Consider the following 144,179-nt stretch of genomic DNA (forward strand, 5'->3'; position numbering starts at 1 on the left):
AGTTTGCTTGACACAAAACTTTCTCGACACATCAGTTCTCTGAAGTGTCTTCTATGTGTTTCCGAGAACACAGCTGGAACTGCTTTGGAAGGTGGCCCCGAGAACCCCAACCCCTGGTGTACACACCTTGTATAACTCCCGCAACCCCCCACATTTGAATGTGGGAGGGGCCTGTGACTATGGCCTGGAATCATTTCTATAATGAGATTACTAACAGACTGACTTTGAACTAACCAGGCAGAACTCAGACAACCTGTCCCCAGACTCCTGACCTACAGAACCTGAACTGAACATTTTTTACTTTAATAATAAACAAGTAACTGTAGTGTGTTATAAATTCAGGTTGTTCACAGCAGTTAAGATCAGACATGGCTGGCAGCAGTGGAAGCAGGCAGAGGGATCTGTCGGGGGGCTATGGGTTGATCCAGATGGGAAGTGGTGGCGGCTTGGATCAGAGCGGTCATTACACGCTGTGACTGTCAGGCCATCGGATCTGATGACAGATGGGATGTGGAGTGTGTGAGTGAGGTATCAGAGAAATCCCCAACACATTTGGCTGGAGCAGAGGCAAATTCAGGGTGGTTAATAGCAGGGGATGAGAAGGCTATGGGAAGCAGAGGTCTTTCGAGTTCCCTTGGATAGGGAGTACTGACTAACACCACAGAGGAGCTTTCCAGAAGGCACAATGGTGGAGTATGGGCATCAGGCAGGAGGTCCAGGACATAGACACTTCAGAGTTACCAGCAAATACATGTGGTATAAAATCTTGAAACAAGAAAAGACCAATAGCCATTACTACTGAGTGTTTTCTAAACAGAAATTCTCCCTGCCACTGGTCAATCATCCCCATCGCGAACTTTGTTCAGACTTGTACCCAGACAGTGTTCTGCATTTCTGCTTATGCCATTGTACACTATTAGTGCCTACAAGCTTTGTGCTGCAGGTGTGGCTGTTTTACAAACCTGTTTGTTGTCAGATTGATTTGCTGTATATAAGATGCTGACAGAGAGCACGTACATGCCACAGTGTGTGTGGGAGGGTCAGAGGATAACCTCCAGGAGCTGACTCTCCGCTTCCCCTATGAGACCCAGGGATTGAACTCAGGTCTTTGGGCTTTTACCCACCAAGCCATCTTGAAAATTTTGCTGCAGTGATTTTCAAAGGTATTCATGCCACTCTGATAAACCATCTCTCTGTTTAGTACATGTCCTAATTAGGGTTTCTATCACTGTGGAGAGACACCATGACCAAAGTAACTCCTATAAAGGGAAACATTTAATTGGGACTGGCTTACATTTTCAAAGGTTTAATCCATTATCCTCATGGTGTGACATGGCGATGTGCAGGCAGACATGGTGCTGGAGCTGAGAGTTGCACAGGCAATAGGAAGTGGTCTAAGGCACTGGGCGTGGCTTCTATGAGACCTCAAAGCCCGCCTCCACAGTGACGCACATCCTCTGATAAGACCACACCTCCTCCAACAAGGCCACGCCTCCTAAGAGTGCCTCTCCCTTTCAAATCACCACAGTACCCTTCTGAGTATCCCTCACTCTGAATTAATATCTTTGTTATATTACAGCCCCAAGTGAGTGATCTGTAGCAATATACACGTGTTTCCATTGGTCTATGAGTGTGCTGACTGGTCATTCCGGTCTCAGTGCTCAGTTGTGGCTGGCTGTCTAGAATGGCCTCACACATGTGTCTCCTGATTGACTCGTTGGTCATGGAGGAGGGGCTCAGCTGGGGTAAGCTGCTCTCTTCCTCCACCAGGTTGCCCCAGGCTTCCGCCAAGGGTGGGCTTAGAGCTAGAAGGATCAGCCAGAGCAGCGAGCTGTCAGACTAAGGTCAGTCTCAGCTTCTAGTTACTAGCGTTTGCTAACAGCCCACTGGCCAAAGCAGTTTATACAAAGGACTCCTCAGAATCTAGGACTTGGAGAAGCTGATCCCATCTGTTGGTGAGGGTTGCAAGAAAGTCACAATGCAGAGACCGTGACAGGAACAATGACAAGAACACCTGGGAGACACTGATGAATCCTTACTCGGGCTTTCAAAGTTCTGCATGACCTGACCTCCCCACCCCGACTCTTCAATCAATCTCTCTCTCTCTCTCTCTCTCTCTCTCTCTCTCTCTCTCTCTCTCTCTCTCTCTCTCTGTTTTTATTCGTGTTTATGCATGTGTGTCTGTGTGAATGTATGTAATGTGTGCAGATGCCCATGGAGGGCAGAGGAAGGCATTGGATCCCCTGGAGCTGGAGTTATAGGTGGTTATGAGCCACCCTATGTGGATGCTGGCAACCAAACTCGGGTCCTCTGCAAGAGTGGCAAGCTCTTAATCACTAAGCCATTTATCCAGTCCTACCCCACTCCCTCCACCCTCACATCTCTGTCTCTCCAGTCCCCTCCCGCCTCTCTGCCTCTCTGTCTTGTTCTCTCCAGTCCCACCTCGCCCCACTCTCAGTTGAATTTTTAGAGGAGTTTTAGGTCCACAGAAACATTAGGTGTAAGTAGAATAATTCCTTACACCTCCACCCCCACACCAACCCATATGCAACCCTCCCCTCTCAGTAATGTCCCATCACCCCCACCCCCACACACAAGCAGAGTCTCCCCATCAACAATGTCCCATCACGCCTACCCACACACATGCAGAACCTCCCCTATCAACAATGTCCCATCACCCCTACCCACACACATGCAGAACCTCCCCATCCCCCCCCCTACCCACACATGCAGAACCTCCCACAACATGTCCCATCACCCCTACCCACACACATGCAGAACTCCCCTATCAACAGTGTCCCATCACCCCTACCCACACACATGCAGAACCTCCCCTATCAACAATGTCCCATCACCCCTACCCACACACATGCAGAACCTCCCCTATCAACAATGTCCCATCACCCCTACCCACACACATGCAGAACCTCCCCATCACCAATGTCCCATCACCCCTACCCACACACATGCAGAACCTCCCCTCCCCAAGAGCAGCGTACCATTGCCAGCTCTCTCAAACCAAAGTGTATCTGTAATTTGATTTGATAAGCTATTTGGAGAATCTGCTACTTCCTCATCTAGAATATTCTGTGTATGTGGAGGATGGGGATGTGTTCATATGTGTACAGGTACATCCATGTCCTTGTGCATATGGAGGACAGAGGTTGGCTTTGGATGTCTTCTACTGTTCCTGGCCTTGTTTGTGAGACAGAGTCTTCAATGAACCTGGAGCTTACCAACTGGCTGGACTCTCTGGGCAGGACTCTCTCCAGGAAGCCTCTGTCTGTCTCCAGAGCAAGGGTTGCGGACATCCACTGCTATGTTTTGCTTTTTATACTGGTGTTGAGGAGCCAAACTCAGAACCTCAAGCTTCCATGGCAAGCAGGCCCTACAGAGTGCCTCTTCAGCATCTGTAATGTTCTCTATGTCCCCAGCTTCACTGAGGTATAATTGGCAAGCAACATTGCTTATATTTAAAGTGTGTAATGCATTTACTTTATATGTATATATGTGTGTGCATGTGTAATGATTATGACAATTGGGTTAGTTAAGATATACACCAACTCGCATAGTGTGTGTGTGTGTGTGTGTGTGTGTGTGTGTGTGTGTGTGTGTGAGAGAGAGAGAGAGAGAGAGAGAGAGAGAGAGAGAGAGTGTTGAGAACATTAAAGATCTATTTTTCCACCCAAGTACTAACCAGACCTGACCTTGCTTATCTTCTGAGGTCAGTCAAGGTCAGGTGCATTAAGAGGGGTATAGCAATAGATTTGAAATCTAGTCTCTTGGCAAATTTTGAATATTTAATATATTATTATTAATTACAGTTAAAATGCTGTACCTTAGCTTGCCAGAACTAATTCTGGAATGTTCTCTACTTCTCTGATCTGGGCATGGCCAGCTTCTCCGTTTCCCGGAGGCTTCAGATTGAAAGTTTCTTGAGCAGGCTTTCTCTGAACTGGTTATGGCTTCCTTCTTGCTCTCTGGTTGAATCCTCAGTGTGACACTTACTGCCTGGTTTGTCATCTTGCTCATATGCAGGCCTCCCTTCAAAACAACGAACGCTCCATGAAATCACCAGCTTTAGTTTACTCACCCCAAGAATGGTTCTATGCCTATCATGGCTGGTCAAATTCCAGCTGTGAATGAAGAGTCTTAACCATCCAGCAAGGAATATGCCCTGTTGTGGACAGTTGAAGGCTAACTACACTGAATCACCCCAGTTCACCTAAATTTTGTATGGAATCTGAATAACAGCACTTGATGAGAGGCTAGAAAATAATTCTTAATGGAAAATAATTGACTTTCTTTTTACGAGGTAAAATTTACTATGTCTGTGAGAAATGTACACTATAGAGCTCCTTTAGGGCTCTCCTCAGGACTGTGACTGAGGTGTGATGATGGTGTCAGTCCCAGAACCCTGGCACCTCACTTCAGAGCCTCTCATGGCTAGAAACAGAAGGGAAATGTGTGCACCTTGTGTCCTTCTGACACAGACTCACAAACCCACTCACGGACTGGTTTTCTTTCCAGCTGACCAGTTGTTATGGACTGAATATTTTGTTTCCTCAAGACTTGTATATTGAAGCTCTCTTTGGCCCTGTGATGGTTGGTTTTAATGTCAATGTCTACAGATTAGAATCACCTGAGCAAGGAGTCTCGCCAGAGGAACTGTCTCCATGGATGCGGGCAGCACCTTCTGGTGGCAGATGAGAATCAAAGGGATTTCCCTGCTTGACCTTCCCTCCTGCTGCCCAGTTATTCACTCTGTTGCTGCTGCTGCTGCTGCTGCTGCTGGTGATGGTGGTTCCTCCCTGAAATCAGAAGTAGCATTTTCAGGCTTTCTATTCTTGACTGAGGGCCCACAACTCTCCCTCCAGGAACCCTCCAGAGTTCTGGTGCCAGGTTGTGACTTCGGAGGCACCAACTACAGGGTCCTTTGCCTCTCAGATGTGAGACTGATAGTGTGTAGAGATCCACAGAAGCTCCCTAGTGAGACCTTAAGGTTAGAAAATCTGAGCTTGCTTTACCCAGTAGGGCTGCATAATGGGATGATTCGGCCACAGGTGTGTTTACTAGGTGTTTTGAAGGGTCTACACTTGGCTGTGCATTGTACTTTGATCTTGAAAGGGGGAGGTCTTGCCTTGCCCCTTAGTATTAGGTAAAAAGCCCTTTTGAATAAACCTCAAGGTGACTCGGTATTGACTCAGGGCCCTCCTGAAGCTATCCTGTGTCTCTGTCTGTATTTCTGTCTATTGCTTCCTCATTCTTCTCTTCTTCACAAGAACCCTTCCACAGGTCTGAGCTGAACTCTGGCAGACTCCCACAATATTGTTACTATTTGGACATAAAACAATTTAATACATTCTCTCCTCTCTCTCTCTCTCTCTCTCTCTCTCTCTCTCTCTCTCTCTCTCTCTCTCTTTCTCTTTCTATCAGTTCTGTTCCTCTACAGAACCCTGACTAATATACCTCAATATGATGGTGTTAGGAGAGGAGGTGAGGGTGGGGCCCTCATCATGAGATTAGTGTCCTGTTACTAGAGGAAGAGACGATGGAGCTATTCTCTTCTTGACATGTGACTCAGCACTAAGGAAGAAGGCTCTCACTAGACTCTATCAAGTACAACCCCTGATATGAGGCTATCAGAACTGAGAAATCAGTTTCCTTTTTAAGTCACCGGGGTATGTATGGTATTGATTTTTATAGCGATTTTTTGAATTATAATTACACAATTTCCCCTCCCTTTCCTCCCTCCAACCCCTCCTGTGCATCACTTCTTTTGCTTCCTTTCAAAGTCAGGGCTTCTTTTTCTTTATCGATGTTCACATGGAGAGGAGGAAGGCTCTCGGAGAGTCAACTCTCAACAAAGAGCTACAGGTAAACGGGGATGCCGAGAGCAGGAGAAAGGTCCTCCTGAGGGAGGAGCACCAACTTGGTTACCCAATGCCAAGCAGACAGCCTGAGCTCATGTATGCACAGGTAACGTCATCTAGACTGAGCAGGTTGTATTGATGTATTTAAGAATAATATAATAATATCATTTTAACATGAGCTAAGACATATTTTTCCTGTCTTTTTCATTTTCTTTCCCACTGAGCCCTTTTTTTCTGGATCCATTAGATCCAAGATTTCAACTTCCCAGGAAATAATGATTTCACCTACACTTTCTGCTTCCTCTTGGCATCAGATTTATTTGTCTAGCCACTCACTTTATAAAATGAGCCAAATCCTCTTTCCTTTACTCCATGCCAGCATTCATCTACTTCCTCTCTTAGACGCTGGGGAAAGTCCCTTGTCTTGGCAGCAGGTAGAGAACTTGCAGGTGTCGGGCTGGATACCTTAAATCTGCATCCTGAGCATCAAGGTGCAAACACACCAGAGTGCAACAGAAATTCGTGATGTGAGTGTGGAAGAAGAATATTCCCAAGGCTCCAGAATAGTGATATTGGCCTCTGGCCAAAGTCTCCATGCAGAGGCAATGTTAAAGGTTACTCAAATTTTTTATTTTTCCTTCTGAGCACAGGAAAACCCCCATTTTAATCCAATGATATATTTAAGGATGTAATACATATTTTCAGGTCTGGTACCAACGTGGCAGGTAGCTAGGTGGGGAGGATTTTGACACAGTTGAAGAATGAAATTCCTGAGGTTTGTCCATCCAATAAAGGCAACAGGACAAGGCGTTTGCTGAAAAAGCAACTGTGCAGATTTGGTTTCCCACAGTGCCAGAGAAGAATTTAGGGAACATCTGAGTGGTGAGTGATAAGTCCTGGTGACATCCATACGCAAGATCATTTAGGCTTCACAGTAGGTGACTAACAGAACTGTACAAAATAAGAAACAGGAGGAAATAGTGGGAAAGCTAGAGCTATTCAGAGAGCTCAAGAGGAACAAGGTAAAAGGTAGGCGGGCTAGTTGGGAGGAAGTTCACCCAGGTCCATTACCAGAGTTTGGTTTGTAATGGCTGCTTTCCTATGGAGTCCCTGTTGGGCTCCTTGGCCAAAAGCCTCTACCCTGTGACAAGGAGAGGATGTGGTTTGGCTGGAAAGGGATGCTTTGCTAGTAAAGACTCCTTATGTAGCCTTTCCAGTCTGTCTCTGTTAGTTTACCTCCCACCCCACCTTCAGAGGTGCTGGGGATTGTGGTGGGATGCAGTCTTGCTATGGTTGATGTTCCCACAGCAAACAGAATCCTGCTTCCAATTTTTTTCTGTCTGTAGCACTTGTGGGCCACTGTGAGCCACCAAGTGTGATTCCAGGGTAGGGATCAACAGTTCAGGTATGCTGTCTATATCCCACATCAAGCTTTTGTTTCAATTGCTCTTTGCTTTGCTGAGCCAGGGCTTAGTCACAAGACCTTGCTTGGTAGCAACCTAGAAAAACAAAAGTTTTCACATTCCTAAGAGCGGCTTTTCATGGTTGGGGGAGTGGGTAATGAGTAAACAACACTCTGGCATACTCTGACTTGATTCTGTAGGATTCCTCAGAAAAATTCCAGAAGATGTGAGACCTGGTTATGCAGTATAGTAACCAGGTCATGAGTCCTTTCCTGTGTCATGGTCCCCAGTGACTGAGTCAGATTTCCATCTTGGAATGCAACACCTGAGGGGATTTACTAATAAACAGAAAATAGCTCTTGGCTCATACTTCAGGAGTTTACAGTCTAAGACAAAGTGGCCCCCATGTCTCTGAGCCTCAAGACTTCATAACAAGCATCTCTTCCTAAAGTCTCCATCACCCTCCAGTGGTGCCCAACTAGGGTCCCAGCCTTCAACATATGGTCATGTGCAGTGCTCACACCCAAACTCTAGCCCCTTCTACAGGCTACTGTCTTGGTTCACTAACCACAGAGACCTTATCATACCCTCTGCATTTATGCGAGTTCAAAGCTTCAGGCAGAGCTTCCAGCTTCCAACGCATTGGCCACATGTTTGCTGATGTTCCTTCTCTTATTCTCTCTGCCCTTGTGAATCCATCGTTTTCAAGACATGGAAGGAATGAGTGTCTTGGGGTCACTCTTCTTCCTACTCAAGCCTGAGCTTCAAAGGTCACTTCCCTTGCATCCTTTCCTAGGTCTTCTCAACAAAGTGAGATTCACTTTCCTGTGAATCTTGTGCCATCCACTATTAACTTATGCCCTTAACAAGATCTACCACGGTATTTTTTGTTCATCCCCACTAGAATGTCACTACCATTATGGTACCAAAGCCAGCTGTCTGCTAGGAGAGGTTAATGTCCTGCAATATAGACATGGTGGAGAGCTGACTGGGGAAGTGAGAAAGCAGAAGAACATGGAGTTAGATTAGATTAGATTTAACTCCATGCAAACACGAAGTTAAAAAGTTGTCCTTTTTAAAACTGTTGCTGCCTTTTAAACAATGGCTGTCCTAATAACAACTGTAACTCCAGCACTACCAGCAATGTCTTGGGCTGCAAAGGCCACAGCCAAAGGGGATTCTGTTCCCTCAGCCTCTGCATCTTGCAAAGCTACCAAGGGAACTTAACTAAATCTCTGTCCCTCTAAAGAACTCAAGATTCAAAGGTTGAGGTGGAATTCTGCTCCTCACCTCCGCTCCTTGTTCAAGTCTTCCAAAGAGCCCGCTTCCTTCTCCTCGCCCCCCACTTAAAAGCCCTTTTCCACCCGGCCCTCCCTACCACTTCCTGTCAGGTAGCTGCTGACGCAGCCTCCTGACCACAGGTGAATTTTATTTAATCAAACAAATCTAACACATCTTTGCATCATTAAACCAGTGTTCCAGAGCATAAACAAAAGTAACACACCTTAAAACAATATTCTACAACAGTTAGACTTGATATACTTAACTTCTGGCTCAGGCTAACTAACAGCTCAGCTTTCACTCTCTTTTGATTTGAGCTACCCTTCCAGGTAGAATAGCCCATCATAGTTCTGTCCCTTTGCCTGTGTAGAAAGATTCTCTTGCCATGTACAGACACCTGTGCCTGTCTGGAGACACACACCTCAGATACCATCTCTAAAAATAGTACATGGATAGCCGAAGACCTTCACAAGACCTTCAGCCACAGAACAAAAAGAGGAGGCGAATTTGGCTTATTAAAGTCTTATTCAAGTAAGGCATCTTAAGGGACAAAACAAACAGTTGCTTCCAATAACAGTATCTAGGTACTTTACAGATAGACAAAAGATTATTTGATTTAAATAATGGTTTCACCAGAACAAAGGGAGTGAAATGGTCCCCACCCTTGCTTTCTCGAAAGTCCTTCATGCAGTGTCCTTCCCCCCGCTGCTCCTGATTCTAACACTAGCCCATGTAGGACATATAATACAACATTTATAAATCAAGGAAGCCCTCCTCTTTTAAATCTCCGTTCCTGACACTCCGACTATACGCACAGTAGCTGTAATAGGCGTATATTTTGGAAAATAGTGAATAAAATCTGACAAGCTATCTGGGGAATTTGAATGTATAATTGATAGGGCATAAATTAATACAATTAGGCCTTTATTGGGTGCGGAGCCTGCCAAACCTACAAAAGGGACCTGGAATGAATCATGGCTGTGGTCTCGAGGCTGATAGACATCAATATGTAATGTGGATTATCCCAAGCTTTCTCACGTGGTCCGCTTATGACAGCACTGAGCTTAATTGAAATTTTTATCTTCTTGTCGCATACAGACAGTTTTGGCTGGTCATTTCCTTTGGAAGGAAGAGCAAACCAGGTGATTAAAAAAAATCAAGGTTTTCAATGAAGGTCTTAATAAAATCACTTTATAGGGCTTCTAGAAATGAGTGCTTTGTAAAGCTACTTGGCAGCCTGGCTTCTGGAAGTTACTCCACACTGTGAGTTTTGTGAATATTAAGTAGGCATGTCCAAGCCAATGTAGAGTTGACAGGGAGCTCAGTCACTTCACAGAAAGCTGGTGCCCCTTTGTAAATCCACACGGCTAATGTTTTATGTACCTTACTTTGCCCCTGTATAAATGCTTTTATCTTAAAAAAAATTTGTATTTACTTATCCCCCTCTCCTGTATACACACACACACACACACACACACACACACACACACACATTGTATGTGTTATGTTGCCGTGTGTGTGTGTGTGTGTGTGTGTGTGTGTGTGTGTGTGTGTGCATGTGTATGCCTGCCAGTGCACCGGTGCCCTGGTGTTTGTGTGGAATGAGAAGACAAGTTGCACAAGCTGGTTTTCTCCTTCTACCGCATGGGTTTCAGGACTGAACTTGCAATTGGTGGCAAGTACGTTTTTATACCCACTGGGCCACCTCATCTCCCCTAAAACCATTTATTAATGACTGTGATCAAATGAATCTTCGCAGGTTCATCGCATAGTTCCATACATAAAAAAATCAAAATAACTTTTCCTCCCAGGCACAGTGATGGACACAGGAGTTTGTACCAAGCAGGGATCATCCTCGCTCCCTGGACTTCTTAGGTTCATACAGCTTCCCAAGATATGTCCTGGGTTGTAACTCTATATTGAAAACCAGAGAAGTTGTGCTATTTACTCAACAACATGTTAGCGTCTAGAGATCAAAGCACTGCCGTTGATAGTCTTCCAGAACTTCATCTTTTTACAGCATATAACGTATCATTCACATTTTATATCTGCCCTTGGCAGTAATAAGTTTAGGGTGTGAAATGTGCTCAGTACGGTTTGGTGGGGATGCATTTGTGTACTGCAGCCAGAAAGGCCAATCTGTTTTATGTACTTTGTGATAAAGGTGAGTGTTGATATCTAGGGACAGGACAATGAAAGCTAATGGGGCGTTAGAACTTTCTTGGTGACCTCATGAAGCAATTTATGATCCTTTTATCACCTCTTGTATGATATTGTCATAAAAATGATCTTTTAATTAAATGTAACAGGAAAACTCTGCACCCTCCTGCAGGTGCTTCTGGCCTGGTGAGCTCACAGTTTTAACAGCACACCTTCTATGGACAGCAACAGTTTTGACAGACTCTCGCACACTTTCAAAGCTATGGTCTCTGTAGCTACATGCACCCGAGAGACAGAGGAACCCAGAGAATGCAGCCAGAAGACTTCCTTGCCCCAGAAAGACAGTCTCATGGCATCAAAATATGCCAGGGCGTAGAAGCATTGTGGTTAATTACTTAATGACCTCCTACTGTATGCTAGACAATCTGGGAAGAATGGGAGAGAAAAAATATTTGGGCCAGGTTGTCTCTGATCTCTGTCTTAAACTGAAAGTATGCAAACATAAAAAAGAGGAAGGGAGAAAGTAAAGGGGAATCTGCAGAAGGTGGCACCAACCGCCCGCCGCTCTAGAGTCTGGAGATTCAGACTGCTACTGGAGGGTCCATTCTCTTTCAGAGAAATATTAGGCAGGTAAAATCAGTCATTTTTCACATTCTTATGTTTCTGGCAGGAGTGTATGGCTGCGACTCCTCTCCTTCTTGCTTTGGGCAGCAAGACACAGATAGTGGGCAGGAAGGCATCCCGATTCTCAAACTTATGACCTGCCCATAAACTCACTTCCTTCACTAAACACCACCTCCTATATCCTCAAAAACAACTACTACCAAGCAGGGACCAAGTATTCACAAACACATGACCTGTGGGGACATTTAAAGGCTCAAACTATGACATAAGTAATTTTATGTGCAAAGGTATATATGTGCAGACAAGCCTACATTCAATTCTATGCCTAAAAGCACAGGAAGTTCTCTAAATTATGTTCACATAAGCAAGATTTGTCAACTGCTAATGCTATGCTGGCATTTTCCCAGTCCCCTTTTTTCTAAAGATGGGAAAGGATGTCCGTGGCTACAATTTCTGAACTCTGGGGATCCTGGGAGGTGAAATAATCTAAAAGTGGAGCTGATAGTCTTTGTAGCATAGTTTGTGGAAGTGTGATTTATGTAAATTATGATGCACTCATTTTACATCTCAGTCTCAGGAGAGTTAACAAGTTGCAGTCACCAAAATCAACACAGGGCACTTCCCAAGCCAGATGTGGTACCTAGCACTTGTAATCCCAGCACTAAAAAGCCGAGTCAGGAGGATTGCCACCAGTTTGCAGACTAGCCAGAGTTAGACACAGACTCAAACAAACAAAAACAAATCACCTAGCATATCTTCACCATCACCCAGATTTCTCTCTTCTTCCTGTCAACCCATACGTCTCCACCTATGGCTTCCAGCCCTCTTCAATCTGCTTTCTGTGAATATCATTTTACCTATTTGAGAATGATGTAAAACACAGTATCTCTTTAAACAGCTTCTTTCCCTAAGTGCGAGAGTTCAGAGAGATTGTTTACGCATTTGCAGCTTGCCCATCCTAATTTCTGACTGGGGCTGTGTGGATACCCTATAGTTTATCATGTGGTCATACTATACTGGCTTATAGCCACCAGGGTTATTTTCAGCATTTTCTATCTTAAGCAAACTGCTGTGTAGTCATGTACAACTTCTGTGTGAGGCATATGTTTTCATTCTTCCTAGGTGACACATGTTTATTTAATTATAAGGTAAATAAACACTTAACCCTTTAAAAGACTTGGTAAATAAACACTTAACCCTTTAAAAGACTGCCTAAGTCTTTTCAGTGTGGCTGTACTATTGTATATGTAAACAATAAGCTATAGGATCTATTTGCTGCATATCTACCAACACTTGGTGTTATCAGCCTTTGTATCCCTTTTAATGTATAAATGTTTTACCAGTGTGATGTTAAACTCAACTGTTTAATTTGATGAGATCTAATACCACCTGGGAGATAGGCCTATCAGGGATTATCTTCATTAGGTTAATTGAGGTGGGAAGACCCATCCACTATGGGTAGCACCCTTCCCTGGGTGGGATTCTGGACTTCATAAAAAACGGAGAAAGTGAGCTGAAGATAAGAACTCAGCATTCTCCGCTTTGTGACTGTTTGCAGGTCCTGGTGCCAGGGCTTCCCCACCGTGATGGCTACGGGCCTCAAACCGAGCTAAATAAACCCTCCCCCTCATTCTGCTTTCGTCGGGGTATTCTATTACAGCAACTCGAAAACAGACAAAATGGCTAGTTTAAAATTGTATTCCCTTAACTAATCTTAAGAAAATTAGTCTTTCTGACTACCAAGGAGAGTGAACTTTACAGCAGATTGAACTCTTACATGTATCCTTTCATGAGATATATGTTCAGCTCTTGTCTTTTGCCTACTTAAAATCAAGTTGTTCAAAAACTTCTTTAGGTGTCTACTGTTCTCCCCCTTGGTTGGAGGGACATTTAGCCAGACACAAGGTAAAAGACCAAAAGCCTGACTTCTCATCTCCGCTTCCCTGTTGGAAGGAAAATCTGTTTCAGCTTGTCTTCCTAGTTCCACTTAGAAGTGGCCATCTCCTTGGCTCACCAAGAGAGCTGGATGACACAGATCATCTGATTGAGTTGGGGACAGTTAGTGGCCATGCTCAGCTGAACCCTTGACTCTGGGATTCCTCTGATGCAGTGTGTTTCTTTGTTTTTCTTCAGTGTGATGACATCATATCCTGTGACTGGGAGGCTGAGTCCAATAAGAAGGTTCCAGCGGCCCAGCTGGTTCGAACATTAAACAACAGAGAGAGAGAGAGAGAGAGAGAGAGAGAGAGAGAGAGAGAGAGAGAGAGAGAGAAAGAAAGAAACAGGGAGAGAGAGAAACAGGGAGAGAGAGAGAGAAACAGGGAGAGAAACAGAGAGAAACAGAAAGGGGGGGTGTATGTTTAAAAAAATTCCAGCTTTTTCCAGTCAAATCATCGGAGTGGCTAGCTAATGGCACGTGTCATATGGTATTAACTGATTATACAACCTATCAGATTCACAGCTCCTAACCATACTTAATGAATGGGGATTGCAACCAGTGGAAAAATAAGGTGATGAGAATCTTCGGGGCTGTATTACAATCCTGCTTCCTACAGTACCTTATATACGAGGACAAGTCACCATCTGTGCTTGATACAGAAAGGCATCTAGAGGGGTAAGCTCTTTCAGAGGTTCACACTCACGCTGGCAAATCACAGAGAGCAAACACTTTAGGATCCTAGCCTAAGGTAGCACAGATACAAACTCAGATACCGATTTTGGAAGGAGCCAAACTTAAATATCAAATCTGCCACAGAGGATTCTTTTAGAGTTTAATTTTCTACTTGGTCCTGTTTACACACAGGTGCATGCTGGCTGAAACTGCACCTTTCTTTCTTATGGTTCATGTTTTTCGTTTCTTTTTCAGTTGGCTTTTCTCAAACAGTGTATTGTGATCCTAGTCTTTCCCCTCCCCAAACTCCTCCCAACTCCTCCCCAGCTCCCTAAGCTCACAACTTCATATTCCTTCTCTTTCTTAGAAAAACAAAAATAAAAAACAAACCAAAAAGACAAAAAAATAAATTAAAATAACACACACACACACACACACACACACACACACACACACACACACACACGCCATGAAATCTATTTCATGTTGGACAACTCCTCTTGAGCATGGGCTTTGCTCTGGGCTGTGGTTGATATATCCAGTGTTGCTCTATCCGAGAAAACTGATTTCCCTTTCTCAACAGCTATCTATTGCAAAGAGTGTCTTGGTTAGGGGACAGCTTTTATGTTCACTTTCCTTTCTCCATACCAAGGTCTTGAGTAGCTTGTGCATGTGCGGGTCTTATGCACGCTGTCCCAGTCTCGGTGAGTCCATATGTGTACCAATCCTGCTGTGTCTGGAAGACCCTGTTTCCTTGGCCTCATCCGCCACCTCTGTCTCTTACCATTGTTTCAACTCATCTTCTACATAGATCTCTGGGCCTTAAGGGGAGGGTTTTGGTAAAGACATCTCATTTAAGATTGAGTGCTCCAAAGTCTCTCACTCTCTCCACACTGTCCAGTTGTGGGTCTCTGTTGATTCCATCTACTGAAGAAGCAGCTTTGTGATAAGGGTTGGAGGACGCCTTCAACTGTGTGTATGGCAGGTGTCATCAGGTGTCGCTTCACTGTCCTGTTCCTTTAGCAGAATAATGGTAGGTTCCCCTCCATGGTCCATGATCTATCTCAGGCTCTTTACCACTTTAGCAGTGTCAGGTATGGGGGTCTGTCTCATGAAATGAGCCTCAAATCCCATCAAAAAATGGCTGGTCACCCCCATTGTGTTTGTGCCACTGTGGATATTCCAATATCCATTTCCTGCCACTGTGGATATTCTAATAAATATCCATTTCCTGCCACTGTGGATACTCTAATATCCATTCCCCTCTGGCACCATGCATGGACGCGCAGCCTCCTGTCCGTTGTTTCATAGAAACCTTGTCTTATCCTCCCCCAGACTTCTGAATCTAATTTTTTGTTGTTGTTCCAAGCAATTTAAGATGAATAATTGATGAGGGTCCATGTGTTCAACGCAGAGCTTGGCAAAGATTTCTAGGAAACAGATAAGAAAACACTATGGGAATCCACACAGCAGGGCCTGCTCCTTAAACACTGTTGACTGACAAACCAGCAGACCGAGGATACTTGCTGACCAGGGTTTCTCAAGAGTGTGTCCCAGCACGCATGTTCCCATGAACACTATTTTCAGGTGCCTGTCAGCTCTGTTCAGATGAGCCTAGCCACTTCTCTGGGAGGTGACCATACATCCCAGTTTTTCCAGAAATGTCTTCATGTTGTCCTTAGTAAATTTTTAAAAAGATATTTATTTTTCTTTCTTCCCAGAGTTTCCCCTCCATCCTCTCCTCCTGTTCCCTCCCCCCACCCCTTTCTACTCTACCCCTCATCCACTCCTCCTCCCCTTCCATTCAGATGAGGTAAGGTCTCCCTTGGGAATCCACAAAGCACTGCATATCAAGTTGAGGCAGGACCAGCTCCTCCCCGCTGCGTCAAGGTTGAACAAGGCATCCCCCACCATGGGAATAAGTTCCAAAGAGCCAGCTCATGCATCAGGGACAGATCCTGCTAGAAGCCCCACAAAAGACCAAGTTACACAACTGTCACCCAGATATAGAGGTCCTAGGTCGGTCCTGTGCTGATTCCCTAGCTGTCCATCCAGAGTCTGTGAGCTCCCACAAGATCAGGACAGCTGTCTCTGTGGGTTTCCCCATCATGATCTTGACCCTCCTCCTTTGTTCATATAATCCTCCACCCTCTCTTCAACTGGACTCCCAGAGCTCAGCCAGTGCTTGGCTGTGGATCTCTGCTTCTGCTTCTATCAGTTACTGGATGAGGTTCTATGATGACAGTTAGGGTAGTCACTAATCTGATTATAGGAGAAGAATAGTTTAGGCACCCTCTCCACTATTGCTAGGAGTCTTAGCTGGGGTCGTTCTTGTGGATTCCTGGGAGCTTTGCTGGCACCCAGGTTTCTCCCTATCCCTATAATGCCCCCCCATCAAGATACTCTCCTCCTCTGTCCCACCCCTAACTCGGCCATCCTAATCCCTCATTTTCCTATACCCCCATCCCCTCTCATCTACTCCCCTGCCTCAACCCTAGGAGATCTCATCTATTTCACCTTCTCAGGGCAATCCATGCATCCCTCTTAGGGTCCCCCTTGTTAGGTAGCTTCTCTGCGGCTGAGGATTATTGTCTGGTTATCCTTTGCTTTACATCTAGTATCCACTTAATGAGTGAGAACATATCGTGCTTGTCTTTCTGGGTCTGGGTTACCTCACTCAGGATGATTTTTTTCTAGTTCTATTCATTTGCCTGCATATTTTATGATTTGAAACATGAAAAAAAATGTCATTTTTGTTTGTTTGTTTGTTTTCCTCTGAGTAATACTCCTTTGTGTAGATCTAGTCCTTGGTAAATTTTTATCTTTTACTCTCAATGTGGCCTAGGGTGGAAAATAATTTGTGATCTCTTTGATGCAATGAGAATAGTTACCACAGGAAAATAGAAGCATACACACACACACACACACACACACACACACACACACACACACACACAAACATAGCAGTTTGGGTACTTACAAAATTCAGACCCAGTTTTTGTGTGCAAAAGTTCCAATTTGGCTTTCTGCTTGGTGGCTCTCACTGTAGCCAGCGGGTTGCTCCTCTCATTGTTATTAAAGACTACTGCGGTGGTTCCAATGAAGATTTGCTTTCCAGTTGGTGGCTCTGTAGAGGTGGAGCCTTGTTGCATTGTGGATGGGCTTTGAGGTTTTATAGAGCACCCCCACTTCCATTCTCTGCTCTCTGTGTGCACATGAAGTATGATCCAGCTGCTTCCTGCCTGGCAGGCTGGCCTCATACCCCTGCAGCTCTGACTCCCCTCCATCACAGACTGTATCTCCTCTAGAACTACAACCTAAAAGAGACCCTTTGGGTCATGGTATTTTATCTCAGCAACAGAAAAGTAACTAACACTGTTGCTGGAGGGCTTCTCTCCAGGCTCCACCAAGCCCCGCAGTCCCACAATCCACATATAAAATAATCACTCAGACGCTTATATAATTTATAAACTGTATGGCCGTGGCAGGCTTCTTGCTAACTGTTCTTTTATCTTAAATTAACCCATTTTTATAAATCTATACCTTGCCACGTGGCTGGTGGCTTACCAGAGTCTTTACATGCTGCTTGTCCTGGCGGTGCCTGCAGTGTCTCTCCTCCCTTCTTCCTGTTTCCCCAATTCTCCTCTCTCTTTGTCCTGCCTATACTTCCTGCCTGGTCACTGGCCATCAGTGTTTTATTTATATAGAGTGATATCCACAGCACTTCCCCTTTTTTTCTTTTTTTTAAAAAGGAAGGTTTTAACTTTAACATGGTAAAATTATATATAACAAAACAATTATTGAGCAAGAATTACAGTTACAATATTAAAGAAGATGTCCTATCTATCTCATATTTGTGAGTTTAAGGTTTTATATCTAACTTATCTTTTATCATAACTGAGAAAATTACAACTATCTAGTTTCCAACCACATCAAAGACCTGAGAAGGAACATAATGGTACCTGAGAAATGGTAGATGGATGCAAGCAACTTTCGGGAATCTTGAAAGAGTAGACCAAGACAGCTGGCAGCCTGGACAGTCACCTAATGTTTCTCAGCATTGTTGGTGCATTCAAATTGGCTACAGGCCTATAGTTTCTGACAGACCATTTTCAGAATCAGGAATTCTGAAAGACCATCTTACCCTGTCTTGGCAGAGTACAGTGGTCGTTTTCCTTGTGGCCCGCTTGTCCAGGAAGGACAGCATTGCATTTGTACTGTCAGCCGTCAAGGCAAGGGCAGTTCTTTGCCCAGTAGGCCATTTTGTGCCAAGAAGACAAACTTCCAAATGGAAATGTCTTAGAAGCCCAACATTCTCTCAGGATCAAATTGGTGCAGCCAGGAGCAATTGTGTCTCACGTCAACAGATTTCTAAGTTATTTAAATGCCATATTCTCTAGGTCTATGAAGTTTTTGAAGATTATCTATCTATCTGAAACATATCTATGTATACCTAGAAGACTTAACCAACATGGCTACAAATATGATTATCATAGATGACTAATTATTAATCTATTTTTTAATTATCCATTACAATTTTAAATGAGTTACATAAACATAATACCTCAAACAATAATAGAAATATATATATATATATACAGTATCACAAAATTAACTTTAAGTTTGTATCAATAAACTAAAATTTATACCAATGTAAAACATTTTAAACATAAACTAAAATCTATACCAATGTAAAACATTTTAAACAAGGTGTTCTTTAAAAGTAGGTTCATTAATCTACCCTTTTATCTTATCATCTCTATATCCTCCTTTATATCTATATCATAACACAGTTAGCCACCAGTAAGTATTTATGTCCGGACACAGTAAAATTACCAAGTAATTAACCCCGAAACAAAAGAGTATATCCGTAATGTCTGTTAATGGAGCCTGCTTTCCAGTGCTATTGTGCTGGTTGGTATTAGAAAGGCAGGAGCATGGTCTAGGGTACTAAAGATACTTAGAATAATATAAAGGGATGAGAGGAGGAGAAGGGGTGGAGGAAGAAAGAGGGGGCAGGAGAAGGGAAGGCTATGGAGGGAACTGTGAGTCTAAAGCTGAGACCCAGGTAGGAAGGAGGTGAGACTTCTCTAGATGCCTACAAGGAAAGTTCCCTCAAGTAGCAGGAACACATCACTGGGTCAATAATGTAGAAACATTAAAAATACCAAGGGAGAGGCAACAGCTCCAATACTCTGCTTCCAAAATTGAACTGATTATTCTCCTTCCCACCCAGTAGTAGAGCCTCAAATGTTACAGGACTAACTTCTTCCTGGAGAATGTGAGTGAAGATAGAGGACCTACCTGGTCAGGGATCAGACACTGGTTTTGATGAGTGATGGCCTCTAGAACAGCTTTATTAATTGATGTGTTTCCAGTTAGAGAGGAGTTTATGCAGGGCCTTGCACACTAGGTACGTACTTGAGCACTTGGGCATGCGCTGTGAGTGCCACACACTTGGGCATGCGCTGTGAGTGCCACACACTTGGGCATGCGCTGTGAGTGCCACACACTTGGGCGTACGCTGTGAGTGCCACACACTTGGGCGTACGCTGTGAGTGCCACACACTTGGGCGTACGCTGTGAGTGCCACACACTTGGGCGTACGCTGTGAGTGCCACACACTTGGGCGTACGCTGTGAGTGCCACACACTTGGGCGATACGCTGTGGTGCAACAGGATACGCTGTGAGTGCCACACACTTGGGCGTATACGCTGTGAGTGCCACACACTTGGGCAGTACGCTGTGAGTGCCACACACTTGGGCATACGCTGTGTTCTAGGCTCATGTACTGAGGAGTGAATGTAACATAAGGACAACAACAAAGAAAAACGTTCTTCTGATATACACGTTGGTTTATTTAGCAAGTATTTGGAGTAACAGAGATATCATGATCACCATCCTTGATACTGGGACAAAAGCTAGCAAGTCTATCCTTGTCAGACAAAGTTCCTAAATATGACCCCTGTTAGATTCTGAATATATAGCACATGTTTTACTATTTGGTGAAAGCATTCATTTTTTTTTTTTTTTAACAGAGCACCTCCCCGCAAGCTCCAATTATGTATGCATTGCTTCCCCTAAGCGCCATCACTTAAGGAGACTCCACACAGGATTTCAGCGTGAGGTTAATTGCAGCTAAAGAAAAGTTTATGATTAGTCCAGACAGGTATTTTTCTTCATTGTCTAATACCATAAATCCATTAAATTCCGATCCATCTTGTCACCCTCTCCTTGAAGACTTGGTTATACGACCCACAGTACTAGCTGGATTCCGTGACTGTAATTGTGATTGGCAGAGAGCTTTCAGTGCCCCAATAAATTTGCCACAAGCAGAGAGGGACTTTGTGCCACCCCCATTCCGTATCAGAGTCTGAATTTTTAACTACCCTCTTACTGGCAAATAGCCTCATTTGGAAGAAAGAATCAAAGAAAAGGATATGCCTCCTCTTAGGGTAGAAAAAATGCTTTAGAATGCTTCTTACCAAATAACATGGCATTATTCTTTTATATGTGCAATGTGCTTAAGACACCAATGTGTTTAGCTTACAGCAAGAGATTCTCAAGCATTGGTTCCAAGACCAGTGACCCAGTTTGTTTACTCACAAGCTTTGCTGGGTAGAGAGGATATGCACAACAGTAGTGGTACCATGCTCACTCCATGCTTCTGGCTCTAATAATTGCACTGATTTGCCTGGGGAAAGAAGGCTGGAGGTCACTCCCACTTACCTTCAAAGCTCACCACTGTCTGTAACCTCTGGTTCTGAGATTGTGTGGAATCTTCAGATTGCTTTCCAGGCTGTTTTCACAGCCTGCAGATATTCCTGGGAAATAGAGGTCATCGGGAGGCTCTTGTCGATGGGAGTGGACAACACATTTTCCTCTGCTCTGCTTTTGCTTTTATTTTCTGAAGAAAAGAGAACTTCAAGGACTTGCTAGTGTACATGTACACACACACACACACACACACACACACACACACACACACACATACACATCACCACCACCACTGTTGAGATTGACACTCTTATGAAAAGCTGTGTGTGTGTGTGTGTGTGTGTGTGTGTGTGTGTGTGTGTGTACACGAGAGTGTAGATACCTGTGTGTATAAAAGCCCAAAGCCCATGATACATGCATTCTTCCTTGAAATTTCAGTTGTTGACGTGCTGGAAGAATTGGGTACGTAAATTATTTCTGCCCCTTGAATTCTCACTTGAATGGCCAGCACTTATTCAGCTGTCCACCATAGGTCTTCCTGTCCTTGTCAGTGGTCCAGGGGTAATATTTTTTAACATGGATGAACAGCTCTTCAAAACCTTTCCAATGTATTAAGCATAAACAAGCCATTCTCAGCATCCAGCTTACATGTCTTTCCTTCATATTTATTTCTCCACAACAAACATATTTATTGGGGCCATTATGAGAAAAATCTCCCTCTCCATAAATGTTTGTCTTCTCCTCTGTCCCTTTTATAGGATCGTGAAGAAATGATGGAGGGTCTTGGTGTGTGTGTGTGTGTGTGTGTGTGTGTGTGTGTGTGTGTGTGTGTGTGTTTTCTTCCCCTAAGAATTTCCTGAGCTATGCCATTGAACACTTTAAAAGGCAAGTCCCTAGGTTTTAACAGTTTGATTTGGAGAAATAAATGGGACAAAGGATGATAGGCAGGACATGTGGAGTCACTGAAGAAGAGCATAATATCTGCACTGGTATCTGCAAGTTATCCCTTCACATACCACACTCACTGGTGTCACTAAGGTATACCTAGGATCTAGTTTTTGTTTTAGTTTTTAACAATACATCTCTCGTCCAAATAGCTACCTAAGAAAAGTTTAAATCTTAAAATTCGGGTAAATGAAGTCTTGGGTGTTGGCTAGTTTTTCAAGCTATGTATGGCTGTCACTGAAAACTAACAGTGTTTTCTGGTAACCACCAAGGACAGTTGCCTTTGCTATGGGGTGATACTACACAGATAGCTAGATGGTTGTAGTCCTCGAACCTGAATGCTGTTCGTGAACCCAGCTATCAATAAGGTTCTGTGGGATCTGGGTGATAGTTGGGCAATATGAGAAAGAATGTTCTATGTATGTGCGCTTAGACACAGTGGGAGGCTGTGACTGCCATTTTCCTAGTTTGCTGTTGATCCCTCTTTTTCAATGCTCAGCACTACAGGGGAGCCAGGGAATGAGACAGGCAATGTCAAGTTTACATGTGACTTCACACAATTCCCTGTTGGTCTGTTGGAGAGCTGCACAGCTGGAGTTGGAGAATGAAGATCCATCACTCTGATTGTTATTAACTAGGTGTACATGGGCCACACTGTCCCTCACATGCTCCTGTTTATACCTACATCAGGCTCACGCTCCTGACAGACAGTCTGAGGGTGCTTTGGGAAGACATTGCTCAGAGAGCCAATGACCTGACTAACCCTAGTGTTGGCAGCCTCCATGAACACCAGGGACCGGATGACCCACTTACATCGTCACAGCAAGGCTGAGGGAGAGCAACCGAGGTCAGTCCTGGGCCCAGTTGCTGCTGCTGCTGCTGCTGCTGCTGCTGCTGTTTTGTGGGCAGATCTCTTTCGAGGACAATTTATAGGTATCTGACTTTTACTGTAGATTGTTGTATTTGAACACATGAGCTCTGATAGTAAGGCCTAAAGAGTTTCTCTAGGATAGTACATTTGAAAATACCTTGAATCTGGGCACATATGCTAGAGTATGAACTACTGTATTTCTCTTCTCCTTCTCCTTCTCCTTCTCCTTCTCCTTCTCCTCCTCCTCCTCAAACTAACTCTGTAGACCAGGCTGGCCTCGAACTCAGAGAGCCACTTGCCTCTGCCTGGGATTAATGTATGTGCCACCATGACTGGCAAAATGGTCTGTTTTCTATGACTGCTAAACAATACAAAAGTTATTTGGGTGGAGAATTTATTTTATGAATTAATATAATAAATAAAATTATTTATATGTATATAAACAATATATTTTCATTATATATTATTTATAAAATATATGCACTACAATATGCACATTATATTACATTTTATAATAATATAAAAATAAAAATATTTTATTTTTACTTTGAAATCACTTTTTATAATGGATGCAATTTTTGAATGTGGGAATTCATAGACTTTAAGCTTACAATTTAACAACTTAGGATAAATACATATACACATAAGCAATATCCTTAGCCAAGGCATTGCATACTCTGCCAATCCAGAAAGCACCTTTGGTCCACTTCAGTTTCTTCCTTACCAACAGTGACTAACCAGACTATTTTTGCCTATTTTTAAATTTCTGAGGAAAGTAACCATACATTATGTTTCTGGGTGCCTGTTCCTCCAGCTCACTCAAGAAAATGTTTTAGATATTCATCTGTGTCTTTGAATATATCAATATATTCATATTTTATAGCTAAGCAATATTCTTGTATATAAACATAATGTGATGTGTTAATTCTATTGGCTTCTTCATAGTTTTTGTCTATTAGAAAGAAAGCAACTGAACAAAATCAGATTTTAAAAGGTTTATTTTTATTCTGTTTAAATTATGTATGTGTGTGTCTGTGTGCAAGTATATATGAATGCATCACCCACAGAGGTCAGAAGAGAGAGGCGTTAGATCCCCTGGAGGTAGAGTTATAGGCAGGAATGAGCCATCTGATGTGGGTGGGAGGAGCCAAACTCAGTTCCTCTGCAAGAGCAGTATATGCTTTCAATGTCTGAGCCATCTTTCCATCCTGATAAGGTCTTCTATCCTTTTGTGAACAAAAATTTCCATCTGTCCTTAGTATAGATTTAGGAGTGGTAGAGCTGGTGATGAGGTAACGACTGGTTGAATTGACATAAAACTCTATGTTTTAAGTAATTATACCATAGGTTCTAGTTTTCAGCATTCTTGTCAATATTCGGTGGCTTACGGCTTTATAGTTCTCTTACCATGGAGTGAAGTAATAGGTCATTGTTGTTTTTAGTTTGGATATACACCTATGACACTGATTAACTTGTACTTAGTGGCCATTCACTGCTGTGGAATAATCTTTTGTACACTGTGAATGTGCATTACTCTTGCTGGTTAATAAAAAGCTAACAAGCTAGTGGGCAGGAAGTTAGGTGGGAAAGCCAAACTGAGAATGATGGGAAGAAGGAGGGCAGAGTCAGGAGAGATGCCAGCTAGCTTCTGAGCAAGCAGGATGTGTAAAAAATGAGGTAACAAGCCGTGAACCTGTGGCAAAGCATAAATAGAAATATGGGCTAATTAAAGTGTAAGAGTCAGCTAGTGAACAAGCCTGAGCTATCAGCTGAGATTATAGTTCATATTCTGCCTCTGAGTTGATTATTTGGCCTGGGCGGTCAGGAAAGGGAATGTCCAATTATAATTCACAAACTGTTCTCAGTAAAGTGCTAAAGATTTGGGCATACACATGCAAGTGTGTGTGTGTGTGTGTGTGTGTGTGTGTGTGTGTTGAGTACTATTTTGTAATTATTAGAAGGATTTTTATCTTATACATGTCTTTCCTTGCATAATTATAATGAAAATTTCATCTTCCAATCTGTGGCTCACCTTTTCATGTTTCAGTTTATCAATGAACAGAAGTTTAGACTTAGATGAAGAACATGGATGTTCTCAGACTTCAGTTTTATTTTGTGCTTGTGTGTTCCTGTTCACCTATGTTCACATGCGCATGCATGTGTTTGCTTGTGCATGTGGATGCCAGAGGTCAACCTCAGGTGTCCTTCCTCAGTCACCATCTACTGTGTTTTGAAACAGATTCCTCACTGTCTGGAACTTGCAAATAGTCTAGTCTTGCTGAGCAGGAAGCCCCAGATATCTACTCCCTCTGCCTCACCAGTTCTGGGGTTACAACCATGAGCCACCAGGTGTGGCTTACTTTATTCGTGTTCTGGGGACCTAGCTCAGGTTCTCGTGTTGGCTTGTCATGTACTCACCCTTTACTGACAGATTCATCTCTACAACCCATTATAAGCTTCTGTTTGCTTGTCAGTCTCACTAAGTAATACCATTCATTCTAGGGAATCAGCTTAATTGTGAGCTGGTTGGTTTTTGTCAACTTGATACAAACCTAGACACATCTGGGGAAAGAGACTCAATTAATTTCTCAATTAAAGAAAATACCTCCAGATGATTGGCTTGTAGAGTGTTGTCTCAATAACCTATGTGGTGGGTCCAGGGCAGGCAGTTGTATAGGAAAGTAGGCCAAGCAAGCTGTAAGGAGCAAGCTGGTAAACAGCACCCTTTCATGGCCTCTGCTTCAGTTCCTGCCTCCTGGTTCTTTGGATGGACTGTGACCTGAGATCTGTGAGCTGAAATAAACTCTTTCCTCCTCAAGTTGCTTTTGTTCATGGTGTTTATCACAGACACAGAAACCCTCAGGCACTCTTCCACTAGATACTTCATAATTAGTATTTAGTTCCAGACATGTGTCTCATCTCAAATTGAAATCTTCATATAGTGTGAGCGACAGGTACAAGATGCTGGGTCATGACGGTTTTTTTGTTTTGTTTTGTTTTTTGTTTTTTGTTTTTTGTTTTTTTTTTTTGTTTTTTGTTTTGTATCTCTCTGACAGTAAGTGATATTGAACCATTTTTCATGAACCTCATAGTCACTTTGAAAAATTCTTCTTAGATATTTCCATTCCAGTCCTTTTTCTACTTTGAATGTATACTGTTTTTCTACTGTTGAGTTGTTTGGCTTTTTTTGTAACTCTCAGATACTAACTCAGCCCACATACAGAGACTTTCGTCAGTCCACTGCACTGGCTTCATTTCATTATCTCTGTTAGTTTGCAGACACATTTTTATTTGGATAAAGTTGTCTTCATTTATATGTTTTTTTCATAGCCTGTTGGCAGTAGGTTATGATAAAAATGAATAAGGCCAAGAATCTTTCATTTAAGCATGTAAATCAATATTTCACTAATTTTTGGAAATTAGAAACCATTATTTCTTCAAATATTTCCTTTCATACCTCATTTGCTCTCACCTCCTCCTCTGGTCTCTAACCATCTAAAGGCCAATAGCCTGGCTGAGACCCACAGGCCACCAGAGACATGTTAGTTTGTTTCAACATCTGTCCTCTGCTCTTTTCAGAATACATCACTGTAGCTGGAGTTTTCTCCAGTCCTGCCTGGCCCATGGTCAGGACAAATCTCTCTCACCCACCAGTCCCACAGCCGCTCAGACCCAACCGAGTAACACACATAGACTTACATTACTTACAAACTGTATGGCCATGGCAGGCTTCTTGCTAACTGTTCTTATATCTTAAATTAACCCATTTCTATTCATCTATAAGTTGCCACATGGCTCATGGCATACCAGTATCTTAACATCTTCTCATGGTGGCAGCTGGCAGTGTCTCTCTGACTCAGCCTTCCTGTTCCCAGAATTCTCCTCTCTCCTTGTCCGGCCTATACTTCCTGCCTGGCTACTGGCCAATCAGTGTTTTATTTATTAACCAATCAGAGGAACACATTTAACATACAGAACACCCCATAGCATATCACTTTAATTGAGTTTTTATTTATTATAATCTAGACTACTAACATTCATTTTATAATTTCCCTAACTGATCTTCAGTCTGCACAGTAATTTCTATCTTTTACATGATCATTTTTGTAAGTTATTTTATATTTGGCCTATTTTATAACTTCTATTTCTTCCTGGTTCCTTTTGACTAGCTTTTCTTTTATGTCATTGGATATATATATATATATATATATATATATATATATATATATGATGTATATGTATATGTTATGTAAATATATATTATATAAACATATATTTACATCTTGTTCATTTCAGTATGTGTGTACTTTTTTCCACTCAGACAAGAGTCACATCTTTCTGTCTCCTCATACATGCAGTACTTTTTATTATATGTTGGGTAGTATAAACAATGCAGCATAGTCTGAACGACAATCCAGTGAGAGCCTTGCATCCTGAATTGTTCTCTTCAGTTGAGAATATAGTCTTACCATGAGCGTCCTGTTTGATTCTGATGTCTGGATTGCAATCCTTCATGGTTTTGACTGGACTCCCAGTGAGCTCACAGAGACTTTTTCCTCAGACCTGACCAAAGGCTCAGTGTTTTCTACACAATGTGGTCTCTGTCCTATAGGAGAAAGTCCCTCTCGGGGCCCCCAGTGTCTTGGGCAGTGATCGTACTCTGGTGTTCAGCTAAGGAGATGCAGTAGTAGATGCGTGGGCTCCCTCTCTGAGTGACTCTTCCTGTCCGTCCCATTTCCCCTTTTCACTGCCCTTGTCTGTGCAGGTGTACAAAACTGCATCTGTACCAGCATAGGCCAAAGGAGGATGTCAGGTGTCCTTCTCCATCACTCTCTGCCTTTTGAGTAAGCCAGAGTCTCTCCCCGAGCCTGGAGCTTTGCTGGCAGCCACCGCACCACACCAGTTCTCCTGTCTGCGCTCCCGACAGCACAGTGCTGTGGTTACAGAGATCAACGGCCACAGCCACACTTTTTACATGGGCTGGGGATTAAACCTCAGGTCCCCACGCTTGTGCAGCAAGTCCTTATCAGTAGAACTGTCTCCACAGCCCAATTTGTTCTTTTATTGCCAATCTGGATAGGAGAGAAAAAGAACATAAGCACAATCCAGGCTCAGTGAGAGATGCTGCCTCAAAAATTCAGGTAGAAGAAATCAAAAAGGACACTTTATATTGACCTCTAGCCTCCACACACATGCATGCACACTCACATATACAGTTACACTCATACACAGACATACATATAGTTCAAAAACAAATGTTTATTAAAAAAAAAAAAACTCTGTAGAACCATATCAGATTTTTTGGAAGAAAGACTGAATGTTGTATGTGCATGTGACTGGGACAGCCCAGTGAGCAGAGGCAAGTACAAGTATGCACGAGCAAAATGAGCTCAGAGGCCATAATATTGAGACCAAGTACTGTGATCACATAAAGAAAGGAAAATACCCACACAGGGCTTTAAAGAAAAGGTCACTGGTGCCACCATGCTTATACAGCATTGTGTCTTTTGTGATGGTGTAAACAGTGTGAAGTAAATGTTTGGAGACCTGCTTAAAATGTTATTCTTGTATGTAGACAAGCATGTTTTATGAAAAGCCAACTGTATTTGAGGGTGTGAATAGTGGCCACCAGGTTATCCAAAATCATTTTCCTAGAGTATAGAATACTTCATTCATCCATCTGAACATTTAGTCTTGTCTCTGGCTCTTGGGGTAACCTAGTGTCTTCAGTGTTCCTTCTCTAGGAATAGAAGTCAGGCTAGGCTCCAGATATCAAGGGCGTTCTTACTGTGGTCTAACCACGGCAAGGATACCCAAGATGATCCCACAGTCAAATGAACCACAATGGAGGGATTAAAGTTACAAAGAGGAGGGCTGAAGAGATGGCTCAGTGTTTAAGAGCACTTGTTGCTCTTGTAGAGGACCCAGGTTCATCCCAGCATCCATATGGTAGCTCTCAATCATCTATAATCCTAGTCCCGAAGAACCTGATGCCCTCTTCGGACCTCCATGGGAACTAGGCACATATGGTGCATATACATACATGCAGGCAAAATATTCATACACATAAAATGATAAAATAAATGCATCTAAAGTAAGTTTAATACAGAAGGACAGGACTGGATCATAAAGGAGACAAATATATAAGGTACAGATATTGGGGCTTCAATGACATGGGAAACTAAGGTCTTAATGGTCACTCTCTCACTGTCTTCAGCACATAATACACAGATGTGTTTGCATGTCTTAAGAACAGGACAGCGGTATCCGAGGTTCTCACTATCACCTCAGATGTCAGATTGGTCCTTGATCATTATCTCTTTAGTGGGATAACTGGGTACCTCATCTGCTTCCACCCTACCTAGTCCTATCTATCACTTTCATCTTGGTACCAAGATCCTCCTTGGCCTTTCCATTGAATTATTTATCTGGTCTTGCCAGCTTAGATAATTGCCTGGACCTAAGCATGTTACCTATATTCACAATGACCAGACAGAATGAACTTCCTGCCACGTGAGGACACTTTCAGATCTTTTTATCACTGGCATTAGAACTAGGGCTGAGTAGGTACCTATCTATGATGTGGATTCTAGGAAGTAGACAGGTGCCTCCTGAAATCTGTCTTACCTAGCTGTAACTCATGAGAGAATCCCAGGAGCCAGATATTTATCCATCAAAGCACAAGTTCCCACAGAACATTAGTCACAATCAAGTCTTTGCTCTTTGGTTAGAACAAAAGATCTGAGAAAGATTTTATAGAGGAAAAATGAAAAAGAATATATATATATATATATATATGTGTGTGTGTGTGTGTGTGTGTGTGTGTGTGTGTGTGTGTGTGTGTGTTATATAATGTTAATATTATGGAGAAAGTAGTAAAGATTCCCAGAAGATGATTGAACTATTTTGCTCCAGACTCGCTCAATATTCTAGTTAATTTGACTTCAGCAATCAATGCCAAAAAATCAAGTAACTGTGCAAAGCTAGTTTCACACAATACTCAGAATGAAATAAATCCTCTCTTCTCTGTCAGATGATTATTCTGAAAACATTATGGAAGATAATGTCTCCCAGTCCATCATCCCCCACTGCTACCTGCCCTTTCCAACCCACATCACTCCTGTTTTTATTTATTCTGCATCCATCAAGACCCTCTTCTGTTCTGGCATTTCCATGTGCCATCCCCTGCTAGGTTTCAGGATTTCCTTTTGGATTCCCATATTTTACACCCCAGCACGTTGCTTGAAGACATAGATGCAAAACAAAACAAACAAACAAACAAACAAAACAAAAAACCAGAACCTGATCTAATGAACAAATTCTAGGTTAGTGGACTGGAAAAATATTATAATGGAAGTCAAAGAGTTTGGGTTCATTTGCCAGTTAACTCAAATGTTTTGAGCTTTGGATATGAAGAAATTGGAACTGAAGTTTGTAGATAGTGAATGTTTTAACTTGATGGTAAAATTCGCTCCTGCGTTTTATATAACTACCTATGTCTAATAATTAACTAACAACTCTGAAAATAAAGCACATTGGGCATTCCAAATGTACTGCAGGTTCCTGTCACTGTGACAAAGTACCCAAGACAAAAAATGAGGAAGGACTTGTATTTTAGTGGACTGTGCTCAGGTGGCTCCATCATGTCAGGCCCCAGGAAAAAAAGAGCATCATCACAGCCAGAGACTGTGGTAGATGAAGCCGCTCACTCTCGGGCAGTCAGCAACAGACAGTGGGGACAGGCAGGGTTGAGCTCCCAAGGACTCATTCCCTGTAACTAGGTGCCACACATGTCCTTCGGAGACATACCCAAACCATGGCATACTCATGTCCTATCTAGTCTCTGTTTTGGCATGCTTTTTCTCTGTGGCTCCCTGCCCACCCCTAACAGTGTATTCTCTCTCTACTTCTTCCCGTATTAATATACAATGTAAAACTGTAGCTGTGATATCTGGTAAAGTCCTCATCTCCTAAAACTGGATTACAAACCCGCCCCAGCTCACATACAATCTATTCTTGGATCTAAGACAACACACTTGTTGTAATATCACTGCCTAATTACCTGCCCAGCTCTTCAATAAGAATATTAGTATTTTTGTCCCTATTCTGCCTGTGGTTTACCATAAGCTCCCTTTTGACTGGTACCATCCTTGCAATACAGTGGGGGCTCAGCAGTATTCGGCCACTTGGTGACATTATACACCAATAACCAAATCTTCTTGCTACTTTTATTTCTCTACTAATCTTAGAAGACAAATTATCAGTATTTAGAGCAATGTTTCTCAATCTTCCTAATGCTGCAACACTTTAATACATTTCCTCAGGTTTTGGTGACCTCCAAGCATAAAATTGTTTCATTGATACTTCATAACAGTAATTTTGATACTGTTATGAAGTGTAATATAAATATCTGCTATGAAAGATATCTGATATGTGACCTCTGTGAAATGGCCATTCAACCCCCAACCGGGTTGTGACCCACAGGTTAAGGACCACTGATTTAGACCATCTTGCTCAAACTTCAGCATTAATGCCTGTTGTAACGTTCATGAATTTTTTTCAAGAGTGTCACAACAGATTAAGGCAAATGGGGAAGCTTCTCATGGGGCCTCAACCCTAGACAAAGGACTACAGGCAGCCAAGCAATGCTGAGAGCTGGAGAAATAATCTTCCCCAGGGAAGAGCACATCAGTTGTTATCTAATGGCAAATGGTCCACCCTAAAAACATATTCATACAAGTAACATTATACAGACTGAGTAGGTTCTGTTTATATATTTAGAAATATATTTACATAAAATATATTTAATATTTAATAAACATAATATATAAATATTGATATTAAATATAAATATATAAATATAAAAGTAATGAAGACACACACACACACATACACACACACACACACACACACTTTTATGTCTCCCTGATAAAACACCATAAACAAAGAAAGTATTTAATTTGGGGCTCATGGTTCTAGAGAGTTAAAGTTTATGACCATCATGGCGGGGGCCATGGCAACAGGAAGGCAGGCTTGGCACTGGAACAGTAGCTGAGAATACACATCTGATGCACAGGCACAGAACAGAGAAAGAGCTAACTGGGAACAGCTTTAGAAACCTCAAAACCCACCTCCAGCGACACACCTCTACCAACAAGGCCACACCTCCTAATTTTCCCCAAACAGTTCCAAGCATTCAAATATATGAGTCTATGGGACCATTCTCATTCAAATTACCAGAACATGTAACAAGAATTAAAGAAATAGAGGCCATAAATTTGAGAAAGAAAAAGGCAAGTGTGTGGGAAGATTGGCGTACGAAAGAGGAGGGGGAAATGATGTAATTGTATATACATATTTTGAGGTGGAATTCTGTTCCTCAGAGTGGCTGAATAGTAAGTAGCTTACCTGCTCTCCTTTCTCTGGTCTCCCAAAAGGCCACCTGTCCTTGTCTTTCTTCCAGCCCCCACTTAAAAGCCCTTCTCCACCTGGCTCCTCCCCACCACTTCCTGTCAGCTACTTTCACCAAACAAATGTAACACATCTTTGCAGCATTAAACAAATGTTCCAGAGCATAAACTAGAGCAACACACCTTAAAATAATACTCTCCCACAAAGCTCTCCTCTTTGGCTTTGATCCTCTTTCCCTCAGGGTTAGCAGGCCTCGTTCCTGGTACAAGGCACCATGGATATGTGCAATAGCAAATGCATACCAGCTATCAGTACAGATGTTGACGGTTTGGCTATTTCCCCACCTTGGTGCCTGAGTCAAGGCTATTAGTTTTGCCTTTTGGGCTGATATCCCTTGAGGCAGAGATTGGGCCCAGATTACTTCAATGAGTGTCACTGGAGCCACACCTGCCCACCCCATCACATCCTGCAGATAGCTGCTTTCACTGGTAAGCAGGGTTGCACCTACTTTCCAAGAGCCTGGTCTCTGAGTTCTAGTCACCATATTGCAGATGGTCAATAACCTAGACATGGTCATGGACTAGCTGTTCTTCAGGGTTAGGCAGAAGGGATGCTGGGCTTAACCCTGCAGAAGAGGAGAATCTGATCCTGGGTGCATCTAAAATGAGACCCTGATAATGGGCAGGCACGTGTTCGACATCTAGCACTCAAAGGCTCCCCAAAGGAGCATTTCAATGGAGTGGTGACAACCAACTCCTTCCCCATGGTCCATTGGTTGGTTTCCTTTATCAATAATGCAGTGGCAGCAATGGCCTGGGTGCAAGCCGGCCATCCTGATGCAGACTGGGTCTAGGTGTTCACACACATAGACTACAGGCCTTTTGCATGGTTCCAAAGTTTGAATCACTGCACCTTTCCCCAACCAATCCCATTCATCCACAAACAAGTGGAAAGGGTTAGCAATGTCAGGTAGCTGAGCGCTAGCGCCTCCTTTCCCTTGCCCTCCCAGCTCAGGGGCCATTTCCTCCTCAGGTCTACCCTCTTGCAGTATATGCATGATCTCTTCATTGTTGTGGGCACCCTGAAAAGTGCCAACAAACTGCTGAGGAGTTACTTGAAATACTCCAGAGCTGGGCTACTGAGTGTCTACAGAAAGAGGCTCAATTACGCTCCAATAAGGTAACTTATCTGGGATATTGCTTGGAGGGAGCAGCAGGACCCTGTCCTCAGCAAGATCCAAGCTAACATGAACATTAATGAGCAACAGGATAAAAGGCAGGTGAGAGAATTCCTGATTTCACACTATGGATATCTAACTCTGTAACTACATTTTAATTAAAAAATAAAACCACTTAAAATATTTTTCAAAAAGAAAATTGATATGGTGAGGCAGATCTTTTAGGGAAGAATTTGTTTCAAAGTAATGTGGAGAAGTAAATAGGAAAATACAGAGATGAAAAACAGTTAGCATAAGTGAATACAAAAAGTACAACATTGTATAAATAGTGGATCAGGGCTGAGAGTCCAGCTAGAGGAGACTCATACTACATTGTCACCTAGAAAAGAATACAGCAAACAGACTTATCTGAGGGTCACTTTCCAGAGTTATCCTGTTAGGGGCTGAGAGTCATCGAGAACAATGCATGCAAGCAACAGTAGACATCTGTCACTGAAGAGAATGCCTCTGATAGTAATTCCCTAGAGAGTTCTTTTAGATTGGGATGGATCTTTCAGGATATAGTCAGATCTACTTTCAGAGAGATTAAGGATGAATCAAGAGTTTGTCCAGGGTCAGGATCTCCAGGCAAACGTGCTGAGGATCAGGACAGGAATCTTAACAAAACACAAACTTTAAAAAAAAAGTGTAAGGTCAGTTCACAGGGTGAAGGGCAGGGGTGGAAGCTGTCACCCTGCATGCACCCTGATGACATCACTGTCCAGAAAGCAACAGTTAAAGGCAAATCCCCCAAGAAAAGTTCATTTTGTGAGGACAAGTATAACAGAACCCTGGAAAGGAGTCTTTTCTCATAAGCTCTAAGATTGCACACAAATGGGATTTAAGATCAAATTACTTTGCAGCAAGTGGTCTGTGACCAGGGTGCATACCGAGGAAGGATGGGGGCAGTTGTTGAATAGCATAGGGTATTGCCTTGGAAGGAGGTCATTTTCTCACTATCTAAGAATCAAGACAGTTTTAATGCATCAGCTCTTGGGAAGCCTATGAGCTAGCAAGCACCACAGATACAAAACTCCACACGATTACTGCTGTGAAAATCTCAATTGTGATGATGGAGACAAGTTCATAAAATAGGGGCAACTGTTTGCTTTTCCTTTTTATTTATGTGTGTGTGTTCTTAGGTGTTCTTGTGTGTTTGCCTGTGGATAGAGACCAAAGATCAGCACCAATGTGTTCTTTAATTACTGTCTAGCTGGTTTTCTGAGACAGGGTCTCTCACTGAACCTGGAACTTGATCATTTGGCTAGATTAGCCTGCTGGCCAGAGAACCTCAGAGATCTTTTTGTCCCTGCCAACAATGTACCATAACTATAAGCTGGCATGCACCACTGTAACTGGCTTTCATGTGGGTTCTGGGGATTGAACTCAGGTCTTTGTGCTATCTCCCCAGCTCCTTGTTTATCTTCAAAGTCTTGGTTGCTAAGAATCTAGTGCTTTCTTTTTAACTAACTACTTCAATAGCAAGTCCACTCCCATTTGGGCTATAAGAACACCTCTCTGCCTTTGCATCTCTATTCTGTTACAGCAAGCTGTATGAGGACTGGTCTCTCTCCTTGAGGAACTTACACTGTCTTTTCATGTCATGTGGGACACTCCCTCATTCAATGTGTACAAACCAACAGCTCTTGTCTTTCAGAAGCTTCTTTTCATGTTGTGGATGACCTCCACTATCTGAGAGTAATTAGGCAGTGCTGACTCCTGTGTGAATATGCTTTAACTTAGGGCTTTGCCACAAATTCTGCCCATTGGGTTAAATCAATGAACGCTATCACTAGACCTGGAAATTTCTCAATGACTCGTATCAAAAATGTTATTATGAAGCCACGTAAGCCACATTAACATGGTGGATATGTTCAGAGGCATTTTATTCTCCAGGAACCTAGATGAATAAATGTTAAAATACACATTTTCAGTCACTAGATTTTTTTAATAGTTGGTTTTCTGGAGGAGAAAGGAAACACATCTTTTTCTGGACACACACACTTTCTAGCTCTTTATCCTCTGCTTGCATCTGCCTCTCTATTCACATGACTTCTCTTTCTAGATACGTATGGGTAGTTGATTTTCCTTCTCTTAAAATGTTGTACTTAGTATTCATTTCTGCTGGTGAGGGTAGTTAGCCTGGGAAGAGTACACAAAAGTACATCTCTCCAATCTTTTCATCTGTTTTGAGAATCCTAGAGGCCTCCACTGTATTATAATGGTCCTTGTGAAGAGAATTGGTTTGTTTGAAAATTGGAGAAATAGTTTAGAAACCAATGGAATGCATTCCAAGTATAGGGAATGAGTCTGATTGAAATAAATGATGGTATTAATGTAAAAGTCTATTTTTATTCAGTAAAAACAATTAAGTTAATTAACAAGCAAAGATTGAGTTGACATGGTAGATTCAAAACTAATGACAACAAGAACAAAGCTTTTATCTAATTTCAAATCAATGACATTAATCGTTTCTAAACCCATTATTTCGGTACTCAATACTTTTTAAAAATTAACTTCAAAATTTTTAAGTCATAAATAAATCTTTTCTGTTTTTAAGCAATAAAGAAAGTTCCTGTACTTTGATAGGTCATGACTCTCAATTTGAAAATGAGCCCTTTTCTGCAAAATTGTATTCCACTGAAGTCTTGCTCTTAAACCACGGCTTTTGAGCTCCCATTTCCTTCATTGCTAATAATATCTGGTGCCGTGAAATCCTAACACCAAAATCAATTGGCTGGTCCCTCACAGCTTTGTTAAAGTAGTTCACCTGTGTTTATTTATAGTTCTCTGAAAGCTGTGATAGGACTGGTTTGGGAGGTAAAGGCATGATGCACACGTGGAAGGACTAAACTACAAACAGATGTCTGAAAACTAAGAATGTGTGATCTGCATAGATTCAATGCAGATACTGACCAAGTGCATGTGCAGTCTTCTCACCTTATCTAACCGTCTCCTGAGTAGGAATCTCTTCAGGAGTGTTCAGCAAGGTTCCTGAGGTCTGGGGTTGCCCTGCATCACTGTCTAGTCTAGGACCCCAGTGAAGACTGAAGCTTAACTTTAGGGAGAAGAATGTTGGATGTTGACACGTCTCTGTGCCTCTTCTCTTGTAGGTTTTTCTATAGAGGGTCACATGATAAGACATCATCCCTGTTGACAAACTATTGGTAACAATGATGAAATATGACTAATCATTACAAGATTTAATAAAGCAAATGATTGTTAGTGGTAAGCAAAAGAACTTTTAAAAATGTTTATTAGTGTGAATTAATTATTTATAATAATGGAATTCAGTAGGACATTTCATATGCTTATAATGTATTTGGATCAAATCAACTCTCCCACTCCCCCGACATTCTTCCCTCTTTACAACTTGCTCCCTTCTACTTTCACTGTGTGTGTATGTGTGTGTGTGTTTATTTGTGTGTGTGGGGGGGTTGTGCTTCTCTCTTTCCTGTGTGTGTGTGTGTGTCTCTGGGTTTGTGTTTCTCTCTGTCTCTGACTTTCTCTCCTTTGTGTGTGTGTGTGTGTGTGTGTGTGTGTGTGTGTTTATTTGTGTGTGTGTCTCTGGGTTTGTGCTTCTCTCTCCTGTGTGTGTGTGTCTCTGGGTTTGTGTTTCTCTCTGTCTCTCTCTCTCTCCTTTCTCTCTTCGTGTGTGTGTGTGTGTGTGTGTGTGTGTGTGTGTGTGTGTGAGAGAGAGAGAGAGAGAGAGAGAGAGAGAGAGAGAGAGAGAGAGAGAGATGAGAATAATGGTAGATATGCTTATATGCTTACAGGGTGTTCAGGGAGGAGATCTTAGCTCCTCTGAGAGAAACCTAGGAGGGGAAGCCAGGGACTAAATCCTAGTAAGAGAGTACCTGAACTAATTCTTCTCAGGTAATTCTTCTCAGGGACAAAGAAGGGTCTTGGTGATGTATGCAGAGAGAATAAATTGCCATTGGCCACACAAAGAAGATGAGGCAAGCAGGGCCTAGTGATGAGGCTAAAGGAGGAGAGAGAAGATCCCAGAGAACTGGGACTGGGCAATAGGCATTGGTAGGCAACAGATCATGTAATCAATGACAGGGCCCAGGCTTAGTAGCAAGGGGTTTGACGCTAGAGAGCTCTGACAGTCTGGAACGTATCTGTGAGATCCAAGGTCTCTATGAGATAGAAAGGCAGGACTGGTGGGGTGGTTCAAGAAGAGTTAGGGAAGCTTGAGGGTGGGGTGTCTGATTTTTAAGTCAGGACTGTGAGGAAGTGCAGAACAGCCATGGCTAAAAACATCTTGAAAGAGCCTGGAAGTGAAAATTGCTCATACTAAGACAACTCAACAACTCCCATTTTCTCTGGCACACCCATAGGGCACACTGGAAGTTTTAAGAATAGTAAAGGAAAACTGCAAGGTGGACCCCAAGCTAAGCAATGAATGCGAGGCCCCAGTGTGGACATCACTCAAGAAGCAGCAACAGTCAGCTTAGACACGAGGACTTAAATTACTCTCTGTGCAAGTTTCCAGGTAAAGCACAAAGCCCCAAACATCCCATAGCCCTTGAAACCTTTTGGAGCCTCAACTCACCAGCAAAAGATGTATCCCCAATATTCCTCCAGTTACATGCTTCCAACGTTCCTGAAAACTAAAATAATTGACTTCCTTTCAAGTAGGAACCCCTCTTACTTACAGTCATAACTAAAAGGATCTTGAGTATTTTCTTGGGGTCTCCCAGGGGTGCTATATTTTTATGGAGGGCACTGGCTGGCTTTCACAGTGAACACTGTTGGGTAAGGCTTCACTCAGGTCTTTGTGGTCACTCTTCTAGCCATGGGGGTTTCACTTCCACATAAAACCACTGTAGATGTAACCAACTGTCTTATTAAATAAGAAACACAGAACCAATGTAAAAGAGAAAGCCGAGAGGTCAGAGCTCAGAGCTAAAATCTTACCCTTCCTCCTGCGAGCTCCTAGCTTCCTGAAAGAGAGCTATTTCCTGTGTGTAAGTCATTTCATAATCTTTTGTTCTGCCTTCTCATTGGTTATAAACTCAAACACGTGACTGCCTCATCACTGTCTGTATGTACAGCACCCCCAGGTCTTAAAGGCATATGTCTCCAATGCTGGCTGTATCCCTGAACACACAGACACCTACCTAGCTCTTCTACCAAGTGTTGGGATTAAAGGCGTGTGGCACCACCGCCACACTCTTGCTCTGGCTCTAATAGCTCTGACCTCTTGGCTTTCTCTTTTACATTGGTTCTGTGTTTCTTATTTAATAATACGGTTGGTTACATCTACAAACCACTGCTTTTATTAAGCATTGTAGTTTTGTGTGGATATAGGATGGCAAAAAATGTTATTACTGGTGTCTTATTCCATCCTCATACATACATCTAAGGCATAAATAAATGTCTTTTCCTACAGCTTACAGACAAATGGTGTGTCAGACTCAGAGCTGCAGTCTATAGATGCATTGGCAGAACCAAGGCTAAACGCTGCCTTAGAGATGTGGAGAAGCAAGGACCTTCCTCCCCTACTCCACACAATGGCAGTACAGGCTGGGATTGTGTAATTTTCTAATTCTGATTGATTTAAAGGGAGATCATGTTTCCTTATCTTGCCAAGTCTTTCAGGACCAACTCAAAAACTAAACCATATTTTTTTTGTTTTTGTTTTTTTTGAGGAATCTCAAGCCACAGCCTTGAATCTGAGAAAGAAGACACATCTTTATTAGTGTCTATTTGTACTTAGAATTACATATGTCTAGATTTATTTTTAAATTAAGACTATAACAAAACAAAATGAACATAGTGGCAGACTGTCTCACAGGTTGGGCAAGTAGAGCTATTCCTCCATACCAGAATGTGGAAAGACTGTAGTAGTGGATGTCTATCGATGGGCTACAAACAGCACCTCATATCCATTCACTAAAATCCAATCTTCAGGTTTTTGCACTAGCACATAAAATATTCATATTTATATGGGTTTAGTTTTTTGGAAACTGGTATCTCCCCTGTTTTAGAGATGCCTCACAGTAAATCCACATAGATACCTATGATCATTAGCCAATGGAATACCTGTGGTCCTATCTTCATAAATCTGGGGAACACTTATTCCATGATCACACAATGGGGTTACCTACTATACAAATATTACTAAAAATGAGGGTGATGTGAATTTTTAAAAAGAGCTGCCTATCACCTATCACTGGTAAAGGTGGTTTCCTACTCCCTAATTTTTTATTTCATTTTTTCCCCTTAAATTGCCACTTATTGACAGCTGAGGCAACTTTGTTATTCCTCATTAAGAACTAACCTTATTGATCTGGAAATCTCATCCCTTTGGTGTTCGTTAATATAGTTTTAGAAGAATCCTCCTATTTTGATTGGTTGCCACTCAGTTGGGTTTAAATGGGATGCACTTGTTGGCTGTCCAGGCCCGTGGGGACGGGGGAGAGACAGACTCACTCAGGCTTCCTTTGAACACAGAAATGAAAATCAATAAACAATTTGAACTTCTTCGAGGAGAATTTTTCTCCTCTAATGAATATACAAGCTTGGTTACAGCTTAATTCAAAGACTGAATTTAGTGAGTGTTTTACCTGCACCTTAAGCATGACAAACAGAAATGCCCAATGACACATCCCACAGGGAGACTTAGGTTTTTTTTTTAAATCATACTCTCCCATCCTGAGCCACATAAAAATGAGAAGATAGCTCTAATTATATTTAGTTGAACTAGAGCATGATAGAAGGTCCAGTGAGTTCAGTGATAGGATTCGTCTACAGATACAGAGTTTTTTAAAAAAAGAAAATACGCAGATAATTAATAACACTAAAAATATTGATGAAATCAAACAAAACATCCTTTATCCATGAGGATATTGTGTGTTTCTGTATGTACATATACACCTGTGCACACACGTGGGGATGAAAAAGTATATCTGCTCTATTGTTCTATCATTCTTAACCTTATTACCTTGAGATAAAGTCTCTGACTGAACATGGGGTTCAGAAATGGAGTGTCCAGAAATCCTAAGTGATTCTCCTGTCTCCACCTGCCATAGCTGTGAGGTTACAGATATGTGTGTGACCATGCCCAGCTTTTTATATGGGTTCTGGGGATTTCAACTCAGGTCCTCACGCTTGTGTAGCAGGGGACAGTGCCATCACATGAGCCTCTGCATCAGAATTTACAGCACCCAGATCATTCTGTTTCTGTCATTGAAATACTCCTTATCAAGGCTGAGATGACCCAGTGGGTAGGAGTGCTTGCCTATAACCCCAGGATCCTATGCACTGGAAACTGGCCTTGAACTCGATATGTAGCCAAAGAGGGCTTTGAACTCCTGATCCTCTTGCTTTTATCTCCTTGATGTTGGAGTGCAGGTGTGCATCAACACACTTATTTATGTAGAACAGGCGATCAAACCCAGGTCATCATCCATGCTAGGCAAGCACTCTACCAACAAAGTTATATCACTGGGCCCGATTGACTTTTAAAAGAAAAGATTGATCTATCTATCTATCTATCTATCTATCTATCTATCTATCTATCTATCTATCTATCTACTATCTACTTACCTATCTATCCATCCATCCACTTATCCATCCATCTCTATATCTCTCTATTTCTCTAGATAGATAGATAGATAGATAGATAGATAGATAGATAGATAGATAGATAGATAGATGGATGAGATCTCTTTTTCTCTCTGTACACTTGTGTGTGTGCCAGTGTGAGTTTATGTACACCATGTGTGTGTAAGAGTCTGCAGAGGATAGAAGAGGATGTCATGTCTTCTGGAACTGTAGTGTTAGGAAGTTACAAGCTACTTTATGTGGGTGCTGGGAACTGGACTTGGATCCTCTGGAATAGCAGCAAGTGCTCTTAACTGCTGAACCCATTTTTCAGCACCCTGACTGACTCACACTGAACAAGTTTAATATTGTGAAAGAGATGGTAGACCTCCTTCTGAGGTCATAAATGGCAATGAAACTTTCTCCCTCTCTATCTCCCTTGAGTTCCCCTCCCTGAAAGAAAACCACTTGCCATGTCATGGGGACAGTCAGGCAGCCATATGCAACCATCCTTGAGTTACAGAACAAAGCTCTCCTGCTTACAGCCAAAAAGACTGTAGGCCATCTTAGCCCATGTGATTGAGCCCCTTGGAAGTAGACGAAGTAGACTCTCAGACCTTGGACCATCTTTCATCTGCAGCCTCAATACATGGATTAAATTTAACCTCAGAAGAAACCCGAGAATGGAACCACCCAACTGAGTCTTTCCTACATTCAGAACCTTCTAAAATGTGGATAACAGATACTTATTCTAAGCCGTTAGCCAGGGACAGCTTCCTATGCTCCAAGTATACCATCAGCTTTATTTCCTGTTGCTTATCAGATTGTAAACTCTTAGCATGGATCAACCAATGAGCTATCTAATCAACCACTCAAACAGAAGAGTATACCTTTACTACTTAATCCTCCATGCCTACCAAAATCTCACACTTCCTCTGCACCTTCCTTGTCTTCTGCTGTTCGCATGATCCTATCTTAACTCATCTTTCAATTTTTGGTTCTTTCAGCTAGTAACATACACTGCAGCACATAATCTTGCCTTAATTGGCTTAGATGTGTTATACCTGGCAATCTTCCCAAAGGAAAAGGTGCTTCATATCTTAAATATTTAAAAATATTTCTAAAGGCATTTTAGATTCAATGCATCTTAATTAATTGAAGGAGCAATCATTCCTTGAAATTGCTTGACTCCCAGGAAAGTTAGATAAATGGCTATTTGCTTTGGACCAAATGCTGCGCTACAGTTCCAGGCTGACAGGTCTGTTTCTCTCCTCTGTGCCTCCCATGTCTGTACCACTTCAACAAACTTTTCTGAAAAGGAGAGTAAATACCTTGGCTTTCCTAGGCATTTGCACCTACTTAACTTGAGATGTGGTTAAGTCACAATAAAACTTTATTTAAAAAAGCAAATGTCAAGACAGTTTGGACCCTAGAGTGGTTGTTTGCAACCACATGCTGTGGGATGATATTTCCTAACATTCCTAACTCAGAGGAGTCAGCTGGAGATTGTTTTAATGTAAACACACCCACCCACAGCTGTGCTTTCAGTTTACAGTTGGAAAAGTTAGAAAAAAATCAAAGAAAACACTTAAGTTTACTGTTTACTGTCTTAGTATTAATGGTTCCCTAGTATTCACAGAACTGTGAAACAGTGTTCTCTCTCTCTCTCTCTCTCTCTCTCTCTCTCTCTCTCTCTCTCTCTCTCTTCTCTTCTCTTCTCTTCTCTTCTCTTTCTCTCTCATTGTCTTTCTCCTCTCTCCATCTCCCTCCTTCCTATCTTTAGCCTACGATAGTCTAAAACTTACAGTGTAGCTGAAGTTGATTTGAACTCTTTCAGTTCCAGGCATGTGTGCCTAGTTAAAAAAAAAATCACCTTTGTTGATAGTTAGGATTTCCATGCTATTGCAAGACCATGGGCCTCTCCCAAGGACTGCTGGGTTTCTCAGAACATACAGCTACACTTCTTCCTATAGGGAAGACAGGCAATGGGTAAGACAATCACTTCCTATTTCTTTCATGAAAGTCAATGTCACCAGGAAAGCTTAGGGAACTATCCCTTCACTCTGGACTGTAAAGCATGCAGTCACTCAATTACTCTTCTGCATAACACATAATCTTCTTAGAAATATCATTTCTTTGCAAAAATGAAAATTTTGAAGATACAGAATTTAGAGACATAACATGAAATAAGTGTATAGCAGAAACATGATAACCTGGGGCTAGAGAGATGGCTCTGTGGTTAAGAGGAAATCCTGCTCTTTCAGAAGACCAGAGTTGGATTCCCAGCACTCAGTGTCTAATGACCTCCTGTAACTCCAACTCCAAGGTACCCACGCCTCTGGCCTCTGTGGACACCTAAACTCATATGCACATTTCCACATCCAGACACACATACATGTGATTAAATAGAAAATAAATCTTTACAACAGAAACACAATGACATTTACAGATGAAAATGTCATCGCAAGACCCATTATTTTTTACACCAACTAAGATCACTTTCATTTAAAAATAGGACAAAAGTTTAAACAAAGAAGTGGCTGATTCTTGGAATGCACTACGACATCAAACATGTGGTCCAGATGCTAAAAACAATCCAAAATAGAAACTTCCTCATGGATTTCCTATATAAGCCTAGTTTCTGTCCTGGCAGGTTAATGAGCTATTTGGCACACTAATATTTCATCATCTTTCACTTTATCATGAGTCATTTTTGTTTTATAATTTCAACAAAAACCATCAAAGAAAAGTAACCCTTATCATTAGCCCCAGTTCTCCCCACAAGTCTTTGGAGAGAACTATATCACATATGACAAGATGGAAAGGGGTAGTTCTGGGTGATAGTGTCAGATTCGACTAACAGACCATCTGCCAGTAGACTAAGTCCAGTAGACAGTTCTACCCTGAGAAGGCTGAAGTTCAACATTAAATTGATATGTGATATAATTGTTTTTACCTTCCTTGCTCTCATCCATCTGCCAGACACCCAAGAAAACTAGAAGGAAGCTTATGGGCTGTCTTTGCCATCAACACAATAAATAACAGGCAGCAGCCTAAAACAAATAATTGTTTCTGAAATAAAGATGTGATACCCAGGCTTGTGACCATGAGGTCTATGGCTTCAACAATATGTTCTACTGTCTGAAATGAGCCAGCTGCTCAAGGCTTAGCTGAAGTACAGTGGAAGACACATGTAAGGTACTGTAGCACTGACTCAAAGGATGAGGTGTGGAATTGCGTCTGCATAGATAAAATATACATGTTCATGACTATAAAATGGACAACATTGGAGCACCAACTGTCACTACTGAGCTTCACATCTCAAGCCTTAGTTCTAACACACATGCACACACCATCATCTAGCAGAGTAGCTGAGTTTGAGTTAATGCTTAACTATCTGTGTGTTATATTTTAAGCTCTGCTGTAATGAGATGAATAAATATTGATTGGCTTAAGTGAAATATGGAACCTGTTCAAGTGCTGACATGCATGTGTGTACCATTTAGGAAGGAAAAAGAAGATTGATTCAGTTTACAGGGACTGACTGATGTCCAATCTGGTCTTTTCATTTGATATCTGTCTCAGGGAAAACTGCAACCAACAACTTGGTGCATTTTCACTGTCTTTAACAACCCCCCACCAACTGTACTCTTTTATTCTGTTTTATTTGTGTGTATCTTATTTTCTTGAAACTGTCATGAAATTTCCCTGCTTCAACTATAAGTTTTGAATCTACGAAATTTACTCACTGTAAGGTTATTTATTAGCCTTGTTTTTAAAATATTTACTTCCAACTGGCAAAATATTTTTCTGGTTTATGGGATATAGTGTCATAACTAAACACATATATACATTGTGATCAAATTACAGTAATTATTATTTCCATCTCCCCTTGTCCTCTCACTTCTATACATTGGGAACCTTAAACTATCCTCCCTTAGCTACTTCAAGTCTGTAGTAAGATATCACATACTATCATTTTGCTCTTGTACTATGTTTCATTTTTCGCACCTTTGCACCTCTGATTTGTTTTGGAGCCCCATTGTTACCTTCTCACTATTCTCCCTTCCGGCTTCCAGTGACCTCTGCCTTGCCCCTCTATGCGGTCAGCAGTTTGACCTTCCCCTGAAGAGTAAGAGCATGGGTGTTGTCTTTCCATGCCTGATTTATCTCCTTTAACACATGTCCTCCATATAAACACTGGATTTTCATATTCAGTTTTCCACTGATAGACATCTCAGTTGGGTCCAAATCTTGGCTGCTGTGAATGCTGCTGCAGTGATCACAGAAATACAGACAGTGGTGGGACTGCTGACTCACATGGTGATTCCACATGAATTCCCTACTTTTTCCTAGTTCTGTGAAGAATGCCATTGGTAACTCAATGGAACTTTCTTAGAAGTTGAGGCTAATATTAGATCGTATGGACAGTTTAACTACATTCTCTTTTCTAATCAATGAGCCTAACATGTCTTTCCAATTTTGTGTTCTGTATAATTTCTTCCGTCAATATTTTATGTTATTCATTGGAGAAACTTTTTCACTCCCTTTATTAAAGTTTTCCTAGATAAGTTTCTTTGGCAGCTATTTTGATGTCTTTTCAGTTTATTATCATTATGTAATGACGCTACTTTTTTGCCTTAATTTATATCTTACAGCATTAAATTCTCCATCAGTTCTATCAACTTCAGAGGAGTCTTTATAATTTTTTGACATATGAAATTATGTCATCTGTAAATAAAGACAATTTAACTTCTTCATTTTCCATTTGGATCCTCTCACACACTTTTTTTTAAATTACAGAATTACTTTAGATGAAGTTTCCAATACTATTGACCAGTAGTGGTGAATGCCAATCTCCTTGTTGTATACTGTAACTTAAGAATAAGTTCACTTAGATTTGTCTCTTGAGTAAGGTGTCTGTGGGCTTGTTGCATATAGCCTTTACTGTGTTAATGGAGAATCCTCCTATACCCAAGTCATGGCTCCTTATTACAAAGGATTGAATGCATGTTCTGCATCAACTGTGATGTCATGTTGTCTTTTCTGTTTAATCCATTGATGGGCTGTGTTAAATACATTGATTTGCATACACAGGGCCATCTGTGCATCCCTTGTAAAAACCCCAATTGGTCGTCATATTGAGTCTTTCAGAATGATTTTGGATTAGGTTTGATAGTGTTTCGTTGAATATTTTCTGTGGTTTTCACACACACACCCTCTCTCACACACAAACATGTCAAAGAACTAAAGGAGAAAGAAGGGGCATTCACAGTAGATGTGTAAAAAAGTATTTAATGCAAAACTACACACCAGTGAGCAAATCAGCAAATCTTAGAGAACTTTGATATACAGTTGAAGTACAAAAATTTGTGCAAACTTATACTTATCTCCGTAAGATTTGTGGATCTATATTCCCAAACAATGTGAAGCCACTGCCGTATTCATGGAAAAAACTATTCTTCCCTGAAGCTGGAAGGATTAATGCTGCTGCCTTGGTCATATATCAAGAAACAGTTTGGTCTCTTTTAAAACAAAGTAAAACACTACTCTATGTCCAAGCAACACTGCTCCAAGAAACATGTTGTTGTTCAAAGCCAAAAAGTAATTTTAATTTAATGAATATCTACAGTTTGCTGAGTCCATCAGAGAATGAAAGTCTTTAGGGAAAGCCTGAAAATTAACTGCAACAATTTGTTAGGCAGCTTTTCCTTTAGAGTGAAATTAAAGGGCCGGGAAGACTTGACCAAAACATTCCAGGCTTCCCCAGCCACTGATTTTGTCAGCCAAGATCACCCTTTGACGTTCAGGGAGGGGAATGTAGTCGTGTGTCTCAGAACGTGTAGAATGGAAGCCCTCCCCTTTTTTGCTTCTTGATCATACAGAGTTTCTGTGTTTCTGTACTGGTCCTGTTTGTTGAAGATGAGGCTGGGCAGTGACACATAATGTGTTGGGATGTTGAGGTACCCAGAGCTCTATGGGGACTTACCCAGATTCGCAAGGGGGATATTATGTGATGCCTCATGCTCACACGCGGTGACCAGGTGAGACCTCAACTCACAATCCCTGACTTATGAGACCACACAGCAGGTTTGTTTCCTCTGGACTTCCAGACAAGTCGTCAGTAGCACAGTGTGTGATGTAGATGGTTGTGGTAACCGTTGGATAGGATGAATGGGGGAAATTATATAACATGAATAGACATAAAAACAGTATCAATAGTAATGGAATTTTCTTACTGAAGACTGGAAGAAGCTTGCAATATTTTATTGCCTGTCCCCAAGATGCCAGCAGGCATCATGAGATCAATAAAATTTCCTAAGATTCAATGAGCCAAACTGGGCTCTCTCTCCAGTACATTACCCTGGATTCCAGGGAGGCTGTAGTGCTGAGCTGGGGGTCCTGGTAGCACTAACTGCCATTTACTTAAGATAACAAGTGATCTGTGACTATCCTCATTCAAGAGGGACAAGAAGTGACAGCAGAATTAGGAAATGGGATTTCCTTCTTCAGTATGTAAAGTGTGAGGTGCCTGGCATCGCAGTGACATGTCACAGTCAGTTTGAGGCTTAAAGCAACAGAAATGTATTCTTACAAGGCTTCGGCATCCAGAAATCTGAAGGAGGCTGGAGAAGAAGACTTTCCCTGGCTCTTCCAGCATCTGGTGTTTGGTGGCTTTTTTTAAAGCTGCATTATCTAATTAATGTGTTTGTGGACATGTTGCCCTCTCCTTCTCTGCCCAAGTTTTCTCTCTTCAAGACACTCTGGTTGTATTTAGAGCCCACCTCCACAGAATATTATCTCAAGAGCCTCCATTAGTTATAACTGCAAAGACACATTTACAAGTTCCAGGAATGTGGACAAGGTCACCGCAGGGAGAAATTAGGAAAAATACTGTTTGTGTGTTGAGCTCCCACTTAGAAACTCTATTTCTACTGATGTCACTCTAAATGTCAGAAATCCTCATTGTAGGCGTAGGCACCTCGGCCACCAGCCAGCTGTTTTCTCTTAGACAAGTCATTTCACCTGTTGGTTGGCCATTTCTCCATTGGCAAAATAATAGACCAGCTCAGGTTATGTATATTTTTCTCTTCAAACAGGTCTGAAATGTTTGTTAATGGCAGACAGGAGAGAGGCTCAGTTTGCTAATCTTCTATGGTAATGGTGCCTCCCAGTGCCATTTCTCTGTTGTCTCCATTGACCAGAAACTTCCATGGCCATGCCTTTCCCTGAATTCCACCTAGGTATGTGTGGAATTTGAGTCCCCTCCTCAGATATAGCCACCACAAACACCTAAGTATGCTCTAACAATTCATATACTAGTATAATGCTTTTATTCTAGTGGTGGTGGCAGCATATATCCAGGGCAGTTAAGACCGATTTTGAACTTTACATCAATGATGGTGCATTAGTTCCTGTGAGATGCTATAACGAAATATCTGAGGCTGGTCAATTTATAAAAAAAAAGAGACATTCATTCTTTTACAGTTCTAGAAGCTGGGGAGATCCAGATAGAATTGCTGGCAGTGGATCAACTCTGTTTCTAAGATGACATCTTGAATTTGCACTGGTAGAAGGGATGGAGTGAGAAAAGGCTCTAACCCTGTTGGTTGAGTTGGGTACCTCAAGATCTACAGACCCCACCTTATGGTAGCATTGCTTTGGGGAATAAGTTTCATTGTGGATTTTGGAAGGAACACATTTGAACCATGGAAGTCAGTAGCATTATCATCCTAATTTTTCTTTCTAAAATGATCAGATCGACACCCCAAACTGTGATAATGGCAACTGTCAGTGTGATGTTTGATCTTGCTTGTCAGCTTGATCAGATCTGGAATCAACTAAGAAACTGGCTTCTCTGCAGGCCTGGGGGTGTATTTCCTGGGAGGGCTGACTGAAGGGTAAAGCAGATGGTCCCTTCTTGTGGTGGCCCAGATATAAAGAGATCCAAATGTTGAATTTTGTTTGCCCACCTTCACCCACTGCTGGTGACTAGATAGACCCACCCTGCTGATGGTTTGGCATAAGAACCTAGCTTCTTCCACTTCCAACATGGACTGATGACCAGTGGATGTCCAGGAACCCTTCGAGCCTTCAATACCAAATTGGGACCACCGAGGCTCCAAGTGTTGTGGACTGAGCAATGATTGGTCCTCAGCCCTTCCATTGTGTGGATATCCATTATTGAATGTACAGCACAAGCCAACCTAATAAGCCCTCTTTGTATTATGTATTTAGCTACCAATCCTGCTCACCCAGAGAGCCCTGATTAACAGCTAGCACCTTATTTTATCTTAAAAAGTGGATAAAGGTCCAGCAAGATGGTTCATCAGGCAAGGGCACTTGTTTCAAAGTCTGAGACCGGCACTTGATGCCTGGAACCTATATTGTTAAAGGAGAGAAACAACTCCCATGAGTTGTCTCTGACACCCCCCGCCATGACAGTGCACTAAATAAATAAATAAATAAATAAATGATGTGAAAAATTGAAATAATACAGCAGGTAAATTCAGAGGTTTAATTTTAAAAGACAAATTCCAAATTCCACTTGGCTCCTCTGCAGCTACCAGCATCATTTTCCAGGTACCATGCTAGCTGTGATGAGTATAGATGTATCTGTTTCTGTGTGCTCACCTTCAACAGGAAGCAAGAACATTGCATCTGTACCTGTACTGGCGTTCACTGGTGGAGTCAATGAACGGGCTCCTTAAAAAAAAAAAAAAATAGATTAACCAATTGAATATGGAACAACACTGTGGAAAAGGACCAAGATGCAGAGCTAAGTCTTCCGGCTTCATTGCTAAATTATAAAAACCTAGATGCTGTTTGCCCTGCCACTGGAACCCCACAGGGTACAGCTACTCGTGACCATCAAGGGATTAATGGTGCATTTAAATTGTTCTCACCAGAGGTTATGCATGCACCCAGCCATGCTGGAGGCCCAGCTCCATGTGACCCACTGGCGAAGTCCAAAATCCCCCTGCATGCCTCTGATGAGGGGTTTGATAACAATGATATGCTGGCAAAAAGTCACCTCAGGCATCTGAACTCCCAGAAGGCCTCGGTCCCATGAGGCCAGCAGCTGCTGGTCCATAAAGTCTGCATGAGCCAATCTTTCTGCCCCTGGCTAGATGTAAGCTGTGAGCATGCACTTCGGTTCAGTGAACTCTACCCTGCGAGGAAGGAATTCTTCATCATCATACTAAGGCAAAACTGTGCTACACACACAAAATGTCTCCTAAATGTCAGGGTGAGCTGGGAATTTGGGAAGCTCCTACTCAGCCCCAGTTATCATTGTCCTCAAATTCCCCAGCAGACAGTTTAGCCTGGTTGGCAGCTTGCTTGTAAGAGGCCCATCAGTAGGTAGTGCTCAGCTCAGCTCAACAAGCCACAGAAAAAGACACAAGTAGGGACCTGTGTCTGTGTCTTCTTAAGTGGATTGACAGCAAGGTGGCTTGCCTGGAGAATAGCCATAGGGGCCAGGGCCCATTCATGGTGACCACAGTTCATTTGATCATAATGACAAATGGCCTATCCAAAGCAAATCTCAATGAGGAAAGAAATGCCCATGGCAGCCAGAGAGCTGTATGTACACAATAAAGAAAGCCGCCCTACCTGAGTGCCATCCTTATGAGTGCAGAGATCAGGGCACTGGAAAAGCTTCATTATTTGGAACAATAGCATCTATGTTGCACATAGGTATTTACGACCTGACCCTGCTGGAATTCCCACTGTGCTCCTTTGCTTTGTGCCAATTTTTTTCACTAAGTATAGAGAAGTATAAGAAGTTGTACAAGAGGAACAGAAAAATCACAACAATAATAACAAACCACTCCTGCTTTAATTAAACTTTAAGGATAATGGAGTTATATATGCTAGTCAATTTGTCATATACAAATACAGGAAATTAAGTCTTAGAAAAAGATCATGAGGGTAAGAGCACATAGCAGGGGGGACATGACAAGCGTCATATACACAGGACAAATAACTTTGAAGAGAGGGAGAGAAAGAAGCAGGTAGGAGACCTGTGGAGGAGAGAGAGAGGGGTGGGGAAGAGAGAGAGAGAGAGGAGAGAGAGAGAGAGAGAGAGAGAGAGAGAGAGAGAGAGAGCCTGAAACTTGAATGCAACCAGAATAATGGCAGTGAATTAACATAGTCACATGACTAGTGTCTCCATGAGGTTCCTTCAAATTTATTAAACTGCAAAGTTTCCTTCTCACTGTAGAGAAAGTTATGGAGCCTCCTCTGTTGTGGTGAGGCCATCTCATGACTACCCTGCTATGCCGACCACCCAGTGCTCTACTGTCTCTGGACCTTTCCCACTCTTCTGATCACCACCTTAGTGCTCTTCCTCCGGAGTTCTGTGTGCTTTGAACTCAGAACACTGGGCTAGTGACCTCTCATCCATGTGACAGAACCTGTGGTTGGCTCCCTACTTTGGAGTTTCTGTCACCCAAAATATAGACTGCTCAGGGTTTTTCTAAGAAAAATGGTCTTCAGCATTCACAGACAAATGATTATAAATGAAAGGCCCTTTGGAGATAAATTCTCAACTGTTTGCAGAAAAAGCAAAAACCAAACCAAAAACAAAACAAAACAACAACAAAAACAAAATCAACTAGTTTGTTAAATATGTTTTTAATTTTTTAAAAATTTAGCTTTCTGAGACATAGTCCACCTAAAATCATTGCCCAATATTCTTATGACAAAAATACACAATCTTTTTTTTAAAATGTACATACTTTTAAAAAATGTTCCTTAACTTGAAGATAGCCTTACCCTTTGGTATCCTAAAATTATTTCATTAGTTAGTTTCTCATGTATTTAGCCATATAAGAGATTCTCTAAATGAGTATTAACATGCTGGATTTTAGTGGTAAAAATCAGTAAAGAAAAATCTAGTACAAAACTTGATCCATCTGAGGGAATCTCTGCCCAGCCAAGAAGAAAGACCAAGAGATACCTAGTCATAAACACAGGTGAGCACCAATTACATGCCAATAATAAACTACCTAGGAGCCTGTTATCCCTGAGTTATAGAGATTAAAATCCAACCAATAGATAGGCACTAGTTCTACAGTCAAGAGATGTGAATTTCCGCCATAACTGTCAGCTAAACTTGAACACTTTGTATTAACACCGGAAAAAGAGTATTCTCTGTCACTGTGTAGATATATTCCCAACTTAATTTATAACTAAATTTCACAAAATATATGCCAAGCATTTAGGTACAGGCTATGATTTTCAGAACGCACAACACAAACGACTCAACAAGTATTGACGGATACTTAAGAAATGCAGGTGCCTCACCACCAGGAACGTTCCCCATCTCTCCTTGACAAATAGCAATGCGCAGAGATGGAGCAGAACTGGAGCAGACTGAATTGTATCTGGCTCATGTCCACAGACATATGTGGACATTTTAAGCCCAGTGTCTGTATTTGGACACTGGGACTTGGGGAGGTAATTAAGGTTAAATGAAGTCAAGAGTGGAACTCTAATTTGGTAACATTGGTTTGTTTTCTCGCCCCCACAGTCACTGTCTCCCCCTCCCCTTCCTTCCCTGCTTCCTCCCTCCTTGACATGCACAGAGCAAATATTATGCAAGGATATCATGGCTACAAGCCATCTGCCTGCAACCAGAAATGAAGCCCACATAAGAATTAAATCTTCCAACATCCAAATCTTGACTGTCATCTTCAACAACTGTGAGAAACAAATTTCTGCTATGGAAATCAAGCAATTTGTGGTGTTTTCTTATGGTTGCCCCTTACTTTGCATTATCAAATTCCTGATCAAATTATCAAAGCCCTAATTTGTACTATCAGTATTTGTGTAGAACCATTGTTCATGGGATATTTGCAAAGAATGCTCCTCTGGTCTGACCGTCAGTGTAGTGTAAGATGGCTTACCATCATGTCCGCATTCCAAAGGACAAGACACAGAGACACAGGGTCCCTCCCTGGAGGGTGCCACCCACCAACCACACACTGTGTTTTCTTGAATCCTACTAGGCACATCTTAATCACATGACTAAACTTCCCTTAAAGGGAAGCAGAGAAAGTCACTGCAATTGCTCTTCTCCAAGGCATTTCTGTTGTTATTAAAGAAGAAGAATGTAATGAGGAGGACCCCAGGCAATCTTCCCAACACAGTCAAATGGACACAGACAATTCTGAGCCAAATATTTAATATTTCTAATCCCCTGGGTATGCTTCACCCAATCCTTCGATTTAACTGTTGGATAATATTCCCAGCCTTGTTGGAGCCTGATATTTTCATCTTGGATTTATTTTTTCCATTACCAAGTCCTAATGTGACAAAGTCAGCCAATCCTTTTGTGATTAAACCTGCTTGTTTTGATCCTCATATTGGAAGGAACACAAATTTTTTTTTTCTCATAGTCACAGAGGCAAAATGATTTGCTTATGGCTTCCTGGAGAATAAACGGAGTAGATGGGATGGGAGTTGGAATTCTGTTGCTCCACATAGAGTTTTCTTCCTGCTTAACTAACGGATGACTCAAGACTACCTAGGAACTCACTGTAAACCTATGAATGAATGCATTTTCTGTAATAAAGACAAGAGACATGCGCATTTGATGGTGAAGACTAGTCTTGGGGGAAATGGAAACATTTAGGCCTATTTATTTCTTCAATTATCTAAATTACACCCACTGTCTGATAGCCCATGATATGAATGCACCTTGGCTAACTAAACCCTCATCACCGCATATCTTGATTATTTCCATTCTTTTCCACTACCAACTACGCCTGATGGTGCATAAATATTTGTATGGAATGACAACCCATGTAAAAGCCAGGTGAGGTGTCATGTAGCGGTAATAGGCAGTTTCCAAAGGCTCACCGGCCACCCTGCCTAGCCAAACTGGAAAGCTCCAGATTCAGTGAGGAACCTTGCCTCAAAAAGTAAGATAGAAAGGAACTGAGGAAACAACCTGATGTACACACACACGCACACACACACAGACTCACACTCATATACTCACATGCATACACAGTTACACTTACACACTCACACACACACTCACATACTCTCACACACGGTCACACTCACAACTCACTCACGTGTCTTATTGAGATCTAAAGGTTGAATCCATAGACTGGTTCTCTGGGCACAGAGACCACAACTCTGGGTCTTGCTACAAAGACCCTCATGCCTGTGGTTTATCCAGGAAATGTTTCCTGTGGAGTTCAGTGAGGAGGTGAGAGACACAGGCCTGGGAAGGAGGGAGACACACAGAGTGTTCTATTGGCAGGGTGATCTGCATGAGTAAGAAAATTTGTGCTTGATAGTCTGAAGCCTGGCAGTCATTTGGGGGCCGCCCTGGGAGAGGTGTAATCACAGAGCACTGATGTTTAGCCCTCCATAGGCACAGCAACCTAGTGGCCCAGGATCACTCTCCAGATGATACACACATTATAATCTGTATTTCTATAATGCCAACACAGCTTCCACCTTTCAGCTCTTTACAGCAGTGGTTGCTGAGAATTTCAGGAGAGAATGAGAAAACAGAGTATTAACTGGACACAGTATGGTCTCTCTTAGGACACAGTTCTGGAAAGAATGGCATTGTATCTCCTGGTATACACAGACCATTCTAGATTCTTCTCAACCACTACTAAACTTATATGAAAGACTACATTGAGACATTTTTGACAGATTAGGAAAAAATGCCTCTTTCCTTGTGGACAGCCCTTCCTCAGCCACTGGTTGTAAGTGGACCAGAGTGGAGTAACAGATGTTCTCACCTCCTCAGTCTTAAGCCTATATAGAATACAGAGCCATATGTGGCCAGGCTCCAACAGAGCAAATGCCAGCTTTCCTTAAAATGACACCTGAGAAACAAAAACATCTGTCTTTCCTGCACGAAGGAAGGCTATCCAACAATTATCTGTCTCTGAGAGAAATGGATGGGTTGAAGATATCTTAATGTAACCCACAAAATAATGGGCAGATCATTAAGACTCAATCATCAACAGAAAGTTGTATTTTATTTACCAATCATAATTTGCTTTCTGAATTGAATTAATTGAATAGCTAATTTAGTGCTTGATGCCTCTTGTTACCTTTGAATAGCAGCACTAAACTTTAAATTAGTAAAGTTTGTAAACAGTGAATTGGAAGATGGGCTACATTGTCTCAATTTTACATCAAACACACATTATAATCTGTATTTCTATAATGCCAACACAGCCATGTATTAAAACATTTAAATCAATTGCCTAAGTTGTAAGTTAATCATCTCAAGAGCTTTAGTACAGAATTTGCTCAGACATGGTTTGTATTAAAGCAGTTAAAACATGTAAACTCCAAATTTTGGTTATATGGAAAACCCACAGTGGCATGGTTGGCTAGTGGGTGGCTTTGCTCTTGAAAGTTTGAATACACAGACCCCTTCCCCTGTGCTCTGCCATGACCTTGACCTTGGAGTTTTTCATGCATAGCCAACAGATGAGGAAGGAGGAGGGGAGAACCCCCTTTGTAAGCCTTAGGTTGGAAGTGACTTCCCTCCACTGGTGAGAGCTACACATTGGCTTCTAGAAATGTCTGTGGCTGCACAGCTGTCAGACAGAAGCGACCACGTACCATGAAAGGAGGAGCATGACAATGTTACAACATAGCTAAATATCTATGTCTTTAGTGGAACTCAGTCAGACAGCATCTGATTACAACATCACCCTGAATTCAGATGTGCCTTGTGAACCCAGGATTGGTCTATCCTTGTGATGAATGATCTGACCTGAATAAACTATCTGACAATTCTTGACCAAACTAGCCTTCACGTGAGGTTTATTTTCACTGATTCCTCAACTCACTTCTATGGAAAGTCTGCTTCACTGGCCATCTTGGTCAGAAATACGTTGAGCTTCTCTGTAAACTGTACCTGAACTGTTGTACAAAGTAATGGGGTTCATGACCCAGTAGTACATGTATCTCATGTACTTTGATTGTATTCACACCTCTAATTGCCCTCCTTATCTCCTCTTCCCTCTCATCAGACCTTTCCTCTTCCCCTGTAGCACAATCTTTTACTTACATATCATATTACACACCATACACACACACACACACACACACACACACACACACACACACACACACGAAAAAATAACAAAAAAACAAAAAAAAAACCACTTGTTACCCTTCAATAGTGTCAAGTAGCAAATCTACAAAGGATATATGTGTATTAATATAGATGTAACAGCTCTTCATCTGTTCATGGGTGCCTAGGCTGCTTTTATACATTGGCTGCTGAGAACACCGCTGCCAATACCTAGACGAAGCCTGTACCATTGAGTTCTGCTTTCCTGGATCCTTTCTGTCATTGACCATCATAAATGCTTCTTCAGTTACAGCACTTTGTCCATAGTCATTTCTTCTCCAGCTCTTCTGGACTTCTCATCTGAGATGTCTTCCTGGGTATTCTAGTTTGCTTATGTGTTGCTGCGATAAAACATCATGATCAAAAGCCACCCGAGGAGGAAAGGGTTAATTTATCTTATCGGTTTACAGTCTATCTTTGAGGGAAGGAACTCAAGGCAGGAATGGAAGCAGACACCATGGAGGAATGACATTTACTGGCTTGCTTCCAGACTCACATTTAGCTACCTTTTTATACAAGCTGGGCACACCTGTCTAAGAATACAATGGGTTAGGCCCTCCCACATCAACCATTAATTGAGATGATGTCCCCCACAGGCACACCCATGGAGTGATACAATGGAGACAATTTCTCAATTGAGATACCTTCTTCCTAGCTGACTCTAGGTTTGTGTCAAGTTGATGGTTCAAGGTAACAATGACACCAGGTTTCTTCTCCTAATACTTTTTAAATGTTACTGATGCTCACCTGACTTCTCCATGTCCATACCTACTTTGGATGATCTTACTTGCATACAGGTAGTGCTCAACTCTTTATCTTTGGTTATTTTCTCAGCCTGAGCTTTAGAGCAGGCTTCCACAGTGAGCATTTTTCTTGGATGGCACACAAAAGTCCTTTACCTTACTGAGTCCAGGCAGACCTCTTTTCAAATTTGCATTTCCAACAGTACTTCATGCTTTAGCAAACACACTGCCATTTGCCTAGTTACCCAAACTACATGCCCAAACTTCACACTTGAGCCTGTTTTCAACCCCATTCAATTAACAATGAACATAGCTGACTTGTTTACTCCCTAAAAATACTTCAAATCTGTTCCTTACTATCCATATTTTAATATTACTGAATTTATTTGGAACTTCAAAATACCTCCATGGAATTACTGAAATTACTTATTTTTGGGTCTCCTACTATCCTTCACTCTTTAGTCTTCTGCATTTGCTAATTCTGATCCCACCCAAAACTAGTTATTAAAACCATGTTGAATGAGGTTAGGGAATCCCATACCACTCTGTGCAGTTGATCTGGGGTAATCTTGCTTCTACCCAAGCTTGGAAATCACTTGCCTACTGTAAGTTCTGTGAGCGTGCCCCACATGGGTGATGTGGCAATCTCTGAGTGTGTGTTCAGGTCATCACATATCACTATTGGTTTCCTAGGCCCCAAAACAATAAACGATGACATGGGCTCTGACTTGATGTATCTAGTAACTTAATGAACTTGAGCCCAATTCTGTGGCCACCAAAGCTATCAGTCTAGAATTGGAGAACCCTCTGGGTAAGACTATGAGCTTCATATACCTCTCTTGGGTGTATTAGTCAGGTCACAGGGGTCTTTCATCAGGACATATCAAGCATGTTTTAAGGATGAACCTGTGTATTGTCAAAATGGGTTTTAACCAGGCTCTTGTGTAGCATGAATTGTTAGGAGGTCTTATTAATAAAAACAAACCTGAAGCCAGGTATTGGGATGAATGCTGGAAGATCAGAGAAGCAGAACAAGCCACAGCCACCTCACCTTGCCAATTCCTCAGATGATTCTGTTTCCTCAGACTGGATGCCTCTTAGCTGAACTGTACTGCTCAAAAGCCTAAAAGCTTAACCAGCTCTAGTTCCTAGTCCTCATGCCTTATATACCTTTCTGCTTTCTGCCATTACTTCCTGGGATTAAAGACTCACTTCCTGGGATTAAAGGCATGAGTCACCATGCCTGACTTTTTCCAGTGTGGCTTTAAACTCACAGAGATCCGGATGGATCTCTGCCTCCTAAGTGATAGGATTAAAGGCATGTGCTACCACTGCCTAACCTCTATGTTTAATATTATGACTGTTCTGTTCTCTGACCCCAGATAAATTTATTAGGGTACATGATATATTGGGGAAAACAATATCACCACATCTTGGAGAAGCCTGTTTGTGGAATGGCTTAATGAATAGTTTGCTTGAGAAGAAAAAAAGCAAGAAACAAATGCATATGTTCAACATTCCTTAGATTCCGCCTATTTTGTGCTAAAGGGAATTGATTGGAAAGACTTGTGGGGTGCATCATGGTGGCTCAATGTGGGAGGAAAAGTCACCAGCAGGAAAAGGCTGGGAAGGACAACAACATATGCTAGTGGTTGCCTTGCCTACTTAGCATGTTCTTTCCTGGCCTCAGAGAGAACAGGAATTAAGTGAGCCAAGGGCATCGGCAGCTTCCTTGACTATGCCAGAACCAGGAAAAGACTGGAAATTGCATCCCAAACTTCCTCCTGGGGGGCAAGAGTGGATAAGGAAGGAAGTCAGATCTTGGTAAGACAGAGGGGTGAGATGGCAGTGGGATGGAGTGGAGGACCAATAGTGCCAGATAGTCCTTGGCTACACAGCTAGTTTGAGGCCAGCCTGGGCTACACAAGGGACTGCCATCTCAAAAACCTTAAAGAACAAGGAGGAAGAGGAAGAAGAAAAGAAAAGCTAAGTGACCTTCAAAAAAGCAAAATATCAAATATTCATCTTAGTGTGCAAAAGGCAAACTGAAAAGGAGCCAGAGAGAGAGGAAGAGCTGGAAGAAACAGGAAAAATAATAGGTTCAAACTTCCCAGAAACAGTCACATAGGAATTTTTGTTTGCTTTGCTTTGTTTTTATTACTTTTTAAATTAATCGAAAGGAACTCTCTCATGGATTTGATAACAATGCATCTGTTCCTAATAACCCTAGGAATCTCTATTTATAGACATTGAATGTGTTGTCGAAATTAAATATAACGTATGAACAAAAATTTCAAGATGCATTTAGGATTTACTTCCTCAATAAAGCATACCACAAAGGGAATAAAGAAATTCTTTACTCAAATTAATGGTGAATTCTTTTGTCATGAGAATAAGAGTTTATATTCGTTTCAGTGAAAGCACATAAATTGTTCTAGACAAGAAAAACAGAACTAGCCCAAGGCAGTATTTTCATTATAGGGGAAGGCACATGTCCATGAATATCTAGTTTAATATTAACAAAAGCCATTCAATTAGCTATGCATGTGCCATTGTTATGAATATTTATTGGTGTCTCAGCTAAGTAACACTGATATCTTCTATTCTCCGGTTTAGAGATTGAAATGTTACAAACATTACCCTCCTGCCCTGGTGGGAGATAAGAGGATTTGAGTCCAAAAAAGGAAAGAAAAAAAAAAAGCTCCAGCTACTTCCCAATACTAAGGATGCAGACTCCTTAGCACTTTAGCACTTTCAGTTTTATGTTCAGGAAGCTGGATGGTTGACTGAGCCTACTTCTCCCCCGAAATAATCAAAAACAAATTCCAGGAGCTGATACTGCTTCTGTGTTGTTGAAAATTTAAGAATGAAAAGATGTTTCTCCTTGTCTCTTGGAACAGCAGTATCAATGGAAAGAGGAAAACACATAGATTACAGGTGCATCATACTACTAGGAACTGGGAGATAGAGACATGATAGCCAAGGAATTTCCTGGTCAAAACTAGGCTTGGGGACTCAATCTGGGGCTGCTTCCTACTAAGGCAGCAAGGAGGTGTTCTATGTCCTGAAGAGAACCCTCTAGTGTGTGGACTTTCCATCCTCACCTGGCTTGTAAGAAGAAACACATTTTCTCTACCTAATTCAAGTCGATTCGACTTTTTCATGGAAAAAACAAGTCTTTGCCCCCTACCTGGGATGGTTAATACTGACTGTCAAATGGACAGGACCTAGAATCACGGAGGAGGTAAACCTCTGAGATGTCCTTAAGGGAGTTTCTCGATTGGGTTAACTGAGGAAGACCCACCCTAAATGTTAACAGCAGCTTTCCACTGACTAACCTGAATATAAGAGGAAAGAGAGACACAGGAGAGGCTTTCATCTCTCTCTGCCACCTGACTATGGACACAATGTGACAGCTGCCTCACACTTCTGCCACCAGGCCTCCCCACCATGATGGACAGCACCCTCACACCATGAGCCAAAGAAGCCCACCCTTCCTCCCTTCCTCCCTCCCTCCCTTCTTTCCCTCCTTCCTCCCTCTCTCCCTCCCTCCCTCCCTCTCTTCCCTGCTATTGTCAGGTATTTTTTTAAAAGATTGAGAAAAGTAGCTATTACTCATCATTTTTCAGAGAACTGTGTCCCTGCCACAAGCCCAGAGTTTCAGTTCCCACCGCTTGGAAAATGTCAGTCTGGGGAACCACTTAGCAGCTGGAATGAAGCTTGAACAGCTTCTTAGTCTGGCTTCAAGTTTTGTTGTTGCTAGTCAATAGTGGGGAGCCCGTGAATGATTCTCCTACCTCGGTGAGTCATGCTCAGAAATTCTGGATCATCATAGTGCTTCTATGACTAGATAGTAATCTATCAGATTACTGCATATGCGTGTTTACATTATATTCCCAGGGCCTAGCACTATGCGTGACTGCTACAGAAGCTCAGTAACTAATTGATGAACGAATTATTAAACCTTAGGCTTAGGGGCATGGGTAACCAATGATAGTTTAATATGGCACACTCTCTAAGTGGTTTTGTAGGCTAGGGGTGAAATATCTAGACCCCAAGGCACCTGCATGGGAAAGGTTTATCACCTGCAGCAGAATGGTGACAACTCCTAGGGAGGAAGTGATGCTGTTTCCTCCTTCCTGTCCTTCTTCCTGGGTACCATCTAGTGCACTCCAGTCCCTCAGTAAGCTGCCCAGGATGATCATCTGTGTTCTCAGAGCACTACATCTTCTGCTCCACTCCTGTGAATGTGAACTCTTACCCTCTTTCCAATGGCCCCATGGTGGCCCGGGCAGGTTGATGGGTCTGCATCAAACAGCCGGGCTAGATGAGGAGATAACTTAAGCAATGGGATAGCAAATGTTCTCCTGGCCTAGGGCTTTGAGTGACCTGGATAGCACAAGACCTTTAGGACTGTCAGACCTACTCCTCTCTCATTACATACCTCAGGGTCAACATTCTGAGAGTGATTGAAATTGCTGTCCTTGGTTGGTATGGAATTAAGGAGAGACTTTTGTCCTTATAACCATTAAAGTCTTAATTAAGTCAAAAATGGGAACTCATTACCTCCTGTGCAGCTTGGGATCTAGCTTTCCAATTACATCATTGCTATGGGCTGGGACCTGCAGCCCCTGCTTCTAACCACAATGTCTCTGGCTTCAGAATGATAATCAGAAATCTCTGCTCTTCATAGATACATGAGGTCAATCACCAAGTCATGAGATAGTTCCTTTCATGTGTATGTGTGTGTTGTGTGTGTGTGGGGGGGGGTCTGGATGTATATTTGTATTTGCACATGGATCTATGTGCATGAATACGTGGAGGTCAGAAGGTAATCCTGGATGTCATTCCTTTTATATGAACTCCCTTTCACCTTTTATAATAAAGGGTCTCTCATTGAATCTGAAATACATCCTGACTAAGATCCCCAGGTATCCACCAGTTTCCACTTCCTGAGCACTGGGACTACAAATGCCACCATTCCCAGCATTTTTTGTGGATACTAGGGTTAAAACTCAGGGCCTCGTTCTCTCATGGAAAGCACTTGGCCAACTGAGGAAAAACAGTATTTTCCCATCCCCAATGCTTCAGTTTTGATAATGTACAGAAGCAGAGGGATATGTTATTTAGTCTTCAGGACCAGTTGTAAATCCCTAGGAAAGGACTCCATCATGCCTGCTCAGAGACGAGTACTTGCTATAATGGGTAACAGCTGATCTGTGGTCATCTGGCCATTTTGTAGATGGACTGAATTGTCAGCATGGGTCAGGATGTCCACAGTGTTAGAGACAAAGTAAGACCAGGGTTTTAAGAAATGGCAGGCTAAGTTGCCATTGAGATTACCCATACTGTTTAACAAGTAAGCTATCCAGCTGTCCCCACATCCCCTGCAAAGCTCAAAGGTCACTATATAGGAGAGAATCCCTGAAAGCTATATTCAGTAATGGTTCTTTGCATAATTTTCTGTATTTAGTCAAATCTAAAAAGCTATCAATCATGGATGAAAAATCGTTTTACCTAAGAAAGAAAAAAAATGCAAGTCAAACTGTTCTGTGGCATTTATACTGTCATTGTGAGTAAAATCCAGATATGAAGGTTCTCAGGCTGTGAAGGCCTTGATCGGGAGGGTCTGGAGTTGGCTTGAGTGTGAGGAGTCCAGGTATGTCAAGAAAGGACAGCACATAGGTCAGAGGGAGAACAGAGAGAGCAGGCAGCTTAATGTAGAGTGCTATCATGAGAAAAGCCTGCAGGCAGTTTCTGTCTAACAACAAACAAGACTATGGGAGCAGGAGGTAACTCCACAGGGAAAGCGCTTGCAGCACACGTCACCATCACCCATGGATAAAAGGTAGGCATGGGACGCATGCTTGTAATCCTAGTACCAGGAACATGGGGAGAGGCAGGTCTCTGGGACTCACTGGCCAACCAGTGAGATGCTCTGTATTGAAATATCTAGGCAGTCAATATCTGAGGAACGACACTTGAGTTTAGGAAGGAGGGAGGGAGGGAGTCAAAATGGGGGAGGGAAGGAAAAGCAAGCTATAACTCACCAGTGTGAACCTGTTTGTTTACACCCCCAAACCGAGAACACTAGGCCAAAAACAGTTTTGGTTTCATAAATAAATTCACTTTTGTAAGAATCATAAAAAAAATAAAACACAACCATATGTTATTGTTCACTGAGATGATTTTTAAAGAAAAATAGCATACAAATATGATGATCATAAAATTATAGCCTGTGGGAACTGAGTGATCATTTATGCAGAGCTGTGTAAACACTTTGCTTTGGACAGTCTGTGTTACCCTGGAAAAGTGTCCTTTATTAGCCCTGTCCAATAGAAAAATAACATGAACCATGACTGCCACTAAATCTTCCAATAACCAAACAATTAAAAGAGATAATTGCTTTAATCATAATTGCTTAATGATTATTTTAGATAGTATAACATACCCAAACTATTTCAATATATAATAAATAAAATAATACTAAGAAGATAGTTTTATTTTTCATGAATTTTCCAGCTTTGGTATATATATAATCATGCATCAGGTTTGACTAGTCATATTGTGAGTTCCTAGTGGGCACATGTGATTAGAATATTAAATAACAAAGCTTTATATTCTGTAGCTATTTATATTTATATAAATTAGTAGAGCTCTTGAGCCTCTGTGACTTCTTTTAATCAGTATAATGGAGAAATGTACTAGATTGGGTGTTTAAAATCTCTTAAAAGGCTTCTGTCCCAATTCCTGTTACTATAGTTTTCTATAAAGAAAAGTGTAATGGAGCTAGGGAGATGATGCGGTATATAAAGCACATGCTGGACAAGACAGAGGACCTGAGTTTGAACCCCTTAAACCCACATCAAGTTGGATGTGGTGGCAGTGTGCTTTGGCAATCCCCGCTCCTCTGTGATAAGATAGTAGGTAAACACAGGGAAATCCCAGGGCTTGGAAGGCCAGCTGGCATGCTGTATGCACAGAAACAAGAGACCCTGTCTCCAGCAAGGTGAAAGGCAAGGACCAAGCCTAAAGACTGGCCTCTGGCCTCCACATGCGCACAGTGGCAAGCATGTGCCTACACTTACACATGCGCACCACACACACACACACACACACACACACACACACACACACACACACACACTGAGTATAAGATACGCATGATAATAAGCTCATGGAAATGCCATTTGTTCAAATTCAGAGATAAATTCTGTTACTTTGACAAGCACAGCCTTATGTATCTCATGCACCCATGCATTTATTACATATAGAAATAGCAAATAGATAAATTCAAATATCAGCCTCAAATTCTGATTTGTATTTTTCTCATATGTGTCAAAATTCAGCCAAAATATAGGTATTCAGTGTCCATTAAGATGCGATCCTTATTCCTGAAGAATTTACATTGCAGTTGGAGAAGTGTCTGTACTCCAATATGTTCTACAATTCTGCCCAAATTGCTTTCACAGACTATAATTCTGTGGTGTTAAGTATGACAGGAAATAGGTAGGACATAAGATTTTACATATTCTTGTGGCAGGTAGGAATTTTCAATGGAATGAGTTTGTATAGCAAGATGACCTGTAATGTTACTGAGCACCAATGATACCATAGGACATGAGATTCGGGAAAATTTTCCAAGCAGTTGGGGTTACACTAAGATGGCCCTGGCTGGGGCCATTGTAGTTTTATAGTGGTTCTTAATAGAACATATGCATTTGTTCACAGAATGACAACACTGAAGTGTTCAGACTAGTTACAGCTGCAAAGTACACACCCTACTCTCCAGATCAAATTTATTATGAAGAACAAGAAAAGCAAGTCATCGAAGCCAAGCTGATGTCACACGAATATGTCCTAAATTTAATTTTCCCTTCAGACCCATTCCCAAATCAAGGTAGCAGACTCCCTGCCCCACAGAACCATGTTCTCAGATCCTGGCAGTGGCCAGTCACCTGGCACTGATTGGTTTTATCTTCTTTGATGCCCCTGCCTGATCAGGGCCAGACAGGCTGGTGGAGTTTTGCAGGCACCTCAAATCCCTGAGCAAAGAAAAGGGAGTTCCCTTGTCCATTGGCTTGCTCTCACTTTACCCTACCCCGGAATTCTACTCTGACCGTCCTCTACTTTCTGAGCTCAACCCTCACACAAATCAGACTATGAGGAGCCAAATGGAGAAACTGCAGTGATAAAATATCAAAGATTAAAAGCCCATTTAATTTTAGTTCTTTTGAATCGAATCTTACTCATTAGCCCTTTATTTTATATCCTTCTCCAAAACTGCCTGATGCCTGATGGTTTTGAGGGGAAAAAAATTAGATCGTTCTTGGCATCTTATCAGAAGCCAAATTATAGAGTAGATTTACACCATACCATAATGACGGCTTGAGATACGCATGACGGATAGAGATATATATGTCTCTCCTTTAGCTCATCTAACTTTACCTCTGGTTCCAAGGCCAGGCACTCAATCCCATGGAGAGAGACTTACCTATTTCTTGGAAGGGAATAGAAAGAGTAAATGTTCAGAGGACCACAGCTGTATTAATATACATGAGCAAGCAACAGCTAGTGTTATTCTACAGAAATGAATGAATGAATAAATAAATAGACTGTAGGCACTTTATTCTCCTCACATAATTTCTTCCCGGTGACATTATTGAACAGGCGGTTGAAAACAAACATCGTTAAGAGACGGACGAGGAGAGGCAGCCTTTCTTACTCCCTACTGCAACATTTTCCAGTGACGAATGTTCCCTAAATGGATTGGGCTTTTTGAAACCAAGTCAGAGAGAAATTTGATGTGGCCCCATGACCCCTGGAAAGCACATGCATCTTCACCTGTCACATAACACACCAGCGCTTGCTTACATTTCAGCAGAGACTATTGATTTTGCTTATTGGCTGCAGGCAAGTCCATAAAGAACAAATTACAAAGTCAGAGGTCCACAGTTAGCAATTGCTTGCATGATAACAGGGGCCTCACACCACCCCCAGCCTTCACCATTAACATCCTCACAAACACAGCCAAAGGAGAAGGCAGGGTAAGAAAGCCAGGATCCACCTCTTACCGTTTGAGGTGCTTGCAAAGGACAGCACTTCCGAAAGGGTACAATGGTGCAGCACAGAGTATGTGGCGTGTACATGCCTGCATGCATAGGTATACATTTGTAGGTGTTGAGGGGAAGCAGAGGCCATACAAACTCTGGATGTAGAAGAAAGAACATAGAGCATCTATATGATTTAGAGGTGAAGTTTTTATGTTTGTTTATTTCTGAAGCATCAAAGAATCATGTAGATTGATATGGGTACATTTTTACCTAATGAAGATGTATTAGTTTCTTTCTGATGCTGTGATAAAGTATCCCAACGGAAATAATTTAGGGGAGGAAGGGTTTATTCTGGCTTGCAGTTTGTGTGGATGTTTTCCACCATGATGGGGAAAATGTGAGCTGAAGACCAGTTGGGCTCACTGCATCTGCAATCAGAAAGCCAAGTATGAACAGGAAGTGGGGCTGGGCTAGGAAGCCTTGAGGCCCACCCCCATGGCTCACTTCCTCAGGCAAGTCTGCACCTCCCAAAGGCTCCACAGTCTTGTCCATTTTTCACCATCTGGGGGCTAAGTATTCAAACACACAAGCCTATGAAGGACATTTCACATTCAACTATAGTTTACAGGCTGAGTAATTTCTCAAGATAATTTCCAAGCTGAGAAATGTATGACTTTTCTTACAGGTAATTTAAGGATGAAAGAACATATTTTCTCTGTAGTTAAAGAAAACATGTAAGTCAAAAATTTCAGCAAATGAACCAAAATCAGTTAAAGAACAAAGCAACAATTCCAGAAGAAGCCACTGGTGGGCTGTTCTTTTCCAGTTCACTGCTATCAGCAGTGGAAGTCATTTAATTAGTTGGTTCAAACACACAGAGTTAAATTCATTGCATAAACTCTTCAAAACTATTTTTGCAGGTGATTACTTTTATCAGGACTAATGTCTAGGACTTTTATATCCTTAAAACCTGAAAACCAGAAAAATGAGTAGATGCTACTTACAGTTATTAGATTATCTGATACATTTGACCTAAGATTACAGTCTGATTTTAAAAGTCTAAACACTAGGGTGTTTAATGTGAAATAACATAGGTGTTTTTTTTTAAAAAAAAAAAAAGCATACAATGCATGTATCATTCACATAAATGACAACTCTAACATTTCTAATTCTTCAGAGGACAGTATTAGGCGGGTCAACAAAATTATTTAAGGAGGGCTGGAAAGACGACTCAGAGCATCTTTATCCACACAAGCATAAAGACAGAGTTCAGGTCCCCAAACATGCAGCAGACACAGGGGATCCTCATAGGATGGGGAGCTGGGATTGCCCACTCAGCAAGCTCTTGATTTGGTCAAAGACACTGTCTTATAAACAAAAAGGAAGGTGATCAAGGAAGATACTCACTGTCGGTCTCTGGCCTTCACATGTGCATATGCAGTTGTCCTTCTGCATGCAAGCACGTTTATACTAGGTCCATTAAAAAAAAAAGTTAAAGAAAAATATTGATGGACACGGGGATGATGAGTAGTTCCACTTAAAACGTTCACAGTACTTGCTAAGAAAGATACATGTGTTAGAAATCTGATAGAATGTTTTCACCAGATCATGTGACCATATAGACACCCAATAATGAAGGCTGCTGCAGAGCCTTGAGCTTATAGGTCATACTTCATTCTCACCGTGGAGCAAAATAAAGATTTGGTTTGACTTTGACACTTATTTACTGACAGTCGCTGTATTTTAAGGGGTCGCCATGCCTAGCAGATGCATCTGCATGCCCTTAATAGTTGCACCAACAGCAAAACCTGTAAGTATACGTTCCATGGGACTGAGTGTGTACGAATATTAGTAGGAATTAACATTGCTTTGACAGAACTGCTGAGCAGGAATGCAATTTTAAGTGAAAACTGAAATGCTGGTCACTTTATTTCAGATGACACCAGAGAAAGTCCCAGGCTCAGCCCAGAGAGAGTTATGGAGTAATGTTTGGCTATGCAAATTGCCTGCCGTAATGGAGTTGGACGCAAAGGCATGCAGAAGATTATGTGAACTTGGAGTGAAAATGACAAGCCAAGGTTGGGGCTGGGTCTGAAACATGGTTGAGGGTTATTGGCTGCCCTCTCAGGCCTCATAAAATATACAACATGTCGAGTAAGGGGAGGCCCTAGTCTTCAAAGCCACACTCTTTGCACTCCCGTGGTGCTCCTCGTAACCTTTCTCCCGTCCCCTTTGGAACTCCACGGCCCTCAAACACATGAATGTTTTGCACAGTCAGGTGGATGGAGTAAGTCTGTCATCATCCTCAGCCCTTAGTAGCTGTGAACTGACTTGGGGATTGAGAGAAGAGCTGGGCCATTTATGATCTTCCACAATGATTGCTATTGCTAATTCTGCTGTGAAATATGCGGAGCATCTGGAGAGGGAATTCAATAAAGTGTGGCCAAGATAGCACTCACTTTATGCCCTAGCTTCTGGCAACCGTTTAAGACAGCTCTGAGACAGATCATATGACCTCAGCCCTTGCAAGACCTCATCACTTTTCATGGGAGATCTGGAAAGTGCTGATCCCGGAGCGTTTATGCTGATGGAACACAGATAAAAATCTGCAGGTGTAACTTTTTAAAAATTTAGTACATGAAGCATAAAAAATATATCAGTACCACTATACATCATCTAGACCTAACTTCAACACCATCTTGTAGATATAAAAACATTCATTAAACTCTTTTGGTGCATAAGAATGTACATGCAGAGATATGCCACGGCAAAGGTTGAAAAACATTTAAAAGATACCAAGTATTGTAATTCTTCTTACAATCCTGAGAGGATACATATTTTCAGTGTAAAGAGACCAAGTATTTTGGTGACAATTTTCTTCACCCTATTTTTTCATTGGATGAGAGCTTGTTTGGCAGAATGTTTGAAAAACATTGAAAGAAAAGATCAGTGGCTTGGTGGACATAGACATGGAGCCAACACACTGGAGATGAGTTGACAAAGGAGGAAAGTAAGTCTACCCAGGAATTGGTCTTTTGGAAGGACACTGAGTGGATCTGGCTTCCTTAGCAAGGAATTGAATTAGATTTTGAGTCTAATTCAAAACTCAGTCCTAAATCCAATCCAGAAAATGAAGGTTGGGATATAAAGACAGCTATACCTGGAAGGTATGCAAAGATGCTTTTTCCTAACTTAAAAGGCATTCTATCAAACCACAGGCACATAATGACATCGTTGGGAAATTAATGAGTATTTTTACCTGGCTGCTGTGGTCTGAAGACATCTAAAGTACCTCACAACACCCAGATGTTAGCAGCATATGTCATTCCATGCCAGCTGAAGGCACTTATGGAATGACTTATCTAGAAAATGAGACAGAAACAATATTCAATTTAAATAAGAAAAGGGTATGTGAGCCAATACCATGCAGTGTGTGGTGGATCATATGCTACTCAGCTTAGTTTCAAATCTAAATCTCAGCTCCTTCCAATCACCTCTTCTAGGTGTCTAATGCTTATACACACTTCGACCCATGCTACCCTGCTGCTTATACACTCCTCAGCCCATGGTACCCTGCTGCTTATACACTCCTCAGCCCATGGTACCCTGCTGCTTATACACTCCTCAGCCCATGGTACCCTGCTGCTTATACACTCCTCAGCCCATGGTACCCTACTGCTTATACACTCCTCAGCCCATGGTACCCTGCTGCTTATACACACTTCAACCCATGCTACCCTGCTGCTTATACACTCCTCAGCCCATGCTACCCTGCTGCTTTACACCCCTCAGGCCATGCTACCCTGCCAACTCCTCTTTCTGCTCAGATTCCATGGCTCCATGAACATTGTAGCCAGTACTTGAAATAAAAACCATGGCTTGCCCCTGTGACTCCTCTGTCCTCCTTTCCCCCACATTCTCAGCCATGAGGTCTCACATGTTTTATGACCCCTCATCTCTCTCCTGTTCTCTTTCTATCTCCACATGATTGTGCTTCTTAACCAACACCTTAACCCAAATATCACCTACCTATTCTAATAAGTTCTTATTGTTGTCTAAGAAAGCCTGCTAAACAGACTAGTGATATTACTCTCTAGAATGAAATCTTTCAATGAATACCTCTCCTCCTTGGAGACAAGGTCTTACTATATAGCTCTGACCTCAAAGTCACAGATATCAGCTTGCCTTTGCCTCTCAAGATCTTGTGTTAAAGATGTGTGCTACCACACCAAGCCTTCAGTGAGTCCCATTTGCTGTTGAAATCAAATCCAGATTCTACACAGCAGCATGAAGGGCTCCTCCTCTTCTGATCCCCAATCTTGTAAGGTTCATTTTCAACCATATTCAGTCTACTGTTCTGAGCTTAGAAGAAAGCATACACCATCCCCTGCCTGCCCTCACCTCTCCCCTCACTCTGTCTACTGATCTGGACTTCAACAATGAATACAGGAGAAACATAGGACCCACAAGCCATATATATACAGCCTTGATTTAAAGCCTCACCAGGAAACCATATGCTTGCATTCCTCCAAAGCACACTCTCTCCTAAACTTGACTCACAGCACAGTGTAAGTCTTTTTGATCTTTCAGTCTGCTGTCTCCACTGACTGCTTAGATAATCCCATTTAGAAACCCTGAGCTAGGATTCTCATGGAAGCCCAGTTCTGTCTTCTCCTGTACACTGTGCGTAATCACTTGTGTGAGGAAAGACACTAATGCTTGACAGTTATAGGAGCTATATAACATTTAAAAGATACCCAATGTCTTAGAGATTCTATTGCTACAGACACCATGACCACAGTAACTCTTATAAAGGAAAACCTTTAATTGGGGTGGCTCACTTACAGTTCAGAGGTTCAGTCCATTATCATCATGGTGAGACATGGCTGCATGCCGGCAGACACAGTGCTGGAGAAGAAGCTGAGTGAGAGTCTTGCATCTTGATACGTAGGCAATAGGAAGTGGTCTGTCTCACTGGCATGGCTTGAGCATATATGAGACCTCAAAGTCCGCCCCCATGGTGACACACTTCCTCCAATGAGGTCATACACACTCCAAAAAGGCCATACCTCCTAATAGTGCCACTTTCTTTGGTGGCCATATTCTTTCAAACCACCATACCAGATAATATTTTAATAATTAATTTTTCCAACTCTGGGATCTTGTCAGGATAACAACAGGCTCTGATTCAGGGAATCTGATCTTAAGAAGTCACTGAGTCATCTCGAAACAGTGAAAGGTAATCTCTACATATCCCAGTGGCTGAATGTGAAGACATTTGTTTAGTAAGCACCAACTTACTCTCTAATTTATTTATTTATAAATTATAAATTACTCTCTAACTTATTTATGTGTTTGTGCATTATTTGTTTATATACGTTTGTGCAGTGTGTGTTTGTGTGTGTATAGGTGCATGTGTGTGCAACTGCATCTGTGTGTGTGTGTGTGTGTGTGTGTGTGTAGGCCAGAGCACAACCTCAGATACAATCCTCTGTTGTAGAATATTATTTTAAGATGTGTTGCATTTGTTTATGCTGTGGAACATTTGTTTTAATGATGCGAAAATGTGTTGCATTCCTTTATGTTGCATTTGTTTGATTCTGAGAAGCTGTGTTACTTTGCCTGTCTAAAACACCTGATGGTCTAATAAAGAGCTGAACAGTCAATAGTGAGGCAGGAGAAAGGATAGGCAGGGCTGGCAGGCAGAGAGAATAATAAATAAAGGAGCATTCTGAGAAGGAGGAAGAAAGAGCAAGAAAACAAGGAGAGGAGGATGTTAGGGGCCAGCCATGGAATAAGTTAAAGTAAGTAAGAGTAAAAGTAAGATTTACAGAAGAAAGAAAAGGAAAAAGCTCAGAGGCAAAAGGTAGATGGGATAAATTAACATTAAGAAAAGCTGGCAAGAAACAAGCCAAGATAAGACCAGGCATTTATAATTAAGAATAAGCCTCCACGTGTGATCTATTTGGGAGCTGGGTGGCGGGCCTCCCAATAGAGCCAAAACAACCAACAACAATCCTCAGGAATGCAATCCACTTTCTTGGAGACAGGGTTTCCCATCAGCCTGGAGCTGATCTGTTGGGCTAAACTGGCTGGCCCACAAGGCCCAGGGATCTGCCACTCTAGTGCTGAGATTACAAGTGCATGCCACCACACCCAGCATCTTTATATGAGTTCTGAGGACTGGAATGCAGGGCCTTATGCTTTACCAGCTGAGCCGCACCCCTGCCTCAAGCATGTACTTTAAAAGTACACATCAGTTTGCCTGTGTGAATGATAAACATGGTGGAATGTCTATGTGGCACTTGGTGAAGATTGGTGTTTGGTGTTCTCAAGGGATAGTGTCATCAAATGCACAGAGGTGAGAGTTTTACTTCCCTCTTATGGAGCAGAAATTTCCAAACAGGTTACTCATGTCACCTGAATTTCCAGAAGCCAACCTTACGGGTGAATGACCTGCTGTAAAGCTAGGTTTCAAGAGTCTGCTTGACACAGCTTAGGATCACCTAAGCAGGGAGCCTCAGCTTAGAAGTTTCCCAGTTCAGATTGGCTTGTGAGCATGTCAATGGAGGATTGTCTTGATTGACAATCAATGTAGTAGGGTACAGCCCACCGTGGGCAGTGCCATTCCCTGGGCAGATTGTCCCTGGCTGAATCAGAAAGCTAGTTAAGCACAACCCCGAGTGAGACAACAAACAGCATTCCTTCATGCTTTCTGCTTCAAGTTTCCACTTGAGTTCCTGCCCTGACTTCTCTCAGTGATCAACTGTGACCTGTAAAGTAAAATAAGCCATAAGCCCTTTTCTCTCTTACATTCCTTTTGATCAGATGGTTTTATCACAGGAACAAAAAAAAAAAAAACCTGCCAAGATTAATCAATAATAGTCTTTTAAACATAAAAGTCTGCTTCCTGCATATATATGTTTGTGTGTGTGCATGTGTGCCCACGTGTATGGAAGGCAGATATTGATGTAGGATGTGCTCCTCAACTTCTCACCACCTCATTTTTTGATACAAAGCTTCTCATTGACTCCAGAGTTCACCAGTTAGGGTGGACAGGCTGCTTAACAGATCCCCAGTACCCTACAGCTTCCACTTTCCTGGTACTAGAATTATATACATGTGATGCAACTAGGTCCACCCTTTTACACAGGTGCTAGAGATAAGAGCCCAGCTCTTCATAGCTGCAGAAACTGAGCCATCTCCCTAGTTCCTTCTTCCTTTTTAACTAGGGCTGACTCCTTGGTCATAACACAGGAGATGTTAAAGATTCTCTATTTTTCTCTAAATAATTTCTTCATTGTTAGTTTGGCTCAGCCCCCAGTTCTAGACTTCAGTAAGATGACCAATAGTTAGTTAATGGTCTTCCTTGTATTTCCATCAGGCAATGGACTCCAAAAAGTCTGAGCATATTCTTCATCTGTCCAGCACTTAACATACTTCAATATGCTCCCTTTCTGCTCCTTTCCAACTTATAAATTCTCAAGAGAGAAAAATGTCAGTACTTATATTGCATCAAGAGTATCCTTGATTGTAGCCTGCATACAGAAATGTTTTCAAAGGGCAAATTGCTTCTTTAGTGTTAGCAAAAGACTATTCTATGATTATGGTTCTATTTATCTTATTTAGACTCCTGGATTTTGCAACTTTGATTTTTAGAAAATTCCATGTACTCTTCAGTAGCCTGTTATCACAACTAGAAACAACTTATATGTACTGAGAACCTACTCTGTCCAAAGTCATATCTTTTGCCAAGTGTATGAAGTAGGTCCTCTGACGATCTTTTATTTTACAGGGAGAAGCAGGCTTCCAGCACTCTGCTAAGCACATCATTACCAAGACTGCAAGCATCCATTAGCAAGTCATCTTGTCTCCAGAAGCTGAAACTGGAATAGGTCCTCTAGAGTTTCACACGATCTACCACCTACATAGTCTTAAAATAGTGCAGCATTTTCTGAGTGCTTAGGGGAGCTGATGGTTTAAGAATGTGATTTATCTAGAAGACAGGGTCGTCATCCAATCGGAATTAGTGTCTTGGCCTTAAAGAGTGAACATTGTGGTTTGTATATAAAATATACCAGTCATAGAATATCCTCAACGTTGAATGCTATTGATAGTTACCAAATATTTATGATTATTGTTTATTATAAGGATAAATAATAAGGCCTTGCTTTAGTCTTAACTCACACAGTTTCCAGTTACTCATATTAAGCTTTTCGTGACAAATATCAACTAGATATCACTATGGGTGGCTCCAATTTGTCTATACAGGACACATCTTTCTTTTCAATATGTCTAAAAGATTTTCTAAACTGGCAAGAACCCACAGTCAGATTTGGAAGGAAACATAAGGATGATCTCCAATTCTCATAAGCCAGAGAGAAAACAGAATTCTAGAGAGACTGACTGACTTGTCCCTGGTCATCCTCAGTTAGTAGTTCAGACTCCTAGTCTATGGCTGGTACCACTAATCCACAATCTCATGACTGATATTCTGAAGAGGGATTAAGGTTGATGGAATTGAATGAATGCAAGGCACAAGGTCTGGATCCTGCCTATCAATCTGTGCCAGGGTAAATAAGCCAGGCCTAGCATAGCCCACAATTATTTGATGACTCCACAGATCTTGTGCTAGGCATCTTAATTAGATGATGATGACAACGATGATTTCAATAGTGGGAATTGAACCCAGGCCCTTTGTGTGCAAGATAAACTGTCTACCACAGGTCTGCATTCCTCTCCTCCATTTTACTTTTTATTTTGAAACAGGATTTCACTAAGTTGCCCAGGCTGGATTTCAACTTGTTATTCTCCAGCCTCAGCTTCCTAAGTAGCTTGATGCAGCAGTTTTTTTTTTTCTTTTGAGGCCATCAACCAGCTCCCAAATCATGACACAGAGACGTATTATTAGTTATGGATGCTTGGCCTTATCTTAGCTCTTACTTTAATCTGTTTCTCTTTATCTACCTTTCTTTCTGTATCTCACTCTCCTGCTGTCTCTGTGTCTGGCTGGCTGGCAGCTACCTGGCTGGTGACCTCAAGTGTGTCCCCCTCTTTCTCCTCATTCTCTTCTCTGTCCTCTCCTCTTCTCTAGATTCCTCCTCCTATTTATTCTCATTGCCTGCCAGTCCCGCCTGTCCCTCTCCTGCCTAGCTATTGGCCATTCAGCTTTTTATTAGACCAATCAGGTGCCATAGGCAGGCAAAGTAAAAGAGCAGCACATCTTTTCATAATTAAACAAATGTAGCATTAACAAATATAACACATCCTTATGTCATTAAACAAATGTAGGATAACCAAATGTAACACACCTTTACACCACTAAAGTAATATTCCACAGCATAAACAAATGTAACACATATTTGCCCAGTTAAAATAATGTTCCCCAACAGCTCAGATGAAAGGCTATGACACCAGGTTGGACCTATGATAGGCATTTTGTACCATTAATGCTTTCAGTGTACACAGCACCCTATAGTTTTACATGAGACTCTGATAAAACTCCACCAACCTATCTGAAGTCACAGAAGTAGCAAATAGCTCTTAGGGATTCTAAACCAGGGTTTTCTGTCTCAAAGCCGGGTCCTTTTCAGCATGATGTGCTATGTAGCATTTGGGGAGTTGAAGGTGAGTTTTGTTTTTAAAGTAGATTGATACATTGAAAGCTGGTATAGGGAACTGGAAGCTTGCTTCTCTTCAGCTCCGTGGAGTGACAGAACAGAGAGCACATTGCCTGAAGGTGCTTTCTCCTGTACAGTGTGAGCACTCTGTACCTTCCACTGTAGCGCGTTGATATTTTAGACCTATTGATCAGGTGATTTTTCTGACTAGGTACTTTACTTTATGAGTTGTGTCAATGTCCGGCCCTAACTCATTTTAGCAAAACGACATGTCTCTTCCCTGCCAAGCAGAATGTAATGTAACATGACTCATCAGAAAAGCAACATGACACATCAGAAATAAAGGTTCATGACTACTGATTTAGGTAGCTAATAAAGGCAAGCACATTGTATTATTCATGTCTAAATGATATTCATGGATAATTCAGTACACCCAAACCCCCAGAGATGAAGCTTCTAAGGCAAAGACACCGATTCTGTAGACTTTGCTAAATCAAACCAGATGTGCTGCAAGACACATTTTTACCCAAAACTTTACTTTATAAATAGGCCTACCACCCAGACTCATTTTCAGATCTCACAGCAGAACTCAGAACGCATCCTGGGCCCTGTTTGGGGTATTATAAGAAACAATCTGTTTCGGAGGACTGAAGCTTTTCATTAGATTTCTCCCTCTGAACCAGCTACTTAAAAAAAAAAAAAGTCCTCATTTAAAGCCGGAGTCAACAGACGTTATTGGAGAGTAAAGGGAGAGGCTCTGCCTCCTGCATGCTGGACACGCAGGTTCTGGACAGGGGGCCTCGTCCAAAGGGAGTCACCTGTGTTGACAACTAGGATTTCCATGATATTACCTGACCACAGGCCACACCTAGGGACTGCTGGGCTTCTCAGATCTTCTTGTTCATAAGAAACAAAGTTCTCAGTGATGGCCCTCTGTCCACTGCTCCCTTCAGATTCTTAATTCTTAATTCTCCTACCTTAGCCTCCTAAGTGCTGAGATGACAGACAGGCTCCGCCATGACCAATTCTTGACTGGTCTTTTTGATCCATAATTTTTTTATTAAGAAATTTTTTATTCATTTCACATACTAACCACAGATCCCCCTCTTTTCCCTCCTCCCACCCCCTCCATCCTTCCCCTACCCACCCACCCCCATTTCCTCTCCAACAAGGTAAGGTCTCCCATGGGAGTCAGCAGAGCCTGGTCATTCAGTTGAGGCAGATCTAAGCCCCTCCCCCTGAATCAAGGCTGTGCAAGCTGTCCCACCACAGGTAGTGGGCTCCAAAAAGCCAGCTCTTGCACCAGGGATGGATCCTGATCCTACTGCCAGGGAGCCCCTTAAGCAGATCAAGGTACACAACTATCTCACTTATGAAGAGGGCCTAGTCCACTCCTGTGGAGGCTCCACAGCTGTTGGTCTAAAGTTCTTGAGTTCCCACTAGCTTGGTTTGGTTGTCTCTGTAGATTTCCCCATTAGGATCTCGAAGCCCCTTGCTCATAGACCCTCTCTTCTCTCTCTTCTACTGGGCTCCTGGAGCTCGGCCTGCTGCTTGGCTGTGGATCTCTGCATCTGCTTCCATCAGTTACTGGATGAAGGCTCTATGAAGACAGTTAGGGTAGTCACCGATCTGACTACTGAGGTAGGCCAGTCAAGGGACCCTCTCCGCTATTGCTAGTAGTCTAAGCTGGAGTCATCCTTGTGGATTCCTGGGAACTTCCCTAGCACCCAGTTTCTCCCTATCCCATGATAGCTCCCTCTATCATGGTATCTCTTTCATTGCTCTTGATTCATAATTTAAAAGTGATTTTTTTTACTGTTTAAATTGATGCTAGTACCTGTATTTATAGAATATATTATAGGAAACTATTTAGTGGATTTCAGTAGACAATTTCTCTTAACCCTCAAGGCTAGAAACTGAAATTCTTTTATTGACTCTATTTGTAGACCTTTTCATAAAGTCTGGTGTATATTAGGCATTAGAAAATATTTTAAGATTAATTAATAAGTAAATAATTTCTACTATTTATAGAAAAACACAAAAACTAGGGTGCTGCTTATTGAATAATGAGACACGTACCAGATAATTACACTGTGTTTGAAAAGAACATTCGAGAAGTTGATGTGGGATTTAAAGCCATAGAGAGTCATTTATTTGTTTATTTGTTCATTTACATGTGTGTGTGTGCTTGTGTGCAAGCATGTGTGTGTGGATAGTAGAGAACAACCTTCTAGAGCTGGGGTTCTGGGGTTTGAACTTGGGAGTTCGGGCAAGCACTTTGACATTCTGAGCCATCTTGACAACCCCATGAAGAGTATTTTGAAAGGATTATTTATGGACCTTTTCCTTCATACTAGTATTTTTTGTTTCATATCTTCTTTAGAATTCACCTTTTTTATTTCCATAGGATGGAATGAGGTGTGTGTGTGTGTGTGTGTGTGTGTGTGTGTGTGTGTGTGTGTGTAGTGTTTATGTTTATGTGTGTGTCTCTCTGTGTGTGTGTGTGTGTGTGTGTGTGTGTGTGTGTGTGTGTGCCTGTGTGACACGAACCAGGACTTGCACTCACCTCCTCCCTTGTCTCTTGGCTGTTATCATCAAACTTCCTGAGACAAGATGTCTCCCTGGCTCTTGCTAGCTTTAAACCTATCTCCATTTCCCTAACTGGAATTTCCATGAAAAATAAGGTAGTGGAGTCTGTATCCAAAGTCGGGCTTGCTTTTGTTTGAAATCAAAACTTTTTTCATTTCCTTAAACCTTCAGTCCCCATTTTACTCATGAGGGGTATTCCTTGTCATGGGTGTCAGGGCAGCCTTAGAAACTGATCTCACCCTATTCACCACTTAGAAATACTTCAAATAGACATTTAGCAGCATAATATGTATGTCTAGTTTGCATGAGGCAGAGAACCAATTGTAAAGGGATGAAAGCATGCTTTAGAATCCCACAAAGCAAACTGCCTCAGATGCAGTCCTGTGCTTGAATGAAATGAATACTTGTTTCCAGCCTGACACTTGGCCGGCATGTGCTAAACAGCGTGCTCTTTAACTAAAGGGTTGAACTGGGGCAACTGCACTCAGCCAGTCTCAACACTGGCACCATTTTGGCTATTCAATCATTTCCCTGAGCAAACAGGATCACCTGTGCAGTAATTCCATTTGGAAATCAGTGTTTCCGACACAACTGGTCGAATCAGTCATTAGAATTCATTCATGGTGATGAACTTTCAAAGAGCAACTTCTCTGTGGCAGGCCAAAGAAATGCTGTATTGTTAGAGAAACACAGGGAAGGAAAGAGAGCACCAAAGGTGATGCCCTCTGTTCATGGAGAAGGTTGGGGTGTGGCTTAGCTGGAGAGGTGTGCGTGGAGCTCTGGGTTCAATCTCTGTCTGCATACATGAAGACAGACTGCAACAGAGACTTAAGAAACATCAGTGCGGACAGTGGCAGCAAGGGAAAAATCCCTGTATCCCTGCATGGACTTCTTGCTGATGTGAAAAGATACAGCACACACCACAGTGAACTAAATGTTCTCACATTTGAGATCTATAGATTTTGTATTGCATTCATTATGAGATAAAATTGATATTCCACTCTTCTCTAAATGACACATCTTAGGGTTTCTTTTTTTTATTTCTGTTTTTGTTTGTTTGTTTAGTTTTTTTTTTATTTTTTTGGTTTAGTTTCTTGAGACAAGGTTTCTCTGTGTAACAGCCCTGGCTGTCCTAGAACTGGCACCGTAGACCAGGCTGGCCTTGAACTCTGAGACCTGCCTGCCTCTACTTCTCTAGTACTGTGATTAAAGATGTGTACCACCACTGCCCAGCTCTTAGTTAGGTTTTCTATTGCTTTGAAGAGATACCATGACCACTATGGAAACTCTTATAAAGGAACATGTAATTGTGGCTTGCTTACAGTTAAGGTGTTCAGTCCATTATCATCATGATGGAAAATGGCAGCATGCAGGTAGACATGGTGCTGGAGAAGGAGTGGAGAGTTCTACATCTTGATCTGCAGGCAACAGGAAGGGAGCTATGTGCCATATTGGGCATAGCTTGAGCATAGGAGAACTCAAAGCTTACCCCCACATTGACTCAGCTCCTCCAAAAGGCCACATCTACTCCAACAAAGCCATACCTACTAATGATGCCACTCCCTATGGGGGCCATTTTATTTCAAACCACCACATTATCTTAGTAGATAAATTCATCCAACTATCTCACATGTTGGGGCCAAGAACCTGTGTCTAGACTCCCAGCAAAGAACCTATGACTACCATTCTTCTAAATGCATATGATATTAAACTTATTCCCAATGACTTATTATTATAGCTATAGATTAGCAAATCTCATAAACCTCGTAAGAGAAGCTTATATTTGTAGTAAGCATTAACACAGAGACCTACAACAGATCAATGGACAGAAAGTAAGAGACTGTGGAATGCTAAGCTCTAAATGGGACCTCTATAACACACCTCCGCTTCCCAAGGCTCAGAGACCATTGTAGAGTAGAAACAGAAAGGTAGTAAGAGCCAGAGGTGATAGGTGACTACAAGGAAGCCTTGGCTTCCAGACACAGCAGGGCAGATGTGTATGTGAACTCACAGAGGGTGTGACAGCATGCACAGAACATGCACAAGCTCAAACTGGAAAAACATCCCAGCATGGAGCAGGGAGGTGGGCATGAAGTCCCACCCCTAGTTGAGGACCTACAGGTAACGGACAACTGAAATGATAAACACAACTTCTCTTTACACACTCTCTCTGGCGATCACTCCAGCTTGTAATACCGAGTGACAAACTCTTATGAGAAGGGAACATGGCTTGCAAACTCCAAGTCTTCCCCATAGGGACAGAACACACTGGTGACGCACTGCCACAGCACTGTGGACAATGTTGGAGAAATGGGTGAAAAATGAGTTGAATTGAGTTGAATTAAGGAGTATGTATTTACCACATTAAGAAAGGCATCATAAAATCTCATCAATTCTGAGGATAGGCTCTGGAGAAGCAGAAGTATAATAGGATATTTCTTATACAGCAATTTCTTTTTTATACAAATGGAATTTTGCCTTTGATCCCATGAAAGGAAGACTCAAAAGAAGAAGAAGAAAAAAAAAGCCAGGACAACAATGACAATACAAACAGCTGATTCTGTTACTGATGAAAAAAGGAAAATGAATTTTGTGCCATAGAGGAAATGAAATAAGTCTGTTACTTTCATTGGTGATCATGTGACATTGCACAGTACAGCATTACAGCCCCACCAAACAAGAGTCTGGCAGACTTGACTACCCAGCCTTAGACAGAGGGGGGCAAGCCCATCCCCCCACTATCTCCCTCATAATCAGGGAAGAGCTGCCCTAAAAGGTGCTACTCAGAAGTCTTTGGAATCCTAAGCAGGTTGATGTCTCAAACCAGTTTATTATCCTATGAAGTGAAGGCAATTATTGACCTATCTCAAAGAATTGTTTTGATTGTAGTATTAAATAATTTATTGTGGATGAAATATAAGAGCGCAACAAATGGTAGCTGTTCTTACTTGAAGTGGTTCTATGGGACTGGAGTAAAGCTGAGACAATAAACCATGGCCCCTATTGTTGTCTTTTGTTCCGGGATTTCCAGCAATGGGAGACAAGGCAGGTGCAGGAAAAGCTAAGGAAAGAAATGCCAAAATACTAAAGATATTGTATTCAGACAGTTAGAAAATTCAGAAACTCTAACCACAGATTATTAGAATGACATGAAAGTTAATAAATCAAGGTAGCATTTTACAAAATAAGTAAATTAATTAGTTAAGAAAAAGTAAACACATACACCTAAAATTAAATTTTGTGAAAACAACTACACAAGGTTTATCCTACACATAAAATATATAAGACCATGTGTGGAGCCATTCTGGGTTCTTGTGCTTTACCAGCAGTCCGAATAAGATGATCAGACCAGGCCTGATGCAAGTGTCTGAGATGCCTGCACTTGGCTGTGCTGGGGAGGAGTCTTTTCCACCCTTGCGTCTCTATTAAAACCTGACCAGAGACAGTCCGGGCCGTTGAATAGTTCTAGGCCTCTCGAGGCTATCTTTATTTCTATCTGTTTATCTCCACAAGATTCTCCGCTATAAATCCTTCTATCTAATATTTCTTGCTGACTGCACTCAAGAAAACTCTGGGAAGCTGTGGGGGTGGTGGGTAAACACCCCACAACCATGTTAAGGGGCATGAATAAAACATTTGTATGAAGGGGTAGTCCTGACAAGTTGAAAGTAGTTAAATAGCGATAATGTTTTTATATTGAAGGAGCAAAGGAAATCCACAGAAGGATTTTACAGTTGATCAAGACAAATGTATTTTTCAATGATCATGCAAAGATAATTTAGTTATCATTGGACTTCTCATTAGCATCTATACAACTGACCTATAGAAAGAAATGACAGGAAAGAGAGAATTGAGAAATGTATTTGTGTATGGGTGTTTTCCAGATTTGTGGGGAAAATATTGACTTGAATGGGACTCGTGTAATGGTGTCTTTTCCGTGTGTGTGTGTGTGTGTGTGTGTGTGTGTGTGTGTGTGTGTGTGTGTATATGTATATATATAACATTTATTAATTAAATTTTAGAATAAAACCATCTGCTTTGGCAGCCCTTTCTGACCATTAAATAAAGGAAGATGCCGTAAATTAAAAGACTGATATTCTACATCCAATCCTGAGGTGTGATGTTAAAGAAATCAGGAAACTTAGAAAAATAAACATCTACAATACATATAACAGAGTTTGATTTATACAAAGAGACAAAAATAAGATAATTTTTACAACTTGTGAGAAAATATTCAATAATTGTTTTCAAAGTAATTTACTAAGGAGTAAGGATAGTTGGTAAACAAAATGTCAACTGGGTTACAAATCAATGAATAAATACAATGTGTGGAAAATTTAACCTGTAGAACTTGGGCTGGGAGTTGACCTGGAGTTGTACTGTCAAGAACCTCCCCAGAATACAAAATGGTAGAAGCTTTCCAATGGAGTATGAATATAGAGGCTGAAAAATACAAAGGATAAGCAGGCTACAAACCACAATTACAGAGAAGCTAGCTAACAAGGAAGATTCAAAGAGGGACACATGGATCCCCCTGGGAAGGGGAAATAGATGGGATCTCCACAAGTAAACTGGGGGTGAGGGGAGGGCAATGGAGGGTAGGGGATAGGGTATGAGAACATAAGGGATGAGATAGTCGAGCTGAAACAGGGAGGGAGGGGAAAACAATGAAAGAGATATCATGATAGAGAGAGACATCATGGGGATAGAGGAAAAATGGGTGCTAAGGAAGTTGCCCAGCAATCCCCAAGAATGACCCTAGCTTGGACTACTAGAAATAGTGAAGAGGGTATCTGTACTGAACTTTCTTACCCCAGTGACCAGATTGGTGAATACCCTAACTGTCATCACAGAACTGTTCTCCAATGACTGATGGAAGCAGATGCAGAGATTCACAGCCAAACACCAGGCAGAGCTCCAAGAGTCCAGTCAAAGAGAGAGAAGAGGGATTCTATGAGCAAGTGCATCAAGATCATGATGAGGAAACATGCAAACTAGTGGGAACTCATGAAAGTTGGATTATGAAACCAAACCAAACTAGTGGGAACTCATGAAAGTTGGATCAACGGCTGTGGTGCCTGCATAGGATTGGGCTAGGCCCTCTGCATGGCAAGACAGTTATGTAGCCTGATCTGATTGGGGGGCTCACAATCAGAATGGATCAGAATCCATCCCCGGTGCTTGAAGTGAGCTTTATGATGGGACACCTTGCACAGCCTTGAGGTGTGTGTGTGTGGGGGGGGGGTGCTTGGACTTGCCTCTACTGGATGTGCCTCCCAATGGGAGGCCTTGCCTTGTTGTGGGGAAGAGTGGGGGGTGGGTTGGGAGGGGAAGGCTGGGGGAGGGAGGAAGGAAGAGGGGGATCTTTAGTGTATAAAAATGGAAAAGTTTTCTTAATAAAAAAAAAAGAAAAAGAGCAAAAAAATATTTGACACCAGTTCACCCAGCAATTATATATCAAAGATTTTTTTTCCCTAGAAAAGAAAAAGACACTCAGAGTTACTGTAACACAGAGATTTTTACCTAAGAGTTACGTAAGCAAAAATTAGCAACAGAGTGAACATGAGCAGTGAGGGACACACTGAGTCCTTCCCCCATGAATCTTATAAAGGAATTTTATGTGCTCAGTAAAACATGGTTTTAGCAAAGATTGGAGGACATGCCTTGTGGTGGCCCACAGAGGCTTCCTAGTGAGACTGTACTCAAGATCAGAGAATCTAAGCTTGCTTTACCCAGCAGGGCTACATAAGGAGATGATTTGGCCAGGAGTGTGTTTACTAGGTGTTTTGAAGGGTCTAAACCTGGCTGTATGGTGTGCTTTGATCTTGCAAGGGGGAGGTCTTTTCCTCTCCTCTTGGCATATTATAAAACGCCCCTTTGGACTGAGGAATCTGGATGCAGACATCCATGGCTAGGCCCCGGTGGAGTGCTGGGAGTCTAATTAGTGAGAAAGAGGAGGGTTTATATGAGCGAGAATTGTTGAAACCAAGCTTGGATAAAGCACAGGGACAAATAACCAAATGAATGGAAACACATGAACTATGAACCAAAGGCTGAGGGGCCCCCAACTGGATCAGGCCTTCTGAATAGGTGAGACAGTTGATTGGCTTGATCTGTTTGGCAGGCATCTAGGCAGTGGTACCAGGTCCTGGGCTCATTGCATGAGTTAGCTGTTTGAAACCTGGGGCTTATGCAGGGACGCTTGGCTCAATCTGGGAGGAGGGGACTGGACCTGCCTGGACTGAGTCTATCAGGTCGATCCCAGTCCTCGGGGTAGACCTTGATCTGGAGGAGGTGGGAATGGGGGATGGCTTGGGGGGAAGGGGAGGGGGCAGGAAGGGAGAGAACAAAGGAATCTGTGGCTATTATGTAGAACTGAATAGTATTATAAAATAAAATTTTAAAAAAATGTGAAAAAAAAAAGCCCCTTTGAATAAAGCTCTGGGCAGCTAGTTATTGACCCAGACCCTCCTGAAGCTATCCTGTGACTCTCTTTTTAATTGTCTGTTTCTATCTTTCTATCATTTCCTCATTCTTCTCTCCTCCACCCAAGAACCCTTTGAAAGGTGGGAGCAGGTTGGAGCTGGACTCCAACAGACTTCCACAATGCCTACATATGTTTTCATTAAAGGTTGACTTTTAAAGATGTCTGTAATTTTATTTTTAAAACTTCGCCTGCAATCACCCTAAATCAGATTTGGCAAATGGTTCCTGCATAGGTCCAGACAGGAAATATTTCAGCATTCATAGGATAGCTGAGGCTTTCTTCTGCATATTCATCTTCATTTGTTATTAATAACTCTTTAGAAGTCTACAAACCTTTCTCATCTTGTAGTTGCACAAAGACAGCAGCAGAACGCTAGGCCTGCAGACTGCAGTCTGCCGGTGCCTACTCTTAGATAAGTGGATGTATCAACCGGATATTAATGTAGTGATCTGTCAGTGAGTGTCACTATTTTCTTAGTGCCTTTCTATATTTCCTCATTTTACAGTGAAGATTATAACATTTACATACAAAACTAAAAGTATTATTTAAGAATCATATATGGGGCTGGGCAGATGACTCAGGGTGTAAATGCTTGCCACGAGTGGAAGTACCTGAGCTCAGAGTCTCAGCGCCTGGGTGCATTGTTTGCACTTATAGCAGGAATCAGGGGAGGGCAGAACTGTAACTCCATCCCTACCCTAGCAAGAGGAAGAGACAGGAGAATCCCTGGAAACTCAAAGGACAGCTAGCCTGGACTATAAGGCTAGCCTGGGCTACAAGACTGGGTCATGAACCACAGACTCTGCTTCCACCAAACATGCAAGGTGGAGGGTGAGGACCAATGTCCAAATGTGTTTTCTGACCTCTACCAGTGTGCCATAACATGCATGTGCTTGTGCATGCAAAGATTAAAAAAATTAAAATCCTATACTGGGCTGGTGATGCAGTTCTGTGGTAGAGCAACTGCCTAGCATGTGGAAAGGTCTAGATCTAATCTCTATCCCTACAAAATGAACAAATGAAGGGATAAATAAATACTATACAAAATTTAAGTCAGATGCTCTCCAGCGGCTGTGTGTGCACAAATGTGCCTATACATGAGTATGCACGTGTGAAGAGTGCTTGTATGGGGCCTCTTACCTCTTCACTGGATGTACCTGCTTCAGCCACAGTTGTCTCATGTCATAGCAAAGTTTTGTAGTTGTGTACTATAGCCATGACATTTGTTAATTTTGAGTCATACTTCTCTCTCTTCTACCCTTTCCTCCCCTGCCTTCTTTAACAGCTTTACTAAATCATAATCATCATACCATGAAATTTACCCATTGTAAGCTGACATTCAACAATTCCTGCTCCATTTAAAGAATTTCTTAAACCTCATTCAGTCCCCTACCCCCACCTAAATGTAGTGCTATTCACTGATAGCAAACCAATGAAATGAGAGAATGAATTAGTTGTATGTGTATATATATATATATATATATATATATATATATATAGAGAGAGAGAGAGAGAGAGAGAGAGAGATGTTTTGTTAGAAGCCTTACCATAAGTGATTCACTAGATCTACTGTTCAAAAGCCAAACCCACAGGACATGAAACTGAAGGGTGGAAGCTACTGCTCTTCTTATATGTTGAATTTAGACACTGAGGTTTTGTGGAAATTACTTTAACTATGTAAAGATGTGTTATATTTGTTTATGCTGCAGAGTATTACTTTAACTGTGTAAAGGTGTGTTACTTTTGTTTATGCTGCATCTGTTTAACAATGTAAGGATGTGTGTTTAATTATGTAAAGATGTTTGTTTATGTTTGTTTCACCTTGCCTGCATAAGGTACCTGAATGGTCTCATAAAAAGCTGAACGGCCAATAGCTAGGCAGGAGAGGGTTGGCGGGGACTGGCAGGGAGAGAGAATAAATAGGAGGAGAGAACAAGGGAGAAAGAGATGGACATGACCAGAAGCCAGGCAGCCACCAGCCTGACACGAGAAGCAGGGAAAGTAAGATGTACAGAAGGAAAGAAAAGTAAAGCCCTGAGGCAAAATGTAAATAAAGAGAAACAGATTAAGTTATCAGAGCTAGCAAGAAACAAGCAGAAGCTAAGACCCAGCCTTCATAACTAATATTAAGTCTCTGTGTCATGATTTGGGGACTGGTTGATGGCCTAAAAGGAAACCTGGTACAGTGAGGAGACAGCTGGAAAGTGGGCAAATGACACTTCAGAAGGCTTTAAAGGTTGAACTCAGAGAAATGGATTTCTGTTTTCCAATAGTTCTTAATACCCGAAACAAGAGCTAAACTTGTTTATTAAGCGGCTTGTTCTTGCAGCAATGCGTGTGCATCTGGCTCCTGTTTAAATAATACATGTTAGAATCCTCTGTGAATTCCAGAAAAGTACATGACAGAGAGACTGAGCACTGGTTTATACTCACTAATTTTTCCTGGGCTGACATCTCCAGTCAGTCACATGATTTCACTTTGGCACCAATATTGGGAGACAATGTCTAAATGCAATTTGCTGGATAAGAATATGGTGAATCATTGAAAACTTTTTTAAAGATGTGAGTTTTTAAGTTTTCTCATAAACGACGCTGATACTAAAGGTCATCAATACATGTTATTTTAACTTTTATTCAACCTTTTATGTTCATTGCAAAGTTTTTATAGACCATCAGAAATTCAATAGAAAAATCAAAGAATTGAATAAAACAGTAATTTCACAATCTTTAAGTACTATTTCACATTTGTTCTGCTGAGATGTACTTAAGGATATGTCACTTTTCTATGTGGATATGAATTCTTTTATTATGTTCAGAATTTAACAAACTTTCTTTGATGTGAAGAAATATAATAAGCTACTGTTTGTGTTTCTGGGAACCTATCTAATATTATTTCAATATTCCAAGAATGAGATTAGTAAGTTTATAGAACATCTGACTATATACCCTCTACCACTACTACCAACACCCCACACAAGGGTTTAAGTCTGTCTGGTAAATCCTCATTAATTTTAAGCCTTAGATCTCAATACTGTAAATATCCAAGACAGTCAACTTGCAAAGAGAAAAGATTTCCTTGGGCTCACAGCTTCAGAAGCTGTGACAACCACAGCATTGGACGTGAGCAACACGTCATGGTGGGATTGGTTTCTGTGCAAAACCCTTCACCTCATGGCTGCAAAGTGAAAAACAAGAAGAAGGAATCAAGTTCCCGTGGTTCTCATTGTGAGTATATGCACAATGACCCAACTTCCTCCTACCAGGCCACTGTCCAGATAATCATACAACCTCCCCAAACATGCCACAAGTTCGCAATCGAGGCTTTAGCCCAGGGACTTCTGGGGAAAACTTATTCAACCATATCATTGGTCTCAGTCTAAGGTCCTTTGATGTCTGTGAGAGGCCAGCTCCCACCTTTTGAAGGGTACTTAGGTAGAGGGGAGAGGGATAAGATAATACTAGATAGAGAGACTTAGTCAAAGAGAAGAAAGACAGAAACACAGGATAGCTTAGGGAGGGTCTGGATCACTACACAATGGCCTTTTCCATTTATTCAAAAGGACTTTTTATAACAATGTCAAGGGATGGGGCAAAAGACCTCCCCCTTGCAAGATCAAAGCACACCACACAGCCAAATGCAGTCCCTTCCAAACTCCTGGTAACCATGCCCGTGACCAAATCATCTCCTTATGCAGCCCTGCTAGCTAAAACAAGCTCAGATTCTCAGACCCTGAGTAAGTTCTCACTAGGAAACCTCTGTGGATCTCCACAGATGTCTGTCTTGTTTTGTCTAGCTCTGGAGCCTAATCTCTGGCCACCAGACTAACGTTTCTGTCCTAGCATTTGCAAATAATTCATAGAATCCAAGAAAAACCCTGTCAGTCTTTTCTCCTGTGAACACTTGCCATCATTACATCTTTCCCCAAATGCTCCACCAAAACCCAGTTATCTGAAAAATCCCCATTTACCCTTCAAAATTCTGCTCTGATTATCTTGGAGACCTTCCCTGTTTAGTGTGCAAATAGATCCAGCATGCTGCTTTTTGTTATTGTTTTGAGGGATTTGGGGTACTATTTCTGAACCAAACACAAAGTTCTATTATCTAAGCTTTCCCTCTATATGGTAATTATTTATTTACATGTCTGTCTCCCCTCTGAAACTCGAGCTCCTTGATGGCAAGCTCCATGACTACTAACCTCTGCCTACCCTCTGCCAGGGCTAGACATGCTGCCTTCTCAGAATGTGTAAACTTCTCCATCGGGCATTTTTACAGAGCATTTATATTTGTGTATATCACCACCAAAACAAAAGAAAAAAAGCAGAAAAATTGGACCACAGCTTCATCTCTTGGTTACATCTGACTGGCAATGGTTGGGCTTATGGTAAGGACCAAGGGAAATGTGGGCCGTGGAATATTCTGAAAAATATAACCATTAGAGACATGAAACACTATACCATATATCTTTTGGGAATTAAAGTGGGAAGAGAAAGAGTCGGCCTCAGGCACTCGATACCCTGAGTGCTTCTGGAATCGACCAGATACTACAAATAAGAAGATCCATGTAGTAGACTGTTCTTCCAAGACATCTTTGCAAAGTGAACAGTTATATGTGATAAAGTTCATTGTTGGTCCAAGTGAGGGCTTTTTACCCACAAAAATAACTCACAGTTGATTACATGATTACAAATTTCAAAATTTCATTTTCACATTCATACATAGAATTGAAGCCAATATCATGTTCAAGTTTGGAAGCAAGGCACTGAATGGTAGTTTACACAGGCTCAGAGTCTCAGGAGGCTAACCGGTTCTCCCTATTCTCCCGAGTATAACTATTTTCTAAAGATATTCCCTGTTTCACCAATAAGAATAATCACTGAGGACTCTCCCCCCTAAGGTGTTATTTTGATCTTGGGAATTAAGCTGTAATTGAGCAGCTGAGAAAGATTCTGCTATAAATGTTAATGATGAAGCCAGCTTTTCTAATGAACTGTGTAGCTGGTGAGGGGGCAGGCGGCAAGAAAGCGGTGGTGTGGGATGGTTGTACAGTGAGGAAGGTAATGTCTTCCCCCCATTCGTGTCCACATAGAACTTTAGAATGCAGTTTTTTTTAAAAAAAAATATTTGCACATGTAATTCATTAAAGATTCCCAAATGAAATCATTCTTGACTTGGCAGGTGCTGCAAATGCAATCACAACTGTGTTTAAAAGGGGGAACACAGCAGGCAGCCATATAAAGAAAGCTGAGTTTGGAACTGTGCCTCTCAAGCCAATGGGCACACAGGGCCAGGAGCCGGAAGAGGTAAGGCGATTTCTCTCCAGAGCCTGCACGGGAAGGGAGGTCTTGCCTACCCCTGGGTTTTGACCTCCAAGTCTCTAAAATGTCAAGTTTTATTGTTTTAAGTGCAAGTGTGAAGCAGTCTATTATAGCGGCTACAGGAGGCTCATGCCGGCTGCATGTTTTTCATGCAGTAGTCATTAACTATCTACCGAGGTCTGTCAGACTCTGACTGGGTCTGTAGTAATGACTAAGACAGATTTGGAGCAAATACACTATCCATACCATGGTTAAAGGGTACATAGGTGGGTGGAATTTAAGGATTTGAGAGCTCGTTCCCCAAAGGCAGACTGTGAGCAATACTGTCTGAATGTGTAGAACTGTGGATGCTGTAAAGGATGCCAGGAAAGGGAAGCTGGAACTCTGAGGGAAGTCTCCAAGCTCTGAGCTATGAGGGGGCTTAGATGGACCATAATAGTTAGAAGATCAGTGGCACAAAGTAACACAGGTCCTGAAACCATGGATGATATATAATAAGACTTTTCAGGTTCTGATTATGATCTGATTACTATCTTAGTGGCAACCACAGATCTGCTGAACCATTTTTGAGGAGCCTAGTAGGATTACAATCACTGTGAAGTACTCACTCTTGTACTGCAAGAGGGCAGGGTGAATAGAGGGAGGCAGCAGGGGATGGATGCAGGTCCTATATCAAAGTCCATGTCATGCAACAGAGACTGAGAGAGCTGAGTGGACCTAAAATATGTCAATGACATAGATGTGATTGGACTTGGTCTTTGAGAAAGAATAAAGGAGAAATATGCTAAATTATATTCTATGTTGGGTGGAAGAGCTAGGAAATGAACTTTGGTCAGAACAATAACCCTTAATTTATTTCTAGATTATCCATATGTTTGAGGAGCCTACTATTTACAGTTGTGAAGTTGGTCATCAAATAGACAAACTCAAAACACACTCTGATTTGAAGAAACAGATTCTAAGTTGTCACAATTGGTTTGTATTTGAAGAAGTGGGAGTAAAAGATGACACACAGGAGAAAGGTGGAGAGAGAAGAGAAAAGCTGAGAGACACGGGGGTTGCCAAAAGATGGAAAAATCTACACCTACTGTTGGCTGGAGACAGAGGGAGAGGAGGAAGCTGAAAGGGGAGAGGATGGGGGAGGGAGAAATAAAGAAGGACGGGAAGGACAGGAACCTGTGTTTTTCTGATTCTTTCCTTTCTGATAATTTCTAAAGGAATGTATTACTGCTCTCTAGTGATTATTTATAGTAACCAATGCTTGCATCTCGGTAAGCATGTAGCAGCTTTCATACTAGTGATAAAAAAATATTAAGAGCCCATCTGTAGAAACTAATGTTGACTTTATTTACTACTAAAGAGTGTACTGCATATTGTTGTTTCTTTTCAATTTAAAGCAATAACATAGTTATTAAAAATATGGTATAAGCCAATATTTGTGCATTGAATATTAAGTCAAGCAGATCCTCCCCATCTCCCTTGCTTCCTCTCTCCCAACCTCCTTCCTTCCTTTTTACTTTCCTTCTTTCCTTCTTTCTTTCCTCCCTTCCTTCCTTCCTTCTTCCCTCCCTTCCTTCCTTCCTTCCTTCTTCCTGTAGTGCTTGGGACTGGCCTAGCTCCTCTTGAATTCTGGGGAGTGGATGGTGGTCCTTAGGCCTCTGAAGATGAACAAGGATGTTACGAATTCACAGTTGCTGCAAAAGTGAGCCACATTCTCCTGGCATTTCTGTGACCTCACACTGTGCCTATTGTCTGGTTCTGAATCCAACTGAAGACTAGGGGAGATTTTTGGAGACCCATAAAATCAAACTAATATGTCTTTATTATATCATGCCTCTTGGAGGAAATAACATACAAGATAGTCACTGGTCCTGCCACTTTAAAATCAAAACACACAAAATATTTTAAAAGTCAGAATTTTCAGTCTTACTGTATAGCCTGACTAGCCTAAACTCATTTTATAGACCAGGCTGGCCTCAAACTCACATCTACCTGCCTCTACCTCCCAAGTGCTGGGATTAAAGGCATGCTAGTGCATGCCTGGCTCAGTTATATTTTTACCTCAGAGAAATGGATATATTTTGCTAGTTTTTATATTTGGATAACATATATTTTGACAGCTTGGTGAAAAGCTAATCAAATGTTAGTACTTCATGAACTAAAAAAGATATGGGCCTATTAAACAAACAAGTTGATCAAGTGCAGGCCCACCATAAGACATTCAAGATGATTTCATTTATGCCAGGAAACTGGTGTTTTCTTTCACACCCAATGACTGAACTGTGAAAGAAACCCTGTACTAGTAATCACATCATACCATTCACATAAAATGTTTGTGTATTGCAAAGCACTGTGTACATATAAACTGTGAGCTCTCGTTTTGATTTTAGTTACTTCAAATGGGACCCCCTTCCACTATCTCTACCCAAGCTAATGTTTCTGGTGGCTACAGAGACCATCAAGGAAGTTTCGTCAAGTAGACATTAGCATACTATTCTTGTTTCCTAACTAGCAACCCTGGACAAGAGGGAAATCGATGCCATTTCCCAAGCTGCAAATTATACTCTGCCCCTGCTCCTCACGACACTTCCTGGAGTTGATAAAGGAGAAGGTCTTGATGTTCATTTAACTTAGTGAGATTTACTTAAGTAAGCTGGGGGAAAAAACTTAACTCTTGGAATAATTGACTTTTCCCTATACCAGATGAAAAATGTACAATGGAGAAAATGAAAGTCTTCAAAACAAAAATAATCTTCCATTGATTAAAGGAAACATAAATATACTATAAGATTGAATTATCTGAGTCTTCACTGAAAATGACAAATTATTGACCTTTTGTTTTAAAGCAAAAATCCTTTTGATGTGTGTGTGTGTGTGTGTGTTCATTCAGAGCATTTGCTCAACACTGAAGCGAATTTTTGAAGCAAATCATTTTTTACTCCTGCAACTTTCTGCATACCAGTGCAGTAAAGTAACTTCATTTGTGTAAGTGATTTGAAAACAATAACTCACAATGGTCCATAGAAGCAAGAAGGAAAAAAAAAACAGAGCAATGTTGGCCTGGCCATTGTTAACTATTAGCAGTTGTCACTCAAGAGGTAATAGCCACAAAAGCTTTCTAATCTGCAGCTTCAGTTTCCACAGAAAGGGAAAATCTGTTTTACCTCCTGTGGTGGTTAGAATAGGAATGACCCCCATAGGCTCATATATTTGAATGCTTGGACATTAGGGAGTGACCCTACTTGAGAAGGATTCAGAGGTGTGGCCTTGTTAGAGTAGGTGTGGGCTTTTTGGAAGAAGTGTTTCATTAGGGATAGGCTTTGGGGCTTCAAAAGCTGAAGCCAGGCCCAGCGGCACGCTCTTCCTGTTGCTGGAGGATCTGGATGTAGAACTCTCAGCTAGCGTGTTTTCCTGTGTGCCCCCATGCTTCCCACCATGCTGATAATGGACTAAACTTCTGAAACTGTAAGCAAGGCCCAGTTAAATGCTTTATTTTGTAAGAGTTGCTGTGATCATTGTGTCTCTTCATATACGTAGAACAGTGGCCAAGACCCCTCCTCACATACTTCTTAGATGTCTGTTCTCTTCTTCCTCCTTCATAAGCTGTTGGTAGTATCTCCGAGGAAAATGGCTTCTGATTCAGGCTGCTTCTTATGACCACCTTTTTCCCCAAATCTTCATATTAAACTGAAGTAGTTGCAAAAAAAGAAAAAGTATTTGCAGATTTATGATGTTTTTCTTAAAGGTCAATTTTGTAATTCTCAACTTCATTAAATTACTATGGATGGGGGCTGGAGAGTTAATATTGCTTGCTGCCCTTAAAGAGAGTAGAGGTCCAATTCCCAGCATCCATTTGGTAGCTCACAAGGGTCTTCTGTAATTCTAGTTCCAGTGGATTCTGCGCCCCCTTCTGGCCTCCACAGATACTGCATGCATGTGGTGCATATACAAACACAAAGCAAATATTTATATGCATAAAATAAAAATAAATCCTTTGTGTAAATTGCCTTTGCTGGTTTAACTAAATATTTCCACAACTGAACCTTGCTGAGATCCACTGTCTACCTTCCTCCCTTCCTTCCTCCCTCCCTCCCTCCCTTCTCTCTCTCTGTCTCTCTCTCTCTGTCTCTCTCTCTGTCTCTCTCTCTGTCTCTCTCTCTGTCTCTCTCTCTGTCTCTCTCTCTGTTTCTCTCTCTCTCTCTCTCTCTCTCTCTCTCTCTCTCTCTCTCTCTCTCTGTATATATGTGTGTTTGTATACTTACACCCACTCTGGATCCAACTCAGGACTTTGTGTATATAAAACAAGTACTCTCCCACTGAAGTACAGCGCAGCCTCCAAATTCAGTTTTAAATGTTTTATTTTAATATATTTTTAGCTTTTTATTAATTAAATTTATTTATTTATTTTACATCCCAACTGCAGTTTCCCCTTCTTCCTCTTCTCCCATCCCTTCCCACCACATCCCCTCTGCCACAATCCAAACCACTTCTCATCTATTTCTGCTCAGAAAGGGACAGGCCTCCCATGAATATCAACAAAACATGGCATATCAAGTTGCTGTAGGACTAAGCATTTCCCCTTGTATTAAGGCTAGTCAAAGCAATCCAGTATGGGAGTGGGTTACCAAAAGCCAGCAAAAGCATTAGAGACAGCTCCTGTTCCCACTGTTAGGAGTCTCACAGGTAGACCAGCACCTAGGTCAGTCCCATGAAGGCTCCCTGATTGTCAGTTCAGGCTCTGTTAGCCCCTATGAGCCCAGATTAGTTGATTCTGTGGTTTTCTTGTAATGTCCTTGACCCCTCTGGCTTCTACAATCCTTCCTCCCTCTCTTCAGCAGGATTCTCCAAACTCAGCCTAATGTTTGGCTATGGGTCTCTGTATCTGTTTCTATCATTTACTGGATGAAGCCTCTCAGATGGCAATTGGGGTAGTCACGAATCAATGAATATAGCAGAATGTTGTTAAGCATCATTGCATTGATTTTTTTTCTCCAATCATGTTTGGTTTTATCCTGGGTCTCTGGGCCATACAGCCTTGGAGTCCAGCCACTCCAGGCAGCGTCAGGAGTGGGCTTACTCTTATGGTATGGGTCTCAAGCTGGACAAGTCATTGGTTGGCCACTCCCACAATCTCTGTCTCACCCTTACCCCAGCACATCCCATAAGCAGGACAGACTATAGGTCAAAGTTTATATGGCTGGGTTGGTGTACCAATCTCTCCACTGGAAGTCTTGCCTGGACACAGGATATGGCCAGTTTAGGCTATGCATCTGCTATTGTTCTGAGTCTTATCTGTGGTCATCCTTGTAGATTCCTGGGAGTTTCCCTTGTTTCTACATGACCCAGAAATGACCCCCCCTTTCCAGTCATCTCTTTCAATACTCTCCCTCTCCATGCCTCAAACTGATCCCTTATGTTCCCATCCCTACCCACTCCCAGTCCACCTACAAGATCACTTATATTTTTCCTTCCCAGGGAGATTCACACACCTTGAGTCCTCCTTGTTACACAGCCTCTCTGGGTCTGTGGATTATAGCATGGTTATCTTTTACTTTACAGCTAATATCCACTTATAAGTGAGTACATACCATGTTTGTCTTCCTGAGTCTGGGTTACCTCACTCAGGATGATCTTTTCTAGTTCCATCCATTTGCCAGCAAATTTCCTGATGTCATTGTTTTTAACAGCTGAGTAATACTCCATTGTGTAAATGTACCACACTTTCTTAATCTATTCTTTGGTTGAGGGACATCTAGGTTGTTTCCAGGTTCTGGCTATTACAAATGAAGCTACTATGAACATAGTTGAGCAAGTTTCCTTGTGGTATAATTGAGCATCCTTTGAGTATATGCCCAAGAGTGGTATAACTGGATCTTGAGGTAGATCAATTCCTAATTTTCTGAGAAACAGTTATATTGCTTTCCAAAGAGGCTGTACAAGTTTGCACTCCCTCCACATCATCTTCAGCATAAGCTGTCATCAGTGTTTTTTTAGCTATTTTGACAGGTGTAAGATGGAATCTCAAGAGTCATTTTGATTTGCATTTCCTTGATGGCTAAGTGTTGAACATTTCTTAGTGTTTCTTGGCCATTTGAGATTCTTCTGTTGAGAATTCTCCGTTTCAATTTATATGCCATTTTTTAATTGGATTATTTGTTTTGATATCTAGTTTCTTGAGTTCTTTATGTATTTTGGAAACCAACCTTCTGTCGTCGGATGTGAAGTTGAAGATTTTTGCCATTCTGTAGGATACCATTTTTTCCTCTTGACAGTGTCCTTTGCCTTACAGAAGGTTTTCAGTTTCATGAGGTCCCATTTATTAATTGTCAGTCTTAGTGTCTTTGCTATTGGTGTTCTACTCAGGAAGTTGTCTCCTGTGCCATGTGTTCAGTGCTATTTCCCACTTTATCTTCTGTCAGGTTCAATGTAACTGGATTTATGTTGAGGTCTATTATCCATTCGGACTTGAGTTTTGTGCAGGGTGATAGATATGGATCTATTTGCTTTCTTCTACATGCTGACACCCAGTTATGCTAGCACCATTTGTTGAAGATGCTTTCTTTTTTATTGTATAATTTTGGCTTCTTTGTCAAAAATAAAGTGTCCAAAGGTATGTGGATTTATGCCTTATGCTTCGATTCAATTCTATTGATTCACCTGTCTATTTTTATATCAGTACCATGCCGTTTTCATTACTATAACTCTGAAGGAGAGCTTGAAATCAGGGATGTTGATACTTACAGAAGTTCTTTTATTGTACAGGATTTTTTTTTTAGCTATCCTGGGTTTTTTGTTTTTCCATATGAAGTTGAGTTTTATTACTTCAAGATCTATAAAGAATTGTGTTAGGATTTTAATGGAGATTGTGTTAAATCTGCAGATAGTTTTTGCTAAGATGGCCATTTTTTACTGTATTAATTCTACCAACGCATGAGTATGGGAGATCTTTCCATCTTCTGCTATCTTCTCCAATTTCTTTCTTCAAAGGCTTAAATTTCTGTCATACAGATCTTTCACTTACTTGGTTAGAGTAACCTCAAGATATTTTATTTTATATATTTGTGGCTATTGTGAAAGGTGTTGTTTTCCTGATTTCTTTCTCATCCCATTCATTGTTTGTACATAAAAGGAATACTTTTTTAAAGTTAATCTTGTATCTAGCCACTTCACTAAAGATGTTTATCAGCTGTAAGAGTTCCCTGGTATAATTTTTGAATATGTATATGTATACTATCATATCTGCAAATAGCCATACTTTGAATTCTTCCTTTGCAGTTTGTATTCTTTGGCCTCCTTTAGTTGTCTTAATGCTGTAGCTAGAACTTAAAGTACTCTATTGAATAGATATGGAGAGAGTGGACAGTCTTGTCTTCTTCTGATTTTAGTGGAATTGCCTTGAGTTTCTCTCCATTTAATTTGATGGTGGCTGCTGGCTTACTGTATATTGCTTTTTATTATGTTTAGGTATGTTCCTTGTATCCTTGATCTCACTAGGACTTTTATCATGAAGGTGTGTTGGATTTTGTCAAAGACTTTTTCAGCATCTAATGAGATGATCTATTTTAAAGCTTTTTCAGGATTTATGTAGATCCACATTGTCCGATAGTGGGTACTATTTGTAGGTAGAGTGTTTTGTTGGGACTACCAACTGGCTCTGTCCTATCAACCTATTCCCAAATAACTACACAGAGACTTAATATTAATTATAAATGATCGGCCAATAGCTTAGGCTTGCCACTAACTAGCTCTTACAACTCAAATTAACCTGTATTTCATGGAGTATTTTTTACATCAATATTCATGAGAGAAATTGATCTGTAATTCTTTCATTGTATGGTTTGAATATCAGGCTGATTGTGGCCTAATAAAAGGATAATAAAAGGAATTTGGCAATGTTCTTTCTGTTTCTATTTTGTGGAAAACTAAAGAAGTATTGGTATTATCCCTTCTTTAAAAGTCTAGGAGAATTGTGCACTAAAACCATCTGGCCCTAGGGTTTTTTGTTTGTTTGTTTGTTTGTTTTGGTTGGGAGACTTTCAATAATGGCTTCTATTTCCTTAGGGATTATGGGCCTATATTTAAATGGTATGTGGTACCTATCAGGAAATTGTCCATTTCTTTTAGATTTTCCAATTTTGTGGAGTACAGGTTTTTGAAGTATGACCTAATGATTCTCTGAATTTCCTGTTATATGCCCCTTTTCATTTCTGATTTTGTTAATTTGGATATTTTCTCTCTACCTTTTAGTTAGTTTGGATAAGGGTTTGTATATCTCATTCATTTTCTCAAAGAACCAACTCTTGTTTCATTGCTTCTTTGTGTTGTTCTCATAGTTTCTATTTTATTGATTTCTGCTCTCCGTTTGATTATTTCCTGCCTTCTACTTCTCTTGGGTGTGTTTGCTTCTTTTTGTTCTAGAACTTTCAGGTGTGCTGTTAGGTCACTAGTATGAGATCTCTCCAAATTCTTTATACAGGCATTTAGTGCTATGAACTTTCCTCTTAGCACTACTTTCATTGTGTTCCACAAGTTTGGATATGTTGTGCATTCATTTTCATTTAATTCTAGGAAGTCTTTTATGTATTTCTTTATTTCTTCCTTAACCCAGTGGTGATTCAGTTGAGAGTTGTTCAGTTTCCATGAGTTTGTAAGCTGTAGTTGGAAGTTTTTCTGGTCCCACCTGGCCCCACAGTCCCACAGTTGCTTATAAAATAATCACTCAGAGGCTTAAAGTTAATTGCAAACTGTATGGCCTATGGCTCTGGCACATTATTAACTAACTCTTATAAATTAATTCAACCCATACCTATTATTCTATTTCTTGCCACATGGCTTCATGGCTTACCAGTACTTTCACATCTTACTTCTCCTTGTGGCAGTTTGCAGTTACTTCCCTGACCTTTTTCTTCCTCTCTCTTCTGTTTGAATGTACCGCCTAACCTTACTCTGCCTCACCATTGGCAAAACAGCTTTATTTATCAACCAATCATAACAACACATATTTCAGAGCATACAGAAAGATATTCCACAGCAATAGCCTTTCTATAGTTTCTGTTGTTGAACTCCAGTTTAATCCATGGTGATCTGATAGGATACATAGGGTGTAATTTCAATTTTCTTATATCTGTTGAGACTTGCTTTGTGACTGAGTATGTGGTCAGTTTTGAAGAAGGTTCTGCGAGGTGCTGAGAAGAATGTATATTCTTTTGTGTTTAGGTGGAATGTTTTGTAGATATCTGTTAGGTCCATTTGAGTCCAAGCATCTATTAGTTCTGTTATTTCTCTATTTAGTTCCTGTCTGGATGACCTGTTTATTGGTGAGAGTGGGGTATTGAAATCTCACATGATTAATGTGTGGGGTTTGATGTGTGATTTAAGCTTTAGTAATGTTTCTTTTATAATGTGAGTACCATTGCATTTGGGGCATAGATGTTCAGAATTGAGACATCTTCTTGATGGATTTTTTTTTCTTTTAATGAAATGTCCTTCTCAAAGTTTCTTTTGATTAATTTTGGTTTGAATTCTATTTTATTTATTTATTTATTTATTTATTTATTTATTTATTTATTTTTTTTTTAGATATTAGGATAGCTACACCAGCTTGCTTCTTAGGTCCATTTGATTGGAAAATCTTTTTCCAAACCTTTACTCTGAGGGAATGTCTATCTTTGATGTTGAGGTATATTTCTTGTATAAAGCAGAAGAATGGATCCTGTTTTCATATCCATTCTGTTAGCCTATGTCTTTTTATTGGTGAATTGAGTCCATGATATTAAGAAATATTAATGACCAGTGATTGTTAATTCTTGTTATTTTTTGTTGTTGTTGGTAGTGATGTGTGTGTGTGTGTGTGTGAGAGAGAGAGAGAGAGAGAGAGAGAGAGAGACAGAGAGAGAGAGAGTTCCCTTTCTTTTTGTTTTGCTAGGGTAAGATAATCTACTGCCTGTGTTTTTGTGAGTGTAGCTAACTTCCTTGGGTTGGAGTTTTCTTCTAGTACCTTCTGTAGGGCTGAATTTATGGATAAATACTGTATGAATTTGACTTTGTCATAAAATATCTTGTTTTCTCCATCTATAATGATTGAAAGTTTTGCTAGATATAGTAGTCTGGGCTGGCATCTGTGGTCTCTTTGAGTCTGTAGGATGTCTGTCCAGGCCCTTCTGCCTTTTTAGTCTCCATTCAGAAGTCTGGTATAATTCTGATAGGTCTGCCTTTATATGTTACTTGGCCTTTTTCCTTTGCAGCTTTAAAAATTATTTCTTTATTCTGTATGTTTGCTATTTTGATTATTATGTGGCAAGGTGACTTTTTTCTGATCCAGTCTATTTAGTGTTTTGTAAGCTTCGTGAACCTTTATAAGCATAGACATGCTCTTCTTTAGGTTGAGAAAGTTTTCTTTTATGATTTTGTTGAATATATTTTCTGAGCCTTTGATCTGGGATTCTTCTTTTTCTATTCCTACTATTCTTAAGTTTGGTCTTTTCATAGTGTCCCAGATTTCCTGGATGTTTTGTGTTAAAAAAAAAAAATTTAGACTTAACATTTCTCTAACCGACCAATCCATTCCTCTATCATGTCTTCAAAGCCTGAGAGTCTCTCCTCCAACTCTTATATTCTGTTGGTAATGCTTGAATATGTAGTTCCTGTCACTTACCCAGATTTTCCATTTCCAGAATTCCCTCAATGTATGCTTTTTTATTGCTTCTATTTTGATTTTCAGGTCTTGAACCATTTCTTTTACCTGTTTGTCTGTTTTTTTCTTGGCATTCTTTAAGGGATTTATTGATTTCCTCAAATTTTTTGTTTGTCTTTTCCTGAATTTTTGAAGGGATTTTTTTCACTTCCTCTTTAAGACCTCTATCATCTTCATAAAGTTATTTTTAAGGTTGTTTTCTCTTGCTTCAGCTGTGTTGCAATGATCACAGCTTGCTCTCATAGGATAGCTTGGTTCTAGTAGTATCATATTGCCCTTTCTGTGACTGATTATATTCTTACACTGGCATTTAGGCATCTGGATTTGGGATGGTTATAGGTATAGGTGTTGATTCCTGCATTTGTCTTTGTTGGGTGGGTGTTTTTTATCCTCAATTTCTGTTTCCTCTCTGGTCTTTTGGCCTAAGTGATCAACGATTCTGGTAACTAGCTAGTCTTCAGGTCCAGTAGGGTGTCTCTGCTGGGCTTTTTTTTTGAGCCTTGGATCCCTAGATCTGGCCTGGCCTCTGGTAAGGCTGAAGTCTTCTCCCAAAATTGTTAGACCAGTATATAGAGCTTGGGGGGATGAGTGCTGGGGTCTCTCGGACCAGTCTGGTCTCCAGTAAGTCTGACTATGCTGTGGGCTGGAGTATGAAGCCCAAGGGAGGAGGTGATTTTAATATATGTTTAATATTGGGCTTCTTTAATTTTTTTTAAATTTAGAGATGGAAAAGTATTGCAGGTTTGAGAATTGTTACTTGTAATTTAGAAAAATGCATTGAAGTTAAGTAAAAGAACAAGAAAAGTAGAAATGAACCTAGTACTTTATTCCAAAGGGGTTGTTTAAGATGTATTTTAATAAAAAGAAACTGATTGCATGATTATCAATGCTTTTCTTTTGAAGCATCTCCATTTCTGAGTTGATCTGGCCTGTTGGTTAGTCTTCTGGGCTTTGTGCCTATAACATGCAGACACTGCCTGGAATAAGAAAGCTATACTTTGAGAACATATCCAAGATCAATCTGCTCAGAAGGTCTGAGAGAAGAAAGTTCTAGGTGTTTTATAGTAGAGAAAGCCAATGAGACTGTAAGGCAGTCATTGAATGAAGCCAATCTTGGTGCTTCTCCACCCTCATTGTCTGTGGTGTTTGGAACCACCCCTAATTATCTTGGCAGTTGGAGAGAGAGAGGGTTTCATGAAACAATCAGCTTAAATAATTCTTTAGAAATCATTAATTCATTCAAAAATATTTATTCGATGTATCCTAGGCACTGGTATTCTGCATCCATGGAAGTCCTGCCAACCTGTTTCAAGACAGGGTCTCTCTGTGAATCCTGAGATGGACTCAAACTCACAGTCCTCCTGCTGCATGGAGAGTGCTAGGCTTACGTCTATGCACCACAATGTCTGGACCCCCATCTTCTTCTAACCGACCTTTCTAGTGAATATAAGCATTGGATTCATACCTTTTGTCAAAAACGTATTTATTGTGATATAATAACTATAGATTTCACTGTTTTAAAGTGCCATATTTAGTGGGGTTTAGTGTATTAGTAATATATGTTCTTTGTCTCTTCAAAAAGAAACCCTATACCCCTCCCATCACTCTCCTCTCCCTGTTTGCCAGTACTTGGCCACAAGTACTTGACTTTCTGTCATATTAATCTACCTACTGTGATCATTTCCCATAATGGCGTCACAATATATGTCTCTTATTTCTGGCTTTTTTCACTTAACATGTTTGATTGTCTGCATGCTAGATCGTCTCCATTTAGGCTTTTGCATTTATTTATTTAGTGTGTGTGTGTGCATACACATACATGCGGAGACATGTGTGTGGAGATCAAAGGACAATGTTTAGGAGTCGGTGTTCTTCCACTATGTTGGCTCCAGGAATTGAATTCAGCTCATAAGGTCTGAGGCAAGCACCTTTACCAGCTGAGACATCTCCCCAGCCCATTTCATCCCTTTAATGTCAAATTCCATTCCACTTTGTAAGTGTACTGCACTAGGTTTGTCCATCTACCAGTGATACTTCCTAGAGTTGTTTCCATTTTCTAGTTCTTATGAATAATCTTCCACGAACAGTCCATATGTGCACTCTGAATGGACATATGCTTGCAGTTCTCTTGTGTGTATACTTAGAAGCGGAACTACTGGGCCTTATGGTGACTCCCTCGCATTTTTAGGAACTGTCAACGTGTCCAAACCACTTTACATACTGTACTAGTTTCAATCCTGTTGCTGTGATAAAAATACCCCAACAGAAAGCAACTTAGGGGAGAAAATGCTGGTGTTAGTCCACTATTCCAGTTTATAGTCCATTATTGTGGGGAAATCAAGGTGGCAGGAACTTGAGGCAGCTAGCCACACCCCACCCACTGTCAAGAGTAGAGAAAAGCAAATGCATGCATGCTGCTTGCTAGTGCTCAGCTCTATTCTCTAACCATAGAGTTCAAGCCCCTGCCCAGGGAATGCGGCTGCCCACAGTGGGCTGGGTTCTCACACATCACTTAACATAATGAAGATAATGCCCTACAGACAAGTCCATATGAGACTCTTCCTTAGGTGATTCAAGTTGACAGTTAAAGCCAGCCATCACATACCACTTTACATCATTACCCGTGATTTGGACAGGTTCCAATTTCTCCATAGCTTTAGTAATAGGTGTTCGTACTTTTAATTATAACCATCCTAGTAAATATGAGCAGTTTCTTATTGTTATATTATTCAGGCAGGATTTTGTTGTGTAGCTGAGAGCAGCCTCAAGCTCTCAGTCTTCCTGTCTCTGCCTCTTTAGTGCTGAGATTTCAGGCCTTCATATCTATTCTTGTCTCTTGTTTGATTTAATTTCTCTGACCAATAATTTGCTCAACATATTTATAATAAGCATTTCACATATATTCTGGGTGACTCTTTGATGTGTTTCAAACATTGTTTATTTTATAGTCTACATCTCTCTAGATGTAAGCTAGCACATAGTAGGGATGCAATGATATAGAAAGAATGGATACACATGTGGTTTTTTGCAATATTATCCTTTAAGCCTTTTTTGCGGGGGAGGGGGTTTCTCTGTGTAGCTTTGGAGCCTGTCCTGGAACTCACTCTGTAGCCCAGGCTGGCCTCAAACTCACAGAGATCCACCTGCCTCTGCCTCTCAAGTGCTAGGATTAAAGGCGTGCACCACCACCACCAGCCCTTTAAGCCCTTTAACAAAAGGTCCTAAACAGCTATTGCATATTATGAATATTCTTCTTAAGCAGTCCCAACACACTGGTGGATATGTATATATAAATGTAAAAATATGGATTCTTTAAATATATTTTAACCAATTAAAATATCCGTATATTGAAGGATAGCTTATTTACCTTTATTTTTCTCCTCAGAAGTCAATTGCAGGCAAGTAATGTGTCCGGGCTCTTTATGGGAACAAAGTTTTAACTCACACTAGTTGGGAGCTGTGCTTCAGTTAAGTTGATTATGAGGCCAGACCTCTTGAGCTGGTGTTTGTGGATGGCAGAGGCAGATATGCATCTCACACGGGCACCTGTTTCCTGGAATTAGAGATCAGTGAGTGATATGAGCTTCTTTTTCAGGGTATGTTCCTTCCTGGGTGTCAGATGCCATTTATCACACCACAGATTTTGCTGTCTGTCGGGATCTAGGTAAAATGGTTTTTCAGAGCTTAAGGAATTTCTCTCCCTATAAGGATTTCATTCAAAGTAGCCAGCTCAGTTCAGACAGTTAGAGGAAAGCACAGCCCTGTGTGCTCACAATACCCAGTCCTGTATCCCAGTGACACCCTGTGTTAATTCCACGATTGTTCCAGCAAAGTCTCAATATTTCCCCATGCTTATGATGTTGACATGACTCACATGAACATGGACAATTCCCACAGGTGGTGAACTGAGAAACTAGGAGAATCCACTCACAAAAATGTTTCAGGTAAGAACACTTTTTGACAATATGCTTCAAATGTTAAAAAAAAAAAAAAATAGATGCAGGTTCATAGTGGACGGAGGCAGTTCATTTGTTAAAACTTCAGGAGTTGGTGAAATAACTGTATACAGACTTACACACATAAATGTTCATTATAGTATTGTTTATGATAAAAAATCTCATAAACAACCAAATGGTCCAATAAGGAGCACATTGAACAAATTATGGCTCATACATATATGTGTTGACCTGTGATGAAGAGGCAGGCATTAAAGTAAAGCCTGCTTACATAACAGAGAAAATGTCAAGATACATGGATCTTTAAACCATATGAGGAAAACTGGCACACACACACACACACACACACACACACACACGCACACACACACACGGGAGAGTATTGAATTCTGAGTGGTGATATAGAAGTTTTAATATGCTTTTTATGGTTTTTGTACTTTCAACATTTTATAATTAAAAATTTATTATTAAATAGTGAATTACTTTAACAAAAAAACCCAGAATTCTTGGTGGAGCATCACACAAGAAGAGACAACATTTTTAATAGGACTGATTTAGATTTATTGGTGTGTGTGTGTGTGTGTGTGTGTGTGTGTGTGTGTGTGTTATGAATGTTATATACATGTTGCCTGCACATATGTCTGTGTACCAACTGTGCTTGACACCCATGGAAGCCAGAAGCAGATGTCGTATACTAGCCATGGGTTTACAGATGGCGGTGAGCCGCCATGTGGGTGCTGGGAATTGAACCCGGGTCCTCTGGAAGAGCAGCCAGTGTTCTTAACCACCGAGCTATCTCCCCAGCCCTTCCATTGAAAATTTAAAGTGCTAGTGAGTTGGAGTGATCGATGTGGAACGCTGGGGGAGTTTCTGTTGCTTGGCTTGTGTTTCCCGGAGGAAGTGCTCCTGCTTAGGTCGTGTTGCCACACTCTCTCAGCCCGTGCTCTGGTCATGAGAGGGGTGGCTGACCTGACCGCTATGCCAGCTCTGCTCCTCTCTCTAGGCAGCCTTTCCCGCTCATCAGGGCACATCCTGACTTCCTCCCTGTAGCAATGTCCCCAAAAGCTGTCCACAAAATGTGCATTGCTGCTCAACTTTGTCTCTAACGGCTAGGTGAAAGTGTTCCCACGACTATGTAATATCGGAGAGTCGTGACTCTACCCACAGCCTCCAATTTGGCTTTACTCAATAATAAACCTGGACTTCAAAATCGTATCTGAAGTAGAGAAGTCAGTTGCTTTCTTAATTGTGCAAGATTTGCCACCTTTCCTTTGTCAAAGGAGAAGGGGCAGTGGGAGCCTCTGGGCATTCTCATGTAAAATAAGAGCACACATAATAATACATAGCAATGATAGTAATTATTATTATTATTATCTTAAAGATTCTAAGCATAGACCAGCATGGTATTTTTAAAAATCTACTCTAAGTGATAGACATAAATGTTATATGAAAGTATAAAAATAGATGATAACATAGGGAGAAATCTAGGTTACTTCAGTTATGGCATTGAATTTTAAAATCTAAATGCAAAATCATAATCTACAACAGAAAAAATGTAAACTGACCACTTAAAAGGTGAAACTTCTACTCTATTGAAAGACCTGTTAAGAAATCAAAAGATAAGCCCCAGACTGGGAGAGAGGAAATATTTGCAAAGCACGTGATTGATAATTAGTGTACAAGAACACTTAATAATGTACAACGCAATTAAAATCTTCCTGTTTCTTATAGTCATATGCAGAGTAACTTATTAAATAACTATATTAAATTAATATAATATTAAATTAAATAACTGTAATAATTATTATTGATAATGATCATATTCTAATTAGCTTAGTTTTCACAGGCGGGGGAGGTGTTGTTTATTTTTGAAACAGGATTTCAGGTAGCCCAGGCTGGCCATGAACTCACTATGTAGCTGAGGATGGATTATCTTTAATCTCTCAATCCTTCAGCCTCCACTTCCCAAGTACAGGCATGTACCAGCACACTCAGGCTTAGGCAATCCTAGAGATTAAGTCTAAGGCTTTGGGCATGCAAGGCACACAGTTTACACACCCAGTCCCAAGCTTTTGTAAACTAAGGAGAGTAAGAAATGAATACTAGTTTCAGGCCCTTTCCCACAGACTCCTTTAGGGAAATGTGTAAATAAGGCGAATTCTTGGGAAACCCTGGGTTCCCATCTGAATGTTTATTGGAAATGGTGGGACACTGGCAGGATCGTGCTACTTCACTCCCCTGGGGCACCTTACATCTGTAGAGATAGAATCTCCAGTGAGGAAATCTGAAAGGTAGCTTGATTGGAGGAGACTAGACAGGCCAATTCTGGCAAAGTAAAACTCAAGGTTTGGTTTATTCTGTGGTGATCCTTCGCTCTGCCCTTTGAAATCTGGGTAAACTTTGCCAAGTGGATCAAGCAACCTCTGGGGCTTTTGATATTTATAAGCATGTAATGAGTAATGGTTATGAAGAAAAGTCAGTATTTTCTCACACTTCCTGCTTGTTTAAAAATTCATACAGATCTGTCAGGCAATTCTTGGGGTGGGACAGTTTATTTTAAATATCTTCAAAGGGAGGAGTGTACAGGTTCTTGTCTTGTTGCCAAGTTAAAACTTGGGGGAAGAGGGGGTACAATCTGGTTCCCATCTCACAGTGTGAGGGTGCAGTCCATGGTAGCAGGGAAGGTACAGAAGTCGGTGTGGCTCCGAGCTGTGCCGCAGGACCCTGAGGTGATACTCAGATCTCAGGAAACCAGGAAGTAGAAAGTAGACAGGAATCTGGGTTGGACTCTAAACCTCTACCTCTCCTTCCTCGGTGACTTACCTCCTCCTGTGAGACTTCACTTCTCAGAGGGTCTATAGCTTCCCCAAACTGTCACCAGCTCAGGACCAAGTACACATTAGTCTTCGGGGTATTGCAAGTATTTATTTATTTATTTGTTCACTTATTTGGGAGGTGTGTGTGTGGGCAGGCTTCGTGGAAAGGTCAAAGTACAGCTATCTGGAGTGGGTTCTTTCCCTGCCTCCATGTGGGATCCAGATTGAAGGGTTATCAGGCCTAGACGCCAGTCCCTTTACCCGCTGAGCCTTCTCTCTCCGGTGTGAGACATTTCAACATTCAGACCATAGCAAGGAAAAATGAAGCAGCCGGCCTAGTCAGATTAAAGCAGACACAGAATAGTAAGATGTAAAGGAAGCAAATGCGGAGGGCCTTCTTCTGAATTACATGGTGGGTAATTGGAAGTAAAATACTCATTCATTAAAATGATCCGAAGAAACCAAAGACAGCACATCTTAAAAAGCAGAAATGGTAGGTCCCTTTCATAAAGCAACAGGATACTAGTTAGAATGCCCATTATTTTATTAAACTCATGGAAATTTGATTCTGACCTCTGATGTGGAAGAAATTGCTACCAACACTTGGTTGTGATATAATGTGGATCTGTAGAGGACTCAGGTATGTGGCCAAGGTGATCTGACACATACAAGAATATTCCTATCCATCATCATGAGCAACTACCAGCTGCCACACTGTAAGTTAGTCAACACAGTTATACCTAATAAATACAGCTACCTTTCTTGATCTTATACTGGATAAGTGTGTGTGTGTGTGTGTGTGTGTGTGTGTGTGTGTGTGTGTGTGTAGACTTGTGCATGCCACAGCACAAGTGTAGAGCTCAGAAGACAAGCCTGAATGTTGTTCTTAGTTTCCACCTGCTTCCAAAGAACCAGGGCAGCTCTGTTGATTTTTCACTGTGGACAGCAGACGAGTTGACTCTTGAGCCTCCACGATTCTCTGTCTCCTCCTCTCGTGGCACCACAGGAAAGCTGGGGCTGCAGCACAGAGTCTCAGTGGGTCGACACCGATTCGGAGGCTCTGCACCCAGCCCTCACACTTGTGCAGCAAGCATGTTCCCCATCTGAGGCATCTCCCCTGCCGCCAACTAGTTGACCATTCTAAAGAGGCTGAATGCTTGTTGTACACAAGAAGTCAAGAGGCAGTACAAACGTGAGGCTTGTCTGCCACCCATGCTCAGATGCGTTTGTTGAATTGCACATACTTAGAGCAAACTCAATCTTTAATTGCAGGGCTGGAGCCAAAGCAGTAGTTAGGTGAATCTCTAATTTGAAATATTATAGACTCAGTATTGGAAAATAGATACATTCAACATCTGTCTTTGGAGTCTGAGGTTTCCAATTTAAGCCAACAAAATATTTCTAAGTGAGATCTGCCAATTTATGTCTTTTAGTGAATCACAAACATTTTCTTTTTTTTTTCTTCTACCTGGTGTATTTACTTGAAAAGAATAGCATTATTCAAGTAATGCTTCAAATCATGCTAATGTCTTCAGGATACAACTGGAAAAATTCTTTTCATTGTTTTTGAGACAGGGTACCACATAGCCAAGGCATTTTAACGCACACATTAATGGACACTTAATATTAGAAATCATTTTTTTCTGTCTAATGGGTCAGTAAATCAATCTCAAATTATTATGTGCCATACATAGTTGAAGGACAAACTTGGCTCAAAAGACCACGTGGAGTTACAGAGCTGAAGTTTCCCATTAATCAAAGTCTGTGTTTTGAGGAACATCATGAGAAACTTAAAAGTGGGACGGAGATGAATTTTTCATGGAAAATTTTGGTTTCCCACTTAGCAAATTATCAATAACCTTCTTGTCCACCATGCCTTCCTTCTGTCCCAAAACTTAATATGGAGAAGAAAGGAGTTTTTCTTTTTTCTAAGTGTTAGGCATGGCATTGAGAATCTTAATCACCAAAGGTAACAATAAACCTTGCAAGGAGATGCATATGCCCCAGTGGGGCCTCAAGAGAGTAACAATATATGTTATATTGATAAGATTGTGGAAATCCTTACGTACAGTACCATAATAAAGAGGTTCCAGAAGAGGGAAAAACAGAAAAGATAAAAATCAGTGACCTGTATAGTGTTCTTTGTCATCATGCAGTGGAGATTTTATGGGGGTGGGGGGTAAAAAAGAGAAGTGATAACAGAACCTGTAGAGGGTCAGTGTATTGGGAGAATATAAAATTTAAAAACAGTATTATTCAGAGACAAGTGGCCAGTCCATTCTTGTTGTTCTACAAGATACAAAGGAAGCTCAGTCTACATTTAAGGAAGAATTTCCTATGGGACCTTGAGATGAAGGTCATACGTTTCACAGCTTCTGTATGGTCTGGGGATGACAAATGGTAGCATCATCCTGTAGCTCCAAGAGCAGTGGCTGGCCGGCAGCTCTCCTCTGCAGCTCCTGGGAGGTCCCAAACATAACACTGGATTCTGAAAAGAGGGTACTGTGAGGCTTCCCTCATCTCTGACTACACAGAGCCTGGTAGAGGGGAGCACAAGACCTCAACTGAGGCCTGAGGGGGAGAAGTAATGAGAAATCAGGAAAAGGAAACAAGTCATTCTACTTAGGAGTTCTCCAGAGTTTAGCCTCCTGTCTCATTTGGATTGTGACAATTTTTAAATATCTGTATTTTATGGGAATAAGTCAAATAGCAAAGAAAGTCATTAAAGGAAGGAACTGAAGCCAGACAAAGGGCGAAGCAGAGTATGGCAGCTGTGAGGGGCGTTGAGAGTCTCAGTGGGAACTGGGGGCGGGGGGGCAGGAGCTGGTTAGTGCTAACAGCCCTGCAAGAGGTCTGCCTACATGTGCTTGGGTATGAGGGCAGGGGAAGAGTCACAGAGCCACAGAGCAAGTGAGAAGGACATTGAAATGAGTACCCAGAGGGGGATGGACTCCAGGCCTTACCACACCCCATGATCTAGCTCTAAAAGATGAAAATGGAAAGATGGAAAATGAAGATTCTTGTAAACTTCCTTTTGGTTGTGTTCCATCTTGGAAAGAGAAGCAAACTGATGAAATTACTCATTATTTGTGGATCCATAAAATATTATTTTGAGAATAAATAGTACTCTGGATGTTTTCCCTTTCTTTATCTATTTTTATGTTTTTAATTGAATTAAGGTGGTTCAATTAGGCCAATAGAAGAATACTGGCTACAAGTTTGATCAAATCCTGCCAAAGACAACTGTGATATCTCCCTTCCAGGCATTTTTTAAAAAACAGGTAGCCTGATTTGAATTTTAATTTATGTAAAGTGTGAGATTGACCTAGATGACTTCCAAGGCTATTTCTGAACCCATGTTTTGTAATTTTAAGAAAGAGAAGGTCCATTCTGAGAACCCACGGGTTTGTCAGGGAGGGGTCTTCCTTGATGAAGACACAGCCTGCAATGTGAATTTGCTTAATTGCAGGGAAACTCATTTAATCTGGAACAGAAGAAAACAAAATGCAGTGGCAACCAAGTACATGGTGGCCATTCTTAGATTTACAGATTTACAGAAAGCAGACCTGGGTTTCCTTCAACTAAACAACTTCTATGTGAAGCCAAATTTGAAGACAAAAATGGCAAGCTGTTTGTCCCTTCCATATTCGTGAGTCACAATATTAACCCATTATCTGTAATTCTTCTTCGTATTATGGGACAGAAGGGACAACATCTGATTGAAGTGTACAGAAACAAGTCTAAGATCCAGGATAGAAGAGTCTAGTCACACGACAATGGTTATCACATCAGGATGTATTTGGCAGAAAGTAAGGAAGTCCTGACTTACAACTGCATATTTTTCTTATTTAAGAAGTAAGCAGTTTCTGGTGGTGGTCCAATAACTCAACAATTGTAGAGTTTATATTTCTCCAGTTCCACTGACTGCTTTTTCTCACTCTTCCAAGATTACTTTTTCAGACTCAGCCATATGCTAGCATCTAAGATAGGATGAAGCCATTTAGGAAGACAGAACTATACCAGCCAGCCACATCTTTTGTGGGAGAAACATAATCTTTCCTAAGCACAGTTCTGATTGTGTCATGTGATCATTTCTAGCTGCAAGTGAGGCTAGGAAACCCAGCATCATGATTATCATGATTGCATATGTTCCATCAACCTGGAGCTTTGAGTTCCTTTGATGAAGAATGGAAGGGGGTGTTCTTTTTTTTCAGTATTTTATTTGTGTGTGCATTTGTCTGTGTGAGAGTGTCAGATTCCCTGCAAATGGAGTTATAGACACTTGTAAGCTGCTATGTGGGTGCTTGGAATTGAACCCAGATCCTTTGGAAGAGCAGCCAATACCCTTAACCACTGCACCATTGTTCCAGCCCCCAGGGGTGTTCTTAATAGGCACACATCTCTAGCAATTTAGTAACTTGAAAAGAGTAGGGAACTTACTGTGGATGGAAATTAGTCTATTGTTCCTTATTTTGAAAACTGTAAGATCTCTGGTAAAGTCAGCTACTAAATCTTTATACGGTTGTTGGGATGACTATGTGAGAGGAGTCTAAAGACAATGCTCGAGGGCTGGGAAACAGCAAATCTTTAGTGGTTGTCTGTGACAAAATACCGGCAACTTGAGAGGGAAGGTTCATCTCGGCTCACAGTCCAAGGGTTTGCAGTCTATCCTGATGGAGAATAATGTCAGCAGGTTGGCGGTTGGTCAAGTTCCATCCACTATCACGAAGTGGAGAGAAAAGCTTGTAATCAGCCCACTTTCTTCTTTTCCCTCGAACCAGGACCCCAGGCCATGGGACAGTGCCACTCACAGTTAAGATCAGTCTCCCAATCTCAACTAACCTGAACTAGAAACTCACTCACAAATAAGTTGACAACCAACATTAACAACCAAAGCAGCATTAGTCTCATGGCTTTGGTCCATGACCTATTTACATGGAAGACACTTCTGAGGAGGGAACTAACTCAAAGCATAAAGAGGTCAGCTGTGAACTGGTGGCATTTGGAAGGACGGACTCGACTTGCGGAAACTTCTCTGAGCAGATGGAGGAGCTACAGTGATGAGCCGCTGACTTTATCTTTCCCCATAGTTAAAGGAAGAAGTATGTTGTCAATGATTCACACTTAGCATGTGGAAAAGTCCTGAATGCCTTTTGATGTGTCTTCCCAACATAAGCACAAAAAGCACAACAACAACAACAACACAAACCTAGAGGGATAAGAAGCATGCAAAGTGTGTGGGGTAGGTTCTAGGAACATATAATCATATAGTGAGTTGGGTTTATGGTCTCATAAAGTTGCATTTAAATGTTAAATTTATAAAGGACCATGGGTCCAGGATGGTGTAATATGACAGGGGCCTGAGTAGATTTTAAGCAAGTATTGAGTTTGCAAAACTCTGGAAGATTCAGAAGATTTTATAGTCACTCACTGAGCTATTTATTTTGATTATTTTAAGCATCAAACAAGGAGGAAGTTTTCTCAAAGACTTATTTTTCCAATCAATAAAATGTGGCTAATAATAACAATTGCACATTCACTTAAAGAAATGAAGTATGTAATTTACTTTGTGCAGAACGTAAGTAATAAATACTCAATAAAGTGCAGCTGTTATTGGTAAAGATCATTCTGGAAAGTAGAAAGGGCCTGAGGCATGCAGTGGAGAACCTGAGTTCTTCACTTCTCTGGGTCTCTGAGAGTGAACAAGAGGACAAGAGACTTTCAAAGTTCTTTTCAGCCTGACAGTCTCGTTCTAGCTTGACAAGACCTGATGTGCCTGAGGCTTAGCAAGGGCCATGGTAACCACTTTAGTAATAATATCCAGTGCTGCTGCTGGGCCCCTCCACCCTCCAAAATGTCACCTCCAGGGAAACGATTGAATGAGGCATAGGTGAGACACACTCTCAAACAAGGTGAACACAAAGACGTGAGCACAAATGTCTCCCATTTCCAAGTTGGCTGTGGACAGGTGAGTCAACCTGTCTGAGCCTCAGCTTTAGGAAAGAGATATAAATGATGCCAAAGGCAGGGTTATGATGAGTAGAGTAACAGAGCACATGCTTAGAGAAATCCAGTACCATTCTTTTTTTTTTTTTTTTTTTTTTTTTTTGTTTTTTGAGACAGGGTTTCTCTGTGTAGCTTTGCGCCTTTCCTGGAACTCACTTGGTAGCCCAGGCTGGCCTTGAACTCACAGAGATCCGCCTGGCTCTGCCTCCCGAGTGCTGGGATTAAAGGCGTGCACCACCACCGCCCAGCCGAGTACCATTCTTGTCCCAGAGAACATTTAATAAACAGTGCCTACTGTTTTAATTATGATATCATGCATAGTTATTATTCTGATTCCACTCTTTGACGCCTATACAAAGCAGATTTGGTCTCCTGAGTATTTCTCTAGTCACCATGGGTGCACATGTGATTGTTTCTCTTAGTCTCTCACCCATCTTGCACTGGGTCTCCTTGCAGTCCCCCCTTCATATTGTTCCAGTTTCCTCAAGAACAAGATGTACTTTGCATGCTTCTTATTCCTCTAGGTTTGTGTTGTTGTTGTTGTGCTTTTTTCTTTTCCCATGTGTGTGTGTGCATGCATGTGCGTGTGTGCATACAGGATGTGTATACATATGTGCGAATGCATGTTTCCATGTTGGAGGGTGCAGATGAGTGTAGAGGTACAAAATGGATGTCAGAAATCATCCTCCATAGTTCTTCCACCCCATTCATTGAGGCAGAGTCTCTTATCAAACCCATAGCTCACTGATGTGGCTAGTCTTGCTAGCCAGCTTGCTCTTGGAGAGTCCACTGTCTCCTTCTTCCCAAGCAGGAATTATAATCTGGTTGCTACACTCACCTGACCCTTATGTAAGTTTCTAGGGAATCCAAACTCAGGCTTGTATGGTGAATTATTCAATCACTGGCCCATCTCCTCAGTCTTCTCTCCATTTACTTCCTATTTTTTGTATTCTTCCAAGTCCATGGCCCACTGCTGCTGGGTGGAAGATATGTTGTGTGTGTTTATATCAAAGTCATTGGAGACTAAATTTTTCACTGTAAGTTTTTCCTGAGTGTTTGAGTAAAAACAAAAACAAGAAAAACATCCATGATACACTAATTTTCAAAAACAGGCATGACGAAGAGGGCATACAAGCCTGAAGTTCACTTTCCTGCATACTCAGCAGGCGTGGGGAAAGTGCATTGCAAGGATAACTCTCAGAGACACGGAACTTTGCAAATCAATCTCGCCTCTTCTGACCTTCCCCCTCAGCTCAGGAGGCACAGAGCTCAGATACCCCAAGAAAGTGAGCAGGGAAGTGTGAGAAGAAAGCTTCCTCAGATGCTCACCCCATTAGCTGCTGAGGAGAGCCTGGCAGCCTTCAAAGACAGAGGGGGGCAAAGGTGAGAAGCCAGCTCACCCAGAGATAGCAGTCACCTCAACCCTTGATTCCAACTTAGATATGCAGCTGCTTGCCAACAGAGTTGTGTCTGAGATATCTTGGGAAGAAACAACACCCTGGATTGATGGGCCAGACATGGGGGTTTGTGGATTTAAAAGCAGTCCATCCAGCCTGTCTGCCCCAGACTTTTTGGTAAAAGTTTTCTTGAGCTTTACACTCAGACAGTAGTTAAAAGTGGCCCATGCCTGAGCCAAGGGTTCCAATTTGGAAACAAGAGTTTGCCTAGATCTTACTCAGCGCTTCTGCCCCTTGCCCACATCTCACTTTGTTCCCAGTTTTTTATCTCTTTTTATACCTTTTCATATTTGAAAATTGCTTTGAAGACAGAAATTTTAAAATGCCCACTCTGAAGTTCTCCACCACAGCTAGAGTACAGCTTTGTGCATCATTCCATTCTCATTAAATGTTTCCAAAACAGATCAGTAAATAAACAATGCAGATGGCTTCAGCCAGGGCTCATGGTTTTGTTAAGTGTGGTGGACATCTTCAGGATATATAATAGTGATATAATATAATAATATACATACATATACTAATAATACACACACATACACACATGTATACATACATACATATATACATATATACATATATATATATATGCACACACAAACACACATACAGAGAGAGAGAGAGAAGGGCATGACTTTTAAAGTAAGGCTGACCTGGGTTTAAGGCCCTGCTCAGTCATTTTTTGCCATGAGATCTAGCAAGCAGTTTTTTGCCCTTTGAGTTCCTATGAAAGTTGACCTTGAACTTCCTGATTCTGAACTTTGGCCTCTCTGAAGAAGAGGGGCTGTCTAAAACACTAACAGGGTTTTTACTTCAAATGCCTAGCTCCTAATAAGGGTTAGCTTCCTGGCCAGAGACACAGCTCAGCCACCAAGAGCACTGGCTGCTACTCAGAGGACCCGGCTCAGATCCCCAGCATGTACATGCACAAAGGCTTGCAACAGACTGTAACTCCAGTCCCAGGGGATCTGACACCCCTCTGGCCTCCAGTGACACTACATGCACCTGGTGCACAGACATACATGCAGGCAAAACACTCATACATATACACAATAATTTTTTAAAATAATAACTTAATACCTGGGAAGGTTAAATGGGAGTCCTGGTTGTATAGTTCTTATGAGAATTTTTGCCATGTACTAGACCTTCATTAAATAGTCACTGTTAAGAATATTTTCAGTTACTGCAACATCTTCACCTTTCAACACCTCATTAGGCTGCTCACTATATAGCTAGGCATGGCTTTGAACTCCTGTTTCACCTGCCTTCATCTCCATGCTGGGATTACAGGCATGTACCACCATGCCCATTTTATGCCAGGCATTAAACCAAGGGCCCAATGCATGCTAGGCAAGCTGCATTCTAGCTCCTTAACTTCTTCTATTTTGCATGAGTGATTTCCCTCCCACACTGATAAAATTTAAGTAAATTCTGGTTTTCCACACACACCAATGTTACCGCGCATGCGATGTTAAGCTTCCATTGCATTTTGATCATTTGATCCTATTACAAATTTGTAAACTGAAAGTATTAAGATGGACTCGGGAAGATGGTTTTAGTATGTAAAACTGTCTGCTGCTTATGCATGAGGACCCAAGTGCCAACATAGCCAGACCCAGCTACACACTACTATAGCTCTAGCATTGGTGGGGGTAGAGATGGGAGGACAGGTGGGGCTTGCTGTCCAGTCAGCCTAGGCAAAGAAGCTCCAGGTTCAGTGAGAGAGCCTGTCTCAGGGAAGTTAGGAGGAGAGTGATAGAGCCAAATATTCTGCTCCGGCCTCAGCACATATGCTTATGTATACACTGCACATACATATACCTGTAGCTGGAGAGTTTCTCTCCAGCTCCTGCCAAGCCCCGGCAGTCCCACAGCCCACTTACAAAATAAACACACAGACTCTTATATTATTTAAACTGTTTGGCCTAATGGCTCAGGCTTCTAGCTATCTAGTTCTTACATCTTAAATTAACTCATTTCTATAGATCTATACCTTGCCACATGGCTCGTGGCTTACCAGTATCTTACATGTGGGTACTCATGGTGGCAGCTGGCAGTGTCTCCCAACACAGCCTTCCTTTTTCCAGACTTATCTTCTCTGCTTGTCCCACCTATACTTCCTGCCTGGCTACTGGCCAATCAGCATTTTATTTATACAGAGCAATATCCACAGCATATACCATGCACATGTATTATCCCTCCACACAAAACATAAACTATTAACAAAATTAAATCATTTAAAAAGTTAAGAAAATTCATTTAAATTGTCCTAAATTTTTCTGTGGCTAGCTGAAGTATTGTGGGGTTCTCATAGGGTAACAGTGTATGTTATTACAAACCGCTGTCTATCTGAATCTATTTAAGGGAGAAAGGACATCTTGGCTCCTGACTTCAGGGTGTCTGGCCCAAGGTCACATCTGCCTGCACACCTGGATGGAACACACAGCATCCGGAGTGTATTGTATCACTCATCCAAACCAGAAACACAACACGGAGCAGCTGTTCAGCGAGCATCACTCCACCTCTCTTCTCCTTTCAGTGTTTTACATCTGTGGCTTCTTAAGCTCCTCAAACCAGCCAGGGGTTTAGCTCCATTTTCCAGATGAAGCAGTTAAAGCCCACACAGGTTTCAGAACTTGTTCTGACCATGTCGAGAACTGCAGAAGTATAATTTTGACTGGGCTTCTAACTTCAAAAGGATGCCCCGTGGGGGCTTTCTGACTTCTAGAGTGTTCATAGCCAGGGTCTGCGCCAGCCGACTCACACCGACAATGAGCCCCACCCCCTTCACTCAGCAGCCCAGGATCCATTCCGAGGCCCGTTTTCCAGGATCACACTGCTGCCTCCAAACCCTGTGCAGAGAGCGAGCCCACCGTAAATTATTCATTTTGAAAGTTGGATAATGCAGTTGGTACATCCAACATTCATAATAAACAACAACATTTAGAGCACAGGCCTTCGTGCCAGGAAAGAGTCTCATTTATCTTAATTCCCTCCTCCGTTTGCACACCGTGTTCCTTCTGCACGATCTTGCGCTGTTCCTTCCCTTGTTGAACACAAAGTGTGTGGTGAGGGCATCACAGAGTGATGCTCTTGTAAGCACACCCCATCATTTTAATTATCCTTAACTCTCCTTGTGTCAGTAGAGTCTGGGAAGTTAGAAGATTAGAGGATTCTGCACACTCCAGCACACAGCTGTGAAGGGCTGTGTACAGAGGATCCACTATTCCCCGCTTCTCTTTTCCGACCAGTAAACAAGCGTGGGACTCCCGTCATGGCAGGCACTAGGTTAGGCCGAGAGCTATGAGCAAGAGTCTGAGGTTATCCCTCAGCGGGGCTTGCTGCGCTGTGGGGGAGATAGCATGCAGAAGAGATTATATGTTGCTTTCTGGGGTGGACGTGTACGAGCTGTGTTCTAACCCAGAAGAAAAGTCATATGAGAAGGCATGGGTGGGGTGACAGCTAATACAGATTGTCAGCTTGATGGGGACTTAAAGTTATCTTGGGTTGCAATCCCCTAGGCATGCCTGTGAGGGAGCATCTAGATTGGATGTTTGAAGGTCGGAAGTCTGCGCCCCCTTGGTGTAGATGGCAACATTATTGAACTAGGACCCTGATCTGAGTAAATAGGAGAAAGCAGGCTGACATAGCCTCTCTCTCTCTCTCTCTCTCTCTCTCTCTCTCTCTCTCTCTCTCTCTCTCTCTCTCTCTCTCTCTGCTCCTTGACTGCTGATATAATGTGGCCAGCTGCCCCACACTCCTGCCTCCAATCCTTCCCCATCACGATGGACTGTCCTCTCAACTGTGTCCAAACTGAACCCTCTCTCCTTAAGTTGCTTTTGCCGCTATTTTGTCCCAACCATTATTTCCAAAAGTAGCTGGCACAGTAACAGGTCAAGGAAACCCTCGATGTTTTGTCTCAGGATATTGTGACTCGAGAGCTAAGGAAGTTTGGTGGGTGGTAAACTGCATTCCCTCGAGCTATGGGTTGATTTCACCCCACATCAGGAACTACTTGAGCCCCAGGGACACAGAAAAGAATGAAACAGACTGGTAAAAATGGCAGACCAGGGTACTCTTTGTTGAAAATACCCCATGAAAGTTTGGGGATTCCTCTCCCTCTTCACATTCAACCCTCTGATCTAATGGGGAAGCAGGTTGGATAAAATGATGAAGAGCATGATTTGGACAGTCCTAATCCTTAAGACTCCATAAAACGTAGACATCTGAGGACTTTTCTCTCCAAACATTACAGTATGTGGCCGTAGTCAATATACCACCCTAAACTCTAGGGTTCACCAAGAACAAAATGTAACATGGCAACTGTTCCCATGAACCTCCCCGGATAGGTGAGAAACAATTCAAAAAAAAAAAAAAAAATGCATGGCTAGTTATTAGCAATGGTAAAGGATTCAAAGACTTCTCAAAACTCATTAAAATTTCTCATGTAGCACAAACTTATCTGTGGCTTTTATGTATTTGAGGTGATTTCCTTCTGGGGTTTTCAGGTGGGATCTTACTGTGCAGTCTAGGCTGGTCTGAAAACTCAGTAGGTGGCGCAGGCTGGCCTCCAACTCTCAACAATCACCCTGCCTCAGCCTTCCCACTGCTAGGAGTACAGGTATGAGCCAGAGTACATCTGCCTTGAGGAGATGATTTACATATTAGACTAATAAAACCGTCTTTTCTTGTATTTTAAGTTCTATTTACTGAGGGGGTAGGGACATGCCACTCGGCACATGTGGAGATCAGAGGATGAATTGTCAGGGTCAGTTCTCTCCTTCCACCTTGTGGGTCTCAGAAATCAAACTCAGGTCATGGGACTTAGCCACTGAGCCAAACGTCCCATCGGTCCCAAAAGGTGTCTTTTTGATTGAGCACATGGTGAAGGTGCTTGGGTGTCAGCAGAGACTGAGGTATGTGTATGGGGGGGGGAGGGTGTTGAAGCTCTGCTCAACCCCTAAGCACCAACTGCCTGCTCCTCAGATAATTTTCAGAGCCTGTGAGTGTGCAAGACACCAGTGCGGAAGCAACTTCGATTGTGGAGCAACGTCAGAGGCGGTCAGGGTTGTGGCACCGAGACATAACTGACCTGACAGGAAGAACTCACTCCTCAGGCAGCAAGTGGACAGTGGCAGCGAGGAGATGAAGACTTCTCAGAGCAGCCTGCAGACCGCCAGCTGTCCCCTGAGTGCTTCAGCCCGGCCAATGGGCTTTGCTGACAGAGAGCTCCCTAGGAAGAGATGGATTTAAATCTGAGCTTAGAGAAGCTAAATGCTCCATCTGCAGTCATGTGACGCTTTGATAGGAACATCACAGCATGAGGTGGGGAGAGGAAGCAAAGCCTGGAGACCAGCCCCTGCATATTTATGGTGGATAATTCCCAAAGTTTTGACACCGCTGGGGGTCAAAGGAGAATAATCCCCGGGCACTGTGGTGGGTATTTTCCTCAGAAGTTTTCTAAAAAGACTGACAAAATTTTCTCACTGTGATCCCAACAATTGTCCACATACGTTCTCTGACTCTAAAACAACATTCAAACCCAGCATGATATAGTACACAACTATCATTCTGCCGTTCAGCGGGGAGGATGAAGAAAGAGAATCTCTAAAAATTTGAGCCTAGCCTGGCCTACAGGATGAGACTTTGTCTCAAGAAAACTAAAAACAATAAAATAAAATAAAAACAATCACAACAACAAAAAACAGTGAAAACAAGAAAACACATTTGAAAGATGGCTCTGTCCTGGGCATAGCAGCACATGCCTTTAATCTCAGTCCTGGAGAAACTGAGGCAGGAAGACAGTGAATTCCAGGATAGACTGGGCTACTTTGTGAGACACTGTAACAAAACAAATGAATGAGTAAACAAAAGGTACTCTGTTTAAATGACCCACTGTAAGTCAAGAGGCAAGTGCCCACAGGATCAGGAGTGGAACCAGGCATTTCGGTCCAGCTGTTCTTTACAGGACTCCGGGCTACTACTTGTTTAAGTCTGTGTTCTCTAGAACTACCAAGTAGCCTACAGAAAACCTCTGTTTGGGTCAGAAAGGTGGGGTGGGATGGGATGGCAGGTATAATTGGTCAGCTAGTAAGCTGGAAAGTTTAATGCAAGAGAGGAAAGCCCCTAGAGATAGAAAAGGAATGAATGTTCTCACATTTCCTCTCCATCCCCATTCTCAAGGAGGTCTAAGCATCCCTCCCCTCTTTCGGGTCTGGTTCAGCTCCAGGCACACACATTAGCTGTTTAGCTGTTGTGCTGGGCTGCCTTCAGGACAAAGAACTTGGAAATGGAATAGAGACAGGATGCCTGTTCTTAGGGTAACACACGGAGAGCCAAGGGCAGAGGATGGTATTATAGTAGTCTTCTGTGTCCAGGAAACCCCAGCATCTTCCAAGCCTGAGCTAGCTATGAGACCCCAAGACTTACTAATGTAAGATTTCTGTGACCAAAGGCCTTCGACATGCATCCTTCTATTGGGCAGTGAGAGAAACGGACACAGGAGTGAGTGAAGCCACCACACTAACTGCGGCTGTGCTGGAGCGTTGTCTTCTGTGACACATGCTTCCGGTTGACAGAGTCATAGTACTTGGGTATATAGTTCTGCTCCGTGCCCTGGTTTTCCCACCTGCCTTTTGTTCACCAACCTTGTTGCAAAGGAAATTGATTTCTCTTTGCATCAGCTGGTTCACATTCACGTGAACTTTCTATGCTGGAGTACTTTCCCATCTCCCCACACCAGAAATTAAAACAATAGCTCCCTGTTTCTCATTCCATCCAACCCCTAGAGACTGACCCCCCTCGTCAGTAATTGTTAAATTGTTTTGAGTTTCACCTAAGAGATCTCAGACTGCTTTACCTCAGCATGAAAGAAATGAAATTCTCCAAGAGAGGAGAGCAGTGGCAAGGGGCGTTTCTAACGGGGGACAGCTGTGGGTCTTTGAGACCTTGCCACCCAGTTAAATGCATTAGGGACTGCTCCCAGGTCTTCGGGATTCACCAGGGAGGCTGGAGCTCCCCCTACAGCCCAGTGACTCCATTGCAGCAACGTGGGGAAAAAATCACTAAGCACCGAGCACCAAGTACTTAGGAAACAGGGAGAAGAAAACCATCTAAGAGATACTAGGGGGACTGGGGGATGCTGAGGACAGCCACTCATGCCTCTGAAATAGCATCTCCATTTCCTCCTCCTCTTCCTCCTCCACCTCTCTCTGCTCTCACACAACAGTGTTTCATAGCCCTGCCAATGCTTCAATCCCTTCATCTACCTCGACTGTCCAGAGTCATCCATAATGATGAGCTCTGGTAAGCAAGGGTTTTCTTCAAGAGGATTTGGAACTTAGGCTTCAGCAAAAGGGGCCACTGTGTTCTCGAGGATGGCAGGTACTAAATGAAACAGAGGCCTCAACCTCTGACTGCCTCTGGCCCCGAGGGCTTGCTTGGGACTTCCCACAGGGCAGGAGCCTTCGTGTTTCTGCATGAATTCTTGTCTGCTGCCTAAACTCTGGCTCAGGGAATTGCATTCTTCCTTGCTCAGATTAGCCCTTCTTTGTGGGTTTTGTCAGTCTTCATTGTCAGTGGTACTTCATACCCAAGGTAGCGTTTTCCTGACGATATTTCGCCTTTCCATGAGAACACAGAGATGGGTGGGCCCTCTCAGCACTGCAGATTATCCGCAGATAAATTATAGGCCAACATAGAAGCGGTGAAGCAAAGGTGCCCAGAACAGAAACTTCGAGAAGGAAAGACCTCATGAGATCCACCCATCCGTCCTCACACTCAGGTAGGTGCATGATTAAATAGCTGGTGTTATTTACTATTTGGTTTGAAACTTCCACAGCCCTCTGGAGTTTTATAAGTCTCCCAGCAAGCAACTCTAACATTAAATGAAGCCCCTTCTCCTTGGGGATTGCTCAGCCATCCCAAGTTCTTGTATTGGATTGTCCCTAGGGGTCCTATGTTTTACTTCGGCATAAATGAATTATATAATTTGTTATTTGTGTTTTGGAAATCACTTAAATATACCAGGTATCCTTGTGGTGTCGTTGTCTGTGTGAAAACTTCATGAAGTATTTATTGAGTACATGTCCCACCTTCTACTTACATGGCCTTAAAGAAGTTAGCTGATAGCTGAGTGGTTGAGTTGTGTTATCTCTAAATTGAGGATGATGTGAATAGCAGGAAGATTGATGTGTTGGTTAAATGGAAGTGCATGAAAAGTCATTAGTATCACTAATGTAAAATATTATAAAACAAACATGCTGTATAATTAATCTGGAAGATAATGAAATATTCAGGAAATCAGTTAAGGAAGATGAAGACACCAAGATGATAGAGCAACAGCGCATGCTCTCAAATATGCTTTGGGCCTATGTTTTTTATTGTTATAGGGATCACCTAAGCCCAAGATTTATGCTGTGGCCAATAAGCATATGTTGATAGAATGTACTTTAACCATAGGGAAACTCTCATGAAGGGCAACAGCAAATACAAATTTGCATTTGATTTGACTTTTGAAAAATGGATATGATTTTGATAGAAAACAAAAGGAGTGGAAGGCATTTGACCAATTTAATAAAACTGTGTTTCTCAGTCATCCATTTTAATGAGCAAAGAAAAAGATAATATTTATATAAATGAATGGTTCCAGCAACCATCAAACAAATTTGACTGATCTGAAGGTTGAGGATTCAGTATGTTGAACACAGAGATCATGCATTTGGGAAGCTCTGACCCAAGAGAAAGAAGCCTTGCATAGCTTAGACAACTCTGTGTCCTCCATGAGCAGGCAGTCCTTGGCATGTGTTTGGTGGATGGAAGCAGAGTGGAAGGAGAGCCAAGACCTAGACAGGACTGCTCTGTGAAATAATGGATTGGGGCCATTGCTCATAACTCATAATAAAATATGGAGTCTAGGGAGGCCAGTTGGAGACCAGTCTAGGGACTTTAGAAGCATGTGCCCCACTGACCTGAAGACCATAGGGTTCGAAAGCAAAGCATGCTCCTACAGGAGCAGATCATTCAGAGGGAAGCTTGTGGAGAGGCTAATGGGCTCTGGGAGAAGAAAGTCAAGAGCTTCGCTTTTTCAACTGTCTGGGAGACAGACGAGGAAGGACTAACGTAGACAGAAGAATTGCAAAGGAAACAGGTGAGTCTGGCCAAGGGTAAGACACTCAGTAGGACATCCATGGACTCCACGGAACAGCAGGCTGTGTTATCACTAATTGGCACTTGACCTCAGGAAGTAACCTCACTCTATTTGTCAGTAGAACAAGCCATTCCTCAGCCCCACTAATTTCTAGTATTTTAGAATTCTGTGAAACTTAACATCTCTAAATGTGTTAACAAGTCCCCATCCCCTCTGCTCCTCCATCTTAGTGTGTGGAGACATTTTATTTTATGGCTTGAGATAACCTCCATTCTCTGAAGAATTTCAGGTTGACATTCCCTTACAGTATAGCGTCTCAGTCTTCCTAGGACAGTGTAATCTTGCCACACAGCATCTGAAGAATATTCAGTTAGGAATCTCCTTACCCCACACGCTCTTATTCATGTGGTCATTCTGAAATGAAGCTGACACAGAACATTTTTTGTAAGTAAAAATTGTATCTTATTCCCCATTGTCAATTTAAAGCTCACATATGTGAAAATATGAATGAATGAATGATTGAGTGAGTGAGTCATGTGATGTGAATGGGGAAAGATGCTTTGGATTACTTCTTTCTGGCCAAGGAGAAGTTATATTCTCAGATGCATTATGACTAGAGACTGGTAGCCTCCTATTTAAGCTTTTGAATTCTATAAGTTCTCTAAAAGTGATTCCCTTAACCTTTGTGCCATGGCTATTTCTGCTATTGGACACTCGGCCTTCTCTCACCTGCCTAAGTTCATCTGAAGGACTCGATTGTGCCACTCTTCTCTTCAGACTAGAACATCCACTGTTATTTCCATGGGGAGCATCCACTGAGGTTTTCTAGGCCAGGGTCCTAGTATGAGTTAACAAATACCAACACATTCTCTAAGCTTAAAAGAATACTCTATTATTGTGTGGCAATTGGTAAAGAACTTATTAATTAAGGATATAAGATAGAGAGAAATCTCCCAGGAGGCAAAAAGTCATTACGAAGACATTGTGGAACCAATCTAGCAGTTAATGGAATACTCAGAGGTCTTTTAAAAAAAGAGAAGGGGTGGGTCACTTTTCAAAAGAATAGGCATCATCAGATTAGTAATATTAAAGATTGAGGGAAACTTTACCAAAAGACAGGTACAATCTAAAAGGAAAGCAAATGATCTCATAGACATTTGATACAATGCAATCTCTTTTATTTAACATCCCTACATCCTAACACACCACCACAAAGCATAAAAGTAAATTGAGATGGAATTGGAAATCAAAGCAGTGTTGCAAATGAGAATTAATAGTACATTTGCTTTGTTCAGAGATGGGGTCATCAGAAGCAAAATAAATAACTCATTTCAAATGCCTGTGAGTTGTTTACTTAAGAAATAACTATCAAATTAACAAGAAATACCAGACCCTTCTCTTTCTTTCCTTAAATTGTAACCCCTACCTCCACCCCAGCTTCCCACAGGTTAGCTCATCATACTGGGATGATTCTGCGTTTTGGAAAGAGATTTGGTGAGACAGGGCCAACTAGTGGAGGCAGCCCAAGAGCAGGCTCCTCCCAGTAGGGCTGAGGGTCCTACACGTGTGCTCTATCCAGGTGGTACTCTTCAGAACACCCAATGACCTCAGCCTTGGGAACAGGTGCTCATGGGAACCACCTACAGCAATCGTCAAAGCACCGAATAGACCCTCACCGGTCCCCAGCAGTCCTTTAATTGTAGAGATAAAACCAGAACTGAGAAGTATCTTCACCTGAGGAACCTGGATGCTAAGAGGATGGCTACAACAACCAAACACACACAGCTATGTTCCCTGCTAGACTTTGGAGTTCAAAGTTAGCTTAGACAGACCCGCTTTCCGAAGTTCAACATGTAGCTTGTTTACATTATGAGTCTTTTGGTGGGAGATAAATTTAAATTAATCAGTAGAAGATGACAGTCAGGTGTGAAGAACACTGAGCGTGGGCCTAAGGACATGGATCATACTAGATGCGAATCTGATTTAGACACGGACCTGATGACATGGCTGTGGCTGGATGTGGATCTGACTGAATGTGTATCTGGAGCTGCAGTTTGGGGACATGTCAACACTGCTTAGTTCTGTTTTCATGATATACCACTTTTTCTTTCTGAATCTCCTCTAGTCTCATCTGGAAAAGAAGCGAGAATCATGTTAGCACTGTTTGCTGCACAAAGTGTATGCGAAGATCACAAAAGACAAGGTGCTAGAGCACCGTGTGATAATGGAGACAGTAGGGATGACAAGAACAATAACAGTGATAAAGATAACATTGCATTGACAAAGGTGACAGTGGTGGTGATGGTGGTGATGATGATGATGATGATGGTGATGATGATGGTGATGATGGTGATGATGATGATGTTCAGGGCAATTCCCTATGTTTATTAAAGAACATGATGAAACTTCACGAGATAAGAATGAAAGAAATGAAAAGACCATTCTTTGAGAAGAAAGTTTGATAGGAATGTCCACATCTATCATGACAGAAATGATTTCATAATGTCATTAAATACTGGTAAACAGAAAATATTTATTTTCTCCTGATTTCTAGAACAACTCAAGCAATAATAATACAAGCCATTATACAGCAATGGTTGTTAAGATCAATCCTCATGAGTCTATCAGTGGGTACTAGGGATTTATTAAGATAAAAATTGAGGAAATATACTGACGAATACAGATCCGAGTAAACAGCTGAAGATGTCTTCTGTTCTGTCCAGGAGCAAATGGACCTGGCAGTCCAATCGTATCAGGAAGCGGGAAGCAGAGACCTTATGACCCCTCTCCCTTTCCTTTTAAGAGGTCATGTATGGTGGCAAGAAGCACCACCTCCTTTGGGCTGTATAGCCCAAGGTCATGGGCAGAACAAATACCACTACAAATGGTGTTTTAGCAATGTATGCCTGTTCCCCACACTGTGAGACCTCAGTAGCTCATCCCAACCTTTCAATTTCCTCTACACAAAGTTGTTGATACTGTGCCTATCCTTCAAATGTTTTCCCTTGTTTATTCTGCACATAGCAGGTTCCTTCTCAATTTCAGGTTTTGGTTTAAATGTCTCTTCAGAACAGATCTCCATGTTTATGATAACTAAAGTAGCCTCTATCTCATGTGCACACACATGCGTGCGTGTGCGCGTACACACACACACACACACACACACACACACACACACTCATACACACATGCACACACATGAATACACGTGCACATGTACATGAATTTTCACACACAGACATACACATACAGATGCATACCTTTATGCACACATACATACATATATACACAGATGTGCACACACATATACACACAGCACACTTTGTCTCCTCATGTATTAGCTTTGTGCCACTTGACATGTTTGGTGACTTTCATGCTAACTGATCTGATTTGTCTGTGTGTTTGCCCACCCCTACCCCAACCCACACACCAATTACAACTTGGAATTTGTCTGTCTTCTTCACTGACATTTCTCATTTCCTGGTATAAATTCTGTTACCCAATAGACATGTGTTGGGTCATGCTGTAAGTGGGTAGGTCATATGCTGTGAAAATATAGTTCATAAATAGAATTACTTGCCATGGTATAAGAGTTGAAGGAAATAACATCATTTGTGCAAGACTACTTTTTAACAAGTGATGAAGCCCAGAGTAGAATTTATGTATTTTGACGTCCACAGAAATAAATACTAATTAAAGGTCTTCTTCTCAAGGGTACTAATCATCTTGGCTGCCTAGCTTCCCCATAACTGCTTGCCAGCATGTGTCTCCTCTACTGCCTGTCTCCTCTGGAGTGACTAAACACAGCTTTTTCACATATTAAGGATGCAGATCATAAGCCCCACAGTCGGCACACCTGCAGGGACTTCTCAGCAGGAAAGTGGGATCCCTCGTTGAATGAGATGGGAGTGATTTCCCTTTCAAATAGCTTGAGCCTGTCATCCTTGGCACCAGCCTTAAGAAGCCTGTTTGTCCACAGCATCTACTTTCTGTTTTGTCTTTTTGCTGTGCTAGGCATTGAGCCAGGGCCAGGAAATCCCTGTAGCCTTGCCTCTTAGAATTTTCTGCCCCCCCCCCTTTCCGTGATGGTCCCTGAACCTTTGGAGGGGCTGTGGTCACGCTGTTCCTTTTGTTTCTGAGCTCCCCACAGACATTTGTTCTTTATACTTTGACCAGTTGTGAGTCTCTGTATTAACTCCCACCCCACAGTACAAAGTCTCTGATGAGGACTGACAGCTGCACTAATCTACAGATAGAGAGACACGAATTTAAAGAGCATTTCAATATTATGTCCATGTGGCAAAGCAATAGTAGTAGGTCTAACCCTGGGGCCTGAGAGTTCCCCAGCCCTGGGTTCTTGGTCAGATTTGCAGTACCAGGAGTATGATCATGCCTGTGGAGTAGGCCTGCAATCCAAGCCGAAAGCAGCTGGTTACTTTCATAACATTCATGCCACTATTACACCCATGATCATATCTTACCATGCTGGTCATTACTGCAGTTCACAAGCTTCTCAGCTGGTTGAGACTATTGTTGGCCCTGCTCCCACCCCCACCCCACGCCTGGCCCCCTAGAATAGTACCTTCCTGTACTATAAGAACTAGCAGCAGGAAGTGTCCTTGATTTCTCCGTGTTTTGTGATTAATGAGTGGGACATCTTCAGCCATAGGTCTTACCATCAAGTCACGTGGGTTACAAGCAGGCTATGTTGTTTTAAACATCCTTTGTTAGTTGACCCTCCTCCAGCCCCTAATCTTCCCTCCCACTCCTTCCCCACCTAAACCTCCCTCCTCATCTCTTGCCCGCCAGTTATATTTAGCATCTCAGCCATAAGCTTTTAGTTCCCTCCCGCACTGGTGCATTGAAGAAGCATATCTTGCTTTGCTTTGCCACCTTTACATTTTTAAAGCTTCAGAGTCTTTCTGCCTGGGCCCCACCTTGCAGCAGTGAGTCTACTTAGGCTGTTTGTGTCCTTCCTTGTCACTCGGCACCCAACCCCGGTCTTTATTTCAGCCAATGTTGTGCTGCACAGCCCCAGACACACAGAGACTGAAGAAGCAGTTGTCACCTTGACCCAGATCTCCTGACACCCTCCTTCTGTGTTGCCCATAGGACATGTTCTTTAACTGTTGTGATGACGGGTAATGGAGGAACAATTGGGTTGATGGGCACGAAGAGAGAGCCTATCAGAAACAGCGGTAGACCAAGACCACTTCCACCCTCTGTTTTCGTGCATGTTTACAGCAAGGCTGGAGGGTTTTGTGTTCAAGACCAGCCTGGGAGACAGAACAAACATCTCATCCAAGCAAGAGAGTCGGGCTCTTTGCTTCGATTCTTTTCCGCCCAGGTTTCAAATTCCCCATCTCACCCTATTAAAACGAGCCAGTTCTTTGTGCTGCAGGGCCAGTTCCATACACATAATACAGTCATTTGACATACCAGCCCCTTTAAGACGTCCAGCAACCTGAACTATCTCAAACTTTGTATGAGTTAAGTGACCCAAGACACTTTTCAAGCACAGCTTGGCGCTGATTTGTTCAGGTCTCTTGTACACACCCTGGTTCTAAAGAAGGTGAATTGCATGATCCAATTCAGGATGTAAATCATCTCAAAGAAAAGGGAATAACGGCAAAGTACTCGCAGCGGGTGGACATGCTAAGTCCACATCCATACGCTTGAGAACTGACTCCCTGCGAATTAGGAAACGCTTCTGATTCCGCTCTCCTTGCAACTGACCAAAATTCTTGTGGAAATAAAGTCGCCTGAAATGAAGTCTGTGCTGGATGATTGCTTGTACCAGTGCTGCACAAAGGAAATGAGAAAAGAGCAAAAGAAACCGGATATGTCACATGGTGACTTCAGGGAATCGTGGAAAGCATCTAATCACGGGGGCGCCAGGGAGCTTGGACCTGTCCAGAAAGATCCCGAGTTCTCCGTGTTTAATTGCCCTTGATGGCTGCTGGTCAGTCATGCATGACAATGCCGGCATGTCTCCCTGCTCCCTGCCTCTGTGAATTCCTGTCAGCTTTCACTCCAGGTGATGAGCATGGGCCTTGGACCTCGGGGAAGGGGTGGTAGAGTCCGAGCCAGATTTCGGGGTTGGGCTGGCTGGAGAAATAGCTCACAGAAGCAAAGCAACTTGCATCCTGATGTCCCACAGCATGGACGGAAGTCTTCAGAACTAGGCATGTTGGATGTCTGACTCCAGCCCCTCGCTTCTTCCCCCTACATCTGCAGTACGTTTATTTTCCTTGAGAGAAAAACAAAACTGGGCCACAACACACAAATGGGCAGGAGGCCTGTGGCCCGCGGACCAGCAACTGACCGCATGAGGGTCTCCTGTACAGTCAATTACCTTTGAGCACATGCTTGAGGCTGGATAGAGAGATTTGAATTACACTTGAATAATAAAGGACATTATCTTTCTTGGTGACCTGGTGGCTCTTCAATCTCTTTATTTGGTTTGCACAAGACTGGAGGGAAAAAATAAAAGTCATGTTTTTACTGAGACAAATAACAAGAACTATTCTTTCTAAGTCCTGAAGAAATTATCTTTGTGTGTGTGTGTGTGTGTGTGTGTGTGTGTGTGTGTGTGTGTGTGTGTGACTGCAATGCCATTCATAACTTCTCTCAGCTTAGGTGTTCATTTTTAGTGTGAGCTGAGTCTAGGGCCTCTTCAGAGAGGCAGGCCCCAGACAAGAAGCTTGCAAAGAGTGTTACAGCATCTCAGTGCATCAGTCTCATGCAGATAGTCACCCTGTATTGCTTACTGCAGAACATAAGCATTGTATTCATCAGTCTTTCCATGGCTGTGACAAAAAAAAAAAAAAAAAAAAAAAAAAAAAAAAAAAAAAAAAAAAAAAAAAAAAAAAAAAAAAAACAACAACAAAAAAAACCCAAGGTGAATGTCTTAAAGGGAGAAAATGTTTGTTTCAGCTCATGTTTTCAGAGGTGTTAGTCCACTGTCCTTGCTCAGCTCTGCTGATTCTGGGCCCATGGTGATAAAGAGCATCATGTCTGCAGGAGCTTGTGGTGGAGCCTGCTTTCCTCACAGCAGAGAGGAAGGAGAGAAAGAACCCAGTCTTCAGAGTGACCTACTTCCTCCAGTTAGGCATTGCCTCCTAAGGTTGTCAACATTGTCCAAAACAGTATCGTTAGCTGTGACTAGGCATCTGACACATGAGCCTAAGGGGTCATTTTACAGTCAAGCCATAATATAGAAATAGGTTATAATTATGTGTCGTATAGATGCACACTCACATATTTTTTTTTTCCTTTTGAGACAAGATCTTGTTACTTAACCTGGGCTAGTTTTTGAACTCATGATAAGCTTCCTCCCTAGGCTTCCCAAATGTTGGGATTATAGACATGGCCACTATATCCAACTAGATATATTAAAATGTCCCATTGTAGCCCAGTACATATGTGCACTAGTATGCATAGTCAAAAGTCATTTAAAAGTTCCAAGTAGAAAGAAAGAGTACAGTTGAGTCTAGAAGACACTGCCTCACCAGTCCCTTGTCCTTATCAACACCATATGAAGTGTTGGGAAAAACTTAAATTCTCTTTGATCATGAATTACCTCATCTCTAAAAATGCTTCTCTACCTGATGGGGATGCAGAGGGGATTAAAGGAGTTAGTGTCTTTCAAGGAGTTTCCTTTGTACATAATCAGGCAAGCCTCATCCATGTAAGGACCAGGATGAACAATCTATTTTCATAAACTTGGTGATAGAGTTTAACGCACTGAAATTAGTCAAACTTGGATTTGAATACTGACTCTGCTACTAGTTAACTGTTTCATTTTGTGTTAATTTTCACATTAAAAAATGGAGGTAGTTGTTCTTTTGATGGATTTATTGAGCAACTGTTGAGATACAGGCAAGAGAGATATGGCATACATCAGGCAACTCCCAGTCCCAGCTCCCAACATAGACATGCAGAACAAAAAATTAGAAATAAGATTCTGATTTGGAAAAGAATGAAATGAGCCATGGTGAACATTTGGATGTTACAAATGATCAATTGGATATGAACTATGTTAAAAATCAGTGATATTTTTCTCAGGAAGAACCAAAAATAAATAAAAATAAAAATAAAAACGTGAAAATTTCATCTTGAATTAGAAAATCTCCTCTCCATACAACAACACTAGTAAGTTTTGCAGTGTGTTTTCCTCTGGTTACGTACAGTAATGTACTTGTTCATTGTTTAAAAGAGTTAAAGCCAGTCAACTAATAAAGGTTAAGACAGTGGTTCTCAGCCTGTGGGTCATGACCCCATTAGGGGTCAAGTTAGTCACCTAAGACCATCAGAAAACACAGATATTTACATTATAATTCATAACAGTAACAAAATTACAGTTATGGAGTAACAATAAAAATAATTTCATGCTTTGGGGTCACCACAACATAAGGAACTGTAGTAACGGGTTGCAGCTTTAGGAAGGCTGAGAACTACTGGGTTAAGAGAATATGAAAGATCACCTGAAATTCTACCATCTGATGATAAGTATTATTAATATTGAGTAACCATCTTTTAAATGCACATGACTCTGCACACATATAAAACAAAAGATATATTCTTACCATTATGCCTAGTGTCTTTATCATGTCACTTTTTAAATCCAATATTTTTTCACTTTTTAATTTAATTTTCTAAAATCAAAACTATTAATACCCCTGTGGTGGAGTTTGACTTGTTCCTTCCCTTCCTGGGCCCCCAGCTGATCTTCTTTCCCAGCCATCCACCATTGAGAAAAAGCCAACTGATACTTCCTGTTCCTTCGCCCCTCCCTCACCACCTCACATGCCTTCCCTGTGTACAGACAAGAGTTCAGAAGTGACAGGTGGGCTGCTGTTGACTGAAGAGGTAGACGAAGGGGGATATTCTTCCCACAGTCACCCACATAAAGTCTTTCTTAAATGAGATTTTGCAGTTATTGCTTACCCTGAAGCTATTAGCAATAAAAATAATTACACATAATTTTTTTCTATGGTACTTAAATTAGAACTGAGCTATGAGACAGGATGTGCTTTGCCCCACTCTCCTTTAGCTCCCCATCACTTATCTTTCTGTTGTTGTTTTGGCCTTGTCTTTATGAATTAGCTACTATTGGTAAAGTTTCACTCTTGACCTGTCACGGGGTGGTCCTTGTGAGTCTCTGAGGATAACACTGTAGGATATTTACTTTTATTTAGAATGTTTTCTCCATACACAGGTGCTTGCATGTCATTAATGAAGGCTCTAATCCTTAGCTTTCCTTTACCATCCTCCATTACGATCCCTCTTTAGAGAGAGAGAGATACTGAATCTTTTTTTAAAATGTGAAACAGCTTTGTTAGGGGTCCATTCAACTATCCATGAGGAGTTTTCCTCTCCTGGGGTTTTTGATTGTGTGTAGCTGTGTGTACATGACATTCTAAGTATAGATTTGAGTATAGACTTGAAGCACTGCCCTCCAGTTTAGTTTGTGGGGGGAGATTCAGCATGTGTGCTCGTTTGGTTTGGGGACAGCAATCTGACAGCTCTGTCAAAGGTGCAAATGTTTTGCCAGCAAGTAACCAACTCTGACAACTTAGACTTCATCAGCCTCTACAGCCTGTGGTGAGAACAGAGAGAGGGCAGAATTGGAGATGGAATTTTCTGGAAGGCAGAGGAGTCTGGACATAACCACAGCATAGATGTAAGTATACAAACACCCAGGGCTCTTTGAAGCTATGAATAGTTCAGAACACTGTAGTTGGGATCTCTCCACATGGATTTATCAGGGAAATGTCAGTGTCAGATTGTCACTTCCAGCAAAAGAAAATGTCCTCAAAAGGCAGACATTTTTCTGAAGAAATATGGAGTCCAGGTCAAAACACTGGCAAATGCCAATAAACATGTTCTACACTCCGGTGGCCCAGGCTCACCCTCTGCAGCAACATTTCAAAAGAGGAATTGGTGGCGAAGCCACACTATGGGGTGAGAATGTAAATACTGAAGTTCAAAGATGGATAAATCAACAGATTCCAGAATCATTCACAAAAATCTCACGAGGAAAGCAGCTTGAGTTGAATGTAAAATGATGGGTGACTTTTGGCTCTGTGGAAAGGAAAAGGCCATTCACAAAATCACAGAAGTGGAAATGTGAAGAGAGCGGAACCTTGAGGAGTGACGTCATCTTTCTGACCTCAGCTGACAGAGTCAGCGGAGAAGCATGGAGATGATGATTGGTATGGATGCTTGTGCCGTGGGTGCTAACTGTGGTGGTGAGGCAGGGCTACAGTGAAGTGGTTTGGTTATAAAATAGCACCAAGTGTCTGCCTTACCTCATGTTTTATTTCCTCTTTTGAAAAGTCACTTTTATAGTATATGTTCATATTGATATTATGGTAACTGATGTTGACATTCTCTGATATGGAGTTTGTATTCTGGAACTTTCCATGGCACCAATGTGAAGAAAAGGGGAGAAAGAAACACACTGTGGATAAGGAGTGGAACTTGTGCACAAGGTGCTGTGAGGAGAAATGAGTCTTAGAGATCATATGGCCGCCAGCCTGTGGCCCTTCCACCTGCTGGCTAAGTGCCACGCTCATGAACACCCTATCAACAGGCAGCAAGACCTGAAGTCTTGAGACACAGCAGAGAACTGAACGAAATTCCTCTCCTAGACTCGTGGGCCACAGACCCTTAGAATTTTTCCCAGTCTCTAGTCACAAGCACAGTTTGCTTAGAAAGGATGAGTCATGCTTCAGTATTGAGCTGTGGTCTAGACCTCTCTAGTTCCAAAGCACTTACTCCTCCAGTGAAGCAAACTAACGCCAGTTTCCCATTTAATTTGTTTACTTTTTTAGACAGGATCTATGTAGCTCTGGCTCTCCTGGAACTCACTATGAAGACCATGCTGGTCTTGAACTCACAGAGATACTCCGGCCTCTGCCTTCCAGATGCTGAGATTAAAGGCGTGCACCACCACCACGCCCAGCTCAATTTCCCATTTGTAATGGTTATGGCTGGTAAAAAAAAAAAAAAAAAAAAAAAAAAAAAAAAAAAAGGCTGCCCTTGCAATGGGCAGGCTTCACACGCAGCAAATGCACATACAAATCAGAGATGATCATGAGGGATGGCCTGGATCAAGGATCATAGTCATATGTCTTCTTGTTCATGGTTCTGTCCTCTACCATTACAATAAACTGAGACTAACCCATCTTCCACTCAATAATTCTTCCGGTGTGTAAAGACAACTTTTATGTTCCAACTTCCCCAAATTCCCTACTGAAAGTCCTGAATGTCCCTCAAAGGCCCATGTGTTAAAGTCTTAGTCCCCAACATTGCTCTACTAGGACCTGGCATAATCTTTAAGAACCAGGGCCCACTGGGAAGTCTGCAGGTTACTGAGGACATGCCCTCCAACAGGGTTATTCTCTTCATCTTCCTCTCCTTCTCTTTCCAGCTATGGGGTGACCAGCTTTGTCCCACTAACGACCCCCCACTCCTGCTGTGACATGCTGCCATCGGGCCAAAGCAACAGTGGGTACCTGATCATTTGACTGGAACCTGAACAATGAGCCAAAAACTTCCTTTTCTCTTTATAAGGCGATCGCCTCAGGGATTTGTAATAGTAAAGTAGAGTTCTCCCCACCCCTGTTGTCCCTTCTACAAGCTGAAGATTTCCACTTCCTCCATGTTTCTTTGTATAACACGATTTTCTGCGCCCCCACCACTACCAAGAGTTGGTGTTGTCAATATGAATACACGATTTCTAGGTGCGGTTTGGCTAAAGGGATACTTACTGCTTGTGATCCAATCGCTGGTTGTCGGGGACTGAAGTTTGTTTGCAACAGGATTCTTGCCTTGTAGGTCTCTAATTCCTGATCCAGGCAATTCTTTCACCATTCATGGTACCTGGTTCATGCCATTCATCTTTGAATCTTACCTTCATAGCCTGACATTTAAATTTTAGTTTTATTTTGAATCTTATATCTACCATCAGTGCATTTCCTTGACATCAATGTTTGGATCAAATCTGAAAACAAACAAAATTAGTTGTGGAGAGTTGTTAGTTTCTGTGCAATATAGAATATAGTTTCTGTACAAAATAGAATATAGAAGAACAACACGCCAAATGCAAAACAAAGGGAGGAGAGAAGCAGGTGGGAAGGGGAAGCCAAAAGTAGTGGTGCAGAGACAGATCCTGGGTAGTTTCTAATTTGATTTATCTATCATCTATTATCTATCTATCTACCTATCTCTCTCTCTATATATATCATATATATATATATATATATCATATATCTATCTATATCTATCCATCCATCCATCTATCTCTATCTATCTATCTATCTATCTATCTATCTATCTATCTATCTATCTATCTATTGACTGGGAGTTGGTTTTCTCCTTCTGTCATGTGGGGCCCGGGGAGCAAACTCAGGTCACCAGTCTTGCCAGACAGCACTCTTACCTGCTGAGCCACCCGGCCAGGCCAACTCCTAATTATTTTTGGAAGCAGGCAAGCTACTTGCTATCTTCCATCCTTATGTTGAAATAAATGATGCCAAATCTTTATTTCTCATCAACCCATCAGCACAGAGGCACCCAAATGGAATCATAGTGAGGGAGCAATCTAGTAAGGGTTTCACAGGCAGGCCATTATAAAATTGATAAAAACTTCTTAAAGGATTTCCACACAAATGAGAACGGGTCACATTGTATAATGAGGGCAATGATAATGGGGTGACTGAGGAGCACTTTTAATCACATGCTGTACTGAAATGTAAATCCCAGAGGTAAGAGGCCATCATTAGTGCAAACACCCACCCTGATGCCTGGACATCTATAGCAACTCACACAGAAGGAGTTCATACTTTTGTAAACAAAACCCCACTGCTGATTTTATTTGTCTTATAAGGAGTGGGAATGGTAAAGATTAAGAGGAGATAACAAAAATAATTTGAAATTAAAAAGGAAAAATTAGGTCTGAAGTTAATAGGCAAAAAATATATTTAAAGTTGGGATAAGACAAGAAAAATCCAGGGCCTGCACATGATGCATAAAGCTTTCAGTCATGTTTTTATTTATGGGAATTTCATACTTGAATACCCTGTGTTTGTATCATTAAAACCCTCTCCCTATTCCACTCCATCTCCTTCCATTGTCTGTTCACTTCTTCTTGAATCCATGGCCTCATCTTATGTAATTATTGTTGTACACCACACACACACACACACACACACACACCACCACCACCACCACCACCACCACCACCACCATCACTACCACCACCACACATACAATCACCACACACACACTCACATACTCACATCATCACTACCATACACACCACACACACACACACACACACACAGAGAGAGAGAGAGAGAGAGAGAGAGAGAGAGTTTAACCTCTAGGCATGAAGACTACTCCACTGTACAGCCCATCACAGGACTGGAGGACAAGAACTAAATACACTGAGTGCCCACCCCTCGCTGTGAGGGAATCGGAATCTTTTGCTGCTCCACTCACCATTTTGGTTTTGTGGTTTTAAATGACTCTCTCACAACCCCTTCCCAGTATGACCCCCGATAGTCTCGACAAATTAACCAAGATGAAGAAGGCTAAATTCAAAAGTGGGTCTTTTCTTCTTCTCTCTCATGCATAGTCTCTCTTCCATAGAAAGAAGAGTGTGGCCTAAGATGCCTGTAGTCAGATGAGCTGGCTTTGACACCTGGCTGTGAGACCTGGGTAAGCGACATCATGTGTCTTGGTGTCATCTGAAAAATGAGAACACTAATCACATGGCAGTGCTGGGAGATGGACTGATCCTGAACATGGGAATTTGAACAGTACCCGACACAAGGCAAGGGCTCTGAGAGCCTTGCTCTTGTCTTAGACAGAACGGCTCTCAAGCAGAAAATGCATGTGGAAAATTCCTTTGGCCAGTGATTTTGAAAGTAGCTAGGGGGATTGTGACAGACCATTTTCTCGGATACTCTAACTCCACTCAAGAATGGAGTTGGTTAATGATTAGACCCTATAAAATTTTCCATGTCATGTGCCTTTTCCCCACCAGGCAACAGAAAGTAATTAAGAATTATGGGGAGCCAATTCGGTGAGGGGGAAGGCATGCCTTTCTAGGGACACGCTCCAAACCCTAACGAGGTTATTGGCACAGGTGTCTCCTGCAAATAAATTAATGGGGAGGCAGATCTCATCATTAATCTGTCATCCAAATTTGGTGTTTAGAGGCATTTGGGGAGATGGGGCTTCCTTTGCCCAACCTTGGTGGTGTCTGGAGCAAAGATGAGGAAGCAGGGTGATTTCATTAGGATAACAAGGCTGTTAAAGCGCAATCTGGCTCCTTAGATGGTACTTATAAAGCATTTCCAGGAACCTGTATTCTGTCAGCTGTTGTTGGCCTCTGCACAGGACCCGGGCTGATTTATTGACGCGGCAGGGGAGCTCTTATTTTTATTTGCAAAAGTTTTGTGCATGGTAACATTCTACTTCATTGAGTCGCACACTTCCCAAAGACATACACTAACCTGGGTGTTTAGACTGTCCCAGCACGAGACTTGGATTGAGCAGAATATGCTAAATTCTCAATTATTTGATATGGTATGTAGTTTTTATAAACTACTACAAAATCCTTCTTGATTAAAAGGTGGTGAATAGAAGTGTGCTTCAATTATCTGCTTTGAAGTCACCCTTCACTATTTCTTGCTTAGTTTCCTGCAGCATTAGCTATAGGGTGATGTGATGGAGTGTGGACCATCAGAAAATGTAAAAGTGTAAATTTTCAGATAGAAGGAAAAAAAAAACATTATGCAGAAATCAGTGCTCCAGAGAATGTGCAGCCTCACAGACTTTAAATATGAGAGGTTTTTAATTAATTGTTATTGCTACCCATGCCATTCTACCAACCTGGTTTAGCTAATTGAGAATTGAGTATATAAGTCATAGCATAGAAAAATTATTTTTTAAAAAAAGAGTTACTTTAATTTTCATGTATGTCTGTAGTTATGATGGCATGAGTGTGTGTCATGTGTGTGCCATGTGTATGCCACATGTGCCAAAGTGTTCAAGGAGGACAGAAGAGGGTGTTGGGTCCCTCAGAGCTAGTTATAGTTGGTTGTAAACCACACCACGTGGGTGCTGCGATTCGAACTCAGAACACCAGGAAGAGCAAGAAGTGCTCTCCACCACTGAGCCACCTCTTCAGTCCTTTTACTCTTGGGCAGCGCAATGTAGAGCCTTTTGGGCTACAAGGGGCTGGATGACTGGGCTGCCAGAAGCCATTCCCAAACGACAAGTGGAGCCTTTGTGTCATTTTTAGGACCAGAACTGTCTCTTCACTGCCATATGGTTAGAAGGATGGGATTTCCCAAAACATTTTTGTCAGCTCAGATGTCAGTACAGTCTCAGGATCGTTGACTTTTCCTGGGCTGGAAGGGATTGTGGAAATCATCAAGGCCAAGCTCATAGATTTTACAATGGAGTCAACTAAAGCCCAGGGAGATGGAATGTCACATAGTTACCATTGAGCCAAGACAAGAAAAATTAGTAAATGCCGAGTCGTAAAAGTGTATGCACCCTGGTTATGCTATGACCACTGGTTTCTGAGGTTATTGGGGCAGGGTTGGGTGAAAGAAACATGGCTGGGGCTGACGAAGCCATGAGTCAAAGTGAAGTGGTGGGAGACGTTTTAAACAAAGCATGTACCCTCCTGTGCAAGGAGAACGCCAATAGCAACCCAGAGTGAGGTTTCAGAGCAGGCCTGGCATGACTTATCCCTCACAAACCAGACACCTATCTTACTCACTGCTGTTCACAATGCTGGGTACTTCGAGGAAGAGTCTCCTGAAACTTGGTAGAAATCGATTTCAGACAAAGGAAGTAAGTTCTCATTTATAGTGGGGAAAATAAATTTTTTATTATACCAATAGATAGACTGAAAATTGAATAGGTTCTGTCAAAAAATAAGATCAGATCAAGTTCAAAATAGTTGTGAAGTTTATTGTCATAGAATCTGAGAAAACACAGACTGCAATCTGGGAGACCTCAATCGAAGTAGAAAGACACTTACCTCTTGTTGGCGACAGCTGTGGCAACTGCCTCCCTAAGGGCCTATGTTCCAGGTTTAGTTCTGTGTTTGGAAATGGTAGAACCTTTGAGAGGCAGGGCCTGGTAAGAGGAAGCAGGATCGTGGGTTGGCATTAGGTATAACTAACTTGGGGCCTCCAGTTTTAACAGCAACAGTTCACACTTAGTTTCAATAAATGGGTGTATGCCAGGTCCTGTAGGCTGGTACCTCCAACTAAAATGTCTGAGGAAACAGAATTGTGAGATATTTATTAAGGAATGACCCCTATCTTTTACAAGCATCCTTCACTGTCACAGTTAGCATCTATGATCATGGATCTGACCAAACATTATTGTGAAAAAATGTAACTCCCTACTACCCAATAGTGACAGTTATTAAAGTATGTGTGCTGGTTAGTTTTTGTTATTGTTTGTTTGTTTGGTCGACTTGACACAAGCTAGGGAACTTCAACTGAGAAAATGCCTCCACCTGAACGGCCTGGCCTGTAGGGTTTTATCTTGATTCATGATTGATGTAGGAGGTGCTACCACTGGGCAGGTGGACCTGGATTGTATAAGAAAGCAAGCTGGGGAGGCCATGAGGAGCAAGCCAGTAAGCAGCATTTCTTGGTGGCCTCTACTTCAGTTCCTGCTTCCAGGCTCCTGCCTCAAGTTCCTGCCCTTACTTCCCTTCATGCTATAAGCTGTAAGCAGAAATAAACCCTTTTCTCCCCAAATTGCTTTGGATCATGGAATTTATCATGGCAGCAAAAACAAACTAGGACAGTGTGCATGTTGCCTCTGTCCACCCAGGAGCCAATGCATGGTCTTTGGACCACATAATAAGATGGTGTGCATGTTGCCTCTGTCCACCCAGGAACCAATGTATGGTCTTTCAACCACATAATAAGATGGTGTGCATGTTGCCTCTGTCCACCCAGGAGCCAATGCATGGTCTTTGGACCACATAATAAGATGGTGTGCATGTTGCCTCTTCTACCCAGGAGCCAACTCACCATGGTCTTTGGGACCACATAACTAGACATTATTTCTTTGTATCCTACAAAAGAAAAGTAGCTGCCTGTCTTTAAGTTTGCTGTTCCTCCTGACCTGCAGTGATCTGCTCTCAGCCTCCATCTCACATTAAAAGGAAGCTCTGTCTTTCAGACAGACATGGTGTCATCCTCACTTCAATCAACCGTTCCCAGCGTCCTGAGGAATGAATTCAGCTGACTGTGATGAAAGCCACAGGGCAGGTGAGACTTCCAGGCAGTTTACTCAAAGCATGCTAAAGTTCAAGCCATCCTCTCTTCCATGCCACACCTTGAAATGGGGACATGCTGGTCTTACCCACAGCCATCTTAGCCAAGAACACAAGGGCCACACTGTGGGGACACTGTGGTAGTACATCTAACAGCAGGATGGGTCCTGGTGGTGTGGAGGCTTCCATCTCACTCTTGGAGTGACCATCTCCATATGTTTTTCACATGGCAGAGAAATCAACTATATAACTCACCACTCGGGGAGTATCGTTTATTGTAGCTGAATGTCGTCCTAACATAACACTATTTAATTATGCTTCTCAGTGAAACTCAGAAACAAATTAATTTGCAAAACAGCTTGAATGACTGGCTAAAATGCAAACTTGGAATTCACTGCAGACATCAGCTGTGCACAAAATTCCCATCTCCTTTTAGGAGGGTCAGTTCACAGTTGGTACCTCCCTTTCCCAGCCATGACCAGTTTCAATCCCAGAGAACACTTCATCCTTAAATGCTAATTCCGTGGTTCTAATGGTAGGCAATTTGAGGAAGGAAATTGGCAGAGGATTTAAATTTTAAAATAGAACTTCTTGCAGCTCACCTGCAGAACATTAAGACCCTTGAAAGGACTCCTCTGGAAGATGAAGAACCAATGTCACCAGGAAGGTATCTATTCCATAGGAACATATTAAACATATGGGGAAGTTGCCTGTCAATGTGTGATACACTGGGAACCAGAGGAGTGAGATCTGTTCTTGGTTGAGAGAAGTATGGTCTCCATGCCCCTGGGCACATCATTCAGTCTCCTAAAGCTCATCCACTGAATATAAAAATAGAATACATTATAGAATGGGTGTGTGTGAAAAAATAAGGCAGAAGTATTTAGGCTGATGATTTTCACATAGGAGTTGCTTTATTGATGTCAGCTAAACATACCTAATTAGCAACACAGCCACAGCCATGGGAGAAGACAGCACTCAGAGTTCAGCTCTCAGTTTAGAACACACGTGGTCTTTTGTCCCTAAGTCTGTGGAGGCTTCATACCATTCTTCTTTAAAAGCACACAAACTAACAATGACAACAAAAACAGCTTAAGACAAAGATACAGGGAAGCTTAATCTCATCACACTTGGAGGTGTGAAACCATCTAACACCAGCCAAGCTCTCGTTTTCAGATCAGTTGCCCAATGAAATCCATTTTGTCCAAAGTTTGGTTGAGATGTCTCTGAGACAAAGTATCTTTAGGAAATTCCTAGGCTTACAAAGGGTGTATGCAGACAGGGAAGAGATGTTGCCCTCACCGATCCCAGACCTGCTCCCCTTTTCGTGATGTGTGTGTCTGGTCTTTAGGATGGCTGGGATACTGGGATAGCAGATTCCACAATGAAGACAGAAAATGTCATGGACTCAGTGAAGACCAGGATAGTTGAATCCAGGAGAGCAGCCGTCTGAGGTACATCTGAGGACGTGCATGAGGTGAGGCAGGCCATCTGCTTTCTGTCTCAATGGCAGTAATATTCAATGCTTGCTATTGAACTCAGATGTACATGGAGAGACAGAAGTCAGCAAACCACAGTCACTTTCTTGTCCATAGCCCAACCCCCGCACGCCCGCCCAGCCCCACATCTATCTGATCCATTCTTACACTGTCTTCCACACTCTAGGCTGGGTGATACAACATATGTCCTTGACTTTGAGGGAAGGACTTAGCAAAGGAAATTTAAAATTCATACCAATAGGGTATGGAGCATCTTTAAAGACTTGACCCTAATCTCATACAGTAACAACTCCCTAAGTAATTGTTTGTAATTTAGAAAATCTTTGATCAAAGAAAATATTAACATTTCTGTCTATTGCATTTCCATAAGTGAGTAGTGTATAGAAAAATATATAGCATATATTATTACACAAACATATATACATAAATGTGTCTTATATAATAGATGAATTGTCATTTGGGGTTATAAGCTAATAGGTGTATATTATGTATTTTTACACAAATAATCTATTTTTATCTTGAAAATGTTCCATGAAGCAGGTAGCCTTATTTCAGTGCAACAGATAAAAATAAAAATGAATGTTAGACGTTAATAAAAATGAACAAAATGATGGAGATAGTTAATAACAAAACCAGTTGTTAACAAATATGAGCCCCACCTGACTCTGAAGAGCAAACTAAAAACCTTGAGAGATTTGGGACTGGCTCTAAAGCAGTGATTCTCAACCTATGGGTCGCGACCACCATAGGGTTTGCATATCAGATATTTACATTACGATTTATAGCAGTAGCAAAATTTGAAGTTATGAAGTAGCAGCAAAATGATTTTATGGTTGGTGGTCTCCACAGCATTAGGAACTGTATTAAAAGGTCGCAGCATAAAGAACATTGAGAACCACTGCAGTAAAGGCTTAGCTGTGGAATGTGCTTGCATCAGTCCTTCTGAGACAGCAGTGTTTGTCTCTAGCACCCTAAAGAGCCAGTGATGTACCTACAGATGAACAAGCTTAAGGATCTAGAGAGTCTCAGAATGACAGGACGAATGCAATAACTCTTAGCTGCAGATTCTCTTAAGTACCTGAGGAAAGCAATGCCTGTTGCATCCTCTCTTAGCGTACTGAACAATCCCCAAGATGGTGCTGGGGACCTAGCCTCCTGCCTCCTGTTAGTCAGCTAGTCAATGCTTTGATAGCCTCTTCCTTTGAGTGGAAGCTGGATGTGGTGATTTACTTCTAACAAAAGCTAGGAGGAGCACCTTTGAGATTAATTTATAGGAACTGTATTTTCCATTTTGGGCATTCTCTCTCATTATCTTATTCTAAGGGAGGCAGATTCCACATTGTGAGTGGCTCTGTGGAATGGTCTATGTCGCATCCAACAACCAGCAATGACTGAAGGTCTGTCAACCTCTGTGTGAGTGAACGTGGAAGTGGGTCATATTCCATTTGAACATTGAAAGTATTGTGGCCCCACCAACGCGTTAAGCCCAGTCTTGTGGGAGACCCTGGACAGACAGCATGGTGGCTGAGGCATGTGATAAATTACACCAGGATTTCTGACTATGAAACTGAGCGCTAAACCCAGATGGTAGAAAGCTTGCCTGGCATGTGTGAAACCCTCAGTTCCACCCTTGGCACTGGGTAAACTGGGTATGATGGTGCATATCTGTAATCCCAGCA

Source organism: Peromyscus leucopus, chromosome 15 (genome assembly GCF_004664715.2).
Source record: "Peromyscus leucopus breed LL Stock chromosome 15, UCI_PerLeu_2.1, whole genome shotgun sequence".
Taxonomy (NCBI): Eukaryota; Metazoa; Chordata; class Mammalia; order Rodentia; family Cricetidae; genus Peromyscus; species Peromyscus leucopus.